At 40.2% G+C, this 144179-nt stretch overlaps 2 long non-coding RNA genes across 2 annotated transcripts; both read left to right on the top strand.

Annotated features, from left to right (window-relative positions):
* Positions 1-40452: 40452 nt before the first annotated feature.
* Positions 40453-92825, top strand: LOC121362093. Its single transcript, XR_005956442.1, has 5 exons — positions 40453-40565; positions 40780-41285; positions 75946-76088; positions 91262-91439; positions 92766-92825. It is a non-coding gene; the product is annotated as an uncharacterized LOC121362093 (long non-coding RNA).
* A 172-nt stretch (positions 92826-92997) lies between these two features.
* LOC121362092 lies at positions 92998-143972 on the top strand. The gene is made up of 7 exons (XR_005956441.1): positions 92998-93016; positions 93309-93497; positions 113444-113553; positions 115205-115316; positions 121731-121845; positions 123331-123466; positions 143878-143972. It is a non-coding gene; the product is annotated as an uncharacterized LOC121362092 (long non-coding RNA).
* The last annotated feature ends 207 nt before the right edge of the window (positions 143973-144179 follow it).

Genomic DNA, 144179 nt, shown 5'->3' with positions numbered 1-144179 from the left:
TCCATGAATCTGTTTGCTCATGTAGTATGGCATGAGTGGGCCTGGCTCCTCTGTGCAGGAGAACTGATAAGATAATTTTGGGGAGATCTAATTATTCCTTGGACTAAAAACTTTCTTCTGCTGCACAGCTGAGGGAAGCTTGCACACATCTTATGTACCATTACAACTGGTTTATTAAATTAGAGATCTGTGTGACTTGAAGATCAAGTACTGTATTGTATGTACTTAGTAACCATAAGGGTTATTTGGCCTTCATTATTTACTTGCTAGACTTGATAATTTTAAGAGCTATTGGGTAATTCCTGTTCTTTTTCCTTAATTCTTTCCTTTTATTATTTTTTTTTCTCCCTGATTTTGTGAGGTGATCCAATCAGAAAGTGGATTTGGGTAGTGATAGTAAGGGGATGATGTGGTGTGGCTCTCTCCTGTGTTTGTTTTGCTGTGTCCCTGAGTTTGGAGGCAGACAAAAGCACCAATATCAGTGACTGAAGTTTATTCAGTTCATTGCTTCTGGTCCACAGACCATGCCAAGGTTGGTTGTCATCTTGTGCTCCAGATTGTAAAGCTACTGATAGGATAATTGTGGCTAAAGCTACTTGGAGGTGTTTGTAAGACAAACTTAAATGTCAAGATATTTGTGTGGAGACATGTTTGGTAAACGGTGTATCTGTTACTTCATCTGTGGTAACTTAGTGATTCATCATGTGCCTTTTTCTCACCTCTGACTTTGTGCCATGTCACCCTCTCAAGCTGTTGGTTCCTTCATGTGCAGGATGGGGCTGGAGGTTGAATTTTGATGTTAAACATTACATTTTTATGAACACTGTTATAATCTTTAATCACTTTTAGTTACCTGATTCTTCAATTTCACATTTTATTCCTGGTTTTTAATGTTAATGCCATTTACTTGGCAGAGACAGGAAGAAGGTGGCTGTTTCATCTAATTTAGAACTTGGAAACTCATCTTGAGAAATAAAAAAACATATGCAGCTGATTTCTGGAGTTAACTTACGACCCTGACAACTATCTGTCTCTTTCAGGAAATGCTTAATAGGCTTAAAGTCATGTGGTCTAGACTTTTAGGATTTTTATTTTTCTTTTTAATTCTGTCTGTCTTTGGGAATATATAAGGGAAAGTTAGGACTATAGATTAATTTGGCTGCCTCTTTTTTAGTGCATTTGAGAAGTACTTGACAAAGCTTTCTCCTGTATCTATTTAGAGAGATTGGGTTATTTGGGGTAGAGGCTCTGACAAGTGATGACTTGTGTTGGATATGTGCTCCTGTGAATTGGGTATGTTATGCCATCCCTGCTAGAATTGAATTTCCTGGTATTTTCCCACCATCAATTTCCTTGTACTTGTCCATCTGGTATAAAAATCTCGCCCATCCCCTGTCAAGAGACCAAAGCAGAGTAATTGAAACCCCAGCTCTGCTCTGCTGTGACCACAGGGAGGCAGCTGTTGAGCTAAGTCAGAGGGTGCTCATGTTCTCCCTGCCAGGAGACGCAAGAAACAGTGACATCCACTCAGTAATTTCTGGTATTTCTCCTTCCTAAATGCAAGGCTGCCTGCCACCATCTCTTCCTTTTGAACTATGATGCTTTGCCCTTGTGGTTGTGAATAGTGCCTGGCTCCTGCTCAGTCTTTGTAAAGAGCTGCTTTAAAAACAATGCCTTGTTTGTTGCATTCATCTTTGACTACAGCAGTGACCTGGCTTATACCCACATCTTGTTATAGTTTATTTTCAAAAATCTTTGATCTTCTTTGGTACATCTGTTGGAGGAGCACTAGTCTGCAACCTCATGTGTAGGATATATCAGTTGGCAGCTGAAGATACAGAGCAAGACTGTGCTAGCTTGTTCTTGTAATTCAGAGTTAGTTATTACCCTGAAGATTTTATAGTCTGGAAAGGCTTAATTGAGTGGCAGTAACCATAGCCAATGTTTTTCCTTATGCCTTGTGCCCCTGCTCCCTACCCCAAAATGTGCTTGATACTGACTTCTCTTGTCTAGTCTGCTGGTGTGGAGGCAGGCTTGGTTGGATTTATTCTTCTGTGATGAGATTAAAAATAATACCAAGTTTTTTTGACCTTAGGTGGAGATGGCAGAGTTGGGGACATGGGCTGTGCCTCTCTGTCCCTTCATATAAACCAACAGGGGGTTTCCTCTTTTCCTAGGAATGAACAGTCAAAACTTTAAACCTTGGAAGCAACATACAGAAAAATTGTTTACATGCTGGCTGTTAGGAAAATAAATAGAAAGGGAGAAAAGTTAGGAGTAAACATCTGTGTACTTCTTTTGCTCAGTCTTAATTTGGCAATGAGCTAAGCAGGTAAGAGTTCATTTTGCTGTAGCTGGCGAAAGTTGGTGTACCATATACAGAGTGTATACACAGAAAATGAAATGATACCATGCCTCTCTATTAAGGAGTACCATTTTTGGTATGAGAAGCTGTGGCTATACATTTTATGGTAATGAGATGATTAAAATCTGTGTTAAAGTTGTATTCTGAAATTCACTTCCAAAGTACTTGTGTAATTAACATAGGAAAAAGTAAAAATTCACTTCTGGAAAGATAATGAGATACTTTGCATTAAAATATACATTGATCATGGTCAACATTGTGTGATTTAAGAAGTTAAGAAATTAGAATGCTAAGATTTGCACAAACTTGCTCTTGTTACACAAGATTAAATTTTATTAGGGAGTGGAAGGGTTTGTACTACTTTGGTTATTATTGAAGTTTTTTTCCCAAGCATTTTCAGTATACACCATGCTCATTTCTACGAGCACAGCTTCCCATGTTCACTAAGAACCAAACACAATTTATTTAAACATTCCTAAACATTTTTTAAGAGTCATCCAAGTTTAATGAGAAGGTACAGGACTGTTGTCTCTAAGAAATGATAATTGTCTTCAGTGGAATGAAATGGGTGTTAAGAAGTCATATAAAGATGAAATAACAGGAAGAATCTTGCCAATTAGAATAGGTGAAGTTTATCAATATCAATTTATTTAGTGGAGTTAAGCAGTCTTTTCTTCTCTTTAGGTTAGTTAATAGTCCCATGTGTATGATACTCCAAACCTTTTTCATTGTGGTTTATTTAATTTCTTCTATTAACCTTCTGAACTTTGCTGTACAGGTAAAGGGTATGGAGCTGTAATGTCTGCTGTTTATGCTGTGTTAAGCAGTGGCACTGTATTTAGATGATATGCTCTTTTTTCTTCTCAGTGCTACAGGAAAATACTTTGATCTTCCAGGAATTGTTTTCTGTCAGTAGTTAAGTGCGTTTTGTGTCTGGGTATTCACTTTTATTTGGGTACATTTAGTCAGAAATAAAACTGTGAACAAATTACTGGAATTTAATCTTTGCAGATGTGGTTTCTTTTTCAGTCCTTTGAATATTGTTCTAAAACCATCTGGTACGCTTAAATTCACATTTATGTGGTTGCTTAGAATGAGTATTTTCTGTTAAGGCTATCTCTGAAGCAGACGGTCTTCTTGAAGATGATCTTGCATTGCACCATTGACTATTTGGAGTGTAGACCCTAAGGCACACACTGATGATTTTAACTCCTATTACACTATTGATTCCAGAAATCCAATGAAACTGCACAATACAGTTTTTTTCTAACTGTTTCCATCTATTATAATATCCATATTTGTAAACAAACCTTCATGATGGAGCAGATTTTTTTCCTAAGAGTCTCTCCTGTTCAGAAGTCTGAATCAAAACCAGCTTGTCATATTGACTAAGAGATAAATTTGATGTTGCTTGGTCCATCTCCCTATACAGACACATTTTGACACAGTGTATTTGAGTGCTAATAATGACATTAGAAGATGTTGGAAAGAGATCTAATTTGGCATGCAGGAGTGACTTTGCTGTCATCTCCTATTTTCTGCACAATTGACAGCAGATACTTGGGGCTGAATTTTTCTTTCAGGTCAGATTTCCAAGGCATGAGGCTGTCTGTTAGAAATAGATAAGACCAAAACCAATACAGAAGTACTTGTTGGAAGTGTCAGCAGTGCTGAGGATTTAAAAAGGGTGCTTCAGTTTTCTGTTTAGTACATGACACAACAACATATATTTCACTAGCAATAAAATCCAACCAACCATGCCAGTTTTTAAAATTTCTTGCTGAGAAAATTTTGTATTAGTAGTCTTATCTGGGAAGAATAATTTTTTTTCTACTAATATATCTATTTTGACACACTCTCTACTGTTAATTTATTTTTCAAGAAATAATAATTCAGTTATTCAGTATAACCCCAAAGCCTCTATACTGGTTGGTGACAATCAGCCTGGACCACACACACACACATATATATATATATGGAAAATTCTTTCACTCTTCCTATATCTCCTGTTCCATGTGTATCACTTCATTAAAAAAAAACAAACTGCTTTTGTATCTAGCACCCAGTTACTTAATTTGTAAATTTCTGTTGCAGTGTTCCCTTGTTTCTAAATTTTTGGGGGTTGTAAGGAAAGGAATATTTCCAGTAAGCACATTCACATCTCTACTCATTCTATTTCTAAACTGTTTAGGAAATTTTTGTTTCACAAGCTTGAGGACAAGTCCCTGAAGAAGCCCATGTGAAAGCAACCTGTAAGTTGTGCTTCATCCTTGAGACCAAAGTAGCAGTTCCTGTTTGTTCACCTCTGTCTTGTACCTCCTGAAAAGGTGATTTATAAATCAGATTGGCAGCATTAGCAGAATTTGGATGAGGCATGTGTTTAAATGTGTGAGGCATGTGTGTTGCCCTGGGATGCCAGGTGTATACTGTGTCCTGAAGTATGAGGACACAGCCCTGCAGGAAGACACTTGGAGAGCGAGTTTCCACACTGGAAGATGCTGTAGGCACAGGGTTCATGCTCTGGCAATATGACAAGAAGTCTCTCAGCTGAAGTACATTGTTTGATTTGGTGTGAAGGATTAATGTCACAACTTGGTCTCATGACTGCAATCTGAAAAGTGACCAGATGTGCAGTAGACCAGGTGCTGTGAATGTTAGTTCAGCCTCTTAGTTGGGGAATTCCTTGTGTGAAAGTGGATCTTTGTTCCCTGGAAAAATACGCTCATTTGAATTCCCCTGTCCTGACTAATTGCTCTAATTAATTTTAATAGTTTATTATCAATCTCAATTCTTCATTAAAATTGGTAATGGAAATACTCAAAAGGAATTCTGAAAGATTTGGAGTGAAATATTGTTTTCACCACATATTTGCCAGTGTGTTCCCAAAAATCCAAGAGAATACATATATATATATATATATATATATATATATTTAGTCAGCCTGGGGAAGGAGTGGGAATGTATGAGAACTGTAGTTTAATCTAGTGAACAGTTTTGCTTCTTAGTTCTTTGCCTGCCAGATCAGGCTTTGAAAAATAGCGAAACTATTTTGAGATTTTAATAAACAATCCAGGAAATTGGAAGTTTTCATTTTGACAGTTTCAAGATGAAGTGTTTTAACTTTAATATCAAAAATAATTTTTCATCTTTAAGCATCTTTTTAAAAGAGGCAGAAAGCAATTTCATGTGGAGATGACTGATCTTGATCATGGGTGATGTCATGTCCCGTTGGATTAACAGTGCAGGAGAAGTAGCTTGGCTGCCACTGAAGATACATTTGCTCTGTAAAAAGTAGAAATTTTCTGGTTTGGGGTTGTAATGAAATGTGTTTCATAATTTTCTAAGAGTAGTAAGGAAATAAAAGGAAAAAAATTATATGGAGTTAACTGGATTCTCTGTTCTGCAAGCTGCTGATCATATAAGGAGTGGAGCAACTTCCCCAGAAGGAAGGAGAATACTTGCCCCTCTGAGCTGGTCAGTAGACCTCAGCCCCAGACTGGAGTAAATCTGACTGATTATGGTTTTTAAATATGAGACCTGAAGCTGAATTATGCATAATATGCCTATTAATTTTTATCCATCTCTAGGTAACAGTGTTCTGAGTTTTCTTTCCAAAAAGGGCATTTTTGTAATGAATTGTGAACAAGTGACACAGTGGGTAATGGAGGATGTAGAACCAGCTACAAGAGCAATTCCCTATATGAATATCTAGTGAAATAGAAAATAGACAGGAAATATGTGTTTACCCTTTAGTGGTAAAATGCATTATGGGAACACTGAAGTGTGTTTTTTGCTAAGCCAGTATTTTGAACTGGTAAGTGATCATCTTCTACTAAAATGGCACCAATAGAAGAGAGATCAAAAAGCTAATGCCACACTGAGATATCATCTTACAACCCTATACATTTCAAATATATTATTAGGGCAGAAAGCATGAGCATGTTGAATATTTTTTCACTTCATGAAAAGGAATAAAAATAGTTTAGAAATAATTTTCTCATAAACATGGAGTATGTGATCAGCTTACTCCAGGAATAGTTAAAATGAAGTGCATGGGATATGGCAAAGATGAGATAATAAATTGCGTGAATTGTTCTTTTAGTTTATAATAAAACTTAATTTCTTTTGCAAGCATATATTTACAGGCTTTTTTGCTACTGTTACCTTGCTTGTAATAATTTTTACACCATGCTGTATAAGGCAAGTAGCACCATAGCCAGTGATGAGGCTTGCAGTAAAAATAAAATAGTGTACCTATTCACAGGACTGGGTGAGCTGAAGCTACTCCTGTGTGTATTCAGCTGGCCTCAGTCAAACTTCCAGAGTCTCCAGGAAGAACAACCAGCTCCAAATTCTCATTATTCAACATGCTGAGCAATATCCTCTGAGTTGCCCAGGTTGGTTGAAAGAGGTTTGTGCTGTGGCTGGGACCTGCCTTGTCTTTGCCTGAGCATCCCACCTTGCCCCTGAATTGGCATCACTCTTCCAGTGCTGCTGCTCAGGAAAAGACCTGCCCTCTCTGCTCCTTCCTGGGTTGCTTCTTACCGCTAAAGAGCTGAGCTTAACAGCAGGGGATGGAGCCAGTGCTCCACAGCAAAGTTTTGTCTGCCATGGGACTTGGTCAAGGTCAGTCTTCTGCCTGTCACTGGAGCAGCTGCCTTGTTAAGTGGAGGGAATGCATTTTTACAGTTCTTTGCTTTTAGCTATGGTTCCCTTTCCCACTATTTCCTCTTTTCTTTTGTTTCCCCTTTCCCTCCATTTCTGTGAGCATTCAAAACCAATTTCCTATCCTATGTTTAACTAGCTGTGTGGAAATGTATTTTACAGTTCAGTATATCTGTTTGAAAACATCTCTCCTGCTTTCTCTGCAGTTAAAGTAGAGAAGTTTCTTAATGTATGTGAAGTGTGAGTCCAGATGAGTTAGACAGATTTTATTTTTGATTCTAATCACTCAATAGAATGATCAATCCCGTGTTTAAGGTGCTTGTGCAGTATCCTAGTTTTCCTCAAGGAATATGTAACTCTTCCCAAGCAGTGTTGGAGGACATGCTTTTTCTAATAAAATGTCTTTGCTTTAATCCCAGAGTCCTTAAAGCCCTTTAGGTGGCTGCTAAGTAGCAGCACCCAGGGAAGAGAAGGCTGCAAGAAGAAAAAGATGAGCCAAAGTATTTTTGTAGGATAGTTATCCTCAAACTGAGGGATATGTCAGCTCCCTGACAAGTTCTGGGATATATGTGTTTCAGCATCAAGCAAGCTGGGCAAACTGGTTCATGCATGGCCCCCCTGACTGCCTTGCCCCTGCACTGCTGTGGCATGGGACCTGCCTGCGTGCCGCCCACCCTGTGTGCCTGCAGCGCCTGGCACAGGCGGGAGCCAGGGGGATCAGCGCTGCCCCACCCACCCCCGGGAACTGAAATCACTGCCCGTGTTCTGCAAGAGTGGAGGGCCCTGGATGCTTCCCCTCTTCTTCCTCTTCCCTCTCTTTCCTTTCCGCACATTACATGCTCCCATGTGGGGAATGCTGGGGAGGTTTTAAGGGTCTAGGTGCTGCTTTTGTGGAGATACGTTAAAAAGTTGTGACAAACCTGTATTGCTTGGGTATTCCATGGTAACCTTTGAAAGTTTGATGGGAACTTACTGCTGGCCTTTGTATTTTGATGCCTAGATACTAGTTACGTGGGTGTCCTAAACTTTCTGTCTATAATAAGACAATTAATTCTTTTGATATTTTGCTTTTTACAAGACTATTATGACTTGAACTGCTTTTCTCATGACTCATGAGAATGGCAATTGGTAACCCACTAATATTTCTGCCCACAAGGGTTTGTAATTTCAGAAGTAATCACTTCGTGGCTGATGTAAATTTTGTAATGAGAAATACTAGATTTATGACTGCAGGATTTCTCACAGACTGTTTTATTGCTTAGAGGAATTGCTTTCTCTGTTGGGAAAATCCATCATTAGATGTCTGCCTCAAATGTTTTGTGGGCGGTTTATGCTTCTAGAATGCTAATGCAATCATTGAAACAATAATGATGATTTGAGATAGTATAATTGTTCTCCTTCCTTCACTCCAGACACAGAATGAGCTGCAAGTGAAGCTAGGTGGGGGATTGTAAGGGGACTTTTCAGCCAGGAGGTGACTAATTGCACTATCTGGTCACTGGGTTCCTACCCCACCTTTTATGTTCAATGCACTTTCCTGGAATAGGTAACTATTTCTGTATGTACTAGCTGAGATGGGTTGTTTGGAAGAGTGCAGGATTAGTCACAGTGATGATGACAATTGATTTTGAGGAAGGTCTTTGCTGGTGCGTTTCTGTGTGGAAGCTCTCTAGATAAAAGTACTGCCTGACTGTGGGACTGATATTCTCGGGCAGAATGTTGGGGGAGTAACTCTTTGCAGCTCCTAATGAAGTTTGGGCCTTAAAGATGTGAATTTCCCAACCTGCTGGAATTGAGATGTTTCTGGGCATGCCTGCTGGATGAGGAAATTTTGGGACCTCCTGAGCTTTTGTGATAAAAACCTTAGCATTCCCAAGGTTAGTTGATGTAGGTTGTGAGGATTAAAGTTCTGTTTTGGAATACAAAGTATGGGTACCTAGAGTGAAATCTGTGGTGGATCTGTGGCCAGGGTTTGCTGTAGGCACGTGCTCTCCAGGGGTGTGTTGGAGTGGCTCTGGACAGTGTGGCTGTGCTGTGTGGAGCCAGGCAGCAGGCACTGCCTGGTGCTCTGCAGCTCCTCAGGCTCTTCTGAGCACTGCTGGGGGAGCCTGGCACAAGGGTGCTTGGCTTGCCAGCTCTTTCTGTTCCTCCTGTGCACTGATGAGCTAGTCTGGCCTGGGAGCACTAGGCAATAACTGCGTGAATGTGACTCCTATTGCAGCTAAGGAAGGAGTTGCTGTTACAAACGCTTTTTTTTCCTGGTTGTTTGCTCTTCCACTCTGAGTGGAGTATGTGTATGATTTCGTGTTTAAGTGAAGGTAACTTCTAAGCTTTCTATTCAAATTTAGTATTGTTTTGCCAGCTTTATGCCAATAGCACATCTCAGCAGAGAAATTGCTTCAGTCAGCAAGGTCTTTCCTTCATGGGTCTGTGTCTATAAAAAAGAAACAGAAAAGAGAGTGAGAAAATGATCTTAGAAATATCATGCTTTGAAGCACCACCATGTAACCTCTAGTGCCTTAGTTTCTCAAATATATTTTCCTGCATATACTCTAGCAATGCTAAAGGCATCTATTTCCTGGAGTGTGGGCAGCAGGGTAGAGAAGAAGGTGGGAACCTATCTTTGAGTCACTTGCCTATTCCCTCTGCACCTGCTGTATCTCATTTTTCCCCAGTGCCTGCTTTTAAGGACCCGACTGAAGCCCTTCACTGCTTCTGTGAAGCTGCGTTGTTGCATGGATTAGCATTTCTTTTCATTTTCTGCTTTCTGTGTGCAATAGGTGTATTCTGGGTGGAAACATGTGCTACTGGAGAATCACCTGTGATGTATTGGTGTTTCAATTCTTTGTCTGATTTAGCATATTTTTGCTTTTTAATGTAATTCATTTCTGCACTGCTGATCTTATTCTGTATTGAAACAGCACATTTGTGCATGATTCAAGTTCGTTTCTGGAAACCAGTTTCAATAACTTTCATTTATTTAAACTATTGAAATAGTTTAAAGTACAGAGAAAAGTACCACTCACTTTCTATTTAAATTGCAGCTCTAACTGTTGAAATAGCCTTGAAATAAAGTATCTTGGGTTCTGCTTGACCTGATTCAATAAAACACTTAAAAAGTAGAATTACTGAAAAGATAGTCAGATGCATTCCCTATTTGGCTCAGGCTATTGAAATGGGAAGGGTATGAGTTTGCCACAGCTATTAATATGATATTAATCCAGGGTATATTATATATTGCTTTAAAGTCTTATCGGGAGGACTGGATATCCTTTTGTAATGTGTTCTTTTGCTTTTTCTATACAGTGATATTTTGTAGATGAGCCATTGCTCAATATGTGAAGTCTAAATGGCTCTTCTTATATGATCAAGTATGATGTTACTGAATGCCTTACAAAGAGGCTGTATCCTCTGCACATTAAGATTGAGTCTGGTGCTTATTACAAAATCCAGACTTTTCAGATGCTAAATACATGCTCTATCTTACAAGCTAAAAATGGTAGACTCCTGACAGTTTTAGGCTGTTAAGGCTAAATGACTCTTATGTCCATCTTTCTCTCTTTTGTCCTTCTGGTTTCAGTTTAGGCCCTAGTTCTTAGCAGTATTAAATATCTCTGTGGATCCAGATGGCTAGAAAGTAGCAATGCCATTACAGTCTCTAATTTTCTGAATCAGGGCATTTGTTATTTTGACTTTTCCTATAGAATATCACTGTAAAAATATTAGTTTTTGACATGGTGGTAGCTTATTTTATTTGATTTGCTGCAGAAGCTTTCACTGGTTATGTTTAGGCTTTTAAGATGTGTACTATAGCTTCACACTGCTTAAGTTCACTTCTACTTTTGTTATTTGTAGGTGGGTTTTCAGATGCACCAAGGAAAGTTTTAAAATCATCTATATTTACAATTGTTTGTGTGCTATCTCCTTCATTCCATGTAAGTAAATAGTTCAAGAATTTCTTGGTTAATTTCTTGTCTTCTGATGGGAATCTCATAAGAAAATTGCATGACAACCAAAAAAAAAAAACAAACAAAAACTCTCTTGTGTGCTTTTATGAATAGTCTGTCTCTTTCTCTCCTCTAATTTTTTTATTAATTTATTTTTAAAAGAAGTTATTCTGCACCTGGTTTATCCATTTGTTGGCAGTGTGTTGATAAGAACTTTATTTTCATGGCTTAGTCTCTCTGAGATAATTAAAATTTAAAGGTTCTACTCCTGTTTTCCTGCACTCACTTCATTCAGTTCAGCACATTGGCTGCAGAGGCACAGTCTAGTCCTTTACCCTGTCCAGTGTTCAGCTTCCCATGTATCAAGATTAATAATAATAATAATCAGAGAGCTCACACATAGAGGGAGGGAGGTATTGATTGTCATTAAAATGTTGGATTCTGTCTCAAGGAGTCTAGTTTTGCTCCTTACTCTCACAGCACCTAATTGAATTTGGATGGATAAAATTATTTCTAGGCTACATCTGGTGCATGATGCGCCAGAGCCCTTACTTATTTAAATATATAAGCCCTTTGAAATAGGGAATGCTAAAAAATAAGTGGGGTGACAAGAAAAATGATCTTATTTTGGAAGGAATGCAGATACCCTTTAAAAAAAAAAAGAAATAAAAAAGAGAAGGAAAAAGCTAATAAACGTGGATAGTGGAATTGTTCATAAAGGATTCATAAAAGAGGTCATGAAAAGCAAACCTGCTTTGAGTTAAAAAAAATAAATTCAAAGTATGGAAAGTGAGATGTATGCAGATCATATTGTTCCTGAAAGAGGTTATTAAATACAAGTGTCACTTGGTTTTATTTGATTAGGTTATTCACAAAATTGGCTGCATAGCTATCTATGTGAACTTGCTGAAAAAGCATGAGAACTCCTTAAACCTTACCCTGGGCTGCTCCTTTTCCACAAATTTTGTGATTCCTGCACATGTGGGGAAAAATATTCTTTTGATCTACATCTTAATTCACGCACCAATTCCAGAATGAAGATGAAAAACTTACTTGAATCTGAATAGGAAAAAACCAATTCTGTTGTAGTGCAATGAAAACTTGGTGGAACTACCACTAAGAGGAGCATAAACGATGTAGTAGATTTTGTTGACTACAAAAATAAATAAATGAAAATGATATTATGTGCCTTTCACGTTTGGGTTGTAGCCTTTTCTGGGAATTGCTAATTATGTTTCAGTGATTGTTAATAATACAAGTTTCTTATTGGTACATTAGTACATATTTAATTGCATCTGTACAAGTAGGAAATGGGTACAGAGTTGTCAGAACTGACAAACACAGAATTGAAGTTGTGTTGTGAAACGAAGTAAGGCTTGAATTCAGCCTACAAGTTAAATTGTTTTTGAAAAAGTAGTCAGCAAAAACATGGACTTATTTCATGGAAGAACTGGACCTTATGTTGACAGAGTCCTTTTTCAGAATTATTTTAAGAACACTGCAAAACCTTCTCCTTTGTGCAAAAGGTGTGAATAAATATGCACCCAACAGTCAACCAAATTTAAGATATGTTAGGAAAAAAAAAAAGCAGTCAGATTTTTAATGACCCCTGACACAGTTATTTGAAGACCCTTCTCCCATCTATGGTCATTGTATCCCTTGTTAGAACATGCAGATTCCAGGTCTTCCTTGTACAGACAGCAGCTAGGGCTGCTCCATTGCACTTACCACATTTCATTTTTTAAAGATTAGCATGTAAAAGGTGAGTAGAAACACATCACAACACTACATCTGCATGTGTTGTCTTATTTTGAAACTGGTGGAAGATTAAAAAAAAGACCCCAAACGAACACAAACCCAAGAAAACAAAACAACCCACTAGCAAATAAATGTTGGATGACTCCTTTGCTCTCTGTCTCCAAAGAGGGGACTTCAGTCATGTGCCAGTGGTTGTGTGAGCATTTCAGAGCAGACTTGGGGAATGAAAATCAGATCTCTTTGTCTAAGCCAGGTTGTCCTTTCTTTCTTTGAAATGGACCTGCACATACCAAGTAGTTAGGCTACTTCCAGTAATTGTTACAGGTAAAATGCTTATTAATTTTCCTATCAACCTCCTATCTTTGCTAGTACTCACTTGGACAAGGTGGATTGTCTTTTCTTCATTAGTTACCTAGGTGGTCAGTGAGAAGCAGGGTCATGTGGAGGTGGAGAGAAGAAGGGGAAAGTTGTGGAACATGAATTTACAAGTTTGGCATGAAGCAGATGTGTGTCTTGATACACAGCTGACAATGTTTCTTGTCCCTTTTCCAGTTTGGACAAATTTGTCTCCTTTACCACACTCTCTACAGTCTTAAGGAGGAGGCTGGACAGCAGAGCTCTTTAACATCACAGGCATATTTCTCAAAGGCAGCAGTTGAAATGATCTGACACTGAATATGTTTAAGGCTAAATTGTGCATATTTATCCTTAGTTGAAAAGGATCATTAGATTATGCCTATGCTCGTATGAAATCGATAGTAACATGTGCAATGAGCCTCTCCTCTTTTTTATGGCATTATAGACTCGAGTATTCTACACATAAATAGGGCAAGATATGAAACAGAGTGCACACTACTTTGGGCTGGGAGACATGGACCATAAATCAGGATATGTGTGCATAATTACAAGGTATCAGAATAAGTCCCGAGGGTACTTTTAGCACTGTAAAATGTTGGATAGACCTGCTTTCCTACAGAACATTATCCTTCTCATTTCTTCACTCCTAGGTACCAGACAGTTTTGTTGGTCAGGTTGCTTGAAATGGTAGCAGTGTGATAAATGGCAGCTGCAAGAGTATATCGTGTTTAATTGCACAATCAGAGTTTAAAACTTCTTCTGATTAAATTGTGCAAAGGCTCTGAACTAATTTTCTGAAAATGTCTCCAGGGTTAAACACTTTCTTAGCTAAGATTTGGATGTGAAAATCAGAGGCTTGATTTTTTTCTGCTGAAATGCAATGTTTTGGGAGATAGAATCACAGAACCATTAGGATGGAGAAGTCCTCTAAGGTCTGACCGTTAACCCAACACTGCCAAGGCCACCACTAAACCATGTCCCTGAGTGCTATATCTACACACCTTTTAAATCCCTTTAAATGGGATGGTGACACAACCACTTCCTTGAGCAGACTATTCCAGTGCTTGGTAACCCTTTCAGTGAAGAATTTTTTTCCTAATATTCAGTCTAAACTTCACCTGGTGCAAGTTGAGTCACTACCTCTCATGCTATTGCTTCTTTTCCAGGACTGGCCCCTACCTTGCTGCAGCCTCTTTTCAGGCAGTTTTAGGGAGTGATAAGGTCTCCCTCAGCCTCCTTTTCTCCAGACTGAACAGCCTCAGCTCCCTCAGCTGTAAATTCTTGGCTCCCACTTCAGGATCTACTTGAAAGCCATCGGTGAATACGTGGTGCTCAGAAACTCTGAATGACGTGGAGTTTTTCATGCAGGCAGTGTCTTGTGCAAAATTCTCATTTTGATGCATGTAAAACTACAGCAACAAAAAAAATGAGGGAGGTGTGAGATTAATAAAAATGTCGCTCTGCTTGTAGTGTCCACTTGAGCTGCCGTTGTCTGAGATGACTGGAGGGAGGAGAGTGGAAAACAAGCCACCACTAAAATGAAAAAGTGTGAGAAGCATCCCAGTGGTAAGAAAAGCTGTGCTTTTTTTCTTTTTCACGTAATGGAAGCTTCTGTGCAGCCTGAGAGTGTATATTCCCCATTGCTGCAGAGTTCAAGCTGAGGAGTTTAGTTAGAGCTTTCATGTGATATTTTTCCTAAGAGCCGATTTTAACCCTGCAGTTTAGTTAGCATTATGCTTAGATCCAAACAGAAGGGGGGGGGGGGGGGGGTGTTTATGTTTTTTTCTGCATTACCTGCACTAAATCTCTAACTCTGCTCCCAGTGTAATGAATCCAGATTCAGTTCTCCCTAGTTGTTCAGCTGTGTTTTTTAAGTCCTGTGCCATCCCCTGTTTTACCCTACATTTGCACAAAGCCAAAGCAGGATTCTTATAAGGCCTTAGAAAGCAGTGATCCCGTGTGATTTCATAAGAGACTAACAAGATTGGTTGAGCTGTCCCTAGTGTCATTCCTGTCTTGGTGTAAAAAGAAGCACCTTGAATGGCAGGATGTTTTCAAATGGGTGCAGCAGGTTCAGTAAGAGGGGATGGAAGAACAGAGCTACCAAGCTGTCTTCTTTTTCCTTGAGGAAGATAGGAGAGAGACATCTGATATAATAGATATGAGAGATCTTATCCATTTCATGGAAGAGGATCTGGATGAAAAGATTCTGTCATGCTTTTGCCATGAAACTCTCCACTGCTATTGTAACACCTGTAATCTTCTCAGTGAGTTTCTGAATGTGAATTACTTGTCATCCCTTTCTTAAATTCTTATTTTTGTGAAAGTGAAGATAGAAATGTCTTTTAATGTGTTTCTAAGATTCAAAAGGAAAGACCTCTGCACTGATCTAATTTTCTGAAAGCCCCTTATTGTGATATACTACTAGCTTTTTGGAGCAACTAGCTGTCATTTAGCTTGATTCAGCTAATTTACTCATATCAATTAATTGGATAATGAGCTACAGGCAGGCTTTCAGTATGTGAAAACTACTGTCTTCCTTTTGCCATTCACTGCAGGAGAAAATAGAATATAAAATTTCTCCAAATATTCTAAAAATATATGTATATTTTAACGAAATTGAATTGTCACAATTTTATTAGTCTTTACTGTTCAATATTATCTTCAAATCAATTTTTACATTCTTCTTCACTTATTTGTACTGCAGAAGGATGTTCTCATGTCCTAAAATGGCTGGATCACTCATGATGCCTGAGCATTTGCACCTATTGCTTAAATTTGTGTAGCTTGTACTAGTAGTTCTGTGGGTGATATGTGGTAGATAATTTCAAACTAGATTGATAATCATAAAGTTAGTGTGCTGTCATTTCATTCCTTGAGCTAATAGATAAAAGAAATCAAACCAATAATATTCTAGTTACTGCTAAGGATGGCTGGGTGACTTTTTTTTTTTTTTTTTTGTAGCTTGTTAAGGTATTTGTACCATGGCTTAAAATATTTTGAGATTAAAGGTGCTACACCAGCTAAAGGGTACATTAAGCAATACATGTTCTAAAAGCAGACCTTATCCAGCACTTAAAAATAAATGCAAAGAAAATACTTGGCAAAGGTATTAAACATTTAACAGCCTTAAAAATATTTTTTAATAACCTTACAAAATGGACTTTTAGATTAACTTCTATGCTGTGGTAATGTTTTTCAGATTTTCACCTATACTGATAATAATATCAAAACACCTTTAAAGTTCACCTTATGAAGCATTTTGGGAACTTTTTTATTACATCTGGTACTTGTAGTTTTATTATTGGTTAGAATTATTACTATTTGACTAGCACCTGCCTTTTCTTTATGCTCCCACCTAGGTAAATCAGTCTGTTTAGTCATACCAAACTCTACTGAATTTTGATAAGACAGAGCTTTCAGCAGCAGTCCAGGATCTCTGGATTTTTCATACTGTGGGTGGACTTCCAGGGTGACTGGAGTTCAAGTCCCTTGCATCTTAGAGATGCCTCCTCTGTGAGCAGGTGATGTCAAAATGTGTGAGTTATTTTATATGCTGTCATTAATTTCTATGAGTTGGAAATATCACACTTCCTATGCAGAAGTGCTGGATCTGTAACTTTTTGTGTTTGTCCTCATGACAGGTCTGTTTTTAATGTATAGTTCAAATGTATGCCCAGAGCAAATAAACACACATCCAAAGAAGGTGAGATTTTTTTCCATATTTGTATTATTCTTATTTCAAACCGTGTAAATCGTACGTGTTCCTGTCGGGGAAAGTGTAGTGGTGAGAAATTTTACATTGGCCCTAAGCTAGACTTTGAATATTAAGGGTGACTCTTTTAAGGTTTTAATAAGCATTAATATGTGTTTTCCAACAATTAGTAGAAACTCTAATGGTGCTTTTAGTGGTGGCCTGGAGCATGTTCCTGAGGGCTCATTATCCTGTCAAAGCCTGTAAGATACAGACCCTGCAGGAGTGATGTTGTTACTCAGTGAGTTAATATAGAGTTAGATTTTTTTTTGCCTGGTCATAGGTGGGAAAGGCTACTGTAGATACAGATGGAGATGAAAATGCAAGACCTTGGTTCTAAATTTATTTTGGGAAAATTGGATTTGTTGCTCTTCAGCTTTCCTTCTGAAAACTCTTGTGGCTTTGTCAGCTGAAGTGTTTATTGACTGAGAAGTGCTTGCATTTTAGTGGTGGATATAGTGATCCTGGTAAACACTTTGGGGCTTTCGTGATGCAATATGCTGTGTAAGTGTTTGTCTTGTTTTATGATGGAGTGGGCAGAAGCTTATTTAAATAAAAAGTAGAATAAAACCCACACAGTTTCAGCAGCCATTAGTTTCATTAAAGCTAGTACAAAGACAAGAGTTAAATGATTTGTGGATATATACAAATGTCTTAAAGTATAAAAGCAACACAGAATCCAATGCCATTATTGCTGGGAGAAGTGCCAGCATTCTCATTATTTTTAATGACTTCCAAACTGGGCTCTTAGTGACTGATGAGGTAAGCAATTTCAGATGGGAAATGTGATATACTCAGTACTGGAACGTGCTGAATGCCCTCAGTTGTTAGGGGCCATGGCTGTGCTGAGGATACTGTAAGAAGCAGCAGACAAATTGTAGGTTGAAGGTTACCTCTTTAGAAAGAGGAAATTTTTTCTGGGTTGCTGAATGAAGTAGAACAATCTAGATGATAAAAATTGTATGTAATGACACTGCTCATGAAAAAATATTCATCACTGTTTTCTTTGGTATATACCTTTCCTCAATCTTTGAATTCATCCCAATATTAAAAAAAAAAAAAAAAAGCACCAAACAGTTACTGAAGGTTTTGTTTCTGTTTATTGAAAAAGATAAGCATCTTATAAGATATGGAGGTTGTTAATAATGAAGTAAGTGACTACTGTGAGAGGCACTTAGCTCAGAAACAGGTGGCCTGCAGTTCCCATGTGCCCCATGTCCCCCTTCTGCACTGCTGGATGCGCTGGAGAGCTGTGCCCCTCAGAAATCCCACAGCACTCTTCTTGTCTCCTGGTAGGGAGACAGTGCTTTGGTGTCTCCTCCTGTGTAGGAGGGAGTTTGCAGAAGGAGCTTCTCCAAGAGGGAAGGATCCCAGTTGGAAATGCCCCTGACTGCCCATGGGGCTGTCTGGGCATTAAGCAAGACGAGTGAGTCAGGAGTACTGAACAGTAAATCAGGGACACCACAAATCCTGGAAGTGTTTTAATGATAAAAAAGGGACTTCTGCAGAACCTGGGCTCTTTCACTCTGGCACATATTTTCCATATGTAGAACAGGAGGCTTGTCCACATCTGCTCCAGGCAGAGAGCCCTAGTCACCTGCTGGCAAGCCTGGGGACAAGGCATCCCTTGCCATCCCTTCTGGTTAGGTGTACCTGCAGAGAAATGCATCCTATTGTGCCAAATATGTTAAAAATTAAAGTATTTTCAGTTTTTAAAAGTTGTCTATAGGGACTTCAGGCAATGAAAAAATACTGCTTGGTCCAGGGCAGGGAAGCTGCACAGTGCCACTCATGTGATGATGAAATGTCTGCCTTGGAAGTTAAAATTACTGTGAAGATGACCCAGCAATAGTACACAAACCCAGAAATCTGGCAAGTTTGAAGCAAATGCAAAGCAGTGTTTTTTTCTGTTTTTCTCCTTTTTTTTTTTTAAATTCTGTTTTTAAATGATGGAGCTTGTTGCACTGTGATACTGTGAAAGCTAAAAATATACCTAGTTTGCATAGATACTAGATAATTGCATAGAATATTGGTCAACTGATAGCTATTAAAAAAAAGCTGATAGGCAGCTCCTATCTTAGGAAACCCATAAATCACTAGTTGCTCAAATTTCAGGAAATAAATCAGAGGAAAGCTCGTGCTCTGTCACTCCATTAGTGATCACCACAGAAATGAGGCACAGCGGTGACCTCACCATGGAGCCAGTGCTGCATGCCCACTCCCATGTCCAAAGGTGATTTGCAGGGTCAAATGTAGATGTGAGAAGTTATTATTGTCTCATTTATATTTCAGCTGGGAGCCTTGCAGTCGTAATCCAAGCTCTTTGTGCCCTGGTGGTCCTGCCTTTTTTCAGGCACCCCAAATGTGGTCCTAGGCCAGAGAATTGAAGAGCATCTCCCAGGAGTCGAAGCAGGCTCTGCAGCTGAGCCACTGCACGTGGAGATGTGGCCAGTGGAAATTCAGGTGAGCACTCTACTGTATAAATTGTCACTGCCCTCGAGTGTAAGTTACTCTACACACACAGTAATGTGTATAATTAAAATGCTCCCTTGAAGTAAATAATTAAATGAGGATTACAGTTACGAGCCACGAAGTGACACAGGTGACAGGCTTACTTTAAGTAGGACAATTAAACTGTAAATTAAAATTAAACCTCTCCATGTAAGTAGAATACTGTGTTAGGTAATTATCTAAGAGTAATAAGTTAGGTGTGTATGCTGTATCAATAAATCCTAGAGATCGTTAGAAAACAGATTTTCTACTCTTGTTTTTTTTTCTATCTGTTTTTTTTTTTTAATCCTAATTTAAATGCGAAATAAAAGCCCATTTTCAATGCTTTTTGGCAAAATGGAAAATTTTACTGGAGAAGTTTGGTTGAAGGTTGAAGTAGCATTTTTCCTTAACAAAAGCCTGGGGTGTTTTTTGGTGTGTGGTGGTGTGTTTTTTTTTTTTTTTTGTTTTTTTTAACATAGTGCAGATATTGAGTCCTTTAGGAGTGCTTGCTGGAAAGGTGCTTCAACACCTGAGCAGAGCACAGCTAGAAAGAGAATGTATCATCAATGTTAGAAAGCTACAGCTCCTCACTTACGGGCTGGGCAATAATTAGTTCTTGTTATTAGTACCTTGGTGTAAGCTCATAGATTATTTACTACTAAATTACTGAATTCACTATATTTCGCATTTTTAAAAAAGTTCTTGTGCCAGGTAAAAGACAAGTTTTATTTTATTCTGCTTTAAAAGAACTAATTTATTCTCCAGGTACAAAGTGATCTAGATCTTGACAGTGCCTAAATCATGGAGTTATGAGCTGTACAAAATGTTCTCTAGATAGTACAAACATGTTTTTGCTTTTTTTTTTTTTCTTTTTTAAGCAGATTGGTGGTGTAGAAAACACTAGTAGTAAACAAAATTTTGGGGAGAAAAAACCCCTGGTGTCCTAGTCCAAATTCAAAAAACCTTTAATGAAAAAAGTCCTGATTTTTGGGAAAAAGAAAATATTTATTTTCCAAGAAAACAGTGTTTGAAAAACACTGTAAATGAAAAAAAAAAAAAAAAAAAAAAAAAAAAAAAAAAAAATTAAATAAAAATAATGAATTGAATTAAGTATAAATTAGCTTTAGGCAAAGTAGATTTTTAAAAATCAATTTCCAGAGTTCGGGAGGCAGTCTTAGAAGCTTTGAGCACTTCTAGTACTAACTTCAGTGCTCCTTTTGGAGTTACAGGTATTTTTGGCTTTGTCCAAGGGAGTAAGGCAGCACACTGCAGGGTGCAGCTGGGGCACTCCGGTCTCTTAATGGCAGGATTCACAAATCCTTGCCTGTTCTGTTTGTTCCTCCATACAGAATTAGTCTGACTTTGCTCACGGGGTTATTTTGTGAGTCAGATTGTGCTGAGGTGCTGGCAGGTCACCCTGCTCCTGCCAGGGCTCCTGGGGAGGGAGGGAGGGGGGCTCTGCTGGGCTTTGCTGCCAGCTCTGCTGCTGTTACTGATCACAACTGCACCACAGTTATGTTATCTCGTGCTGAGATGGTTTGTTATGATATGCTACACTTGCGCAGAGTGGGATTTTTATTAGAAGTTTTGTTAAAGTAAATAATCAGAAATTCTTATTTAAAAATCCAAATTAGACTCTGAATAGAGTATTTCTGTATCCTTTGTTAATCTGACAGTTTAAGCTTTGCCAACCTGCTGAAGCAGAGCATCAACATGCCTCAAAATATTTCAATACTTTTTTTTTTTACTAAGTCATTTTATGCTGTAGTTTTAAAACTCTGCTTCTGATGTTATGTTTTAACCACTTTATTGAGAGAAACAAGAAACTAATTTTGACATCTTTGTTACTCTCAATTCAGAAAGGAACAGTTCATTCTTCAATGTACGATCTTAAAGCTGGAACAATTTAAATCACTTTTTAGATATTGTACTTTGTTTAGTAAAATATTTAGTACCATTATGATAGTGTAAACCATTAGACTGCAATTACACTAACACAGCACAGAGCCAATAGTTCTGTTGGAACACAACAGTGATGCATGATTGCCCCATTAGGATCGGAAGTCTTGGAGAACTACTAATATTATTTAAAAAAATGAGTCATGGTTACAGTCTTGATTTTGTTAGATTGTAATAAAAATATCTGATTTATGCATCTAGCTACTACTGTGTCAACCTCTTAAGGGAGTATTAAAAAAACCTGCAAGAGCTAGTAAGGATTCTTTGGATTATGATTATGAAGTTTCCTGCCTTATTGCAGCTGGAAATCCAGAACCTCATCTGTATTTCCTTAAAAGTGTTATTCAGGCAGGTTGCACTGCAGCATCTTTCCAGGACTTAAATGAGACTGTTTTTACAGATATTTATGAGAGCAGTGTTTTAAAGAACTTTAATTCATGTTATGGTCTAAATATTCTTTTTCAAAAATGCCCAAATGTATAGCCAATGTATTTACATAATTTCAAAGACAATTATAGATGAAATCTAGGAAGAAGAATTTTCTTTTTGCTACCTTGCTTACCTTTGAAAACATCTAATAAGAGAGTTTATAGACACAACCAGGTTTTCTCAGCAACAGGAGAATAAGAAGCATTTTGAAAATAAAAAGGAGATAGTAAGATTTTTCAAAATGAGATCAGGCATTGAAGAGCTGCATTAACACTGGTAGTAACATCTAACTAATAAAACTGATTTCATTTGAAATTGCTGGCATTCCTTTACATTTGGGCATGTGGATGTCAGTAGCATATCTGAGACTGCAAAAAGACTGAGCTAGTCATCACTGAGAGAACTGTTGGGTCTTTCACATTCAAAAGTAGTTCAAGTCAGTGTAAATAAACTTTAGTCTTAGGCTGAATAAATATTGTTTAACTTACTTTCTCTGAAATATGTGTAAAACATAGAATATGTGAACTGTTGCATCTGGAGTGAAACCTGTGCTTAAGTTTATGAGAATTATGGCTTTGATTAATAGTGAGTAGGAATTTAAAAATGTGTGAGCATAATTTTAAACACTCTATTAGTGAGAAAGGGGGTGCATTTTAATAGGGAATTAACAAATATGACTCAAGGACATAAGACATTGCTTTAAAAAAACTATACCATTTAAATAAGGCAGTTGAAAATAACACATTTTAATGTCTTGAAGGTTGTACGTTCTTTGAATTTTGTCCATTAGCTTGACAGAAATATGTAAGAAGTTAATTTGTATGAGCTGTGGTACAGGAGTGACCTGGACCCCGTTAAGGGTACTTTGGAACGAAGTGATCTCTGAAATAATGCAGAAACGTGCACGAACCTCTAACATTCCAGGGTCATGTCACAGTCCCTGGGTTTGGACCAGCAGCTGGACACATCCACCAAACTCCTGTGGGCTTGGGACTGTGCTGACTGCCATAGAAGACAGTCCTATGGCTAATAATCTGCTCCAGTAACACCAGTTCCTCAACAGCTGCCAGGAAAAGAAAAGTAATTTGAAATTGGGCTGTACTAAAGGAAACTGTTTCAAAAAGCTGCAAGTCTCTCTTCCTCACCAAATTCTCTTTAAAGAATCCCAGGCAGAATACCTCAGCATGCACAACATAGACTTGTGATCTTTTCTGTGTATTTTAAAGGCAAGATCTTCCCTCTCATTTAGGATGCTTTCTAACAAGATCTACCTGCCACTGTGCAATTGTCTCTCATCTAGATAATGTGGGATAACTGCTAAAATGAAGCAACAAAAGTGCTGTATCAAGTACTTTGTTGTGTATTAGCGAAAGTGTATGCAAAAGAGTCCTGTATAGCCGTTTAGGGCAAATCTGGTTCCTTCCCTGTACTCTGTAAAAGCAGTGACAGCTTTAAGTGGAGCTTGGAGTGAATCTGTACATTGGCAAATGACTTCAGCTGTCTGTGCCTCGGCTATGATAGCATCCTCTGGCTGTTGTTCACAGTGGCTGCTTCTTGTTTTCTAATCTCTTCCCACGTTTTATTGTTTAAAATGAACTCTGGCTTTGAGTTCTGTAGCTTGATTTTATTGTTGTTTGTTTTGTGGCACTATTGCAAAGAGTTCTTTGCCTTATTTTCTAAAGGAATGAGGCAAATATGGTGTCTCCAGGGCACTCAGTAACTGTTGAGTTCTGTTGCTGAATTGCAGCCACATTTTGATGGCATCAGACATGGGATCCTTCCCAGAATGTGCACCACATATATATCCACCTGTGTCCCTGGGTTACCCCCATGTGCCATGCTGATGTCTTGTACTGGCAGAGCTAATCTTAGCACTCTCTTTCTTGATTACATTTTAATGTAGTTACTTAGGATTTTTAAGTTCTCTTTGTTTTTTCTCAAATATTAGCTGTCAGAAGCACACATAGGTCTCATGAAACAGGTGCAGTTTTTGAACTGATTGAATGAAGAAGGGAGAGACATTTGGTAGATATTAATTGGAAGGTACTCTGAGTTGGGAGAGCAGACAAAATGGAAAAACTGATGAATTTGAAAGTGCCCAGCAAATGGGGATTTTGGGGGCCTTTTTTTGTTGTTTGTTTGTTAGGTGATGTAAATAGTTGATTCTGTGGAGCCCGTCATAAGGCTGTGCCCTCTGACTCATGAATGGATGGGAGCATTTGTTAACTGATTGTGTGGCACCTCTCAGTCATTATCTTTTTCATCCGTGTTCTGGTTGTGGGTTCCTTCTGTCTTCTGTTAATTTCAAAGAATAAAAATGATAACACAGGAAATAAACATGGAGATGTTTTTTGTCCAAGCAACATAGGTTGCACAAAGCTTACCTTGAAGCATTGAACATGGAAGTGAATACAGGAGTCCAAGCCCATTTTAAATGCTATCTTGGTTTTATGGCAACTGTATTACAGTTTCCCAATCTATGGACCTGCCTTACAGGAAATATTTGTAGATAAAACTTCATGGATGGTGATAAAGTAAGGAAAATGTTTCTTTATTCTATCATGATGCTGAAATCTAAAAAAAACATTATTACCTACATGAAAAAACAGGAAAAAATTGTATTTATACTAGCTGGTACATTTTTGCACATTATTTAGTGCATTTTTTGTTTATTACTGACTGCAAGGGGAACTTTGACATTGGAAAGAAGAATTCATTGTGTTCAGATAGCAAGAAGACTATGGATTGCATCAGCCTCTTTCCTCCTTGTGACTCTTCTTCGTTTGTGAACTAAATCCTCTGGTATTTGTGTGCTCAGGTTTTACGTGGAACACTTCAACACAATGTACCTGCTTGGGGGAGTGGGAGGAATGGCACACTTTTAACAAGTGTCCTTGAGGCAGAGAACAGCAGCAAGGCACATTGCCATGCATCATCCTTTATTTATGCATATGGAGTGCAAGGTAACCCACACTGGGGTCTGCTGTGGGAGAAGGCACAGCGGTGTCACAGAGCTCTGAAAGTTCAATAATAGCAGTGAAGGACGTGCAGCTTCTCTGTATCTGCTCTGCATAATGGCAGTTCTGGTTTGTACAGTGCTTGGACGCTTGGTTGTCCTGGGATTTAGTGAAGGACATGCAAAACCAGTGCATTTGCTGTGCATGCTTCATGCTGATAGTCTTGAAATGGAGCAAGTCAGAGAGAAATGTAGCTTTTGGGATCATTAAAAATCCATTTTCATTAAAAGCCATGTATTGCAGCGACATATTTATACATTCATCCCCTGTCTGCCTATATCTTACAGATAGAGTGAAAAAAGAGGCTTTTCATAACAATTTTAAAGCCTAAATGAAAGCAAAGCATTCTATTTCCCTTGAATTACTTACATGCTGCACTTGTTTGGCTTTTTTTCACGCTGTGTTGAATGGCAACTACTCTGCATTCTTTCTTTACCTCCAGTTCTTTTTGTTTCATCTATCTATCTATCATTTGTTTTTATCTATGTCTTCCACCTATCTATTTCCTCTTTGTGCTTAGAGTTGGTTGCAAATTATATTTGAGATGCAGGGAGCTTACAATCTGACTGTCTTGATATTATTTTATGAAACCATGACTACCGTAAAAATTGGCTTTACCGCCTGTTTTGTGTTATTGATTCAAACCCATTTCAGAATTAACTTGTTTGGAATGATCTGGCAATGTTGTGTGCCCTAGGTTCTCTCAGGAAAAATTCATCTCTCATAACTAAATGCAATAAAATGTTCAAATATATCTAAACACAGTTATATTTTGAATTTAGATGAAAACCTTATGGAGTCAATCAAATATACAAGGCATGTGCAAGTTTTAGTTCTAGACTTACAAGTACTGTATTGCAGAAAAAAAGTATTTGGAGACCAGCTTTTTCCTAGAGAGCTGTCCCTTATGTAGGCTTTATGAAATTCCTAATCGCATCATTCATGTTTCTGTGCTGAATTGGTTGGACATAATTTTGACATTTTGACTGTAGGACTGTATCTCAAATTTGAGATTATTGCCTAAATTCTTTTAGGGATTTGATGTTTCAGATCTTAGTTTTACATTTGTCCTCACGGTTAGGTAGGAATATTTGTGTGCTGATAGTCACTGGGAAGTGATCTCCAAAAATAAATCTTCCCTAATTAATGGCCTGACTGGTCAAGTATGAACTTTCTCTTACAAATGGAGAAAATTAGATGCTGGTACAAACAGGAAAATTTGGAAGGTGAATTTATTGCAGTGTTAAAATATCCAGGTGTTAGAAATTGTTCAGTGACATCAGATATTGACAGTCCTGACTGTCTTTAACTGACTCATAAAACCAGTTTAAAAAATAAAAAGCTCATCTTCAGTCAGAGTTTTTTTCCAGGTACACAAAAATGGGAACTAAACTTCTAATGACCTAATAATTTTAGCTTTTCTGTTTCATTGCCATTAAGACTGCCTGGGTAGGAACTGCATCTCCTGAGTTGCAGGTTTCAGGTTTGCTGCTGTCGCTGGCTGCTGACAGAAGCCCAAGAGCTACTGGCAGCTGTGCAGCCCTGCCCAACCCCCTGCCCAAGGTGTCCCTGAATACACTGTGCTCTGGGAGCAGATTGGCTTTCTTTTGGCTGGTGGAAGAAAGCTGTATGCCAGCTGCCCTTTGAAATGTTTTGGTAGCCCTGAAACTGGAATACAAATTCTTCGTTTGATTTCCTTTATAGTTTTTTTTTTTTTTCCCCTGACTGGTGGTATCTTAGTTTTTTACTTACCATCTTCGTGTCTTTCAGAGTACCAAGCCTTTTTTGAGTGTGTATTTTAAATGTGTGGAGAGGAAAAAGCTACCCAGGTGAGTAAACAACAGATGCAAGTCAATCCTGAGAGGAGTGCAGTATGGATAAAGAACTATTATAATTCCTCCCACATTTGTGTTTCCATCTACTTATGAGATATATACGTGTGCCTTGTTAGCAATGATGTTATAATGCAAAAGCTAAAGTTTTCATATCAGAGGAAACATATATTGTTAAATGAGCTGAGAACATTCTCCCAAGGGTTAGCATTTCTCTTGTATGTGTGAAATCCTACTGAAACAAATGGCCCTATTATTTTAATTGGATCTTTTGGTATTAGAGCATTTTTCTTCGTACTGTAGTAAAGAACCTTGTTTTTCTTTTTTTCCTGAAAATGGGAAATGAACAAACGCAGTCGATGGATTTAAACATTTATGACTTCAGCAGTAGATTATATCAATATAAATAGGTGCAGATACACATATATGAATTAAATTCATATTTTATTATGCATTCCTCCATTCTCTCTGAAAATCTAGAAACAGGGTTTGCGCTTCTAAAATAAGTACGATTAAAATTTTGCCTTGTCCTTTTGATACCTTGTTTGCAATGCTAATAATGACAGGGGCACTTAAAAAATCCAAACCAACCAAAAATAATAAGAAAAAGTTACCATTTTAAAGCAAAACACAGTAAAAAAATTTTGAAAAGGGATTGTATCTGTTTAATAAATTACTGCTTGGAATCTGACACCCCTTAGGGTCGTGAATAGATTTACTTCTTGAGCTGCTCTGTGCCTAATTTGCTTCTGTGAGTAAGTGATTATGCAATGCAATAGGTTAAACTTCTATAGACCACTCTAATTTGTTTTGCAGAACAACAGAGAAGGAAGGGAGGAACTCTGTTTATCATGTTGTGATCGAAAGCACAATACAGTAGAAATTTTCTGTGAAGATAGGCTTGAAAACTAATTTGCTGTATGTTTGTTTCCTCTCTTTTCTGCAGCTGTTCAATTACAAACTTACTGCTGGTCAGAGAACCAAATATCTATTCTCTAGGGTAGCTATGTTGTACTCCTATGTTTGAAGATTTGGTTTCTGTTATAATCAGACTGAAATATTGATTTTTTTTTTTAAAAAGGAATTCTCCCATGCCTCCATCTGAATACTGTTGAACATGCTTATGTGTATATGCACTGTATTTAATATATCCATAATATAAATCTGAAAACAAAATTAATTGCACGTATGGAGGTAAAAAAATAATCATACAGAAAAGATCAAGGAACAATTTGTTAATAGCAAAACAAAAAAGTTGTAGGGTTAGTATTAATTAAATTTTCTTGTTTGCTTTTTACAAGTCTATGCATATGTCCTTTAGAAGGACAAATAAACTTTGAGGAGAAAAACACTTGTAGACTGACTAGTAACCAAAAGGCGGGTGAACTTGCCTTCTAGAAGTCGCCAAATATTGCTGTAGAGCCTTTCAGTGAGGGGGAATCGTGTGGGGCTGTGCGTGGGACGAGGCTGCTCAGCTCGGTGCTGCATTGCTCAGCTGCAGCGTGGGATGCCTTGGGCAGGACCAGCCTCTCCTGTGCTCAGCTCACAGAGCAGGGCTGGCTTCAGCTGGTGTCGCACGTGTACCTAGAGATCGACTGGTCATCTGCGTGTTACTGCAGAGGGGAAACTACAGCTGCAGTGCCAGGCGTGGAGTTGTCTCATTTTGGTGCTTCTACTGCAGTGGAAATGATGGAGTTTGTTTTCAACCCTTCACACATCTGCTGTTTTGAGCAAATTAATGAGATAACTTGCTACTTACAAAGTAGGTCAGAGCTGCTCGAGCGTAAATTGCAGTGGCTTTTTGGGAGTTAGTGGTGCTTTCCCCGGCCTCCTCCCTGGCAGGCAGTGGCAGGCTGCTGTTGGGTGCTGTTGTCCCGGCTGGAGCCGGGCGCTGCGGGGCACCGGGCACACAGCACCTGAGCCTCTGCACAGCCCTCGGAGCCAAGGGCGGCTTGCAGCTGTTTCCATGGCAACACACGTGGTAGAAAATAAATATTTGCTCCACTTTCACAGTCGTCGTTAGGCTAAGAATTAATTGATGGTAATGTTTTTTTCCCTCGTGCTTGAGAGCATTTTAGAAATAACCTAGTAGAGTTTATGGGACCAAACAGCATCCGAGGCCATTGCAGCTGGCTGTGCCCTGCCATGGATTTGTGCTGGGAGCTGGAGCTGATTAAACCTCTCTGGTTATGGTTAAAAGGCAGGTCAGATCCTGTTGTGCTCTGGAGAGCAGCTGCGTGGATGGGTCTGAGAGCAGTGAGCAGTATGGCTGGTGGGGAGGGCAGGGCAGGAAGGGGCTGTGCGATGGACACAGCTTCAGGTGGTCCTTTGCTGACATCCTCTGCCCAGCATCCCTGTCTCTAGGTATCCTCCAAACTCTTACTGCCATCCCAGTGACCCATGTCAGTCCTTAGAAGTTAAACCCCAAGTATGGGAAATACATTGTGGTCATCCTGTAACTGTGAATACAGTACTCTTGGCTATATGTGTGCTATTTTTGGCTATTATGAAATAGATAATAAATGGATAGTTGTGTAAAATATAATTATTTCTTAATAGGACCTGCTCATTTCAGTGTTTAAGGCTATAAATTCTGACTTTTAAAAAATCAGTTACTTCAAAAATTTTTTGAGTTCAACCAGTGGTACAAACATTTGAAATTATAAATATTTTTGGGATGTTTTTATTTGGTTTTTGTAATAGAGGAAAGTTTACTTGTAGGAGGAAATTTTTAGCTCCTTGCTACTGGTTTTCTTTTTGAGGTATAAGCTGGTGTGAATAAAGACTTGAAGAAGGCAGGCCAGAAGTTCTGCCATGGCAGCATTAGCAACTGTGGGAACTGCTGTCATGCAGCATATTATTAGCTCAGCTGTATCTTCTTGTCTTGATCTATTCTGTTAGCAGGACACACTGGTTTTGCCCAAAGCCCAAAATGTGGTTTTCTTCTGCTCTGTTTGGATTGTGTTGTGCTGTGCCTACCAGTATGACATCAGTGTGCCATAAACACCATGACTAGCAGCTGTCATTTGTCATGATAAGTGAAACTGATGTTTGTCACCAATGTAAACCATGGACCAAACACCATTTCCAGCACAGGAGGTTTTGACAGAGCAGTTATTATTGCACCCCAACCAAAGCAGGGATTCTTGAAGTGTTTGAATCCTTGTTTAACCATGGTGCATTTTCAGCACTATGAAAATCTCGTCTGTTAATTCAGAGTGACGCAATACAAGAGCAGCTCTAGAACAAAACTTCAAGCCTAGGGGACCAGGAATAGTTGAATTGACTCTTGCTGCTGAATGGGCAGTGGTATTTTGCCTATAGTTCAAGGGAAGGAAAATGGGGAGAAAGAATTAGTGACAGTAGGAAATTAAGCTCATTTTAAAGAACTTGGGCTTTACACTCCATGTCTGTTTACATTGAAAAGGTGATTTATGTAAAGATCATAGTAAAATGTTGCTTTCTCCCATCCTCCTCCCTTTTTTATTTTATTTTTTTTTTAAATAACTGGGAAGCACATTTAATGCTGAGGAGTAACTGAGGAGTTCTTACTGCAGGACTTTTCATGGAAACACTGTAGATCTTGTAAAAGACAGGACTTTGGCAGGAGGAGAATAGCTCTCTGTCTTTAGTAATCCCACTGTTCATACTGTGCAAACACTTTCTGAAGATGGTCTGAGGTATTCTTGTAATTTGATGTACACAATGAACTGAATGAACACCTACCAGCTGAAGAAGGTAAATGAAAAGGGCACAGATCTGTTTGATAATTATTAATTTGCTTAATGTCACTGTTCTATTTTCAAATTTGTTCATGAAGAAATTTTAGATTACATTGGTACTGCTGCAAGGAGTTGGTTTAGAGAAGTATTTGAATTGATGAACTGCCTAACCTTTTGCTCTTGTTTTTGCATATCATAAGTTCTATATAGGCTGAGCTGTAACTAACTTAACAACTGTGCGGGATCTGGGAGGCATTTTTGGATAAGGTTTGAGCAGGCCTGAAGGACGCTGTACAATTGGACTGATAGATCAATATGTTGGTATAATGTAGCGAGATGACACAGTGTTAATCTTGATAGAACCCAGACATGGCTTTTTTAGCACCTAATGGCTCTATCAGCTGAACAAAGGAGGTTTTTATTTAATAATTAGTGTGCTGTTTGTATTGTTAGTCTAATCACTAGGGGAAAACAATGCCATATACCTAAGCTAGTAGTCATTGTTGCGTATTGACTTCAATATTGATGTAGTTGGAGGCTGGAGGGTTTTGTGGCCTTTTTTAATATTTGTGTTTAAATTTGACAAATTGTGAAGAAAGGAATGGTTGTATCTCTTCAAGATTTATGAGCATGAAGCATGAAGTCAAACACAAGTATCAATAAAGAGTGATGACTGCCAGATGGGCAACAGAATAGTGATAGGAGCTGAAGGGCTGTACAATTTACTTTGCAAAATGAAGTGGACATAAGGGGAGTAATGAATTCTTGTGATAAAGTGTTTGACTTTTGAGACCACATTTGAAATCTGTCCTGCAAATATGCTCCTTCCAAAAAGTCTTTGAAAAATGACTAATGTTATATTCCAAAACCAGTTACAGAAATGACACTCTTCATTCTTTACATGTATCTGTGCTGGATTTTTTTTATATACGGTGACCTACAGAAGCAAATTTTGGAGACTAAAGGGCACTTTGTTATTGTCTTAGAAGGGAGCAGGATGGATTTCTGAGCACAGCATATCAACTAAGCTGTGCTGGTTGTGCTTCTTGATAAACTGCTGAGGAAAAGTGGGACCTCTGCTCTTCCAGGTCTTCTCTGTACCCAGGGCTGACCCAGCAGGAACTTTCAATATTCATGGGTGCAAAAAATTCTGCAAATTATAATGTGCAGCTGAGAGGGCTGTGAGCCTTGAATGAGGCAGCTCTGCAGCAGAGAATCCAGCTTTTTCAGGAATCCTCCCTGCTCCACCTGGGATGCCATGGTCTGTCAAAGCATAACAGCAGTGCAGGAGAGGTGGATTCACTTTTCTGTGGCAATAGATAAATAGTGTCCTTAGTTGCTTTTTTTTTTTTCTTAGTAGGGCTATATGTTTAAGCTGTGTAGCCCATTTGTTTTCCCTTACTGTACACACTGGAAAATTAATAGAGAGTAAAGTGGCGGCTCCCAAAGAAAGATTAGAAGAAACAAAGGAAATCCTTAAAAGCAAACCATTATTGATAATGGTATTTGAAATATGCATTAGATTCACTTGTTTAGAAGTGTGTAAAGCAGACGTGAGTTTTGTGACTTCTTTTGGAACTACACTTTCTTTTGGTTTATTTTCCTTTTACCGTACAAAATAATAGGTACCTGCTTTCAAATCGGAGCCTCTAAACAGTGGTAGATCAGAGGTGTCCAAGTTTACTCCAGAACATAGAATTTCTGTTCACTTTTGCTGATTCAAATTTCTGAATGCAGGATTCTCAGTCTTCTACTTTAAATTTCCACTTAAAATCAAGCCCTCTGTGAAATAATCTCTTTATGCCCAGCATTTGTGTATAGAAGCATATCCTAACCTATCACAGATGTGGTTACAACAATAATTTCAGTTTAATGAGCTAGAGATTCCCCCCAAAGCAGAAGGGTACTATCATCAGGTTTTTAGTTTATGATATGCATAAGACTTGTTTTTAACTTGAAAGTGCCTACTTACAGAAATCCTGTATCTTATTCAGCAGTGATTTTGTTCCATTGTGCAGTGTCATTTTCCTCTTCATTCTTTTTAACCCTTTCCCCCCTCTTCTTTCTTTTCTTTGTTCTACATCCTTTTTATATTTTGTACAGATTTCCCTCCCCTCTGACATTTTTATCATTTTGAGGCATAAAATAGGGCCTCTCTTCTCTGGCAGCTGTGACCCCATCCCCTGCTGCACCAAATTGACACTTCTGCAAGCAGCAGCTCTGCTCAGTCACTCGAAGGCTGCTGCTTTCACAAGTGTTGATTTAGTGCAGCAGGGGATAATGTGCCAGCTGTAAAACTCAGACAATAATAGTAATAATGCTTGTGAAAAGTCTTATAATAAGAGGGAAAAATAAAAGGGTGAAGGGAGAAAAGGTAGGAAGGGTCCAGATGGAGTGAGGAAGGGGAGCAGTGATTCCTGTGGGGTGGTGGGGTACTCGGCTACCCAAGGAGCACTGGGATAGGTAGGAGAGTGGACCATGAGCTAATTCTCCTCCTCCCCACTCTCTCTCCTTACAAGAAGCACCTGTGACTGGCAGTGAAGATGTTTTGTGTTTCTCTCAAACTGGGGAGTTATTTTGGGATGAAGCCCTAGTGGACGTGGGTGAAGGACTTAAAGTATGACTGAGAGAGTGAGGAACACCTGTGCTCTAGAATCACTTAATATTTGCAAATGCAACTTTCTGTATGAAAAGATATTTGATATTTTTATTCTTAAGGTGTATATTGCATGTCCATGGATATAGAGAATGGATGTTTTTTGTATATACAAATAGTGTGTTATTATTTAAAGCGCATAAATGGATAGTTGCTTCTAAGTCAGCCCTGATTTACCCTCAGTAATGCTGCTAAGGAAATAGTTCACAACTGCTTTGTATGTGCGTGTTTAATAAGTCGTTGGCAAGACAAAGTTGAAAAAATTATTGTAGGTTGTATTTACTGACCACTTTTTCTTTGTTTTTATTCTCAGCCACTAACTCAGCAATTCATTATTTCCATGACTCTGTAACTATTTGTCAGTGATCTTGGAGCAGTGAATGAAACACAGTGTGTGCTAAATAGTGATATTGGTAATGATATGGCAATGTATGATAAGACAGAACAGTTACAGATGGACAGGTCAGTGGAGACTTGAAAGGTGTTATTATACATGTCTACCAAATAGTGCTGTTTGCTTAAATCTGCTTACTCATAGCATTTCACAGGTCTGTGTAGAGAGTATGAAATTTTTCAAAGACTCTTGGGAAACCTGTTTCTTTTAAGGTAATTTCAGACATGGGTTTGTGTTTCTTTAAATTAATGGGAAATAAGGACATGCTTAAAACTAAGCATGTATTTGAAAGCTGGTGGATTCATATTATATTTGTCAGGCCTTGGGTAAAACTTCCATTGTCTGAAAAGCATCTCCTTTTTAGTATTTAGAGAGATGCTTTATAATAGGCTTGCACAGTTTGTAATCTTGTTGTTCATCATATTAATTGAAGAAGCTCCTTTCTGATAACCTTTGGCTGTTCAAGATATGTTCCTAAAGGATCAAAACCTGAAGAAACTTAGAAAAGACATAATAGATCATCCTGCCTTTTTCTACTAGTGTAGAATTATTTCATTGAGAACATTGTTTTAGTGTTATGTCAACTTTAGTTTTTAAAATCCCACATGAAAGCTTCCATATCTCTCCTTGGGAGACTGTTTCACAGGCTGATACATCTCACTGTGAGGAAGACTATCCTGATACTCTGTTGAGCTTAAGCTTTTTCTTTCCATTATTTCTAGTTATGTCCTTTTTCCTTGAGGGCTTTTGCACACATAAAATATTTATAGATTTTTTTTCCCCCCGTAAGAAATTTTCTTCAATTTATCCATATCTTTTTTTGGTTTTGAAAAAATCCACCTAAGACCTTCTAGGCTGAGAACTACATTTACCTTCAAATCATCTGACAACAGTCAGATGCTCACTGCAGCATTTACTTCATGTTCTCTTTCTCAGGGTCCAAAGAACACAGAAGGTTCCAGCTATGAGAAATCTGATAAGCAGCCTATTTTCATCAGTGATTTAAGTCCCTTTCCTTTCTTTCTAATTCTCAATGCACAGCTCTTCTGGCAGTTGTGAGTGAGGATCCCCAGCTGCTACTTGGTTCTGAATTTCTCACCTCTTGCTGCTCTGCTTTGCAGAAAACCTGCATACTGCTTAGTCTTTGTACTTCTGCAGCTTGCACAAAATTCACTTCATTCTTGTTAGGTGCAACTGGTCAGGTCAGAACTCAGAATACCTCCCAGGAAGCAGAAGGCAAGAGAAAGGAGGGTGATGCTCTCCTTAAGTTCGAGGTCTGATTTGGAAGTCCTGGGTTGAATTTTAGCTCCTTATTCAGGAGAAATTGAAATATTTTCATGCAGGGAAATGCAGAGAGCTGTAATAAGTTTTCAGGGGGCTTACTAGTGTGGGCCAGTCCAGTGTTTGCATAGTTCAGTGTGGCAGGAAGGGATCCAGCCTGTGCCAGCTCAGAGCACAGGCAAGCCAATGCATTTGTGAACTGAGAGACAGGCTCTGCTTCTCTGCACATCCTCCTCCTCTGCAAGGAAGTAGTTGCAGTCTCCTGCTGCATGCTGGTACTGTACAGACCAAAAACTGCAGCAGCTGGAAAAATTAGCTTTTTTTAAAATGCAATTTGTTTTTGGTTATTATTAGTTATGAGTGTTCTGGCTTGCAGGAAGGGGGAAGAAATTGAAATGGCTTACACAACTTTTGGCTGTCATTTCTAGCTTGTTTTCTAAGGAATGGTGTTTGTCTGTCAAAGTGCTCTTAATTACTTTTGAACACAAGGAATGTTTACACAGCTGAGTTCATTGGTGGCAGAGATCCCATCCCACAGTGGCCTTGTGTGGTGGCTTTGAAATCAACAGGGAGACTTTTGGGTGTCCTGGCTGACAAGCATGGTGTGCACCTCAGGGCATCATGACTGGGTAGCGCTGGAGCAGCCCAGGAAGGTTTTGAGGAGACAGTGTGAGGAAGGAGGGCATGGATGGGGAGTTTGATCACTTAGGAGTGAGTCACAAGGGAGAAAGTATTGGTTTTCTGCTCAGAGTACTTGAGCTTTTCCTGAGGAGTTTTCAAGCTGTTAGAGACTCAGTGCTTGTCTAATTGTTCTCCCAGAATCAATAGTTAAACTTGCATTGATTTCTGCTGACTTCACATGCTTAGGATTCCAGCTGTACTGTGGAACTTGAGATCTTGGTGTTTCACAGAGGCTTACCTGCCACAGCTGTCTAACGCTTCCTGAAATATTGAGGACAGCTTCTCTGAAAAGTGTGCAGGCTGGAAACACCACTCCAGGTGCCCTTGTAGCCTTAGTAGGTGCTACTACCTGCCAGGCTGCTGTTTGTCCATCCATTTTACAGAGAAAGCCCGTGCCTGGTGGGCTCATTTCCACATATTCCCAGGTCTGCATCTCAGAATGGACACGTGCTGCTATCCTCCTCATTCTGACTATTCCAAGGCATTCTTACTGGATATTTTAGCTGAGTTTTGACTAAGATTATTTTGCAAAGAGAATATTCTATTTTATTCTTTTTTATGTGTCTGATGTCTAGGTGCTGCTATGTATATTTTCTTCTTGCAGTATTTTCTAAATTCACATCTTCTTCAGCTCTTGACAACAAGATCTACTGCCTAACACGTTAGTGCCTTTATTTCTATATATAATTGCAAAGAGATTACTTTGAAATGTATTTCTGAAACGGGTATAAAGAACAACGTTTACTAGTAAGTTTCCCGTAACTTCTTTTCATTGAGAAAAGGCGCAAAAAAGAGTAATGATATTGCACTTCTGCTGACTACTCTGCTTGACTGATTCACAGGGTATTTGCTCTTAACATGTTGTAGGAGTTAAAAAAAACATGTCAAACTTTTTTTGGCACCCAGCTCCAGTAGCTCCTGTTAGAAGAAACATATGGCCTCACACTAACAGTGTTAAAGCACTGCTGAAGTATTGCATGCACGACATTGACAAATTTCCTCTAGGCTTTTTGTTTTCTGTGCTATTAAGCATTCAAAGTCCACTATTTCATTACCACTGATGATACAGAGAGCCTTATTGACATTCTATCCATCTGTTCATAACATGCATTATTAAATGTGAAGCAACTAGTAGGTAAGAGTGCACTTGCCAGCTGTACAATGAATTCTCAGTAGTTTGGTGCCCTCTATAAATTTTCTAGTATTCTGCCAGTTTCTCAACATAATTTGCAATGGGGATATTTTTTTTTTTAATGTTTCACACTGTACAGAGAAAAGTTGCTTCAAAAGAATTCTTTATTTTGTTATCCCTAATGTAAAATCTTCAGATACAGTTTCAAAAAACCCAAGAGTCTTTTAATATACAAAGACTGTTGCTAATATCAGATCTCACTAACCATGGTTTCTGTGTTTTTCTTTTTTTGTTTTTTTTTCCCTAGGAGCAAATCTGCTGCATTACCTATGAACAGGACAATGGGGCCCCAATGAGTCACCCTATTCATGTATTTTTGGAACCCAGAGGAATTGGTTTGACTATTTACAGATTATAACAGTTGGTAGTTGAATGTTTTATTTTCATTCCCAGTTGGTACAATATGTTCACAGCTGATGCTAATGGCTTGCCCATTTGATATCACATATGGTCCACTATTTGGGTCTCCTAAAGCTTTCTTTTGTGGTCAAGCTGCTTTCAAACTTGTGTATGTTTAGGTTTGTTCTGTCTGCTGGAAAGGTGAATATGAATCTCTGAAACTGGGCATCTTTTTAGTAACTCTGCAGTTCTGTTGATAAAGATTCAAAGGATTTGAGACTAAATGTCCCATAAAGAATATTTTTATTTAAAATTGAATAAAAACAAATGTCTTTCAACACCATGTGAGATTCTGAAACAAATATCCTTTCCTCTTTCTTTGTCTTTGAAGCTGTGATTGAGTTACCCTCCAGTGTATGGACACCACTGAGCGTCATCAGGCTGCTTTACTGGGTGTTCAGTTGTATTGGAAACCAATTTATACATAATTTGTATTGCTTAAATTGTCATTTCTATTTTTCGTTGAATATTACTGTTATGATAGTGTTTTATGAAAAGATCTAAGGAAGCAAATTAATTTTTCCTTTGGTTTCTAGAATAAGAGCATAGCAAAACTGAACTAAAAGAATATGAGTACAGAAATTAAAATTACAAGCCAGTCCGAAGTTGTTCTCCTATGATACAAAGTGTTTATACTGACTCTGAAACACAACTGATAAAGCCACAATCTCATAAAAAGATTATTTCCAAAACTATTGCATTACCCTCTGAGAGCTAAAATTCTCATTTATTTGTAGGAGTAGATCATAATAGCTCTTATTCCCTGAGAAGTGGGCATTGTGTGATAATTAAGAAGGGTAGTACATTAATTGTCCTTCACTTCACCTCTAGATGTTTAACTCCTTATCTAGTCAACCAGCAAACAATAATGCTCACTTATTTGTGCCTTACAGTTCAAATAATTTTTTTAACTACATAATTTATTTGAAATGAAGCAGAATGAGCATCTTCATGTGAAAGGGGCATTGAACTGATGTTAGGTTACCATTACTTAATACCATTAGGGGGTAGGATGTGGGTTTTATGGTTGTATTTTTCAGCCATGCAACTTTAGCTGAGTAAGAGCAATGTGGTTTTGCATGCAGGAATATTTCTTGAACTAATGGGACAGATGTAGCAGTTTTTGACATGGCTTCTGCTTTCTGCTGGCCTCTCTCTCACTGATGCCTGTTAGGGGAGAGCAGCTACATGTGTGTTGCAAGTGTCACCTGTGCCTGGGACATCTGGCTCCTGGTGCTGGATTAAATCAGGCATCTGGTGGTAGGACAGAGGCTCTGGCTTGTTCAGTTTTGAGGGAAATAGTGCATGTTGCTGGTTTAGAGTCAGCCCCTGGAAGGAGATTGAAATGGAACTGAAGTAGGAGGCTCTTTCAAGTTAATAAAGTCAATATTCAACCTGGAAAACTAGGGAAAGAAAAACCCAACTATACCCAATGTTTTTGCAAACAAAACTAATAGATGAGAAGTAAAATTCTGCCCTCTACTATAAGCAGTGTCGGGGACATAGAAAATGACAGAAAACTTTAGCATGCTAAGAAATTCACTTGAAATGTCTTTTAAAAAAGGACTAAGGGAATCAAATGATTAATGAATGACTTCAGGAATGGACTCGGTGCCTGATGATGTGGTAAAAAATATTTCTTAGACAGGACTTGGTCAAAATTTGGTAAAATTTTGGGTGCTCTGACTGTACCCAAGAGAGTTAAAGAAGTTAGTGATGTTGCCACTCCCAATTTATTAGACAGAAATGGAAGATTATGCAAGAAGAATTTGGATTTATTGGATAGAAATTAAATTCTATTCAGGAAAGAATGTATTTCTCATAAGTAGCAGAACTAAGTGTTAGGAACTAGAAATAATACTGTTGAAAAATTATTTTTGGGATTTTACAAATAAATCACAAGCCCACAAGACACCAGGAGCAGTAACTTGTTTGGCTGTGGGTATCTGTCAGAACAAAAGTGTAAAAATGCAAAAGTGGTCATAACTTGGTTATCCTGTGACATGGGATATCATACAGCATATTCCCAGGAGTCCATACCCATCAGATTTGGGGTGGCTAAGCCTGCCCTGAGCACACTGTGCTAGCCTGGGCATGGTGCTGCAGCTGTGTCAGCAGCACTGGTACACAGCTGACTACAGCAGAGACAGCCCTACTGCTCATCGTGGAGGTGATGTGCCTTGTGCCCTCTCTAACACCGTGCCACCATCTCCAGAGGCAGTCACAGCGTGTCCCTGTGTGTTGGACATCGTGTCCTTCCCTCTGCTGTGTTGACTCTGGCCTCACTGTGGCCTCAGGGCATCTACTGCAGGACGCTCATGTAAAGGTGGGTTTTGCAGTGTATTGTCCATGCCAAGGGGATTCTGTTGGAAAGAAGTGTTACACTGATTCTAATTTCTGACTAAAAAGATAATTTCTGATTGGTACATGGAGAATTATGTACTTCCTGGGGGATTTAAAAAAATTTTTTATGATTTATTATTACTATTATAATTGTTATTGTTATTATATCATCCAAAACGTGTGAGTACTCTGGCAGGAGCATCTTTGTGTGGTGCCTCCATTCTCTCCGGTGCAGCTAGGGTGAGTGGCAGTGTTGGGCACTGCCCTGCCCTCGGGGGCTCCTGCTGAGCACACACCGGCAGCCTGTGCTCCTGTGCCTCCTCAGCTGGAGGCTGGTACCCACCCCAGGCCAGTGGTGAAGCTGTAGGTCAGACCCTTCAAAGAGTCACCAAAATACAGACCTCACTCTCTGCCCAACAACATATTTTCTTCCCAAAGCAATCAGATCTTTGTTGCTCTCCACTAAATATACTTTCTTTGTTGTGACGGAGAAAGAGCCTGAGGCTGGAGCTTGCCGAGAACACCATGTGGAAGTGGTTTGCTCAGCTGCCATTGCTCAGCAGGGAAAGTGAGGGGTGGGATGGACTTGATGAAGGCAGCTTCATCTTGAAAAACAGTTGATTAGAAAAATACCATCAAATTGTAATTTATCAGCTCTAGATATGTTCTAGGGAATCCTCTCTCATGAATGGGATTAAATTACATATAGTGTTAACCCAGAGTCTTCTGCAACAATGTAAATGAGTTGTTAACATGGTACTTCATTGCAATAATAATTCAAAGCTACTAGCAGGCTTGATGGGTCTGCAATAAATGTTTTATTATTTAGGAAAAATATACTCTACAAGTTGCAATGTGCCATGCTCATTCATGCTGTAAATCAACAAAGATCAGCAGACTGAATAGGGAAAATGAAAAGCTTATTTAGGAACTGACACAAGCTTTCAGATGAGCAGGAATGGCTGAAGTTAACTGCATTCATTTTTCTTTACTTGTCACAGTTGCCACTTGAATTTCACTGCTAAAGATTGTGGGTAGTTTTGCTTTATGAAATTATATCTATGAAAACAGTATTTGCATTTATATAGGCTTAGTTATAATAAAGTTAAACCTAGCACACCCCCTTGCCTCCACAAACAAACAAATCAACCAGCCAACCAAAAACCTCTATGTTAAAATAATATTTATCTGTCAGTTTTCCTAGATCTGAACAGGATTCAGCTAAATGGTTCCCACTGGCTGCTTTAAAGACCTAAAGCCTGTGACCATGTGAAATGCCGGAATGCATAGCTTTCGCCATCCCTTCAACTTCAGCTCTCCTGTAAGGCTGCCTCTCTCCTCACCAGGGTAAACCAAGGGGTTTTTGTAAAAATGATCTTTATGTGGAATGAGGTAAGCCACAGAGTGGGTGACAGGAGTGAGATACTAGGAATTAATATGGTCCTCATGGTATGGTTACAAAGTGCCTGCGATTGGCTCCATTACCATCCTTTCATGTTCCCTTGCACCTGAAGACCCTTTCTTGAATTTTGCAGAAAATGCAGATCCTGAATGCTGAACACTGGCTTGTCCTGGAAACAGAACATGTTTGAACATGGAGTACAACCCCTTGCAAACTCTCTACGTTGATGTCCTTAGAGAGATGTGACTTCTTTGGCTGATCCAGGGGAAGGAGAAATGAGGATAAGAAGACAAGTGAGTTAAGATAACTCATCCCGTGCCTCTCTGTAGGCTTGAAAAAGACAAGGTTTTTTAAGCCAGCTTCAGAAATTATTCTCCTGCCCTGACTTATGCCCCAGGAAGAATGAAGAGAACATGAAAATACTTTTTAAAGGATTTGCCTGATGATGCCACACCCCTAGTCATAGGTCTCCAAAGGGAAGAGCTGCTTTTTATAGGGCAAATAAGCTGGACCTGCCCAATGAGGATGGCAGCAGGAACTGACCATATGAGAATGCTTCAGGATCAGACTGGTATGATTATGCACGAAGTTCTGGCTGCAACACTATCCTGAGAAAGCAGCTCGTGGATGGAGAGAACAGTAAGCAAAAAGCCAGCATGCAGGGCTCTGTTTAGCTTTGTGCCTGCTGGGGTGTGTGTACTTGAATGTGCATTTATATGAACATGAACGTTTATGTGTGTGTGTCTATATACAAGTGATGCAATTTTTGTTTCTCTGTAGTCATCTGCATATTTGTTCTGGTTTGTCAGGTGCTTGTGTCTGCCACTGAATGGATGCTTTCCTTGGTTGTGAAGTTACTTATTCAGCTACAGGATTCACTGTCTATCTCAAGTGTCTATTCTCAGTAGGTCAGTTTGCATGACTTAAACATACCATGATTTTGTTATAATGCCCAGTGTGCCTTCAGGAGAGGAGTCTAATCTTGTAGCCAGCAAAACTGGCTCTGTGCTGAGAAGGCTTCTGAGTCTAGACCTTGGAAATGATGAAAATACAACAGTTTTGCTGCAGGGGTTGTTCCACTGACTTGGTCCTGAGCCTGTTGGGTTGAACAGATGGCATCTCTGGTGTCAGCATCCCATGGCTAGAAGCAGCCTCCTTGGGGCAGATGCTCTGCACTGCAGTGAGCAGTGGTGGGTTGGGTGTGTTCCTCCAGCCCCTGGGACTGCTGGCAAGGCCCTGCTGCTGGGTGCTGCTGCCTCCTGTGGATGGACAATGCTGAGGCCTGGCCATCACATCTTCCTGAGGAGGCTTCAGGACTCTTATCCTGAATTTTTCACTTTGAGTTTTAAGCATATATATGATGTGAAAGAAACCTTTAGAAAAGGGTGTGTTACCCTCCCCTATTTATTTTGTCAACCATGAAATTGAAATTACTTTACTCCTTTGGAAATTATGACTGGTTTGTTTGTGAGAATAGTGTATGCAAAAAAAATTAATTTGGAGATGTGTCTTAGACTTATTTCAGATAGTTATCTGAAGCTTTTGTTATCATAATCACTTTAAAAAAGGCAAACATAAGCCAAAGACTCCAAAGAAGTCGCTGAGATAATGCACTGTGAAAAGATTTCAGTTTGCTTCACTGAGAAAAGTTTTGCTTCTTGAGCCAGCCATTTATATGCTTAGGAAAAGTCCAATTAAGATGACTGAATTGTAAGTGTCATAAAGTAGAGAAGGCAGGGGACATTTAATTATAGCTGTGCTGCCAGGCACCAATAGAACAAAGGAAAAAATGTTCACCTAAAGCACAAAGTACTGCCTATTACATTTGCTGTAAAAAAGAGACAATATATGGTCTAAACACACTTTTCTAAATAGTTCAAAAAGCTGCACCTTCTGATTTCCATGAAGCTGTTTTTCCGATTATCAACATAGTTTAAGAAAAAGAAATACCGTTTTAATATTGAGACCTTCAACTTTGGTCACAGGTTGAAAAGGAAGCATCATGCATTAAGGCAAAAATGTTGCCTGAGAAAATGGATTTGTGACCCAGAAGAATGTATAATTGATGTGTGTGCTTGTCTGAACGGTAGAATAACAATAGTAACCATTAGAGATGAGAGCTGGAACTAGTCAGGCAGTGAGGCAGGATGTATTTTATAGGTCATCTGGGCTCCATTCAGATCTACAGGTTGCTGTTCCTTCTCCATACTTGAAAGCATTTAATAGATTATTACAAAAGGAAAAGGATGGTATGCAGTAATGGTTTAAATTGAAGCTCTGTATATATATCACCACTGTGTGACTTCTAAATGAATGCTTCATTTTTAAAATTCTCCCATGACATACTTGAAAGTTTGCCAGAGCATCAACGAATTAAAACAATGAATTGACCAGCAGCAAAAGACCCTGAATAGTACAGTAGAAACAGTTGTTCTCTTCTGTGGCATAGACAATAACAAATAAGAAGTCCCCAAGAAAATTTATTCCAAAGTTGTCTGTTTTCTTCAAGGCAGATGAACTGATTTTCTTCTCTTTTGTTTCATCATGTTAAAATAAGAAAAAAGACAGAATTTTGGAAAGAGGTTTAACTGTCAAACAATCAAAGCCAAAAGCACGTAATAGTGAAGTCAAATTCAGATTCCCTTCTTGCCTGGAAAATGCTTCTTTCATATCAAAATTGATACAAGTTAAAGGGTGGAGAATCTTTTGTGCTTTGTTTCACATGAACATAAAAGTTTTATTCCTGCTTTTAATGGGTAGTATTTTACAAATGTAATGGAACATAATTTTACCAGGTTTCCCTAAGGGAAAGTCAGGGCATGATTACATAGGCAGTCCCATCTCATTTAGTATAATGCTTACAATATAGATGCAAATATACTTATGTAACTCAAGTTAGAGGTAGATTGAATAGCATTCAGATAATCATAGAGCAGTGCAGATGCTGAAGAAAATTTTGCAGGAGAAATATGCATTGAATGACTGCTCCCTTGCAGCCACATGTGCCCCCAGATAGTGTTTCTCTGCGAGGCTGAAGATTCAAGCTGTGCCAGACAGAAGTACCTGGCATGTGTACAGTTTGCTACCTGAGGATGAACATTTTAGCTTGTCCCTGTTGATAGCATATCCCAGTGAGCAGTGACAGTGGTAGATCAAGGGGATGGAGACCCTTGTGGCTTGCAGTGTTCCCAGCAGCAGGGACAGCCTGGCAAGTGAGCCATCCTCTTCTGGCACAGCTCTTGCACTGTCCCTCAGGGCTGCAGGGTGGGACACAGAGGGGCTGCATGGGCAGGGAAGGAGGTTTAAGTCACCTCAGGTAGAAGCGCAGAGTGACAGAGCTGGGAGTGTAAGGATGACAGTGTGCTCTCCAAGCTCCTTTCACAAAGAGTTTTTCAGCTAGAGATTAAATCTTTCCATTGTGAATAATAATGATGCAATGTAGTGCATGCTGTAATTCTCACACTTTTGGTATAAAAAGCAATTAAAAATCTGTGTTATAAGCTAATATCAAGGGTCTCCTATTTATAGGAGTTGTAGGGGTCCTCTTTCTGGGGTGGCTTGTGCATTGTTGAAACAGTGATCTGTAAGAAAAGTGATCTCCTTCTTACAGGGGATGATTGAACAAATGTAAAACATTATATTAGCACATGTGAGATGGAAATTGTCTATTTCATGAAAAATTGGTAGTCTGTCACTTTTTTTTTTAATTGCCAGACTGTCTTCTCAGATCTCTTTTTGAATTTGATGTAGATCACCACAGAGAAACTATTCCAAATTTTCATCTAAGTGGTATAACAGCTTAGTGTACATAAACCTAGTCTTGATGCTGGTTATTTGGAGATGCACATTTTTCTCTAAATGTAACCTGCTTGGAGTCAAAGCAAAAGCAGTTTCTAGAGCTCTTCTGCAGGACCACTGGCAGCAGAGCTGCTGCTTCTGCACCAGGTGTGCAGAGGTGTTGCTGTAGCTGGCATGTAGATTGCAGGTGTGAGACCAGCAGTGCCTCTGGCAGCTACTGCCTCTTTGGGTCGGCAGATTCCTTCTCATTCTTTCTGGGGAAGGTCAAGAATTAACAGAGACATTAAAAAAAATGAAGCTCAACATCTCTCTGTGTTAGATTTCATTTAAACTTTCCCTCTGTCATTGTAGAAAATAGCAATAGATAGGTTAGCACAAAATCTATGTTGCAGGTATATGCCTGTATGTGCTGTGGAGAAAACTGAATAGACAGTATTTGGAGAATTAGTTGCCTTTTTCTCTGTGTTTTAGTTAGAGCTCTCTGTTTGCTGGTACATTTAGAACCAAACTGTCTTTTAGCATTAAACAAAGAGGAATCTTTGTTTAATGTACTTTTGCTTTATTTTCTTTGGATTTTTATTTGCCACATCTCAATTACCTGTCAATACTCAGAAATGTGAATTGCATCAATTTAATTTTTGTCAAGTGTAAAATTTATCATTCAGATAAACTAACATCAGAGTCAGTATCAGATTGAGGAAGTGTTTGCTCTTCCTTGCTCATTAGTTAACATTTCATCTGTGAGTGTGCGATGGATAAATTTCAGTGTGCATCTGATTTAACCTCTAAAAATGTATCTTGTCATGATTTAACTGCAGGCAGCAGGTAAGTACCACGTAGTACCTAGTGGGAAGGGGAGGAGAATCAGGAAAGAGGTAAACCTCATGGGTTGAGATAAGAAGAGGTTAATAATTGAAGTAAAGTAAAAAAAAAAAAATAGTAACAACAGAAAAAGAGAGGGGTTTGAAGAAACAGGAGATGCACAACAGAACTGTTCAGTTCACCAGTGTGTGACCGATGCCCAGCCCATCCCCAAGCAGTGATCAGCAGCTCTTGGCCAACTCCCCCCAGTTCATTTACTGAGCATGACATTCCGTGGTGTGAATGTCCCTCTGGCCAGCTGGGGTCAGCTGTACCAGCTGTGCTCCCTCCCAGCCTCTTGTGCACCTGTTTGCTGGCAGAGCATGGAAACTGAAAAAGTCTTCATTTACAGTAAGCGCTACATAGCAACAGCTAAAACATCAGTGTGTCACCAGCAGTATTCTCATACTAAATCCAAAACACTGCACTTTACGTGCTTGGAAGAAAATTAACTCTCTCCCAGCTGAAATCTGGGCACCTCAGGTGAGGGAGGTGGGCACTCCAGTGCTGTGCCAGCCCAGCTCAGGAGGACAAAAATGCCTTCCATCCCAAATTTGTCCCGTGAGAATGCCTTGTTTGACTGTCTTTTCATGCTTAATAAGACATTTCCAGATGGACTGTAATACTGAAATCAAGTTTTGCTTCTTTGTTTACTTTTCAAGATTAGCAACAGCTTAGACTGAGCACTTCAGTCGGTGATCCTGTCAGGTGTCCCAGGTTCCACACCTGCTGCTGGTATTTTCCTCTGCACTATAAAACGGTGCTTCTGGTTTTGCTGTTTGTAAAACAACTTTAACTGTTTTATATAGGAAATTTGTAAACCAAGTAAACTGGTATTGTGGTTTAATGCCAGCAGAAATTCAGTAAAGGAGCCTTTTGGTTAACGAAGGCTTGTTCCATTTGTAGGAAAATTCAGATAAATTAAGGATATATGTGAAGCAAGTGCACCAAGCCTACAGTGCTTTAAGCTCCTCTGTGGATGATCTAATTCAAAAGGAAAATGGCTGTAGTTCATGGTAGCTTAATCCTCTTTACAGTAAAGTCAGACTACTTTACCTCTCAGTGAGAATATCCACAGAGGGATTTAATGCATTTTGACTTACATGCATTATCATCATGGGTTTAGTTGGTTTATCTTAACTTCCCTGGATGCTCCTTTGTAGAAAAACTACAGACATAGATATCTAGTGCTAGCTTACTTAAAGCATAGTCATGTTGTCATGTCCTTAATCTGATATGGGTTTTAGTGTAACCGTGTTAAGTGATAAGTGAGAACTGCTTTGGTAAGGGGTTCATATACATTCTCATCCCAAAGGATAGCAAAGGTAGTTCTTTATTTGTGACTGTTCTACCCAGAAATAATTGAAAAGCCTCAGTGTAAGTGGTTGCCATCTGTTTGCATGCTGGGCACTGCAATGCTGGTGACTCCTCAGACACAATTACAAATTCTGGAATTTGAAGCTGAGGCTCAACAAAATAATTCAGGTGATTATTCTTATCTCAGTCTGTCCTCTGTGCTGGTTTGCAGGCCAAAGATAAAAGGATACAGCACTTTGGAGGAACTTTGCCTCACATGATTGTAAAATCAGCAGAGTGCTGGAGACTCCTCTCATCTTGTGTGGAGAGATTCAGTCCTATACCTGATGGGAAGGAGAAGAGAGGAGAAAACATTGACTGGACATTTTTCCAGTCCTTGAAGCAGTTTTCTTTGAGAGAACGACATTTTTCTTGCCAGACAGTTGGCATCAGCTGTCAAGTTGGGTCATCAAGTTGGGTGAACTGGACAGGGCAGAGGTGGAGACATGCAGTGCTGTATGGTGTCATCAGGGCTAAAGATTATGAAAGTCTTCTGCATAGATTTCACCTCAGAAGTGAACAGAGCACACCAGGGATATCCCATGGCAATGAGAGCCCTTGTTCCAGCTCAACTGATTCAACTGGCTACGTTGCCTTTTCTCCAAGTTCCTGTTGTCATCACATGACAGGAGATGCAGGAAGCACTAGGAACACCACACCACAAGATGAGTAAGGAATTCTTCGCAGATTTTTAAGCCCCTTTTTCTTCTGCAGCCTTGTTTGAATAGTTTACATTTTAGTGGCTTTGGCTTGAAGCTGAGGGCACTAACAAAGTTGTTATATAAAAGCATTATTGGTATTTGAGGAATTAAGCCTATGTTTCAGGAGTTCAAGTTTGCTGTCTTGTGTTATTTTTTATTTTAGCAGTGTTTGTGTACCATGCTTTTGTGAGTTAATGCATAACAACTCAAGTCAGTTAAAAGTCTATGGCATTAGTGAAACTGTGAACCACATAAAAGACTAAATTGCTTTTTCTCTTTCTGTAATTGCCACTACAATAAAAGCTGCCTTTACTGCAAAGTTTTTCAGAGTTAACCCCTGCAGAGCTCCCAGGCTGATGAGGGAGAAGTGTGATTAGGGGTGTGTAGAAGGGGGAGAACAGCTGACTAACAGTAATTAGGGGTGCTCGAGTGCTGTAGGCAGCAGAGGGCAAAACTTGGAACCACACACCCCAGGTCCCAAATGAATTGCAGTGTAATGAGAAAGGGTCAGCTGGGGTCCCTCAGCACAGCAGCTTTGGCAACCCTGCCCTGCTTGCATCCTTTCCAATAGCCCTGCTGAACATACCAGGGAAGGATGGGAAGGGCACGGAGTTATGACTGCAAGCAAAGAGGAAAAAGGGAATAAATTTTTTTGTATATGCTTTATTGGCCATAGTTTTGAGCAATATTATACATATTGGGGAATGGGAGGGCGGGTGGGTCCACTTACACGTATGTGACTGTGGGCAGAAGTTTCAGCCGGCAGAATAGTGGAAAGATTTGGTGGATGTGCAGTATTTCCTGTGGGATAGAAATGCCTCCATCCTGGTAATTGTGCCATCCTTATATCAATCCTAAATATAAACAAATCTCCTTCTACAGAAACACCAGCAATGTGTGCTTAAGTATAATAATAAATAAATTAGTACAAAGATTCACTGTGTACCAAATGTGGGTAACATAATACATTGCAAAAGTTAAAAGAGCACCCACCAGAAGTATACAGACATTGAATTAGTTTTACAAATCTAGTTTTGTTTTTAGAATGTAAAAAAAATGCCATATCATTATCATCTGAGGGCCTGTCTTCGCTAGGGACATACTAGGAACATACTTCTTTGTGATATTCACTTTGTCAAACAATCCAAATACTACCACTGATGAATGCTTACCCTGCTTTTGGGTTCCTGTATGATTTGTGCTGTTTATTGTTTATTTTTTTCCTTCCTATTAGAACAGAATAATAATTTTGAAAGCATGGAAAATAGAAGATTTTTTAAATGTCTTAAATATCATTTTGTCTGGGTAAAGGTTTGAAATGAGTAACGTGCTGTTTTTGAAAAGGTTGCTAATTATCTGAATTTCACTGTGGTTTAATTAGCAGCATCCACAGTAGAACGTGGGAGGTGGTGCTTATCACCTGCCAGGAAAATGTTGTCTTCTGAGGAGGGTAAGTTGTGTTAGCCAAAATACAGCCTGATTTTAGCTCTCCAATACCATTCCCTTTCAAGTCTTGGTGAGTAAGGGTGATTGAGCCTTAAGTGATTAAGAGAGTGGAGAACAGAGGTATCAGTGCCAAAACTGTCTCTGGGCAGGTCTGAGAGCCACCAGTATCCTGGGTGCTTGCTGTGGAAGGAGATGGCTCTCACTGAGCATTGCAGCCAGCAGCTCCTCATAGTCTGAGCAGAAATTAAACCACGTGGCAGTGTCAGTATTTCTGGTAAATTGTACTCTGTCTCCATGTTATGCCTTCTTTGTTGTCCTTGTTAGCTGTTATAATAAATGCAGCCTGTAATTCTCTTTGAATGTATCTGATAGGTAAAGGAGCTGGTACAGAGAGAGTCATTTGTTATGGACAGCTCTGCCCAGAGCAGCTGCATGCATGGAAATGCTGGAATCGCCTTAATGAGGTGGCAGTTCTGAGCTGGAAGTCACTAAGGTCAGCAGAAAGGTGGCATTTAATGTCCACTGGATCAAACAAAACAAGGTTGAATCCTTACCTTAGGTTAGACTTGGTAAAGTTTCTGTAATCCAATATAATAATTTTATTGCCTGCTCTGTGAGTTTCCGATCATTTTTGTTCTTCCTCCAGAGAACATTATTGTGATATTATTGTGGCACCCATAATAATTTTAAATGTATTAGGTAAAGGAGAAGAGCTAATCTGCAGGTCATAGGTAAATTACTTTTAATTGAGTCAATCCATGAAAGCTAAGTTAAGAAGAAGACAAAAAAAGGCTTTCTATTATTTTGATATTATTGTGATAAACACACAATTCCAATCTGTGTAGTGGTACTGTTTAGTCTTTCTGTAGTCCAGTTTATTTTTCCATGGCATGGGCACACTCACATAGGTACCAGTACTGCGAAGGCTTTATTCAGTGCACCAGGTGCATCCATGGAAATAGTGTGAGTGAGATTCAATGAGCCCCATACACCAAAATTAATTCCTTCAGGCATTCAAGAAGGTATAGAAACATCATTATCACAGTCTGAACATTGTTTTTCAGAAAAACCATCTTTTATGGCATTCTGATTTTCAAAACATATTTACAAAACAAACTGAAGAGAAGACCTGCATACAAAAAGTCCTCATTCTAGGAAATACTAAAAAGCAGGGACCACGTAATTTTGTTATTTTCATTCTCTTCCTGTTAGCTTTTCACTCGTGTCCAACTATCTCTCTTTCTCTCATTGCTGTCCCATGGGAGTGAGTGACTCTGGCGTGGCTCCCTGTGCTGTGGCCATTTGCTGCTCCAGAGGTGCTAATTGTCCTTTCCTCTCATAATGTCTAATTGATCATATAATAACTTCAACCCAGACCACAGGTTTAAACATGCTTTTGCTGCAGATTGAAACCTCTGTTTCAGACCTAAAGAATGGCTGCTTTGCTTGTGTATTTTCCCCCCAACTCTAATAGTTGGTCTCATAAAAGATATTACTTCTCTCCATAAACCTTGACTGTCTAGCCTGCATTTGTGTTCCTTGGGGGCAGCAAGCAGGAAAACAACCTCTTCAAGCCTGGAGTTTCCTTATAGCAAAAAAATTGTAGCTATTGAATTATAGTTTTAAACATTAAACTACTTCCTTGACCCCATTCCACTGAATTTGAACATGCATTGGTCTTAAGAATGGAACAGAAGGATTCCCAATATTTTCCAGCCCGATGCTTGTCTGAGTGACCCAGAAGATCAGAAGTCCAATCAGGGAAGTGCTTGAACACTTTGGCCATATTTTTAGTGGGCTGTGAGGGACATAAAGTCCTGTTCAGATATGGGGATCATAACTCCAGCTGGTGCAGGAGTCCCATTGTGGCAATGTCAGCAGTGTCCCAGAGAGACCGGAAGGCATACAGGGTGGATGGGGACAATCTGTGCAGTGCTGGTGCCCAGCCCTTACACTGATGTGTCACCTGCAGGGGGATGGGAGCAGAGAGGAGTAGAGCAGGGCCATGTCCATGGCTGTCCCCAAGATCGCCAGTTGTGAGAATTGTGGCTTTGCCTTTAGAGACATGTTTTTGAACTTGGCTGTAATGTGGGGCACAGACCACCTGCTGCATTTCTGTTCATGGGCATGATTTGCTCTTGGGAAGTTGACTGTGGTATCCTTTGCACAGCTCTAAGCCTTTGGGTGGAAATACCTGGAGGAGTGGGTTTCCCCTTACTATTTTCTACGCTATTCTAGCTAGTCAGCCTTCCCAGGTGAAAAATCCCTAAGCTATTTCTTAAACCAGACAATAAAATATGATGCAGCAAGTCTGAGCCCATGCTAGGGCAACCTTCTGGGTCATTCAAAGCAGTCAGACTTTATCATACTGAAACTGGTAGTTTGGAATTGCTCAATCCATCCATATTTTTTTGAAAGTGACTTTATCAATTGGTTGCCTTTTACTTCTGACAAGAGACATTGATGTAAGAGATTGGTAAAGTTTATGACTCATGAAGGTATTTGCTTCACTTATTTGTAATTTCTAGTGCAAATGTGTAGTTTGCCTGTACTCAACTGAGAAAGAAATGGCAGTGTACAAAGTAAGTAGAGCAGATTAATTAAATTGGCTGTTCTTGTTAACTCTTTCTGCTGCAATAAAAGCTAGCAACATTACTTAAGGTGACAAGATAACAAAACATGATTTCTCATTGCTGTAATATGTTATGGGATAGTCTAGATTAATACTTAATTCAAAATGTAATTAAACATTTATATAAATACATGTTCATTATGCTAAGAAGCATTAAAACATGGTTATAAACACTCTTTAAGTAACTGGCCAGCCACACAACATTGTTTTGACTGTTACTCTTCATTAGACACTTTTCTTTGTGGGTTTTCTAGCAGTATGGTTGGGGTGTGTAGTGGTGTCTGATATGAGGTGGTGAGCAGAGAGCCCCAAGCCATGCAGCACAGTCCCACGTGCCTGTCAACGGGCAATCCTGACACCTAGCTCTGCTCATGCTGCTTTACATCTCCCCATATTTGTGGCTGTTGTGTAAAATTACCAAGTATCTTCCTAATTCCCCAAATTTGCTGATTCTCACTTTTCACAGAAATGCTTCTTGTCATTAAAAGCTGATGAGGAAAGATGATTTAAGGCACTAAGTCCTTACTCCTAGCTGCACTGCGAATGCTGGGCTTTCAGCTCGTGCTGGTCCCAGTGAACAGCAGGGTGAAACACAGGTATGGAGGAGCTGAACTTCACACCTATTGATACTGTGGAAATAGACAAAAATGTAAAATAAATGTCATTGGTACAAGATGACTTCCTTGCTTCGAGCTGGGATGTTTGGCTATCTCAGCCGGTCACTATGGTGCCCTGAGCTGTTTGGTGTTTGAGGGCTTCCTCTGGGCTACCAGTCATCTGTGGGTCAGTGCTAAAAGTTGGCATTTTCTGGACTTTTTTCTCCTTCCAGGCTCTGCACAGCAGATCCCTGCCCCAGTTCCTGCACTGCTGGGGCCATGGGGTTGAGCAGTGCTGGGTGTGGGTGCAGCTGGCAGGGAGGCACAGCCAGGCCCCTGCCCCAGCCTGGCAGGGCTGGGATGCAGAGCCTTGCATCAGGTGTGCTCTGGGCTGCTGCACTTTCCATTTCTGCTCTGAGCCAGCTTGCTCTCTTGACTGAGCCCTGCCACCCTGCCTGCCCAGGGGCTGTCACGAGGTCCTGGTTCCCTCATTGCTTTGTTGATGGCTTTGCCTCCTTGCACAATACGTTAGGAAGTAGCGTAGGATGTGTCCAACAGCTCAGAAATTAGGGTTTTTTAAAACACAACTGTTCTGCCATTTCCCAGGTAGAGGCCAATGTAGTGCAGAAGCACAGGCGTGTTCTTCTGAGGCATAAAGACTTTTTTTTGTCTGCTTGGGGTCTGGCCTGGCAATGTGAAATACAGGAAGGCTCTTCAATGAGTAAAAACCTCATCATGACAGAGGCCCTGGGAGGGAAGCCTTGCTGTGGGGTCAGAGTGGTGTAAAAGCTGGTGGCTGGCAGATGGCGGTCACTGGTGGGGACAGCCACAGAGCCGGGAGGACCATCAGGTATGGAGCTGGAATGGCAACTGCAATCAATACATCACAGCACCGGCCAAAGAAAGTCAGTGTTTGAGTGGCGATGGGCAAACAGCAGGGCCTGAGACAAAGGGAGGAGCGAGAGGCGCTGAGTGGGAGGCAGCAGCAGAGAGCAGCATGGAGCCGCGCTGGCGCGGCCCTGGGCCTGACGCAGGGCCAGGCCTGCTGTGGCAAAGCAATTCCAGCGTGGCTTGTCTGTGTGGGGCGCTCCGCTGAGCGTGCGGGCACGTTTTGTCCCTTGGCAGTGTTAGTGGGGACCCTCGGCTGGCTTGGCGCGTGCAAGGTGGCGTTTCGGCCCTGTGACAAAGGCCGCGCGCTCGCCGTGCCAGCGAGGGCAGCGCGTGGCTGCGGGGCAGCTGCCTCACCCCTCTGAGGCCTGCCTGCTTTTAGATGGTCGCACTGCTGATCTGCTTTGTTGGGTTTTAACCTAACAGAAGGAAAGCCTTCAAGTGCTGCTAAAAGGAATAAAATTATAGTTGTACTTTAGGGAGCAAAAATGATCTCTTTTGGCATTGTGCTGTTATTGCAAATTGTGTGTGTGTGATTTATCCTAATTAAAAAAAATATGACAGACATAAGCCACAGAAATGTCTGTAAATGACACAATCTGGTCCTGTCTTTGTTTATCACTATCATAATGCGTTGCTGGCCTCCTAAAATTATTAGCCTTTGTGACTTGCTAATAGCCACGGACTCTTTCTTGTGAAATGGAATGGTGTGCAATAGCAAAGCAGAATGTGAGCATTTCAGTGTGGGAGCAACATTTCACTTGGTTATGCTAGATCCTTCTTTTATTACTTTAAAAAAATTATTTATTTTTTTGTCTGTTTGTTTAGTGGGCAAAATTTTTCAACCTTGTAGTTTAAATACAGACATGGAGGAGGGTTCAGAATTTTTCCTTTATTGGAGCAAATTAAACGGTTCTCCATTACATAAGACTGCTCTATCAAATTAATACCAGTCATTTCCCCGTGTGTTTTGAGTGAGTTTTCAGATCAAACCGGACCTCTGAAGGCACATACACTGCTGCATTAAAAAAGATGCTGCGATATTCTGTATCAAAAAGGTTAAACTCATCGGATTCTATGTAAACACTCATTTTACCCCAGCTAACCTGTAAAGATTTCATTTTCCTTCATTTATCTTCTTCCTTACCCTATGCTAAACCATTCCCAGCTTCGAGGAAAGAATCATGTCTCCATTCATTTCCTATCTTGCTGAATTGCCTTCGCATTTCCTATCATCTGCACATAATCCTATTCTCTCCATTATTGTCTTAATACCAAGTACAGCACAAGATAATGGATAGGCACTGTAATAACAGTGTGGCCTGTAGGAGCCCCTCGAGGGAAATATCTTTGACGCTGGTAGAATATTAATGCATCCCAGGTCCCTGATCTTCCTCTTTCACTTCATCTCCTGTTTTCTAAACTACATAATGACTTTCATATACATGACAAAAGCATTAGAACAGAAAAAGACTCATTGATGAGCAGCAGGGCTGTGTGATATTAAGAAGCACTATTCTCAGTTCTTTGTACAGTTTTTGACCACCATCAGAGACAGTGTATGCAGGTAATTTCTGATTTGAATAGATACAGGCATAAAGAAGCATTATTGTACTCTGTTAATCCAAATGCCCATCACAGGCACTGCGTGAAAATAAATTAAAATGTAATTCTTCAATAATGCATCTGTCTACAGGATGATTTTCAGCAGATTAAAAACAAACAACTTGATATCACTTAGAAAGGCTAGTGGATTGTTTTTGAGAAGCTTAATCATCAGCAGATTATGAATGGAACAGTAAATCAAAGCAGGGTATGTTAAACAATGTAGATTGTGTTGTAGTGGCAATTTACTGTACATAATTTTTTAATAAAAGGGAAAAATTGATTTTTGTGAGCGTAAACATTGAATCCTATGAGAATTTAGCTGCTGTTATTGGAAAGGGGAATGTAAAAAATGCTATTCTTGTCATGTAGGAGCAATAACCTTTCATTCCTCCTACAAAAAACAGAAGTTTGCTCCCTTTAGGGTTGCCTTTAAGCATAACTCCTTTTCTTATTTTTCTTTCATTTTGTGACATGCTCTGTATTTTGCTATAATATTTTGCAAATATTTTTATTTTATTTTATTTTGCACACTTCACCCCACCCAAGGGTGTGCACCCTGGTGAAGGGGGGGGAACATCCAAACTTTCTTTATGTCCAGGAGGAGCTCTCCAATTCCACACTGTGAATTTGCTTTTAAATGGAGATCTGCCAGCAGACATCCCTTGCTGCTTGTTGTCAAGGTCTGGCTTTTACTGCTCCTGGTGTTGGGTTTCGGGTGAAACCTCTGGCTGGGGGCTCTGCAGCAGCCCTGTCTCCCCCTGCCTGCTGCCAGTTGCTGTAGGAGCAGAGCAGCTACTGACCATCAATCATTGCAGATAATATCTGAGGAGAAAGGGAGAAATTACTTCAATTCAAGAGAACTGAGTTAGAAGCAGGAGCCAAGCAGCAGTCTGGTACTGGCAGCATGCTGGAGAGGAGAAACACTGAAGTCTGGAAGAATCAAAGATGAGAGCTAGTCCTGATGGAATGAGGTCTTGAGATTAAAAGAAATTGCACAAGTACTTGAAAATTAGTTACATATTAGATGAAAGATTAAGAAGATTTGCACAAAATGCGGATACCCTGTGCTTTAAGAAGGTGGTTGTTTTCCCTTGTTAACTGCTAAGTAAATGCTAAGAAGCATCTTCTGACTTCAGTGCTCAATCCTGACCCAGCCTTGCAAGGGGCTCTGGGGAGTCCAAGGAAATGTCAGGGTGAGTGGCTGAAGCCATACTAAAAGAAATCTCTCCCAAGAGTAAAAGAGGAGACAGCCTGTCTGTTCCTGGGCCTACTGTTGTTTTATGCTCTAATTTTATTTTCAGCTAATTCATTTGATTGATTTCACTGCTTTTAATGGTATTTCTTCTGTTTTGAACTCATGTGCACTGTGAACTAGTCTAATATTGAAATATGCTGCTTCTGCATTTTAAACTGTCCTCAGCAGGGTGGAAAAATACACATGGATCTTAAAGACATTGTACTGTACATCAGAAACCTGAAGCTGTCCTTTTGGAACCTGGTAAAAACTACATTATCGAGCTCTGTTACTATCATTAAAAATGCAATGCCTTTTCTTTCACATGTGTTTACTTGCCAAGAGAAAAAATGACATCCTGTGTGACACTGGTAGTGTGGTATCCCAGTTTAGAAGACTGTAAACAAGAGGAGGTGAGAGAGAACTCAGTTTCTGTTAGTATTCACTTAAAAATTGCTACAGTCTAAATTTTAAGTCCAAAATCAAAACATTAGGTTGTTTCATTTTGTCTTCAAAATGAGTCTGGTGAATGGCTTTTGTTACTCTTCTATAGTTGTCCTAAAATGAGGAAAGTACTTAAGATAATACTGTAAAACAATACCTCTCAAAAGTCTTTTGCAGCCTTGTTGTCAACATTTGGGGGACCAGAATTTGGGGCACCCTTGTACAACCACTCTCTGGAGGCTCTGGGAAGGTCCTTGTTAGCCTGATAAACCGAAGTCTCTTTTATGTGCAGAGACCCTTTCCTTGTATTTATTGTAGCTTTCCTTGTATTTATAGACTTCACTGTGTCTGTCACACTTTTGTGGTGTTTGGTGTAATATAGTAAAGTAGGAATTATTACTTACATCATGAATACAGGCAAGTCAGTGACCCCTAGCAAAGGCTGGAGACCTGGTGGTTTTGGTTTTGCATAGACTTAGATCAGGAGACAAGCAGGTTTTCATCTTCAGGGACAAAAAAACCCCAAAAACCAACAAACCTGAGAAAAAATAATGGCTTGTTGGTTTTGATTTTGGTTTGGCTTCTTTTATCCCCTCAGTCTTGGAAACCCAAGGACATCATGGTCTCAGGCTGTAAGAGCTGTAGAGCTGGATCTTGTACCTTGGATTGACTTGGTAAGTGAAGGAAGACTTTGATGGTTCTGATTATTCTGTATGAAAGATAAAAACTGATGTATTTGTTTTCAGCCTTAGTTGTAGGTGAAACCAGGACAGGCAGGACAGGAGTCTGCAGCATCCAAGAATTTGTCTGGGTCATGAGAGCTGTTTCAGAGTGAGAGAATGGGTCTTCCCTGGGACTTTGAGTTGTGTCGTTGTGACTCCAGAGATGGTTGATACTGTTTAAAGAATTTCTTTGGCTCCTGTTTGTTGGTTCTGACTTAGTAAATGCTGCTAATTATTGCAGGGGTTTTTTTTCTGACTTACAATCACCTTCAGATTTTTGACCATGAAAAGTGCTATCCTGTGTAGGGCAGAAGTACAACTTTGATGTCTTTCATATACTAGCTGCATCTCATGACCTCTGGCATGTGGCAAAATTATCTTCTAAATTGACTTCTAACAATTAGATGTAATTTTATAATTGAGAAACAGTTTTATTAAATAAGAGAAACTGTGTTTATGACCTGTTTTGACTTCTTTTTTAAAAAATATTCAGAATTATAAAGTTGAAATTTGCAGTTTAATTTAACTATTATACCTTGGTTTACAGCTTGTTATGCCTCTTCTTTTAAAATGTATATTATTAGCAAGACATCTAAATAAATTATCATAAACCTTTTTCTCGATTCTCTCTCTCTATATATCTCTGCTCTTAGAGAAAAAGATTCTCTCCATTAGAATGTCTTTGATAGCATCATTTTTCATATCTTAAGAGGTACTGCATGTGCTCTGTATAAGATATGCTTGAAAGGAACTTTTTTTGACTGATAGTAGTTTATGTTGTTTCTAATCTTAATCCAGGCATCACTAATTTTGTGTTTGCAAGTAAACACGATAATGAATGAGAATCCTCCTAGCATTGTAATTGATGTTGCTCTTTTGTATCCTGGGTTTCAAATCTGTGTGCAATTGTCAGTGCCCTATAGAAATGTTAATTATCTTGAATAATCCTGTTTGCCTTCATCAGGCTGGAGCAGTCCTAAGCAGTAAGAAGGTAGTGTCCAAGATACTTAGAAAGAAATACAGCATTAAAATGCTGCAAAATACCAGACTGGTACAGTTGTAGCCAGGAGAAGGAATGATACAGGACTGGGCAAAGGCATAGGCTATAAAAATGGCATGGGATGTGTTTGGTAGAAATGAAGGCGATTACCTAAAAACCAGTAATTTGAAGCCAGCTATAAAATGGAGAGCTGAGGCCATGGAATAACATCTTCTCCCCATCCAGGATCTTGAAGGGGTAATTTTCTGTTCCTCCCCACATGCACAGGCACTTTGTGGTGGTGTGGAAAGGAAGGAGCATGACGGACAGTGCTTTGGGGACGATGGTGCTTGCAGCGCTGCGCGTGCTGCTGGGGACTGAGCTGGTGGCAGTGCGCTGCGGGCGGAAGGGTGCAGCTGCTGCACTGCGGGGCTCAGGAGCTGCACAGGCTCTGTGGTGCTCTTCAGAGAAATGCATTTGCTGCCAGCTGCATTTCTCTTTGACTAGGCACCTTCCTTGGGCTTTTGAAGTAGAGGGAGAAGGTGCTGCAGTATCTCCCATGGCATTTGTTCATAGCAATCAGACTTCTTTTAGAGATGGTGATTGCTACTAAGGGTAAGGTGGCTGCAGTGCAGCTGAGTCAGTATATTCAGACACTTAATCTGGAATGTTTTGATGCACCAGGCTCTGCTACCTGTAGGACAGGTGAACATGGGTTGGTGAGGGGGGTGTGCAGTTAAGTCCTTATCAAAATGTCAGTTCACAGTCAAATTGCAAGTTTAGCAGTCAGTGTGAAAAAATGAACCTTGTCATAGCAGTTAAAATCATGCTCATATATTTGCAGAGGGGTAGGGCTACTAGAAAGCCTGTTATCTCAGTTATGGAGTCCTCTGAGGTTCCTTGATGTGGAAGGGGCACTCAGTGAATTCCGAGAAAAATAAACTCTGGATGTTGTAATCGTCTGAATTCATACAGAACAGGATGTGCTTACTTGAACTTTGAATCAACATTTGTGAAACTTTGAACCAGTGTGTTCATGATAACATGGACAGCAGACTGCATGTTGTGCTGAGAAAAGACAAGTTACTGCTATAGAGCACAAAAATGGCTCTGGTTTGCAATTACTTTTTAATGTAATTTTTTTGGCTAGTTGATACATTGTTGGAATGCTTTGCTCACATCATATTCAAATTTGGACTACAAAGGCATGGATTTTTGTAGGAAGACCTTATGTAATTAAACTTAGAAAACTGCTGAATAGTTTGTGGTACTTAATGATTACTTTGTGGATTATGAGGCATGCTTAACAGCTACTGTTTTCCCTCTTTGTTATTTGTTGAACCTAGGTTGCACAGTTTTGTTTCTTTAGTTTGCAGCCACTTAGCTGTGGTGTCTTCTGTAATCATCCATTTTTCTTTCTGGAGACAGTGTCTTGGATAGCAAAGTGGAGGCAGAGCCATTTTTTGGTGAATTCAAGCAGAGTGGAACTTGGCAGTGTACCAGTGCTGGACACATTTTAGAACTTCAGCAGGTACCTGCCATTTTCAGGGGCTCTGCCTCAGTGCACTCATTTCTGGTGTTGCTCTCTCAGCATAGTTCCCTCTGAAATGTGGGACTACTGTAAGTTGCCTCTCAGGCACTGACAAAGGAACATTATTTACTGTGGTGCCTTCTAATTTCAAAACTGAGATACTGTAATTTTTTCTGTAATGGACTTCCATGCTCTACTATGTGGAGATTAAAGGGAATTTTAAAAATTGACCAAGAAATCTTTCATGGGCACCAAATTTTGCACTCACATTAAACCAACTCGCCATACTCCCTCCTGATATAGTTCAATTTTTTTTTTTTTTTTGGAACATGATTGATCTCATTAAATGGCATTAACGTGTTTTTAATCTCATAATCAAATCAATCCTGTTGATATTGTTAGTATCTTTGTGATGCAATACAGAAAAACCCTCCTATAATTTGGCCTTTTCAGGTTTTCAGTGCAGCTAAACTGACATGCTGAATTGTACCAACCCTCAGGCTGTCAAGAGATGCCCTGAAAAAGCTCTTAGCCCTGATTATCCATTGGAACAATGGTTATGTCTCTAATTTTAGACAGCTGCAAGCGGGGTTACTCTGTGAAGAAGCAGGACGTTTTGTGCTGCATTCCCTTCTCAGGAACATGAACTCTTCTCTGCTTGCTTAAAGCCCTGCTATTTACAAGCCCGAGATCTTCTTGTAAACATGTGCTTCTGCAGCGTGAAGGCTTCAGCCTGTAGCACTGTCCTGTTCACAGACAGCAGCCCCAAATCCCTGCCTCTCTCAGCGCACAGTGCCCTGCTGTTCACACCTCTGAAATTCTTTTATGTGAAAGCTGCGTGTCTGACTGAAGTCGTGTTCTGCTGCCCTCTTGCAGAGAATGCTTCATGCGAGCATATACGTTTTTCCTGGGTAACATTTTCTTTTCTCAGAAATTCAGAATATAAATATTCACTTAGACCACGCTTCCTAAATCAATGACGTCTTGTCGATGGGAGTTAAGTTTTCATAAAAATACCAGTCAGGCAAGATTTTGTACAGCAGCTACTAACTAGATGGGGGAAATTGAAACTGTGAATAATTTTTTATCTGCATATCCCTGATGACTGATTGCACACCTGTAACTGAGGACACTTGTAGCACTGCTTTTAAGTGTGAAAGTTACTGAATATAGCAAAAAAAGAAAAAAAATTCCAAACCCTATAATCCTATAATGATAAAAGAAACTGAGTATAGATTTGGAAAAGGGGATATGTAAAATGCCTAGTTAAAAAAAAAAACAAACCCTGTGTAGAAGTTTCAAATCTCAGATGAGCATTATATGTGGAGATAAATCATTCCCAGAGGCAAATGCTGCAAGAAAATTATTCTTGTCATTTTCTATTCACTTCTACTACTTTGATTTTAAAATCAACTCTTCTAAAATGTATACATTTCAAGCTGTATCTGCAGTGTGCTGCTATGTTGCATCACACTAGAGCAGGCTGTGCTCCACTCTCTTCTAGGTGGAAGATGAGCCATTCCTGGCACTGTTTTAGATTGCTCTGTCCACCTAATGGAAGTGATGACTGAGAGTAGATGTTGTTCGTGTCTCTTAGCGACCCACTCATTGTCTTCTGTTGTGATTCTTTAATTTCTAGAGTGTATTTTGGGCATTTCTGTTACACAGCCATCTGGTAGCTCTTGAATTTATGGAATCTGCCAGGGGGACATGTGCTGACATTCAAAAAGAGAGTAAAAGACTGTTAACCAAAATATTCTCCCCTTTGTTTAATAGTTAATAGTTGGCTTGTACTTGTCACACCAGAAAATTCTTCTTTAGAAATAAAAAATCAAATTAAAAAGATGTCAGAAAACCCTCTGTAATTCATCAAGCTGTGCTCCAACTGCTGGTTGTCCTGCTTTCATATGGATATTCTTACCATTAAACACAAAGTAGTCTTTGTGTATAGTAAAACCTCTGTGCAATTGGTGGTGCAAACCCTTGAAATGTGCTCAAGCATAACTACATGTATTACCTACTTGCCTTGCTGTGTGAAGGTTTTAAATCTCGTTAGGGTTTCCATCAGATGGAGCTCTGCAGTTGGTGCTTCCAGCCCCTGCCAGGATGCAGCATCTCCCCACACACAGCTGCCACGGCAGGTCTGTTCTCCTCCCCTGTTGACAGTAGCCCTGAGTCCACCACAAATCTACTTTTAGTATTTGATTAGCAAACAATGAGTTTTGTTGTACCATGCAGAAGGCACTAAAAGAAACTGTTTTGCCTAATTGCACCTATGCGTTATTTAATTTCCTACTTCTTGTTAGTGGTGTAGTGAGCAAAACCTGCATTTCCATATAGAAAGCCTCTAAAGCCAAACCCTTTGCACTGACACCAAAATTAATTTGTCTGAGTTCTCTGGAACTCAGAGCTGGAACATTAGTTCTCTGGAACTAATGGAAGCATGAGGAGAGCCTGCCCCCAGGCAATCTTTTCTTTTGCTATCTCTTATGGATACTAGAAACAGTTATGAAATCTTTCCATGCTAGATTATTTTCCAGATGAAAGTTTGTTACTTGTGTTTTCATATAGTTCCTAGAACAAAAGTTCTGAACTTTTACAGGTTAAATTACCATAATACGGCTAACTACAATGTTATCAAACTTTTGTTAGATAGAGGTACTATTCAGAAATGTTTTGTGATAACCTGCATGTATATGTATACTGCAGAAGCTACAGTGACAACTACAGTGATTCTAATGCTACTGGGGTATTTAATATCAACTCTAAATCATTGGGCATAATCATATGATTTTATTTTTAATTCTTTCCTTCTTTCCTGGTTCTTGCCAGCAGAAAGACACTTGGCTAAAATGAACTGTAGTCTAAAGGGTACTTGGGAGGTAGCAGGACAATAGCATATGTGAAGCCATTTCCCTTTCAGAAAGGATGTAAAACCTGTGGGTAAGCAAGAGTTGGCCTATGATGTGACCATGCTAATTTGTGGTTGATTGCTGAAGCAAATCACAGCTTTCTGCTGCAAATAGCAATCAACAAATCCCTGCTGGGCACATGGTTGAGGTGCATTTTCCCACCCCGTGCTTGCAGCAGAGTGCAGTGCGCTGAAGCTGCACTTACAGCATCAGTGATGGGAATGCAGCGATTTGAATGATCTGGAGCAAGAGACTCTTCCTGCTGCGTGTGTGGCAGAGTGCCCAATGGCTGAAATGCTGCACCCTTGAGCTGCTGCACTCACTGACTGTAGGGAAACCAGGGGTTGTTCCCAAAGGAATTACCCTTCTCCAGATTTCGTGCAATACAGTGAGGCTCAGTGCAGCACATCCAGGTTGGGACAGGCTGTACAACACAGGACATCACTGATACAGAGCTGTGCAGAGAGTGTGCAAACCATTGGCTGCTGAGATAATCTGTCTGCTGAAGATGTTGCTGTCATTTCAGGATGTTGTTGAGGGCATAGAAAATAATACTTAAGAAGTGCTTAAAGTAGACAGCATGCAAGTGAATTGTAATGCATTGAGGAGAAAATGTGATAAACTACTCAGCCCTTGACAGTACTCTGTGACACCTCAATTTTTTGAGAAAATTATAAGCGTCTGATAAAATAATGAGAAAAAAAGAAAACAGAAGTACATCTTTCATCTGCTTCCATCTCTCCAGTTCACAGGAGTGAATACTGGTACAGGAGCAAGAAGCAGAGGGTAAAGGGGGATTGAGATGGGAAGGATTGTGATTATACCAAGAAAAGGGGATATAATCAAGTAACACAATCAAGATTAAAGAAGAAAACTTTATATATGCTGCAAGACAAGAGAAGAATAAAAAAATTGGTGGCCTATAGTATACCTCCTCGAAATACATAAAGACAGTATATATAAAAAAAATTATATGTTTTTATATATATATATGTATATACACACTAATATATATATTAGTCTTTCCAGTGGGGCTACAGCAAAACTTTTGCTAAGGGATGAGCTGACAGAATAATAATGAAGGCACTAAAACAAAGGCAGAATTTCCCTAACATGACATTATAAGGAAATTTACAGTAGAATTCATTTTAGAAGCATCTTTGCAGGGTAACATGAGGATGTTGAAGGCAAAATAGGCCGTGAAATGGTGTAGTGGTTAGATGTGAACTACCACCAATATTGAAGTTAAAAGCTAGCAGAAGTACTAGGGTAAGTAGAGGACCATTAACTTTCATCTCACTCATTTCCAGTCTTTGAAAGGAAGTTGAAAAGGCAGGAGGAGAAAGGAGTACAACAGAAAACAGCAGAAAAAATAACTTGATGAAAATTATATGAGATCTGTAGAACTGAAAAGACTGAAAGGACCTATTCCTAATCAACAGCATCTCTGAGATAAAACAAGGGAAAAGACAGAGAAATTATTCATCTGAGATGGAGACAAGAGTGAGAGAAAATACAGAAAATTATTAGGATAAATATTAAGCCAAGTTCTCAGTGGTATGGTTTGTCCATGAAATTGTGTCTGTGCTCATGTTTCAGTAGAATGCAAAATTCACTCTTGAATGCATTTTGAAAAAGAATTGTGTCATAGCAATACACTGGGGTTCTCCATCATCCTGTGCTCAAACCCTGCTCGAAGCCAGAATATGCAGGATAATGTTTCTCCTTACAGGGTAGGGCCAAAAGTTTTCCAGCAGAGAGTAGGATAATTTTTGGGAGATGCAGTTGAATATGCCATAATAAATTCAGCTGTAGTTTGACGCAAAGTTTGGGAGCACTCCTCCAGCTCTCATAAGCTTTGTGAAAAGTGGGATGTACCTGGTGGAAGCTGTGAGATTCCTGCTGAAATACATTGAAAAGCCACAGTGCTGTGTTAGACAAAAAGGTTTAGGTGTAACCTAGAATTTTCAGGCTTAAAAAATAGACAAAATGAAAAAAAAAAATCAGTGTCTTCAATGAAAACCTTTCCTGTGCTCAGACCATCCAATCTGTTTCATCCATATAATGAATTAATGCACATGGTATACAGAGTGGAAGAGTATCAAAATAATTTTTTTAGCTAATATCAGCAGATGTTAACCTGGATCACAGGACTTTCTGTGGCCTGATGTAATGCTGTGTGTTTAGGGTCAAGGAACAATGACCTGTCCTGGAGGAATTGCTCCTTTTTCCACAATGATGACAGTGAAGAAGTAGGGAAAATACTGGGGACTGTTAGTAGGGTTATTTTGTGTTACTCTCTTATATATTGCCTATTGGAAATTCCCATGCCGCATTTTAGTGGTGTTTCTGTGGAAGAAAGCAGGTAGGTGTGAGGGGGGTGGCTGCTGTGCAGGAGGCTTTAGCTCCACAGTGTCAGCCTGTCAGTGCCTTTGTAGGAGCTCTGCTTTATGTTGCAGTGTAGACAGTTGCCAGGAGAGGGGGGAAAATGGAGAAAAAGGAAGTTTGGTTAATAAAACAGGTTTGTCCCTTGAGTGAGAAACTTGGGTGATGTATCAGTGCCTGTACCAGGCTGTAGAGCTGTACATCCTCAATTGCATATTAAAGATTAAGAAAAGACCTGCGAGCCTGGGTTTGTGCCATGGGTTCAGGTTATGCTCTTTCTTGTTTACACAACCACAGACTTCTTGGAGCATCTGCCTTTTCCTCACACCATGATTAAATTGTACAGGGGGAACATGTGTTTCTCAAATCTCCCTGCAGCTCTTTGGATATGACTGTGTTAAGTTTGACAAGAGGAGGCAAGGGTGCACATGAAAGTGTGCCGTTCTGAGTTTGTTCTTTTTGGTGCTTTCATATTGCAAAGATCAATAATTTACCTCCTGTCAGGTGAAACCAGGAGATTAGTTGCATTAATTTTTGAATGCTTTCTTAGTGTGTGTAAATTGATCTTACCTTGCTGAAGTCATGTTTGCAGCCTTACTGTACTGTGTGGCAGGGGAGCTACGCTGAGCTGTACTGGCTGAATGTACAGCTTAAAAAGCACAATATGTGAATAAACATAGCTGTTGTAACAGGAGGCAGGGAATCGTCAACAAACTTGTGGTTTGATGGGGCTGGGCACTGTTTTGGTTTAGGCTGCTTATCAGATTTTTCCTCCAAGGTAATGTTTCGTTGTTGTTTGTTGTTTTTTTCTCAAGTACGTCCTCTGCTCTTGGTTTAGCTCATCATCTATACATATGGCACAGAGCTTTAGGCTGATTTCCAGTGCTCTCAGATGGCCAGTCAGCTCTTACCCAGCCTTTTGTTATTGCCAGTGTTTTGTGTGTATGACAGGAGTGCAGAAATTCTGTGCTAATGTTCTTGGTGGGAGTGGTGATGGTGGTATATTTTCAGCTGAACTCAAAGCAAGTGGTGCTGCTCGTCCTGAGCACCTTGGTGCAATGGCACCCTTGTGCTGATGTGCTGTGTGTCTCTGACTCTGTAGGCGCTCTGTGGGTCTCACCCTCCTGCTCCTGCCCTGCCCAACAGGAACATGGCCTCAAGTGCCTGTGACTCCTCCCAGCTGGCCTTATGGTTCTCTGCATGTAGGTTTGGGCTCATCCAGGGGCTTCTGGTGATGAGGAGCACTTGCTGTCAGAGGGGAGTGATGCTTGCCCAGCAGTGTCTGTGGGTGGAGCAGAGGTTCCTCACACAGGCATTTTTGCTCCATTATCCCTCTGCAAATACTATACTTGGTAGATACTATAGTACCACGTAAAACATTGCTTACTTTCATTATTCTGAGAAATTGCTGGTGGTAATCACCCACCAGCAGGAAGCAGTTCCATGTGTGTTGAGAGGCATCAGATGCCTGATGCAGCGCTGCTCCCCTCAACAACTCAGGAACTGCACTTGGCCCATGGCACTGCTCTCTGTGCTACCATGAACAGATGTCATTCTCTGATCCCATCTCTCATTTGTGCATTGATTTTGAACTAATGATGTGTTTCTGCTTGCATACCTAGGGGAAAGAAAAAAAAAGTAATACTAGAATTCCTCCTTCGTTTTGGACTTCATAGCTCAGACCTTCTGTGGAGGTACCGCACGCAGCACTGCTGCTGTGCCTGGATTTTTATGAAGTCCTTGGAAAGATGTAATTAAAACTGTTTTCTAGATTTCATCTCCTGCAGAAATGGTTTGTTTTTTTTTTAAAGATTCTACCCATGGGTATTGTTTATCCATTTTAAGGTATTGAAATGCAGAATATTATTCTGGTGTATTTATTCTGTGGAAATCTAGACTTAATTTTTTTCCTAAACAGTTTGTTATTATGTGGAGGAGACACAGTCCACGTTCTGCAACTGCTTTGAGAGGTGAGATTGAAATGAGTTTGATTCTCTGCTGCATTTTATCTAAAGCCTGCAGGTTACTTGGCCTCATTGTGTCTGAACACCATAAGTATTTATTTTTTTCTATTAAAACATTTCCATAGATATCACTGTCAATTATGTTGTTCTGTATTTAACTAAAAATATGTTTTCCCCTTGAGATTTTTCTCTAGTTCTGGTCACAGTACTTCTGCTCCATTTGTCCACACAAGCTATTCACTCAATCACTGATGCTTGCTGGCAGGGTTTGTTTAGGAATTGAATATTGTGATATATTCACAATATATCACAATATTCACTTGGGTGTTCCCACAAGTGCACCATGAGGGCATAGCTCTTGCACTTCCATTGCACCAGCACTCAGATTCCCCACGTTTCTCAGTGTGCAGATGACAGCTGACAATCCAGTGTGAAGTCAGCTGTGCTGGTGCAGTAATGAAAACACCCACTACTCTCCTATGTGGGAAATCCCATTTTCAGACTCAGTTGTCCACAGCTCTTTTCCCCACATGTTATCCTGGTTTTGCAGTGTCCTCTGCTTCAGGGAATTTCTCACCACACAGTCAATTGATGTTTCTTACTGAAAATTGAGTCACAGTAAATATCTGACATGATCAATTGTGTTCACCCACAAAATGACTGGCCCTTTTCCTTAGATCCCAATCAATGCTTTCTCCTTTTAATTTGCTTTACTTTCTACCTTACACTTATTATTTCTGCAGCCATATTCCTAGGTCATTCCATAGCTCTATTCAAAGGAGTTTGTGCCTCTCCTGTGCAGAGTGCCTCCAAAGTCAGAAGCTCTTTCTTTAAGTTATAAGCAGTCCTTATGTCTTTGAAGACCTTCTCCCACACCAGCAGCTCTCCTCCCTCTCAGACGCTTGTCCTGGTCTAGCCTGCTCCCTATCTGTGACTCTTCCTGTCTTCCTGTTCTTGCCTAGCCCCTGCTCTTGCTGGGGTCTGTCAGCCCTGAATCTTTCACCCTTCTAGGCAGATGGACAGGTCCCAGGGGATGCAGCTGCAGGGCCATGACCAGCTCTGCTCACCCTGTGGGGGAGTGATCAGAGAAACTCCCGGTATGTATCTGATTTTAAACTTGTATGCTTTTGTTTTACATGCACAAAACCATACCAGCTCCTACCCTTATGGTATAATTTCCCCCGTTAGTTTTCTTTTTCCTGTATGGTGCCAGTTCTGTATTGTTACTCATTTTATGTATCCTGTATCATATTTGTCAGTAAGTCTCCAGCAGACACAAAGCAGCAGGCTCTGTTTGCAGTAGTACAGCTACCAGAGCTTGGCAAAATAGCAGTGCAAAATCATTTGCATTAGAGCTAATAAAGACAGCTGGAATGGGCCCCAAAATATGTTCAATAAACCAATAAGAGTGACTGCTGTTTATACTCCTACTTTAGCAAAACTAACTGGTTTTCATTCAATGTTTATAGTACTGTAATTGTGTAGTGTAGTATTTTCCTGCAATTTAAAACTAATATAATGGTCAATGCCTGTCTTTAAATGCCGACAGTTTGCTAACAATTTCCGGTCTCATGCCTTGTGCATTTTATTTCCTCCATATGAGGGGAGGTGAATGTCTCACCATGTACTTTGCTGTAACTCCTGGTAAATGCTGTTTCTTTTATAGTGGCCATTATAGCTATCACTTTGGGGAATAAAAGCACGTTGTGGATTTTTTAACCCCAATTCCTGTATTCAAAATTATCCAGAAATCTTCTGGAGGAGTAGAGAGATCATAATTTAGGAAAAGAAGTATGTGAATTGACCAGTTATAGAATTCTTTGAAATTCTAGATGCTAAGGTACTGCTGTAACTTCCTTCTGCACTCCCCCTAGCAAGTTTAGCTTATCTATCCCCTGGAAATGATTTATTTAAAATAGAAGTGTCAGACCTTGAGACAATATTATCCTACCAAATCTAAATGTCTTGGAAATACGTGCTTATTCTGAAACATGCACATATTGGCTTCCATAAAAAACATGCCTATTTTTTAGCTTGCTTGATGCATGCCAGCAGTTTATTATAAAGAGGATAACTGATAGACAATCTTAATAACAATGGCAAACAAATAACATCCCTTTCTCACAGTGCTTGACAATGCAAGGATACGGTACAGGATTATATGGGCAAAAGTAACATGCAGAATTTTGCTTTACCCTCTGCTGTACATGGAACAATAAATCAGTCCATACTAAGTTCATTTAGCCATATTTTACATCTTCTAGAACTGGAATTGTGTAGCCTACAAAACAATTTATATTTTATCTGTACCATCTAATTAATTAAATGGCCCCAGAGTACCAGACTCACAAATCTCGTTAATGGCTGAATACAGAAATAAAGACTGTTCAACCCTACTAGAATAATATTTGCATATCTCCACCTGCGATGGGTAATAAGTACCTGCCACAAATCAGAATTATGAATTTTGCACGCCTAACAAAACCGCAGGGGAAATTATACCTCAGACATTCCATAATAATTGCAGCTAAGCTGTTTAGTGCCATCCACTTATTCTGCCTGAAATGTTTAAAGCAGCAACAGTTGTAAATGAATTCAGGCACACATTCAAGAGAAAATGTTTTAAAAAGTTTTTCTGTCTTGCCATATGTAATTATCTTTATAGAAATGTTCATCTACAAGTTATAACATGCTCACATTTAAAATTGCAAATTAAAAAGTAAGCTCCTCCAATTAAAGTACATTTTATAAGAGCATCCTTGTAAGTTTACGATGATTATACAGGAAACAGTTTGGGCCATGTTTATCCCATTGATCTCCCAGAATTGGTGATCTGTTCCATAAACAACTGCAGCGAGGGGTTTGATTTTTCAGTGCTTCTTTCCCCAATTACAAGTGATTCCTGGGGGACAGTTAACTGTTAAGGCTTGGACAGAAACATACTGCAATGTAGATAGTCTTTCATAGGCTGGGGAATTGGGACATTAAAGTAGGCAGCATGAGTTTCCTCTGGTTTGTTTATTTTCGTGACAGAAGTGGAAACTTCATATGTGGTATAGCTGGAGGAACAGTGGGATGCTGGTGGTCTCATCTTTTGGTTGGGAGGGTAAAGGAATGATAATGCCTGAGTTTACACTTTATATAATGGTAGGACTTAGAGAGAGCCCAGGAGCTCTTTATAAGCACAGGTCCTGCTCAGTCAGGGTTAGGACAACTCTGGGAACTGGATCATGAACTGCTTGCTTCAGGAACACAGGTTGCTCTGTGTTCACCTGCATACCACAGGTGAACGTGGTATGGACCCAGCCACTGTGTGTCTGTCTGCTGCTTGGGCACTGTGGGACAGTTCCCACTTTATCAACAGAAGCTAAGAGCAGTGTGTTGAAGGCAGAGCAGCACACAGTGCGTGTTCCACCTCTGTCTCTGGGTGAAAGCATGGAGACATGGGACAGCACCTGTCCCTGTGGGATTCCTGGTCCCAGCCTGCCACTCTGCAGGAGCTGGCAGGGGACACAGCTGTGCTACTACAAGCATGAGGCGTTAGGCAGCAAACTGGTGGTGACAGCCCTGCTGCCTCTTGTGATATGTATGCATGAATTGTTATATTATAGACTTTAGAGAAGGCAACAGACCAACAAAAATAACTCCTCCTTTGCTCTGGGTCTCACTGAACACTTGGTGTTTTATGAAGAGCTAGACTTCCCCTTTCTGCAGCAGAGGTGAACAGAGCCAAAACTGCAATGTGAACTGTATTTGTGATCACTGAAATCAATTTATAATTTTAAAGCTTGTCTTCTGATTTTGGAGTATTTTCTCTTAGTAATGCACAGCACAGGTGAGCCTGCATACGTACATTTAGGCTGCAGGTGATAGTGCGCTAGAGGGAAGTGAGACACAGAGGAGCCCCATTTCCACCAGATGAGAAGGGCAGAGACAGCTCAGAAGAAAGCATTTGGAAGGTGCAGATGAAGGTGTCCATGAGGAAACCATATCCTGGAAGGGGGCTGGCAGTTTGGGTAAGCATTCAGGTGCATACCTTTGTGGACAAGCAAATTCACCTCAGGGTTAGGTTTGTTATTTTAGCACCAGTCACTGTGGCCTTACAACATGCAAATATAACCTCACTGTAATGCTTGCTGTCATTCTAGAAGAGGAGCAGGAGAAGCCAGGAGAGGACTGCTCCTGGGGAGGCAGTGGTGCCCTCTGCCAAGCCCTGACAGTGACACGCAGCCCCAGGGGACCAGGCCCTGGAGTACTGCAGCCCCTGTGCCTGTAAACTTCCACATCTGTATGCTGGAAGGGGAGCACTCATTTTGCCAGTGTTTTAGTAAAGGATTAAAAAATAATTAGAATTTATGTATTTTCAAAAGGAAGGGGCACAGAGGAGCAAGTCACAAGAAGATGATTAAGTCAGGTTGATTGGCTCTGCCTAGAATGACAGCAGTGAGTATGAAGGTTTAGGAAAATAGCTGATAGCCTATTACCATGATTAAATGCAGCGTAACACTTCTTTTTGTATTTTAGAGGACCAACAGATGAGGTCCCTATGGATTTTTTTTCCCCTATTACATGAAATGGCTATAGAAACTGAACTATAATCCCTCACTAACTTACACATTAGCCCAGGGCAATAAAGATGTTTTTATTGGAGGCAGATTTCATGAAAAGTTGTTCAGTTTTATCTCTAAGTACTGTACTGTGCTGAAGGCATTTAAGTGCCCTGTTGGGACAATCTGTCCTGGAAAGCAGTTACTCTCAAAAGGACAGCAAGGTCATTGGAAAAGCTATATTTTCTGCCAGAGGATCCTGCCCTTTCCCCTCAGTTCATCTGCCACTTTTTTGTCTTGGTTGTGAACAGAAGCCAAGCCACACTGTCAGACTGCAGTCCCTGCTTGTGCTCTGATGGATGCAGATCCAGCATCAGACAAACATGGTCGAAAGGCAGGCCCTGGTCCTCTGGCCTGCTTCCTCCAGCTTTGCCAATTCCTCCTTCCTCTCCTTCTGCCAGCAGTAAAGGCTCCTGTGTCTCTGCAGCAAGGTTTCACATTTTCAGTTCACACCTGTCACCTGGGCTGTTCCCCAAACCAGCAGGCTGGTTCCCTGCCATAAGCTGCTACTTTTCCTGATTTTTCTAGAAGCAGTTAAATTCTGTAACCCAACTCCCATCATCTTAACTTGATTTTTCACAGAACCCTTTCCTCTAAGCTTGGCAAAGCAGCAGTAGTTGAACCATCCCTTCCCCAACAGCTCTTGCTGTCCAGGCTGCCTCCCTCTGCCCGTCCCTCCTGGCTAATTCACTTGATTTCACAGAAAATATAACCCACTTGTCATCTTTCATCCATCATTTGGTATCAGACTGCAACTGTCTCTTGGCTCTCACTGTCATTAAAGGATGGTTACATTTTTATCAAGACCTTCATGCCTTTTCCCTTATTCCTGCACTTTCTCTCCCTTCAGCTGGCAGTGGCACTTCATAATTACCCATAAACCTGGCTTCTAGCTGGGATTCAGTGTTGCGTGTTTGTTTCTGTGGTGGTTTCTCTGTTTGGAGGACTGTTGGCAGTTCAGGGATCCTCTCTGCCTCTTGGGTGTTCTCTGCTCCCCCACAGAGACTCCATTTTTATTTTGGATTTAGTTGTCCAGTTCCATTCTTATAGGAGCTCAAACACATGTAAAAGGTGTGAGGGTATCCCCTCTCTAGAGCCAAAGATTTTATAATCTTTGCTAGTAGCTAATAGCATCAGGAAGTGCTAATGTACTGCTACATCCATGCGGCAGTGTATGGTCTTGGCAGCAGTGCTGCTTGGGCTGGGTCCCCTTCCAGTGGTATTCATGTCAGCTGGCCTCTGTCTGGAAGGCAGATGAGGAGCTGGCATTAGTGGTTTCTTTCCATGAACTATTATGCAGAGAATAATCTCTGATTGATGAGGTCATGCCCCAGTACCTTACAAAGAAACACGTGTCTTTCCTAGGTTTAAACATAAGGCCATACTTGGCAATCAGTCAGCAGTTTCTCATTGATTATGACTGGCAGGGATTTTTATTATGCTTATTTTTGGTTTTGTTTCCTTCATTTATCTAAATCTAGGAACTATTTATATTTAATCTTTCAATCTATAAAAAGTACAGATTTCATCTTATAAGATGCTTTAAGTATGTATAATAAAAGGATGGTTTTCCCTTTACCTTGCACATTCCATTCATATTGTAATTTTTTGTTCGCGCTTAAGCAGTCCATCTTTCATTAAAAAACCCCACACTATTCATATTTCTTTCATCCCTTATAAGATGTTAAAAGCAATGTTGCTTTGATGAAATTTGGCAGGTAAGAGGATCTAGTTGAATCATCTCAAACCCCTGGAGTTTTGGGCCTCCAGCTATTATAGTAGAGCAGCTATGAGTATTCAGAAATTGGTCCTTTGTTTGCACTGCATTTCCAAGCCATCTGTAGCACACAAAAGCCACAGCTCTCTTTATAGTTCAGAATGAATATTTAAAAGTTCAGTTTTAGATTTTATTTGTAGTACTTCACATCTTCCTATCCCATCTGTCTTGTGTCTCAGAACAGTTACATTCAACTGTACTAGGCAATGGCAGTACTTGGTCTTAGAACCACAGGTAAATGGTCTCAGAGGTGACCTTATCACTCTCTTCAACTTCCTGAAGGGTGGCTGTGGTGAGCTGGGGGTCGGTCTCTTTTTCCGGGCAACAACAAGAGAACAGAGTCTCAAGCTGCGCCAAGGGAGATACAGGCTAGACTTAAGGAGGAAGTTTTTCACAGAAAGAGTGGTCAAATACTGGAATCATCTGCCCAGGGAGGTGGTGGAGTCACCATCCCTAAATGTGTTTAAAAAAAGACTGGATGTGGCACTTGGTGCCATGACCTAGCTGAGGTGTTAGAACATGGGTTGGACTCGATCTTAAAGGTCCTTTCCAACCTAGAGATTCTGTGATTCTGTGGTTCCTTTCCATTTGGTATCAGAGTGTGTAGTGTGTGATCAGGATCTGCACTGAGCACATATGTGTTTATTTAGTCCCATACACTAAATTTTTATTTGATTATTAACAAGAAGCTACAAGTATCAGGTCACCCAGTCTGAAACTTTGCTGCATGTGCCTGTAGAGTGGCAGAAAAACCAAGCAAGTGCATGAGTGCTGCTGGCCCCGGATGGTGCAGCCTGGCACCATGGCGTGGCCAGCAGCACCCACCCCAAACTGGGGGAAGCTGTCCTTGGACCTGTGTGCTGAGCCTCCACTTCCACAGTGAGGCTGGGAAGTGACGCGTGCCCTGGGGAAAAGCGAAGGCACAAGGACACGTCACAGGGAGAAGGAACTCATGTCATCTGGTGTGGAGGAGGCTGTAGGGAAAGGGGTTGGAACTGCTCACTTCAGATGGTGTCAACATATGCATTTGTATATATTCATATATATGTTCCATGGAAAATTTAGTAAGAAGCAACAGAGCTTCTCTAAATTGCAGGAAAATTCCTCATTGTAGTAATTTACCCTATTAGGGTATTATCATCTAGTTGTATCAGGTTCGGTATTTTGTATCTAAACCATAGCTACCTCTGACAACAATGTGACATTTTTTTCTCTTCTATGTTTAACTAGATAACTGAAGTCATCTCTTTTGAATCAGAGGTATGAAAAGAGAAGCAACGTATCTTTCAGCAAAAAAAAAGAGAATCATCTGTCTTCTGTTAAGTCATTCTTCAGTGTTGTTAAATTGATCATCCCTTGTTTTTATTTTGTGCCCTGTTCTCAGCATGGATGGGACACCCTGGTAGAATGTTTGTTAGACTCTTGAGGTGTAAATGAATCATTGCCCTTAATGGAGTTCTTACTTTAATATTTTTTTTTATATAGAAGTATATAAATTTATAGATGTGTATATATGTTTGTCTGTGTATATATGTGTATATGTTTATATGTATCACCATCCCTTTCTAGAAAAATGAGTGAATTTTGTATGTTAACACATATCACTGTGAAAATCTTTTCTAGCTCGATAAGACCTTAAATATATCAATCACGTTGCAATTCACCATGAAAACTCACCTAAGAGTTATGTTGTCTTCATATGGCATAGAATTAAAGTGAGTGAATGAAGACTATGGTATCCTGAACTGAGGTCCTGGGATTAACTAAAGAACAAGAGCTTATAAAGCCAATAGTTGAGGTCCTTCAGTGTGTATTATATATTGCCATCTCATCAGATAAACTTAAAAGGGTAAGAATTATTCAGGTTATTGTACTGTCATTATTTAATAAAATTAAAAATAATTGCTTTTGAACAAGCAATTCTGAAATATTTCATAGTAATTGAAAGTAGATTCTTATTTAGATAGATCTTTAAAGGAAGCTGTGTGCAAGTCTGGCAGGCTTGTGTTTTCATTGTTTTTCACTCAGTTCTTCCATGAGGCCAGACAGTGGCTTCCTCAAAGACTGATGCCTTAAGTTTTAGCTTTCATATTTTTCAGATTCTATACTGCCTTAATGTGTAACTCTGAACTTCATATGAAGTGTCAGCAAGTTCTCTTCACAGTTTAGTCAGACAAAACAATCCTTTTCCAGCCTGACATCTAAGGACAGTGTTGGAGCTTCAGGCCCAAAAAGTGCAAACCATGGTGAATTGAGGAGAGCCATCTGGGGGGATGGGACTGCAAAACCTGGAGCTGTAATTGGACAATTAACCCCAGTATGTAAATGGACCAAAACTCATAAAGGTGCAAAAACTTGTGGTCCATGTTGGGTCCATCTTCTGTAGAGCCACGGCCAGGCTCTTTTACTGCCCAAGGTGTATCCTTTGAAGGCCTTTTAATAAACACCTACTTTATTCCTTTAGCTCTGTCTAGCTTCTGTTCCAGGTGGCCTCTCTAGGCATCAAGATGAATGCCTTATATAATATTTTAACTAAATTTCTCACTGATCTGTGAAGGTTTATATCACTTTAAAGAAAAAATGGAGCAATGAAGAAAGTAGTCATTTTTCCTGAATTGAGTAAATCATAGGGAATAAACTGTTGTTGTTTCATAGGGAAATACACTGGTAGCAGTGCCTCCAACACGGAAGTCACCGGAGTGCTTTGTGGCTGCATTCCCATGAAGATAAGGGATGTTTTTGCAGTGATGGGCCTTTTCCTAATGAAAGGCAGCCTTACCTTCTGGCTTTGTATTTTGTTACATGCTTCTAATTATTTTTGCTTAGGCTTTAAAATAATGAACTTCTCTTTTCCATAGATCTCTGTCATCTCTTGCTAGTGTTCCCTGGAGAATAGATGGTCAAAAAGTGAACTCTTTTTCTGGTTGCATATCACATCCAATTCTTGAGTCTGTGCATTGCCCACACAACCATTGCTGTTGCTTCAAGCAAGCAGTCCTAAGTAAGTATGAGAATTTCACTTCAAATGTTGTTTTGGTTATTTATTATTTGGGGAACTTTTGTCTGTTATCACTTTATGAGAGACTGAAAAACATAGACAAGTAAAATTGTATAATGTTCCCAAAGCACTTCTTACTGTGAGCAGCTCAGCTGCCTTGGCTGCAGGAGTGTCATGGGGATGAGCAGGTGATGCCTGCTTAGAACTTCTTGTGGCTGGGAAAGAACTGTGCTGGAGGTAAAGAAGGCACAAAAAAGGCATTTATTGTACATTGTCTATTGTGTCTATCTATTGCATAAGAGCTCTGCCTTACTCGACTTTTGTATGGAAATGGGAAATAAGCTTTAATCTTCAGATTGCAAAAGCTAAACTATGAAAAATCTAGAGGAATGGTGAAAAAAAAGAATAATTTAGCTGTTAGTTTAATTTACTTTGGGAAATGAGTGGGGCAAAAGAAAGAATTTATGGGGTATGGGAATGAAAGCTCTTCTGGCTGGATAGCCTGAATTAGTTTGTTGAAGACAGAACTTGCAGAGTGTTGTTTGTTAACATGAACTGGCCACTCTTATCTAGACATCAGGTTTTAGTAAAACTCTTCAAACAAGGGAAGTAGTCAAAAGAAAGAAAAAGCGTCACTATTTTCCTCATAATAAAATCTCAAAGTAGAAAACATAATGGAGCCTCAGACCATGTCTTGTGAAGGAAACACACTTAAACCCAAACATAACAAAAAAGTCTTTCTCTGGGGAGCTGTGTACCCTTAGTCTCCAGCTGACCTACCTCGCCCCATTGGAAAGGCCTGAGCTCCCCAGTGAGCAGTCAGGACTCTGGAAGCATCTGGCAGCCTTTGGTCTGACTAATACTTAAAAGTCTCTAGGGCTGCCTATAGTCTCAGGAAGTGGTTTATTTTCATTCATTCTTTTATGAAACCTTTGTTCTTCTACAGAGTTGTGTGGCTGATCTATTGTGAATCTTTGTTCTGTATGGTATTTTTAATCCTTTTGCTTAGTGTGTGTAAAAAGCTGCAAATTTTCTGTGCCTTGCCTGTCTTTATCCTCAGCAGTGAGGTTCCTTCCACAGCAGTAAGCGGGGTGGAATGACTGCTCTGCCTGGCTGCTGCCTGCCCATCTGTGCAGGTTGTCCAGACCTGTTCAGCTTTTTCTGTTCTGTAGTGCTTTTAAATATCAAGGTGGGACAGGTTCTAGTCCAGGATTTCTTAAAATGGGAACGTGGACTTAGGTACCAAAGTGGATTCAGAAATACTGAAGCTTTGACTGGTCTCAAAAGAGCTTCTTCATAGTTTAAATTTCACAAAAGATTGTTTTTTAGGCATCTCAAGCATTAATTTTAGGAACCTAGCTCTAGACACCCAGATTTTTGGATCTGGCCCTGATGTTGTGTAGGTCCATGGTGTAGTCTGTCTAAGCAGAAAGGTGTTGGAATTGTTTTTCTCTCCTCCAAGCATACACATGCTCCCCTCTCCAGCCCCGCACACCAGGAGTATGCAGACAATAGCAGTGTTTCTCACCGAGTTCATGCTGTCTGATGGCACAATCCAGCTGCTTCAGGGTAAATCAAAAAGATTTTAAAAATGTGCAGGTGTCACGTGCTGGCAGAGCAAGCAATTAGAAATACAGGAGCTGAAAGATCCTAAGAGAACGTCTAACCTGCATTTTTCAATTAATTTCAGCTGATTTTTCCTCCTCTTCATAAAGCAGGACCTGTGGCTGCTGTGTGCCTGGCCTGAGAAAGCAAGCACATGTCTCCAAGGGCTTTCTGAAATGTCGTAGTATAATTTTTCTTTTAACATAAGCTAGGGTAGCCTATTTCTTTTCTGAAATATTCAGCAAAGTTTCTTTAGGATAGCTAATCCTGAAATATTCAGCAAAGTTTTTCATTGTCAAATACATTGCCTTCAATGTCATTCAATATCATGCAGTATGACCAGTTGGGGTGAGAGGAGAAAGACAGTTGTCTTTAAATTCTGAACCCTAAGAGGCAGCTGCTTTTCCTGGCCAGTTATCAGCACCATGGTGCTTTGAGGATGAGGAGGGCTGTGGAGAATGAGGCAGAATATATTTTTGATGTTCCAGCAGCCTGGGCTTTCTCCCAGAGAGGAGGGGTTGTCCCTACTCCCTCAGCTTGAGGAATCTGCTCTGGTGGAAGAGGATGGGCAGGAATGTGGGTCCAGCTGGGCCACAGCTACAGAATAAGGTTGAGCTTAAATGCTGTGTTGTCAGCACTTTGTCAGGCTGGGACATGATGACTCTGAGTGTGCAGTCGCACTTCCGCACTTGGTGTGGTCTGGAGGAGGAAAAGCTGAAATAGAGAGGCCAAGGGCAAGGATGAAAGTCCTCACTCTAGAATATTTGTGTATTTGTTTTATTATCCACTGTAATTTGTGAATGGCCAGGTCAGGTTAGAAATGCCTTTCTGTGCAGCATGGCTGGAGCAACAGCCTGAGTCCTACTCTAGTGCTGCCAGCCTACCTCTTATCCTTGTCCTCCATCAGGAAGTTGTGTGTGTCATCTCAAAATCAAGAGGACAAAAAGGTACATTTGAAGTCACACCATTAAGGTTCAAAATATCCAGAGGATACTTTAAAATTGTTGGGTTTGATTCAGTTTTTCCTTTCATAGCGTGATCAACATTCGGTGCCCTGTAGATGACATGTAAATGAATTTTCATGTAAATTTTGTAAAAGAATAAATGGTAGACAGTAAGAGATTCATTGGTAGTGATTATGGTTAATGCTGAAAAGAAGAATATGCACCTCAAACCACATGTGTGATTTTTATAGAGCAGTTTATGAAGTTGCAGAGAAGGAGGATATTCAAATATTTACTTGTTTTTGTAAACCCAAAGAGATTTTTAAACCACATGTTCACTGTACTTCCAGAACTCCATCAGGCTGCATGTATTCACTTCTTAGTCCTTAAAACTAGTAAGATGTCATTAAAACATTCATTGACACAGCCACTGTCTACGTTAGCTAGACCTTCAACATTATTAATTCAGCTCTTCCTGCATTTGCATGCAGCACCTCAACTACAAGGCTTTAATGCTGTTCTCTGTTTTGTTCTGCTGTCAGGTATTCAGCTCTGGTGTCTTCTTCACTGAAGAATTTCTATATTACAGCTCTGAATACAATCTGTTTTGTATGCTCATGAACTAGCTCTAGGACTCAACCCCCCCTGTATTTTATATTCTGCACTGGTTAATTTTTCATTTCTCTGGCACCTTGGTGAAAAGTAGTCAACACAGTTAACAATATACATTGTGCAACAATAAATATTTTATTGGCTATATAATCTGCACAATTCACAAGTTTGATTTTTTGCTGGGAATTTGAATAAATCTATAATTTTGAATATTTGGTGAAAACTCATTTTTATAGTATATTAAACTATAATCACTGTAAAATGTATGATCTGGTTTTTAATGGGAGCTGTAGACATTACCTTTACTTTTTTCCTTAACATTGCTAAACTCTAATAAAGCTATTTTATAGGCAGAGTAGTTTGGAGCAAGAAATACAGAGGTTTCACCCTGGGAACAGTATATAATTCATATACTAGTAAATTACAGTGTATTCCTTACACAAGATAGCAGTAAGGAGTATCTTTTTTCAATTGTGTCTAAATACTTATATATCTACTTAATATATGAATTTGTTGTACAGTTTTTTATTTTTGTTGTGTTTCTTGTTTGTGCTGTTGGAACAAACAGATTTCTTTGTGTCTAGCTTGTGGTTCCTGTCCTTGTCTTAAGCCCATTATAATTAAAGAAAAAAATCTGTTCTTTCCTACCCCAGCATTTCCCCTCCATACATAGAAGTTTGTGTTCCTGTTCATGGTTGCATATGCAGGAATGCAGGGATGAAGATTGCCTGGTTTCCTTATATATTAATAGATTAGGTTTGTATTGTTGCACACACCTAGAAACTGTACTTGATCCAGGAGACAAAAAGATAAATTACTCTGTATGCAGGGTATTGAACTCCTATCACTATATTGTGATATATTAATTCTTTTTTTAATGCATTCATCCTCACTGTGTGCCTGTGAGATAGGGAGTCTAAGTCATAGTTATCTCAAAGATGGGGGATTAAGCCACAAAAAACCCCTAAGCAACTTGACTAAGGCTGCACAGTGTGTTTGTAGCAAAACAGAGTGTGATCACAGCTCTGAGTGGTGATGTTAAGTATGGGATCACTCCCCCTCTGTTCCAAGGCTGCAGCTCTTGCCTCAGAAGCTATGCTTTCATTCTGTTTGAATAAAATTCCATTTGAAATAAACCAGTATTTCAAAATGAAAGTATCGTAGTCTGCAAGCCAACCAAGGGATTTTAAATACCATTTTACTGGGAATGTAATTCTCCATCATTTTCCCTTGTGACTTTTGTGTTTTTGGAACTATTGACCAAGTCTCTTGATGGGGCATAGCAACACTGGTGCCTATTTGAATATAAACAAGATTATGACAAGAAGATGTAGCAGCTGATTTTTGTGGAAGGATTTTAAGCACACAGGGAGAAAAATATGTTCATATCCTCCAAAGGATGAGTGGAAAAAAGGAGAAAATGAACAATGCCTATCAGAGCAAAGTTACTCAGCATAGCTGACTGCATTTAGGATAGTGAATACTTTCCAGAGAAGAGTAATGAAAGCTCAGGTGCTCAAACAGTTTGAAATGAGACTGGCAAATGTGTTCAGAAAGCAATCTGTGATTAAAGAGTGTCTGTTCTGATTATAATGTTTGCTACTGTGAAAGAAACTCATATTTGGTAATGTGTTTGCTCCAAAACCAGTAACCTAAGTGTTGATGAATGTTTGCGAAATTCTGTAGTAGGTGCATGGATTAGCTCCAGGTTTAGAATTCCCTCAGGTAAGAGGAACTATCAGTTGTTTCTCCCAGATCAAGATAAATGTGTTTGCTGCTGACAAAATAGTTATCTTTATTCTTGTAATGGAGGACTTTAATACTGCATCTTTTAAATGTCATCTACCTTCCCAATATCTTTCTTTTCCACCTTATCTGCTCTGAAAAACTTAGGATGAGACTTACTGAACATAAGCAGTTGTTGAAGTTCCATAAACGTCATCTTGCCTCTTTGTGTGCACGTAGTGACTGGAAGGTGTTTACAAGCACTTTGAGAGTGGTTGTTGTTCTGACAGTACCCTCCATGAGGCTGGCTGTCTTGCCACTGAACTCAATGGGCTGTGCACAGGACACTATCTTGTGTTAGCTGGGAACTGTAACCCACAGATGGAAGAGTTCAGTCATCTTCCTACACTAAGTAGTGCAATTTATTTGCTTTTAGACCTATGGATCTTTGTGTAAAACTCCTTCTGCATTTTCTTCTTCCTTTACTAACCGACTTTTCCAGCCCTAATCATCCTTTCCCAGCTCTTCCTATTCCTTGTTAAAGATATGGCTGTCACTGAGCTCTCCCTTGCTTATCATCAGCAAACCCACCTTTCAGAAAGACATACCTTTTTGGCATGTCTGAAGTCAGTAAGATTTAGCCTTGTCATCCTTTATGAGAGTCCCATCATTGACTATAACCCCATGGTTGACTGCTGTGTTATGCAGAACTAGGCAGGCTGCAAGGATGTCAGATGTGGTATTGAGTCTGTGCTTTGACAATTGGAAAAGACACCGAGAATGAGATTTCACAATCCCAGAAGACCTTTGAGTGATCAATGAATTCTGAGTAAGTGAACTTCTGCTGGTATAAGGGCAAAATCAAATTAGATCCATCAGCTGTTTCTGTCCTGGATAGCCACTGTCACCTAGAAATTATACAATAAAAAGGTAACTAAATATGATGTATGAGACAGGGAACCAATGATGTGTTAGAATAAATGCAATGTAGCAGTAAATCAAGCACCTAAAATACAAACTATAATCTAAAAATGTTGCCAAGGAGAAGACATGTTCTACTTTCAAAAGTCATGAAAATTAGTACTGAACAGACTGGGGAATAAATCCTGTTCAAAGTTCACTTAGAAAACTAGTCATGTTATGAGACTGAGCTTTGATACACTCATGCAGTACAGGCTCATCACATTACAAGTTGGCATTCTGATGTGCAAACGCTTGTCTCATTATGAATAATTGACAGAGCACATGATGTTATTCACTACAGGAGCCTATTAACTGAGCATTGGCAGCAGGATATAGTTGCAGGGAATAGCCTTAAATGTAAGATAAATCCTTGTAGTTTCCATTCAGCTCTAAGGACAGTGGTGACCTGCCATGATGGGAGTGGATTGCTGTGGTCAGTCCGGAGAACGCCTTCTCAAAAGCTGTACCATACCCTGAGACTTCTCAAGTGTCCAACATTCTGCATTTAAGGAGGGAAATGGTATTGAAGTGGGGCCACTGACTACAACTAGTGTTTATTTAATTTCTGTGAAGTGTTGCAGAGAACAACATCCCCTAAAGAGCAAAAGTGTTTGTGCTTGGCCATATGCCTTGTGTTCTGTGGTGTTCAGTGCTTTCTTCCCTCTCTGCCTGACATGTCAGTGAATGTTGGTCATTGAAAGAGGCAGCTGAGTAGGATCTGGTGACAACCCTGGCTTGAGAAAGTTGACGTCATAATTCAACACTTAGATCTGAATTAACAGCTTCACACCATAAGTTATTACACAGAGAGGTAGAAACTAGAAAATTATTCTTTTGTTTGTTTGTTTTCTTCCCCTAGGAGAAAGAAATTATATTCACAACTTATAGCTCTAAGGTCCTTAATTGGTTTACAATCAATCTGCAATTGTCCTTTGTTCTTCAGGGACAAGAAAGCCTAAAATATCCTGTTTTATCATTAAAATAATCAGATTTATAGAACCTGTATTTTGTAATCAGTATAGTCTGTTCTCCCAAGTGGCAGGCAGTATTGATGACATGTCTGCAAAAGGTGAGTTAGACAGACCAAACTGCTGAACAGTAGCAAGGGTACTGATACTGGTGAAACAGAGTATTCTGTGCTGGAAGGGAGCTTGGAAAGGGGTGTATCTTTTCACCTGGGGAGAGGGAGGGGAATGTTATTTTTCTCATTCATGTTAATCTTATTTATAAGCTGCTAACTTTGTGTCAGTTAAGTTACAAGATGAAATGTTTTCCTAATAATAAAGCAGTAAGAAACTTATACTGAGTGATGCAATATCTCTTGCATCTCATTATGATGTAGTAAATGGTCCCTAGGTATTGTAGTATATTCAGACCAAACCTATTCTTCACTTCTGTTCTTAATTAGCCGCAAAAAGATAAATAATTTTGCTGTCATTGCAGCACAATAACAACCAAGGCAAGGCAATGACCAACGAGCCTTGCCCTAAATCCTGTAGCAATAAATGTTCAAACAAAAAAATCCCACTCCCCAACTTTGATTAATTAACTAGAGATGAATGATTTGGCTGTCAAAGTCTGTCAGTGCCGTGCAATGAAAATAAAATCAGTGGCAGTGCCCCGTGTGTGAAGCCACTCATAGTATCTAACCTTAAACATTAGCACTGAAGCTCCAACTCCAGCCTGCTCCCCACCCCCATTCATTAGCTTTCTAAATCCTCCTGTCTTTGTGGAATCACTGCAGCAAGTTGAAAATGATATATGTAATGAAAACCCTGTCTTGCCTAGTGCAGAGAGGTGGAGAAAAAGACTTTGCTGAGCAGCCGCCGCTGTGCTGATTCCAGCAACGATTAGCGCAGACTTTGTTAGAGAAGCTCACCAAGAGCAGAATATTAAGGCACGAAAGGGAAACTCATTGTTTCTAAAGGTTTGTGTCTGCCTGGCTGGTTTTGTTTCCTTTCTGAGTGCTATGACCAAATGAATGTAGAGACTTCAGTGGGAAAGAAATACAGATGCCTTTGAGGCTTTGTTGTAGTTTGGGGCTATTTTCAATACTGTGTTATAAAAACGACATTATCTTTTCGGTACAGGTACCTGATGAGCAAGAAACCATTCAGTTTCTGCTTCAAGCGCAGGCAGAGGGAATGGCACTGCATCATAGTGCAGTCCAGTTCAACCCAGTAAATGATTGGTATGGGGAAAATACCAAAAGATAAATATTTCTGAGTTTTTCATGAACTATGTACACATACCATATGTTTGTTATTTTAAAAAAATATTTCATATTCTTCTGCAAAAGATTTGATTTTTTAGAAGCACTGGATTTCACAGTGCTGATCTAAGTCAATGACAGTGTGGGTGTTCAGTATCTCTGATGCCAAGCTATAATTGTACCTGATAAGTCAGGGTAAGAAACCTGGATGTTTAATTATCTGATGCATAACAGGGGGCTCAAGCACATTCTGCCATAATGTGAAGCAATATCTGTCTCATAACTACACAACAGTGGCTATTTTCTTGGTGGGAATGTAAATTTACTGTAGTCCAGATGTAGCATAGCCTAACAGGCCAGCAATGCAGCTTTAGGGCTTCCAGTTCTATGGCCATCCGTTTGGTTTCAATGAATCTACATGCAAGCTGTTGTGGTTTGGGCACAGAAGGTTTTGAGATATTTGCATTCACACATACACAACCACATTTTTCCTTCAGGTGTCTGGACAAAATTTCATCTGTTTCTGAAGCTCTTTGGTGTCATGGACTGTAGAATACATCTTGGAGCCAGATGCTGTTCTTCACTGCTAGACTTTATAGTCAGATTGTGTTGTTAAAGATGCTTTTTAATTGACTTGGTATTTATCCCACACACAGCATATAATCCAACTGTTGTTTGTATCCTGGTATACCTTCAGGTGCCCACAGAGATAAAACCTTGTTTAATACCCAACATGCTGGAAACTTGTATTATGAAAAAGTCCTTCTTGCCCTGAAGAGTTTTATAATTTTCAACTAATGTGATGTGAAAAACAGGAGGAAGGAAAATGGATAGCACGGAGATGTGAAATGAGTTGCCCAAGTTCTGTCAGCTGGTTTCCAGCTTGTAATCCAGTCCCTGAGCAATGAATCACACTGCTTACCAAAGGCCAATTTGTGAAGGAATGAGCTCCTACTGGGAAGCAACAGGCTAGTACATGCCTGTTGACTTCCCTGCCAGATCCTCCGTGTCTTGGCTCAGTGCTGTGCTTTACTGCTCAGCACATTGTCCAGAAACGTTCACAGCATTGCTGAGAGGTAGCATCAGACTTGGAAAAAGCCACAGATGACCCTTTTCTCTGTGTGTGTATTCTGGATGCATGCATAAAACTCCTCAGGATGGCAGAATATTATTACAAACAGTTACAACTACATTTGATTAATGTCTTGTCTCAAAATCCACTTTGAAAAAAAGCCTCAGGTATTAAAATGATAGACATGTAGTGCTAATCAAAATGATGCATATTTTTAGGATACAAGAACTCTGGGCTAACAGTGCTCAGCCTAGAAGTGCTTGCTTTTTCTTGCAATCAAAGAGACACATTTACTTCTGCAATCTTAGCATCCACCTTCCTGAATGCATTGGGCTTCCTTTGGGATAGCTCAGACATAGTCAGGTATTACTGAAGATCAGGTGGCTTCTTGTTTTGAATTGAGAAAATATGGAGTTATTCTGACTTCCAAGTTCCAAGTCTTTTGAGCTATTGTGATGCTTAATAGAGATTCCTTTGAAAAGATTCATTCTTGTTATGTTTGCTCTCTTTTCCATTATAATTCCTTCATTGCATATACTACTGATTTTTTTTTTTTTTTTAGTGAAAACATCAAAAATCTGTTCATGCCAAATTCTCTCAAGTTAGGAGTCCTGTGTTCTGTGGACTGTAGGATGTGCTGCTCTGTTGTTTTTTATCTTTGTCCCCTGAAAATTTTATTTAAAAATAGCCAGAGAGAAACAAATGACAGCCTAACAAAAGGTCCAGACTGTACTGTACTGTGTCCCCTCCTCCCTCCCTGAGCCCCTTGTTCTAGCAAAACTCCTTTGCTTTCTCCTTTGATTTGCATCAATCTACCTTCAGAATTTTTCAAACATTGCAGTGCATTAAACACTACAGCAGATGGTGCTTTTTGACGATGCCTTTCTACATGAAGCAACATTTTGTAGTGTATGCTGCATTATCAAAAAATCAAACATGTAATTATGCAAATATGTATGCCTTTATAATAATCAAGTTTTATTGTAAATGGTTGATGCACATCAATTTGATCCTGTAGTGCTGCTTTAAGTGCAGTTTAAGTGGCTTTTCAGTGTACCCAGAGGCAACACAAATGCATCTCTGGAATATTAATAAAATTCTGAATCTTTGAGACACCAACTGGTACAGCATTGCTTATACTGATTGAAACTAAATGCTAATCCTTTCCTTTATTTGAAAAAAAGTCCCCTTTGTTATTTAAAACACTGATATTAGTGTGATATAAAGGGCCATTTTATTTTAAATTGTATTGTAATGTAGTTGTTAAAATAATGTCTAATCATACTATATTCAGATTCTACAATGTAAATTTGATGAGACAAGAATCCAGTCATTTTACAGCCGTGAAAACAGAGACGTATGTTAATATGTCCAGTTGTTCTAATTCTGTAAATTTATTAAGGAAATATCTGGTTTTAGATTTTAATCCTGGAGGCTTCCAAGTAACTGATTCCTGAATGCTCACTCGGAGATGGTTTTGCTTGTGAAATTTAATAAGCTAGATTCTTGCGGGGAAAAAAATCAGCGAGGATTTTGACATCCATAATGAAGTGTAAACTTTATTACTGATCTGGTTCTGCCTTTTATACATTGGTTAACTTGGTTGGTCTAATGACAGCCATCTCTCTGAATACACATACACATTCTGCTGTGTTTGAATCAGCAGACGGGCTGTGGATATAGATAAACCAAGACTGTAAATTATGTTTTGCCTGTTTATTCCTGCTGTTCTGAAAGCAGGGCATGAAAGGAGCAGATTGCATTGTTCACAGGGAGAAGGCAGTAGCTATACCATGTCCCCCTTACCAGTTCTAATAGGTTGGATGTTTATTTTTTGGGTTTGCTTTGTTAACCTGAAGGCAGATTGAGAAGGCAAAGAAATGAATATGCTTCCATCCTTGTGCTGCCTGGACTTTGCTCAAAACTAATCTCCTGTAAACTTAATGAAGCTTTATAGGTTGAGTTTTCACTCTGTAAAATTTTTTGATCTGTTTCCAAATTCACCTTCCTCACCATCTCTCTTTCCTGATGTTTTTGTTTCATGCTGTTGGTTATTGTCTCTCTGCTCTTTGTCCTTCCTCTGCCTCTTTCAATGGTATTTTTTGGTTCCTTTCTGTGCTTGTTTGTTACTCCTCTTCCCTTTCCCCCCTCACAGATTTTTCCTCCTCTGTCAGCCTTCTGCTCCTCAGGTTTTTTTCCAAATGTTTCTCTCAGTTCCTCCATTTGGTTCCCTAGTCCTTCCACGAATGTGTATTTCCTAGCTCCCATTCTGCTTTCCACATTCCCCTTCCAGGTTTTACTGTCTGATTTCTGTGTTTATCTTTTTTTATTTTGTCCCTGCTTTTCTCAATTCAGATTGGTTTAAAATACTGTAGGAAAAGCTGCTCTTGAGAAATTTTATCCAGATTGCTCAAAGAGCAGCTGCTGTTCTGGCACTTCAATACTGAATCAAACCTGAGCCCAGGGGATAGGAGGTCCTTAAAGGATCAAAGTGCAGCTTCAGAATCCTACCCAAAATATTTGCAAGCAGAACATGAATGTAAACCCACAACTGAGAGTAGCTGAAACCTCTTCCCACAGTTTTGACGTGATCTGGTATTTTAAGGGTGGTGTTTAGTTTTGGTTTGTTTTTTTTTTTCTTCTTCTGAAATAAGGATTTTTTTCTCTCCTTATTTAGCATTCTTGAAACTCCAAGCAGGGAAGAGATATCATGCATCTTGAGAAGGCCCTAGGGCCCCTAAAATTTTCAGTACATTTTTGCTGCTTTGCTTAATATATAAACTCATTTAAATACTAAGTTTTGAAAAGCTATCACGAGAAAATTCTGAGTCAGTAAAGTTTCTGCTCTTACTGAGGCTGCAGGTTATGTGAAGTGATCAGAGATGCTGAAAAACATCTGAAAGATTTTTCTGAACTGAAAAAAGCTCTTCAGGAACTTCAAATTAATAGAAACATTTTCATAAAATCGTGAAATAGAAATATATAAAGAAAAAAATTGTTAAAGTAAATGGCTCCTGCCTTGAGGATTTGTTAATAAATTCTTATGAATACAAACGTGAAAGTAAAGTTTATTAGCAACAAAATGAAAATTGCTACTTCCCATTTTTTTCAACTGTGAGCACTGAACTTAGTTTCTTTTTAATACTATATTTTGTCTCATTATCTTAAATTACATTCATGGTAAAGTTACTTGCTTTTTAAAAAGTACCACTTTCAATATAAATTGTGTGTGTCTGTAGCACTGAAACAGAGAAGCTGCCTGAGTTAACTTATTTGATTATTCACAGAAGAAGCCACCCAGATTCCTGAAGTTCAGTGAGCAAATGGTTTTTATCAGTTTCATAAATCTGTTTGTATGTGCAAAATCTATAAATACTGTTACCTTTTGATTGCATTTGGTATTCAGAAACCAAATGATACCCTGTTCTGCTTCTGATTTTTATTTCAGTTGCATGGCATTTCAAGCTTAATTTAAACACAATAATAACAAAGTCTATGTCTAATGCATTGATTTCATTTGTAAAGCCACCTAGACAGACACACATGTCAATAGGTTTTTTTCTTACTAGTTATATATCAGGAATGCTTTAGACATGCTTTACCTGCATTTTATGTGGGGCAAAGCATTGATTAAAAGATGATAGTATTTGAATGTGGTTTTGCACAAAAAAGTGCAGGAAATCTAAAAAAAAATAAAAAATTCTTAATAGGGTAAGGCTTGATATACAGACTTTAAAAGTATGAAATGATAGGCAATGTTCTGTCTTCAAAGAAAACATTGAAACTTACGGTCAATTAATACAGTATTTCATAAGATGTTTGTCTTTCCAGGCTGCATCAGTCACATAACAGTGAATAAACCGTGAATAAAACACAGCTCAGTAATTGCCTGGTGTTTTGTTCTGTATATGCAAACATCTGATTACTGGTGTGGTTGTAGCAATCTGGTAGAAATCCCCATGCAAGCACAGAAGCTTGGTCCAGGCACAAGGGATTTCACTTCTGGCTTATATGCAATGCTGTATAGGCTGTTCATATTTCTTCATTTACTTTATCCTCTATTCTGACTACTCTGGTGGTCTGTATTAGACTGCAATTAAATCTTACTTACAGATCTTGAAAAGAGTGTGAACAAAGCTTTAATGTGGTTTGGCAGAGCCAAACCCCTTAAAAGGCTTCAGCTGCTCAGCAGCCACCTCTCCGTGCTTTGCTCAGTGGAAAGGCAGCTCCTCACTTTGCAGTGAGGGTATCTGGTACCCCCCAGAAAATACTCCTCAGTGCCTCAGTGGCTGAATTCCTCACATGACCTTCAAATGAACACCCATTCTCATCATAATTTCTTCTGGTTGGTTGAAGTGCTTTGACTCTGACCATTTATGATTCTGTTTACTCTTTGGAGGATAACTTATCTGAATTCAAACCCTGAGATGCGTCAGTGCAGGTGTTTTTAAGAGAAGGTGGCTGCCTTAATGACTGCATTGAAAATAAATATATTATTATAATACTCTTTAGAGGAGGAAAGGTAAAGAGTGACACTGGTTATGTTTTATTTTTTAATGATCCTACTAAATCTCATTCTTTGCCATTCCACTCTTCTTTTAAATTTCTACACCGAGCAATTTAAGAGTTAAATTTAACAGAGATTAAAATCAAGAAAAATATTTTTTTTGTGGAGAAACTGAAGTCCAGGAATATATTATTTTGTACTGATTAATTTTATTCTAATTTTTTATATATTGCTTACAGGTGCAGTGAAAAAGTATTTTTGTCAGTAAAATGCTCTTTATGAATCATGGATAGAATCACATTTTCCTCAACCAGCCTCTTCTGGGGGAAGCCCAGGTGCCCTCCTTGCAGCACAGTGTAAAGGTTTGGAGCCTTGGTGTCAGCCCAGATGTGAAAGCTGTCCCTGCAAGGCAGACACAGGCTGAGCACATGTCTCTTCTCAATCACAGAGGCTCCAGCTTGGCTCACCACCCGCAGCCTGGGCAGGATTTCTCCTTCTCCTAGGCTTCAGAAAAGAGTCGGCGACCATCAGGTGGTGCAACAAAGGTGGTGGCACTCTTTTGATTGGAAAAAGGCACAAAAAAAACCTTTTGTGGACATTTACACTATGTTGTTGGGCTTTTCCCTCTTTTCCACGTGAGGAGGTAATAGAGGACTGTGTCTTCTTTGGGGTTTATGGGAGCAGTTGCAGCCACTCCACACACCTCAGTGTATAAAGAAATGAGAAAATAAAAGTTATAGGAATTAGTGAAATAGTCCTGAAATAACATCTGCTCCAGGCTGTGTTCAAGGATAGGTGGGCTTGGTAGGATATTATTTCTGGAATTTCCTTGTAGGAGTAAACTTTTGAGACCTGTGAAGTTCTGCTGAGCGCCCTGGAACTTGCCATGATGTGCTGCCCACATGAAGAAAATTAGCAGCTGTTTTTCTTAAGGTGCGATTAGGAGAATGTTTCTTGAGAATTGTTTAACTAAATAGTATTTCTAAAGAAAATCCTTGAAACCCAACTTTCTCCCAAATGTATCTCAGAAATCCCAGCTGCCTGGTGGCCTGTGCTTGGCTAGTGGTGTAACCCAGGCATGGTCACTCCATTCCCAGATGGATGTCTCTGCAGTGGGGAGCCTGGCTATGAGGGACAGCTCCATCTCACTTTTGGTGGAAAGCGTCAAAAATCTGACTTCTCAATATATCTCTGAAAGTACTGAAATTCCTTGTTATAACAGAATTTATGTTTTCAAACTAATCCTGTGTTTTAAGTCTGTATTTTCTTCTGAACCTAAAATTCAGATGAAATTTCTAAGCTTGTTTGTTGCTATGTTCTTAAAAAAATGTAGGTTGAATTTCAGGGACATTTCCACTGCTACTTTGTTCAAGAAGGATTTATGCCTCTGAGAAGTCATCTTAAACAAATTCTTCGGCAGACTCGCATGTTGAATGGGTTTTAACTTTGAAATTGGAAAGAGAAAGTTTTTTGTCCTGTTTCAAGTGAAATGAGACCTGTGTGTCTGAGCTGCTTTTCTTTGCTCCTCTTTTTCAGTGCTTTCCATCAAATAATTGCTGAGCCAGTTGATCAATTTCAATCAAGTGGGGCAGAAGGAAAGAGCTGTGAGACATGAAGTTTCGGAAGAAAACAGGTTCTTCAGTATGTCCAAGGGTCCTTGAAGAGTGCTTTTACCAGGGAAAGTGATCACAACGCCAGGAGCACCCCAGCAGAGGTTGTTACCTGCCCCAGTGGAGGGGTTCATGAGGGGTCCTTTGGGAACTGGCACCTCTAGGGCATGGGAGGCTCCTCTGCCACCAATGGCACAGTGAGGTCTTTGTCAGGTCTTTGTCAGTGAGATATTGCTCAGAAGCATCTTGTTGTCTTGTGCTTGGGTCTCGGCCATGTAATGTAGTTTACATGAGGCCCAAAGAACACACCTGTCTTGGGGTAGCTAGGTTAGCCAGAACTGACAATTAGATGTTAAATAATTAAATTGTTTTAGCTATTAATTGTAAGTGAATGTTGTTTTTAATTGCACTTTAATAATGCCATGCCCTTTATAACCAAAATTAATGTTTTCTGTCTCTCTGTTTTTGAAGTACATGTCAGTTTAATTAAACTATTAATGGTAGACAGATTTTAAGTACTTTATATTCTTCATTAAATTGTATCTGCTCAACAAGCATAAACAGGAAAATAGACTCAGAAGGAGATTCATGTTCTGCCTGATAAATCATTCATCATCAGATAAGATGATGAGGCATGCTTGTTTTTCTGTAGGCTCACAATGATAAACAAATCCACTTTTGTGTTGTAATATTTATTGAGTTCATAGAAAAATAAACAAGACTGTTCACTTTTAATATCAGCAACAGGCCTGAAAGCTGCTGTTTGCATTTATGACTGGTCAGTCAAGCAATATCTTGATGCTCTGAGGGTCAGTCTTAGTTCATTTTGTCTAGAGTGCTTGTTAGCAGAGCATTTCTCTGGTCTAAGATATAGTTCTTTCAGCGCCATTCAACTGCAGTAACGATGAATATTTCTGCTGTTCCCACTGTGTTGCCCAATTGTGTGTGGAAAGAATTAAAATAGCTTGTGATTTGGCAGAAATGATATATTTATAATGCAAATGTTGAGTAAGTCTGAATCCTTGTAGGACTGCAGGAAGGTTGTTGGAAACAATATTTTGAAGATTGAGAAAGACAAATTATGGCAAGGTCATTTCTTCTCTATTGGTAAAGTCTGCAAATCCTAGTGGGCTGTTAATGGGGTAACAGGCAGAAACTAAGAAACACTGCAGCAACTGCTTGTGATACATTCCTGTGCATATTATACAGGCAGACAAAGATGTAACTGGTTATAATAGAGACAACAAACGTCCTTCTTTTGTGTGGCAGATCAATCAATAGCCAGGCATGTGATCTTGTTCACTATTATGTTAGTAATGAAACCTTCTTGTGATGTGACAACTGTGGAATAACATTTGGTCACAAAGCTGGTGTTAACAAGCACAACTGGCACTCTGGTAATTAGACTGATTCCTGGTCTACTTTCACAGATTGTCGATAAATGCAGTAAACAACAGGCTGCTTTCTCTCAGAAGAAGTTATATGAAGTTGTCATCCATTTGACGGTGTGTACTGTATTCTCCTTCATCTTCTATCAGATCCTGCCAAGGTGGGGATGTGCATGTATTTCGCTATAAAATAATTTTTCACAGTAGAAACTTTGAGTCCATTGTTAAACAATCACCTAATTAATGTCAACCTTTTTTTTCTCTAGGCAAGAAAGCTAATTTCTCAGTTACAGGTAGGCAGTTAGATGGAGATGTTCTTCCTCAAATTTTCAATGTTCTCCCCTGTGATACAGCTGTGTCTGCTGTGGACTGCCATTTATATTGTTTAAGGATAAACCGAAATCTTAAAAACCATAGATTACCCTTGATTTAAAGGCCAAGAATATAGATAATATAAAAGTGTAGTATAATTTTTTACATTAAACAAAATAAGTACATTCAGCCACGGATGTGCTAGCCAGCTTTTCCATCACCAATTTAGGGTTGTTATGTCAAAACTCATTTGCTGTTTTGCTCTTTCCACAGACCTGCAGTAGTGGAAGGGTGAACTGGAGTTTGGTCTTTTCACCCTCATGGCAGAGTAAGAAGGAATGAGAACTCCTTCCCTAGGCCCTGTACCTCCTCCAAGCCCACAGCCTGGCTCTGCACGTAGGAGAATGTGTGAATGCTGTAACTCTCGTCCACTTCCAAAGCAGAAGAATTGAATCAACTGAAGTATGTCTGGGGAGATTTTCAGTTTATTTTGCATTGGCTAAGTGGCAAAGCTTAAGCTGTGGAGGCACTGTAAACCAGCAAGGGTTTCTGTGTTTGCTCTTCTTTCACGAGGTGCACTCAGAAACTGGAAGCAGTGCAGAGTGGATGATGAGTAGTGGCAGTGTCACGGTGTGTCTGGGCACTGGTGCTACATGGCACTTTGCTCAGATCAGTTGAGTCCAGCTCCATCCTGATTTCAAGGGTTCTTACTGGTTTGATTTGACGAGGAAGGGTTTCTTTCTTGTGCTGGGCCATGTTTTGACCACTTGCTGCAACTAAATTCACTCTGAAACTTCAAGAGAATAGTGAGTATCTCTTCATGGCCATTATCAGTTGTTGCCAGATTGTAATTCCCTTTGTAATGGATGAAAAGCAGCGGGAAGGAGTGTTTTACAGTAGGTAGCTAGTTTTATGCAGGTTTAATACTGGAAGATGCCCTATTAGCAGTCAGTAAACATAAAAACTAAATTCACACTCATAAACCAGGGAGATGTTTTGGACACATTCACTGAGCCATAGGTATCAAGAAGTTAGAGGATACAAATAGCAGTGAATGCAGTGTGCTAATCTGAATGGTTGGAAATGAATATCAGAGGTGTTTGTTGCTGCTCCTTGCAGAGCATTCTCTGTTCTGACAAACCACTGAGAAAGACCAGTGAGGCTCTCTAAGGCTTCTAGGTTTGTACCCTACAGACCCCTAGGAAAGAACTGTGGAAAGTAACAAAAGAATGTGGGGGATTTTGTCTGATGGGTAAGAACAGTGTTCAGTGAGGGATTAGCAAGAGGCCTGTGGGTGCACCGAAATGCCGTGTGCTCAGAGAAGGGGCAGAGTGAGGATCTCTTTTGACTTGTGGCTGGCTGTAGATGGTGGTATCATTTTGAGTGAGATCTCATATCACACAGAATCACAGAATGGGTAAGGTTAGAAAGGACTGCAGTGGATTGTCTGGTCCAACCTCCCTGCTCGGACAGAATCATTGTAGAGCACAGTGTGCAGGATTTTGTTCAGATAGTTCTGGAATTTTTCCGGTGGGGGAGACTGGAAGTCAATCTATTCCAGTGCTTGGTCACCCTCACAGCAAAGATGTTCTTCTTTGTATTTAAGTGGAACTTCCTGTACATCGATTTCTGCTCATTGCCTCTTTTCCTGTTGCTCAGCACCCCTGAGCAGAGCCTGGTCCATCCTTTGACACCTCCCTTGAGACACAGAGAGGGATATGATTCCCTCTCAGTTGTCTCTTCTCAGCTGAACAGCCCTAGCTCCCTCAGTCTTTCCTCATGATATGCTCCAGCCCCTCCATCATTGTCAACTTCCACTAGACCTGCTCCAGGAGCTCCATGTCTCTCTTGCTTCGTCCTTCTCTGCAGCTGGAAGGACAGAAATGAACCAGCTTGTGCTCCAGATCCCTTGACCTGTTGACCTAAGGCCCTGAGGTCCCTCTTGATTGTTTGCAGCCTTCTTGTTGGGACCTTGTCAGTGCCTACCTGGAAAACCAGTTCAGGGTAACAATCGATGGGAAGTTTCTGGGTGACGTCTCTTGCGCAGGCTGCAGAGAGGCAGCGTGACTCCCTGTGGCTTGGGTCTGGTTGGTGATTGGGCCCTCCATCCCCCTCAAAAGCAAGTCACCAATGACTACTGCCTTCCTTTTTTTCTTCATGGAGGAGGTTTTGATGCATGTGGTAGGCTGCCCTGCCCTAGGCAACACCTCCATCTTGGAAGAACCTTCATCCATGTACACATTTCCCTGGTCCTCATTTTGCTGATTCTCAGATATTAAGGCCTCATATTATTTTATAAGGGTACCTGGGAAGGCAAGGTAAGTTGGGGGCAATCATCCCCCACCCCAAGCAGAAACCCATTTCCACTCCACATAGTCCTTCCTTGGTTGGGAAGGCTCTACAGGAGAGCTAGGTCTGACCTCCTTCTGAAAGCAGGGTTAGCCATGAGGCCAAACCAAGTCACTCAGAGTTTTGTCTGGTCTGCTGTAGTGAACCTTCAAGAGTGGAGATGATGCAGCCTCCCTGGGATGCTGCTTCACTGCTGTTCTCCTACCCAGAAATCACACTTCCAGTAAAAATGTGTCTTTTCAATTGTTTCTCCGGTTTCAACTTGATTTTGTTTGGACTCAGTGCTTCCCAGAGTACCACATAGATTACTATGGCCAAGCCTCACATCTGTTCATAAAAGACTCAAATCTGCTGCTGATGCAACACTGAGATTGCATTGACCTGTCAGTGGGAGTCCATAAGCAATGAATATTTTTTTGCTGCAGGAAGTCAGAAAATAAAGCCTTAGCTTCTAGAAGAGACTGGGTTCAAGTACCACTACCTGCAGTAGGTAACAAGAACGTTTGTGTCATTTAAAAAAAGAAGCAGTTGCTCAAGAGCATGTTGAAAGCATCACTTGTTTGGAAAAAGAACCTCTGAACTTGGGAGATAACTGAAGAAACAATACAAGTACATGTTTTGTACATTATATTATTCATATAATTTAAGCTCTGCTGTTTTGAGAAGGTTTCACCATGCATATTACTTTGTAAAATGATGACAATGCAGAGTGTTTCCAGCACTTGGCTGGAAAATCTTAGCCATGGCTGCGCTATTCAGACCTTGTTGATGCACTGCTTGTAGAAAAGGTTTTTGTCAGGAAAAAGCGCAGTGTTCTCCCTTCTTAGGAGTATATTTCACATTCTAAAGTGATTTCTTTTGTAACATTGAATAAATTCTAGTTTACTAGATTCGATTTCTAAAGAAATGTAAGGAACAGAGTACAACTAAGTGACAGATAAGATGCCTTGGCATTTTGTGTTTATTTGCCATCAGTTACTTCCATATTAAATTGTTCCATTTACAGGCTAGTATAATTTTTTTCCTAAGCACCTGCTGCTCTGTCTAGTTGTGGAAAATGAAGCTCAGTTGTTTATAACCTGTGCTGTACTTCATCACTAACCTTCACCAAATGTAGGAGTTCTGGAATGAGAATAAAGCTTCACCAGTGGTAGCACAGCATGAGGCAATGTATAATGCATATTACTGTGGTGCACCTGTGCTAGCTTTCCCTTGCTTATTGGGATAAAAAGTGCACTTTATTAGCAGGCAAATAGGTAAAGCTTAAGAGGCCAATCTTCTGTACTTGGCATATAGGGCTCCCATTAACATTAGTGAGTAAAATGGATATATTTTGACGAGAGAGCAAGGACTTAAGAGGACAGAAACAAGATGACACTTTCATAGTCACTTCTCTGACCAAAACTGAATGTTTTGAGTCTCTAAATGTAAAGATTGCATCATGTGTTTTTATTAACTGTCAAAAACCTAGTGAGGAAACCAGGTCTAGTCTCTACCTTTGAGAGAACAAAATGCCAACTTCTCCCCTGCCTGTGCTTAAGCCTGTACTCAGTAAAACACCTTTCTGCCACCTTTCCCACACTGATAACAGTTACCTTCTTGTTTTCATCTTCCCTGTGGAAATTATTAATTAAACATTCTTTAAGAAGAAAGCTTTGTTGCTATCTAGATATTTCAGATTTTTTTTTTGCATCTTTTGAAGGCTGTGGGTGCATGAAAGAAGGTGGTGAGAGAAGGATGAAGATCACAGATATTCCTCTGGTGATGCACAGAGGTTTTGTGGCTCTGTGATCTCCAGCAGCTTTTTGTGGCACAGCCCATGCAGACCAGACATGCTGTTGGGGTGGATGCTCTGTGATGGCTGGAGGGAAGAGACCAGCCTCTCCCTGAAATGACAAAGGTGGTGTTTCCCCAGTGTTTAGTGTAGGCAAAGAATTCTCTGTACATCCTTTTTGACATGTACAATGTACCTGTCTTCCCAATTTCTCACAGAGAGTTAGACTCTGAATTTTTAACTTGCAACTAAGCAAGGCCACTACCTAGAAGAAATGAGAGATCACCTGAGGAGGTTTCTGAACTAGGTTTGCTGGGGAGCCTCAGGCTTATTCTGGCTTTTCAGGATGCAGCAGTAGCCAAGAACATTTATTCCCATTTCCACTTGGCAAAGAGGATTTTTTTTCCTTCTCTTTTCTTTCAGCTATGGGCTTCATTGCAATTACTTTTTTATCTGTCTTTCCAAAATCCAATTACTGAAATGCTACTTTTTAGATGCCCTTAGCCAATACCCTGAGTGTACATTTGAAACAGCTAGACAGATATGATGTATAACAGCTTTTTGGTCGAGTGGCAAAACTGAATCCAACCCAAATGAACCTGAATCAGGAAGTTTAATAAGTCTTTTATGAAGTTAAAAAAAAAGTTATTTATATTCTACATTGAAAGAAAAAAAAGCTTAAATATTTGATGATTTCTTTTCCAGTTTTTTTTTTTTTTAAGTAGGTATTTTTTTTCAATCATAACACATTTTCATTTCTTAGCGGTAAAGCTATTTTTAGGAAAAAACCTCACTTTGGAGTCTCACTTTCAATACAGTAAAAATTGTTCCAACATGTAAAAAAGAAGAAAAAAAAAATCCCTTGTCAGCCGCAGCTGTGTCCTGCACTGAGCACGGTGCCCGGGCTGCTCTCATTGCTGTGTGCCCTGCTGGAGATGGGTGGTGCCCGGCCACAGTGTCCTGCTCTGTCCTGCGGGTCTCGCTGCTGCCTCCACGGACCGGCTCCACTGAGGGCTGATACTCACCAGGCTCACCTCAATGTGCTGCTTTTGTATCTGTGCAGCTCTTGTGGTACAATCTAGGCAGGGCATGATTAAAGAAGATGACCCAACTTTCCTGCTGGCCAGCTAAGTTTCATGAACTTCTTGGGAAATTCAAAGCCTGGTTATTTTTTTAGTGTGTCTGCTGGGGAGATAGCTTCCTGACACATTCGAGATATTTTGTCACTTGGAAACATTGAGCCAATTTAGTTAACGTTTTAATTTTTGTTGGATTTATAATTGCAGTCATGTGTCAAGAGGTAAGTTTAGACAGCTTGGTAAGCTGGAGAAGCTAGCAACAAATTGAATCAAGTGAATATCCTTTCATTTCAATGTCTTTTTCTCTCCTTGTTTCAAGCCCAGAAGGAGGTCTTAAAGTTGATGAGAAGATAAATTCAATTATACTTAAAGCTAACTTTGGCTCTTAGCTCTCATACTACCTTTGCCCATCTTTGCCATCCATCCTATTGCAATCGTTTAGATTTGCCCCAATAGTAGTTTGCCTATTATCTTTGCTAATGAATTTACTACTGCAGAAGACCACTTGCAAGGCTGTCTTAAACATAATGAATGTAATTATTTAGCACAAAACCAGGGCAGCATCTTTTTCTCTCTTGACAAGTATAATTCTTTATTCTCTCATTAGCTATGTGCTTTGGTCTCAGTAAACTAGTTATTGACCTGTTCATTTAAGGAGCTTCAGTCTAAATGCTTCTTCCCTTATTTAACTCAGACAAGTTCCTCTAATTTCCCCTCACCATGCAATGCTAGCCTGTAAAATGTAACCATTGTTCATTTGTTGTGGAGAGAGCTGGAAGACAGGAAGCTATTCTTAGATGGATGCTCAACCTCCTGAGCCCTGCTTGCTTGTCCCTGGTTATAATGGATACAAAACTGTATGGGGCTTAGTAGACATCATGTAAACTCTATAGGAAATCTGAGCCAATGAATCATGGAGACAGACCCCCACTGAGCATTGTGTGTCTGAATAGACTGCAAATAGATAGAAAAGCAGCTTAAGCAAGTGGCTTTCATATGACAAGAATGCATAAATTAGAAATGAATTGGGAGTATCTGTTGTTTTAAGGCAGTTGGATTTTTACTTTCTTTATCATTTTCCTCTTGTAAGAAGCCACTAATTGCTCAGACTACACTGAAGACTGATGCAGAGTCTGTGCATGTGTGTGGGTTTTGTTGCTCTTTAAGCCTTCTCCACTGGATTGTGCTGGCAGTGCCATCCCATGCTGCCTCCCCAACACCTGTACATCTTCCCCATCCCATCTAGCAGTGTCTCTTGGAGCATCCTGGGAGACTCCCGCCTGAAACATGACATAGATCCCTGGGGAAATCAGGAATCCAGTGGTGTCAGGCCTGCAGAGGTGCAGATCCCCATCCCCAGGAGCACAGCATCAGCTGATCCCTTGGCAGAGCTGAGATTTCATCTCACCCTTTCATAACTCAGGGCAGCAGTCAGTTGCTTCCTGTTCTCCTTGGGCCATCAAGTGCTTAGAATTCCCAGCAGGTGGGCCCTGACCCTCAGTGAATGGAAGCACATGGCATTTCCAGGCAGGTTTCTCCTGAAAACAGCTGTTGCCTGACCAATGGGGACATCCCAGGACCACCAAGGTGCAGAGCCTGCTTGGTCTGAATCCCATCTGGCCTAAGTCAGAGGGTGGGCTGTAGGGAGAGAGGCTCAGATCCAAGGGCCATGTAAGCAAGACGAGGATGAGGAGAGTGCAGAAGGGCTGGCAGTACAAGCTCACCTGCCAGCTGGGACAGGGACATGTCACTTGGACATGATGCCATGCGGACTGTGGCTGCTCTCATCCTCCTGCACGTGGTGAGCTGGTCTCACAGACAGGGTTATGGTGCTCTCAGGTCTCAGAGAGCAGGGCCAGGTGTTTGCAGGAGGAGTGCTGCTGCTGGCACCCACCATGGCCTCAGCAGCAGCAGAAGTTCATCCCTCCTCTGAGGCAGCTGATGTGGTGGTCCAGGAGCTGGGGAGGTTCAAGGGCTGGCAAATGTGGCTCTGTGCAGTGGCAGACTGCTGTTTTGTTGCTTGCTTTTTGATTGTTTTCTGGCTTTTTTTTTCTGTGCCTTTTTGTTAACTTTGCTATTTTCTGAAATGAAATATCCTGTCTCTAATTGTTCACAGATTGTGGTAATAGTCTGCAGGCAGATGGCCCATAGTTTGTGGTCCAGCAATCATATGAGAGAGAGACAGCAGCCCTCAGTTGTGTTTATAAATACTGGTGCTGAAGCGTCGCTGTTTCTTGGGGCCCAGTATGGGCTGCCCTGGCTCCTGCTGTGATGATCTGGGTTCCTGGCTGTGTCCCTTGTGCCAGAGGCCCGCATGAGCTCCCTGGCTATCTATAATCTGTGTGGCCTCTGATGGGTCTCCAGATGGGCCCTGGGGGGTAGCACCGCTTTGTCTAGGGAAGCAAAGAGGTCTGTGTCTTTTCAGGTGGGAGGAAGGTGACACCTGAGGGACCTGACGGAAAACAGGGGGGAGGAGACCAGGCAGAGCAGCTTAGAGACCCAGCTTGGGGGGCTGACACCGTGCAGTGAGGGCAGGCTGGAAATGAAGGGGCTGTGAGCAGCCTGTCAGGCTGTGTGTCCCAGGGACACATCTCCTCATCCAGCACCTTCGCTGGCAGTATTCCAAAGGCCAGTGCCAGGAGTGCCTGTCTGAAAGGGGACAGCTCTTTGTCAAGCAGTTGTCCCCAGTGGGCTGGGGAGCAGCTCCAGGGCAGCAGGCAGAGGCATGAACCACCCAGTGGATATATTTGGGGTTGTGGTGTGTCTGTGTTGTAACAACTGCAACAAATCTGTGGAAATGTGGCTCCACAGCATAATGTAAAAACCATCAGGTATTGTATTAGAAGTGAATACAAATTACAGCTTACACACTGCAGAAAGTCAGTGCAAGGTATTTTACAAGGGCATGTAGTGATAGGACGAAGTGTAATTGCTTTAAACTGAAAGAAGATTGGTTTAGATCAGGTATCAGGAGAAAATTCTTTACTGTGAGGCTGGTGGGACACTGGAACTGGTTGCCCAGAGAAGCTGTGGATGCCCCATCCATGGAAGTGTTCAAGGCCAGGTTGAACAGAACTTTGAGCAACCTGGTCTAGTGTAAGGTTCTCTGGCCATGGCAGGAGCATTGGAACTAAATCTCTAAGATCCTTTCACCCCAAGCCAGTCTGCGATTCTATGGTTTATATTTAAGAAGGGAAGATAAGGCACTGTGTTTTAGCTGACTAGCTTTCTCAAAGTTATCCTTAAAATTCTAGTATTTTTAATAACAAAGCTTTTAGCCAAGTATTTTATGTGAGGCAGCTTACTTTCAAGATGTTGTTCCACTTCTCCTAGGTAGATTAAAAAAAAAAAAAAAAGGGCTTTATTTTCAGCCAACATTTGTCTGTATGAATGTAATTGTGCTGCAAAAACTTAGGAATAAACACCTTTACCTTAGGGAAAGGTTAACGGTTTAATTGCATTTTTATGTTTAAATAGTGATGCTTTAATATATCTTCTTCTTGACTGTAATTCCAGTTCTCTTTATAAGAGTAACTTGTCTTGCTAGTGCATGAATTCTCAGATAAAAATTAGACAAATTATGAAGTCTACTGTCAGTGGAGAGCAGGCAGCAGGACAAAGTGGCATGACTAAAAATGTATTGTTCAGAACAGTCTTAAACCTGAGATTTAGAAGGCTTTGTATCCTAATTCTGTTCAAGCCTGTTAAATTAGAGGTGCTGTGGGGCTTATTGGTGTGTGAGATTGCAGGACCAGGTCTCAGTTCCCTAATCATGACGGAGCTGCCCACCTTTGTGTGGCTCTGCAGAAGATGGGTGATGTGCAAGTGTAAAAATGGGGTGTGAGGCACTAACTGATGCCCTACAGTAACTTTTCTTTGGATCTTGTTGGGGACATTGTAGGGAGTTCTCATTTTTTCTTGACTTCCTGCACCCTGAAAGGCAGTATTAGTTTTGAATGGCTGCATTTTTCTATTGGCCCCAAGTGTCACTTGTAATGGCAATAGCTGGCAGGAATATAAAATGTATGGACCACGAACCCTTCTCAGTCCTCAGCAGAGGGAGTAGTCCTGTGGCATCATGTTTTTCCAATAGGTCAGTACATTTCTAGCTCTGTTAGCTGTTCTTTGCAAATGCTCATTGGTTATTTCATGTGAAACATCAGTAAGGAAAAAATCCAGCATCATTGCAGTCACTTAATTCTACAAAGCTCTTTCTGTTTTGTAACAGTAACTGTTTTTTTCTATGAAAAATGGTTTGGTACTGAAATATTAGACTGTAAATTGCAAGAGGAAGATTAATATATCTTCTGTCTTGGCAAGTTTTCCCAGTATATCACTAGCACCGAGACCTAAAGTTTAGCTTGTTTTTCGAGGTTTGATATAACTCACAGAAACTTTGATTTGATGCACACAATCGTAGTGTCTCTCTTCTACTTCTCAACTGGTCTTCAATGCAGGTTTGGTTAGATTTATTTAACTGCATTTTAGCAGAATCAACTGTGTATCAAGTGATTACCTATAATACAGTTACAGCACTTCCACAATTATATAATTGCTAAAATAAGAAGCAGGGCAAAGCATGATAAGCATGTGTTAGGAAACAGTGCTGAGTTATGAGTTCTGCCTGTGAAGACAGCAATGCATAAAGGGATTCCCCAAGATTTATATTTGAAAATGTGAACACAAAAGATGAAGGGTTTAGTATCATTTTTACTTTTAGAGGGAATGTCCTTTTGAGGGTTAAGGTGCAAGCTGTTTCTTCATCTCTAGCAGTGGGCTTTGCCTCCCACCCACTAAGAGAAGAAAGTGCCCTGCGACACTGTGTGGACCTTTGGTGAAGTTAGCTTTTTTAGTTGCTCTTCAGGAAGCCTTTTCTTGTTCCAGCTTGTGAGACTCTCAGGTAGTCTTGTCAGAGCTGTTATTTCCAGCCTCATTGTCCACTTGTGGCATATTACCTGAGCACAGGACCCTTCTGTACAGTGGGGAACAGAGGGACACGTGTCCCCCGTCACAGACACCTTACTGTTCAGCAGAAAGTGGAAAGGGAGACAAAAAAGCCCTGTCATCACAAAGGCTTGTGCTATGTGTGATAACCTTGAAACCATGATTTATTTTTCTTCCCTGAAAATACATATTTGTAGCTAAAACCATCCTTTCAAGCTTCTCTCGTGAGACTGATAATTTCTTGGCATTCCAAGAGAAGGGGGTCACTGGTGTTCAGAGGAGCAGCTGAAGTAGCAGCATTATACAAAGCATAAACACTTTCAGAGTCAGTAAATGAAAGCAATGTACTTTGCTCCAATCCTCATCAAACAGAAAGAAGAATCTGTCTCAGCATGCTGTAGGATGATCATTAATTTTTAATAGTGTTAATGTTTATTAGTGACAGATGATTGACTTTAAGTGCCTTATGAATAATAAATAAATGATGTGGATTTTGGGCATCTGCCTTAGATTTGTATGCAAAGCCAGTGGGACTAACCTTCCCAGTTTGAGAGAAGTGTAGCTTCAATTCCTCAGTGTATGCTGTAACACAGACTGAAAGAGATCTTGGGCTTTAGCTCTGATAAACCTGGAAGGCCTTTCTGTCCCCTTTCTTAGGGCACATTGACTGCTTAGCGGCCTCAGGGTGAGAGGGGAGCTCACTGCAGCTCTTTTGGCTAGGACAGAACTGCTGGAAGGTGCATTATTCACTCTGAGGCTCTGCTGGATTTCATAACACTTAAACACCTGTGTCCATCAAACAGAACGCACAGAATCGCAGCTAGAGCTGCTCTTGACTTTGTAATTTCATTGACTGACAGTTTAATATCTATTTATTTTCACATCTGACTCTGGTATAGACAGGCTGGCATCCTGAATGTCAGGATATTGTGCTGACAACTGTGTTTTTTCATTACTGTAGAAAAAAAAGGGATTCTTCATAAGTAAAGAGGTTCTTTTCAGGCTCAGCAATTGTAATAAAGACCAAATTATACTTCATATAAATTTGGTAGTAACGAGTGATATGTTATGTGTACATATTTATATAGGAACAAGGGCACACAGTTTTCAACTTTCTGGTAATCTGTCTCTTCCATCCTGTGAAATGCCATGTAATCATATTGTTTAAATAGCTGGAACAACTGCCTTTACCACAGGCTCTCATAAGCAGCATGATCTTTGCTTAAATTAGATATTTAAAATTGCTCTCTTATTCTGATCCAATTTTGTTTGCTTTCTAAACAGAAACAAGTGGCTTACCCCATCTAAATTCTACAGTATTTGAAATTATTTAAGAGACTATTTTGAGAAAAGAGAAATATGTGTGTTCGGGTGAGGCTGTGCTGATGTTTAGAGAAAAAAGGGTAAAACTGCTTTCATATTGGGCACTGGCCAAATGGCTGATGACTCCGTAATAATGTTCTCCAGATGTTAGGCAGTTAAACCAGACCAAAATGCTGTTGCTAACTTATTGTTATTCAGCATTTACTATATAAACAGAAAATTTGTATTTAATTCCACTTTAGTTCAATGGATTGTGATTAATATTGTAATTACCCCAATTCAGAGAACTTTTTAGACCAGACACTTGGTTTTCTCAGAGCATAGCACACCATACATCAGCCCTAATTATATGGTGTATCTGACTGGGATCTGCCCTGTAATCACATGCCCTAGTGTTCCCTGAACTACTGGGTGTTGTGTCAGCAAGGAGGAGACACAACTGCACTCTGTAAAACATTTCAAGATGCTGAAATTAAATTGCATCTTATCTGAGAAAAAAAAAAAAAAAAAGAATTGCTCTTGATATTCACAGCCGTTAGCTGGTCATCAGGTGACAGGTTGTCTTCAGGGGTGGAAATCTAGGCTGCTCCTGTTGCTGGAGAGGCATATCAGTGCCCATAGTGGGTTTCTGCATTGCACTTTCAGAAATCACAGCACAGCTTGCACACTCAAAAAGCCTTGGGTGACACAGATCCCTTTAGGAGCCCTCGGGAGGTGACAGCACGCCTCGCTTTTCCCTGCTGTGCACCTGGGACTGGTCCCCTCACTGCTCTTAGGCACTTTAAAATCCTCAAAATCAGTCCTCTGGCACACGTTGGGTGCTTTGCTGTTGCTATGCTGTACAATACAAATGCACAGAGACCCACCTTGGTGGTCAAAGGTAAAGGAACACAGTGTTTGTACCTTCTGGAGTATGTAACCATCAGGGTCAGCTTTTGCATGACAAAAGCAAAACCGATTTCTGTGCAGCCAATCAAAGGGGCAATATTTTAAGCCCTGGTAAGGGCTTTGTGCTCTGCTTCCATTTACAGCAATGTCAAGAGTACAGCAAGGACAAATGGGAATCATGTGTGATCATAATGTTCCTATTTATATACACATAAAACAGAACAAGCTTTTAAAAGCCAATACAATCTTCTATTATAATGATAACCTTAATAACAATATGGTTTCATTGCAAAGATATCAACAAGTATAATAGAAATTGAGATAATGCCATAAAATAGATGCATTATTTTTGGAATTTGAAGGACACCTGCCAGAAAACATTTACCAACTTGTGCAATCCACAGCAAATGAAATAAAAACTTACCTTCTGCTGTTGCCTGGTTATGACGTATTTACTGTGCAGTTTTCTTATCACTGTGGATTTCTAAGATAATTAGTTCTTGTTGTTTAGTGCAAAATACCTGACCTAGAATCTACCAGGACTCACTAAACAAATATTGAAATAAGAAAAGAGATAATACCCTTTTTTAAATTAATTGGAAGATGCAAAACTGATAAATAATGTGTGTTTCCACAGTGGAACCCTACACGAGCTAGATATGCTATGATTATCTCAAGCGTTTTATTGAAGTCTTCTCTTTAGATTTTGCCTGTACTTTTCTGCTAGCTCAATTGAAATGAACTGCAGTATCAAGGTAAAAATTAGGTTTGTCTCCTTTAATTGCTAATGTTAAAAATATTGTGAATGAAGGAAGAGCTCACCAAAACACATCCTATGAACATTGTATCTATGTATCTAGAATGTGTTTTTAGAAAATATTACAGATTTTGTTATGAAATTAGCCTTCTTCCACTTATGACATAATTTGTCCCTCTATCTTTGCTTCTTTTGCTGAAATCACAGAATACTAAAATTCTCATAAGACATTGGTTTTCTTTGTAGCTTCCATTTCGGTTCTTTGCTGATTGTGTATGTGTTCCTTTTAATCATTTAGCAGTCTTTTGTCCCATTAGTGACCAGTCCTTCCTCTTGCATTATGAAATACCATAACCATGAATGCTAAAGTGGATTGCTGGATGGTGTTTACTATCATGTGTTACTTTACCATGTCTTTACTTACCCACATTCTTGGCACATTGGTAATCTGTTGATTTTCCCTCCTCTTGGTGCTGAAGGATGTCTGGGGAAAAAGGACCAATCTCTCACCAGATCCTGAGGTAGCTGAGCTATAACATGTGGTAGCCAGGGGAGGAAGGTCCCTGGAGTGGAAAAGGCAGGGTAAGAAAATCCAGAATTTAAAAAAATCAAGGATGGCTTATGTCTTTATTGTTGCTGGGTGACTCCTGCTTTCTGTCCAGTTTAAGGGTGTTAGAACTTGAACTTTTTCCTCTTATGCATGACAGGAGCAAGAACGAATGAGAAATGTTTGTTTCTTCTTGAGAAATGTTTTCTCAAGCAGGGTTTATGATGCCAAATACATTTGTAGGTGTGCTTGGAGTATGTGGCAGGGGTCAGAGGACCTGGAGGCCAGAACTGTCTCACCACTGTAGGAGAATTGGCTCTGCAAAGAGCTGGAAGGGGAGGAATGCTGAGCTGCTGTGTCTGCTGGGGGTCTGGGGCAGCAGGTGGGGTGTCGGGGCACAAGGCTGCACACACAGCCCCCAGGACAGCAGCCAGGGCTCCAGCTACCCCAAGACACAAGACATGGTGCTGCCCTAAGCAGTGGCCTGCTTCTGCACAGCTGAAGTGGGCCTTGGGAAATGGTTGCAGCATAGGCAGAATCAATACATCTGCCTTTACTCGAGTCTTTCCCCCCCGACAAAGTGTGGGGTTTTTTCTGATGCTCCCAGTTGTCTTGATTTCACAGATTATCAGGGCAACATACCATAGATGCTTTCATTATTACAGAAAAGTTACGTATGTCAAATGTCAGTCTGAATGCTTCCTTTACCTGTGTGATGGAGGTTTAAATCTTGAGCAGGGCATGTGATTTCAGCTTGCCTTAAGCATAATAAGGAAGTAATTACTCAGCTGTTGAGAAAGGTCCTAATATCATTACAGATAGCCTGAATGTCTAGGCAATATCTGCCTATTATTTGAAATGGTTTCAAAATTCTTTGGAGAAAAAAACCCCAAACCCTCACGTTCAAGTCACATGGGGAGAATACGAGTTATCATAAAAAAGTGTTATGAGATAATTCTAAATGTCAGTTTAGCATATTTTAGCCTATTGGATCTTTATACAGAGTTGAGTAACATCTTTCATGAAGTAAATGTCTTTTTGGTAAACTGGAAGGGACAATAATATTTAAAGGTCAGTTAACATGGAGAATTGGTTCTAGTTATTATTATTAAAGACCCAGCTGTATTACCTTTACACAACATTACCCTACAAATCCTTATTAAAACTGCAAAAGCAAACCACATCTTTCCTTTTTTTCCTCCCCGCCCCTCCTTCCTGCCATGATCCTGAGATCCTTGATTCTGCCTTCTCTTTATATGTAACAATTTCTCTAGTGAATAGCACTGGATGATCCTCGCCCTGCTTCTGCCACGCTGCATCTGAAAGAGTCATACATTATAGTTGCTGTCAGTGCTGCCAACCAGAAAAAACCCTCTCATTTCTACATTACATTTCAGCCTCCCACGTATGACATGAGCTACCCTGCAAACAGTTGTTTAATAGTTTTCAGCTGCTTAGGAAATGGTAGTTGATTTCAAAGGGGTTTTTATTCAAGAAGTTGCAGTAGTGTGTTGTGTGACTGCTACTGTGTTTAATTGGAAGCAGGCAGGCTGTCTGCCCATTGCACTGTCCACCCAGCCGTGACCAACTGGTATTAATGGGCTGCACAATGAGATGGTTAATTTGTGCACGAGCACCCCCTCCCCAGAAAACTCTCCTGGGAGGGTTTCTGTCGCAGGGTGAGTGTCTCCCAGGGCTAGGGGCTTGGGGGGCTGTGCTGCAGGCTGGCAGTATGGGGTGGACACAGGGCTCTGTGCCCCTCCATGCCATGAGGTGACTGTCCTGAAGTACGGTTGGGGACTTCCTCCCACAGCTCTGTGCTGCTGCTCAAGCTGTGCTCTGCTTGGGTAGGTCTCCTCTTGTCTCTTAGCCACTACTCACAGTAGTGAGCTGTGAGGTGGGTCTGGTGCATGGGCTGGAAGAGTTTGCTCTGCATTGATATCTGCATCTGGACGCTTCTCTGGGCTGTGCTGCAGCCCTTTGGTTACCAAGATGGCCTCAAACAAAGAGGCAGTTAGCTGGTTTTGCTGAGGATCCCCAAGGGGAAGTTGCTGCCAGGGTTTGGTGCTGCAGAGGAGGGTGTTGGTATGAGTGAGGTAGCTGGCCAGGAAGTGAAACAGAAGTGGAAAAGCAATGACCAAAATAAGGAGGTAGGATCATGTTTTCTTTCTTCACAGTGCTGGGTGTAGAGAAACCCAAGTGATTTGGGGGCCCTTTCCGTCAAGGTGAACACAGAGCAGGGCTGAGGCAGGCTGTTATCCTGCTCCTGGGCATGCAGAGGATGAGCAACAACAGGATGTGCCAGGCCCTGGTCCTGATGGGCAATTCAGATGTAAGCCTCATATTTTAACATACAGAGAAAGTTTAGGTGAAATCCTGTGAACTGTGCTGTGTCTGATGGTGGCAGTGTGTGGGGCAGCCTGGTGGCCCTTTCCAGTAATGGAGATGTATGTGCCCAGAAACAACCAAGGACAATTGTGCAGTGTTCATTTCAGAGTATTTCTCTGTGCTGAACAATTCTACTAAATGCAATATGCAGTTAGTAAAATGGCTTCCATGGAGTGACTGCAAAAGCTGAGTGTCAGATTTTTTATCCTAAGAAATCTCAAAAAAGAAAGTGCCACAGTTTCTGATTTCCCAGAAGCAGAAATGTGATGTTGTACAAACAGAATGGTTTGCTGCAAGCTGTGGCTCTGATGAGACAAACCCATGCCATGTCTAATGTCTTGTTACTGCTCATGTGAACCTGAAGATTTGATGGGTAGTGAACCCCTGACCAGGGACTCCAGGGAGAGCTGTTGGTCAAGGCAGATCACTGTAAAATGTTTGTCCAGAATCAGGACAGGTCCTTGGATACAAGTTAGTTACCGAAATTACCTCATGGTGACAACCAGGAAAATCACCTCTTTGGAAAAGGACCCTGTAGACCTGGTGTGACTGCTTTCATACAGTGTTGTCCAGGAGCTGATAGTGGCTTTGGGAGAGAGAGGAGGACTTGAGAGCTTCCAGGCATCTCCTCTGCTCTATCAGATGCCTTGCTTCCCCAGGAGCTGCCTTCACATCAGAGAGCAGTGTGAAGGATCTCCTGGTCTCCTGGACATACCAGCTTTTGAGTATCAGGTGAGTACAGACAAACTCAGCCACAGACAGGCCACTCTCTGGGCACAGAGGACATTCAGTGCTTGAGTTGCCAATGCCTGTGCTGTGCCATCTCCAGCCAGCTCCGCTCCTCTCAGCACTGCACGGGAGCCAGCTGTAGCCTGAGCACAGGCTGCTGTTAAGGCAGCCAGGTTAGTACAGGCATGTCAGGCAGATAACAGGACAGGCTGGGCAGGGTGGAGGGCAGCTGTGTTGGGAAGTTATTTGCCCTTTGTTACTTTTTACACCCCATTAGACTTGAGGCTGCAGAGATCCAGACCTAGCACTAGTGGGACATTGCAGAAATATCCCCTTTCCATTGCTGTGGGAAGCTCCACAGTGCCCAACTTTGTGATGCTACTCTAGTCAACAGTAAAAACATAGGGAAGCATTCAGTCTTCTGTTTTTCAGTGTACTGGGCTCCTTCATGACTTCTACATCTATGGTTACACCTCTGTAAGAAAATGTGCCTTCCTGTTTGTTTTTTGTTTCTAGAGCATCCTAACTTCCTTTCTTTCCTAGTTTCATTTCTGCATGAAAATCCAAACCCACACAAGCACTTAGTTTTCCCTGCTCCTGGTGTCCTTGGTTCCCTCTAAGTGAAAGGCTTTAAAAGGCTATTTTCCCAGTTTAGTATTCTCTTCCCTCTTGTGCTGGTTCACTGATGACCTCACTGGTCTAAATATAGGCTCACCTCCCCCAGGTGCAGGAGAGCAGGACCACACTGCAGCTGTAGAGGTCATGGAAGTGTTGCTTTTCCTTTTAGCTGCTATGTTGGCTTCCATGGTAGAAGCCTCACCTTCTCCATGCCTGCTGCAGCCTGTGCAGCCATGGTTTGGTGCTGCAGAGCAGCAGTGCTCCTGCCCCACCTTAGTGCTCGCTCGGGGCCTGTGGCAGGCAGAGGTTTGGAGCTGGCCATAAGAGATGGATGGGGTGGGACACATCTTCCTGCTGGGGAGGAAGGCTGGCCACTGCACAGTTCCTACAGGAGGAGGTTTGTGGCGGGGAAGGGGGTGGGGACAGCATCTCTGGGGCCATGGAGGGCTCTTCTTCCTGAGGAAACACAGAAATCTGAAAGATGCTCTACCTGTTCTTTACCCCTCCAGTAAATATTCTGCCCTGTGCCCTCTAGATGTGAGAAAGAAAATGTGATTAAAAAGGTAAAATGCTTTTATTTGTGAAATATTAGCTTTGTGTAATATGTATTCAAAAGCAGATACTCATTTAAAGGTTATATTTAATATAGCTCTGCTCCAGTTTTTCTTTTTTATTATTTTCTTATACATATTTTCACTTTCTAAGGCAATGCTCCAGTGACTACTGCAATATAATAGCTGCTTTCTCTCTCAGTACACAATTTGACAGCATTTATTCTTTCCTTCAGTGAACATAATTACTTCACATATGGAACCTGTGATAGCCTACAGGCATCTGAGAGAAACCAGAATCATACAATCTGTCCCCTTTGTGAGCTTAATTTACATTCACAAGTGTCATTTTAATAGTGCTGGCAACATGTAGGATAAAAATTACAGGTCAGCTGCAGCATGTCACAGGGAACTGTGCTTAAGTCAATAACATGGTATTATTACATTCTGGATAATTTTACAAGGTAGATCTCACAGAAGGAATTTGACCCCTATTTCTTTAGTTTTCTGCCTTTTGATTTCCTTCATGAGGTAATTCACTTAGAAATGGATGTTGCAAAACTGCAAACATGTTGACAAAGAGGTTAGACTGTAGCAGGCATTTCCAAATCTGAAAGCAACACCTTTCCCTTGCTGTAACTTGTAACAGTGCTTAGAATTGCCATGCCCTGGCATATTTAAAAATTTGCACCATTAATTCTTGAAATTTGTTTTCCTGATCCATGTAGTAAAAATACTGAAGGGCATAGCCTTCTGCCTTCTCATTTCATACAGTTGACAGAAGTTTGAGCTTTCTGCAACTGATTATTTTTTAGCCAGCAAAAGCAGTCCCCGGCTAGGCATCTTACAGACATTTTGTACAAGAAAAATAGTGACTGTCACAGAGACCTGCTGCATACAGACCTATGTGTGATTCATGATTTAATGTATATATTTATAAGACCTAAAAATAATAGCTCATTTTTTATATGGGCATCTGTAATATAGATAAAGGTGCAATAAATAATCTAGTAAACATCAGGTGATTTTTTTTTTTAGTGAAAATTTGTTTTGGGGTAGACACTCAATTCAAATATAAAATCAATCTTAGTTACCATTACTGATTATTTTCTGTTTTTACAAACCCCATAATTTACTGCATTTTAAGCTTTCAAAGTTTATTTAGGGCTTGTACACCATGTTTAGGGCTTAGTTTGCCCATAGTACTATGACATTCAAAAAGTCCATGTATACATAAACAAGGCAAATACACCCCCAGGCACCCCCCCTGCACACATACCCGAACACATCCATTACCTGAACCACACAGCCATTTACTGCTCCTGAAATTTGCATCCTTCTCTTGCTGTAAGCCTTTTTAATCATTCGAGAAACACAAGGGGGAAATCATCTTTTATCTAATGATTTGTTTTTTTATCACTGACAGTGTTGGAGTTTGAGTGAGATTTTTAACTAAGCCCACACACCCGCCCCACTCCCCCCCGCCCCCCCAAAATAAAGCATATTTTTCCTGTGAGGAGGCTAGATAGAACATACTTGAATCTACAGTAAAAAATATGATAAACTAACAGCTAGGAACTGGATGCATAAATAACTAGATATAGTGAAGATGCCCACTACCTGAAGATGTGTAACATGGCTGGGGATGAAGCAAAAATGCATATAAGCCCCCAAATAATTGAGTACATCACATGTTTTTGAGAGTGAAGGTAGTTAGGCTCAGAAAAGGATGCCTTTTGAGACTAATGGAATGCCTATCAAAACTTTGTGTTTTTCTAAAGGATGTGTCCCACTCAGCCGGTGGTCTGATGTGGGAAGTCAGTCAGTTTTGTTTCACTGTCCATGTTTAAGTCCACCCTTTAATGCCTGAAATCCCCTAAAACACACAGCCAACCTCTGCAGTCTTATGTCAGCCTTTACTTGGGAAAATACCTGTTTGGGGCACTGGGAAATGTTTTCATGTAAGGAAAATGTCTGTAGGTCATGTTCTTCAGAGTCTGGCATAGGAAAGTGTTTGCATTTCACTCTTTACCCTAGCGGGAGGCTCTGGTTTTGTTTCAAACTCTCAGTTGCTGCAAGGGTGTAGACTGGGAAACAAGAGCCACAAAGGGCAAGCTGGAGGTGTTCATTCCATCTCTGGAGCTCTCCCACACACCCATCTTAACAGAAAAACTTCTGTCACTGGTACACATGACAATATATGTGCAAATATTAATACTCTGTGTGCTGGATGACTTGTTGGTCAAACTCTTTTACCAGTGGAATATTTGAAACATGGTAATTTTTGTTCCTTGTGAGGATCTTGTATGAGCCAAAGTTCAGTTGCAGGAAAGTCTCATTTATTCCACTGGAGATGTGCTGGAGTGTCTTGTATGCCTCTCCTCAGCTTCTGTCTCCTTCCTTGGCTGAAGTTTATTATTTGCTTGATAAGTGGTTGCGATAACTGATTTTTTGATTTTAGATGAGGAAAAATAAAAGAAGAAAAAGAGTGTTTAAGGGGAGACTGCAGCCAGAAGGAAGCTGGGTGCAAGGCCGTGCCTATTAATGGAGATTGCTTCTGCTTCTTAAAAGGTAAGAGACACAATCAAGTTTTGGCCTGACATCCTCTTTTCACCAGTAGAACACAATTGTGCTGATAATGTTCGGTAGAAGAGGCTGAACATGCAGTAGATGAATTCTGTTGTTTGGCCTAGAACTTGAGCCTTTGAGCTCTCTCTTTGTCAGCTTGTGATGCTGGGCTCTAGAAGTCCTTTTTCTGTCACCTCCTGTTGAGCGAATGTTTATTGGTGAGAAAACTTATTTTAAGAGCTGTTAAGGTTTCATCAGCATAGTTTGGGAAAAGCTTTTGTGTTTCATCACCAATGCTTTTGAACAAAAGTGAAGTCTTTGTGGGTTGGTTTCAGGGAAGTTGCCAGGCAACTGTGAGGTTATAGCTTGCAGTCATACCTGGTGGCTTGTGGACATAATCAGTTGGTTTTGCTTTGCAAAGTAAAATAAGAAATAACTATGGTGAGATTGCTCAAAATGGAGTTTTTCCCATATTAGGGAGAGTTCTGTGCTTGGCTGGGATGTGGGATGATGGTGCTTGGTCATGCTTGCCTGGTGGCACCTGGGGCTCCCTCCATGTGCTGCAGGCAGCACAGTGCCCCAGTTCAGCCCCTCTGCCCCAGTGTGCAGCATCAGGACAGATGCAGGAGCCTGGATTAGTGCAGACAGTCTTTCAAATTATATTTTCTGAGTGATGGGTAAAGGAGCAATCTACAGATTGCATGTGTGCTGTTTTAATTTACCACTTAGAGGATGAAGCAGAACAGAGTCTGTGGTTAATACAAATTTTAAAAAGATAATGAGATGTTTTGCCTCCCAAGCTGGCATACAATCTTATTTTCTTTTCTCCTCCTCCTACTACCAAAAAAACCCCCCTACCAAGCTCTTGTATCCGATTTGTTCATAAATACAATATCAAACACCGCCTCTGTGCCTCTGATGTGTGCTTGAAGCCGTGTGCCACGGTGTTGATTCATCTGGAGGATGCCCGGCGTGTGAGTGGTTTGGCACAGTGTGGTACAGGGAGGAATCTGATAGTGAGAAAGGCAGAGGCAATGGCATAATTATGAAGGATTTCTTCCCCTCATACTGCTTCTTGTTATTTATTCTTCTCTCCATGTTTCCCCTGGTTATTTCTCTTCCTGAAATGAAAATAACCTGGCAAGAAAACAATGTTTCCACTCCCATCATTTTTAGGCAAGGAACACCAGGCATGTTTTTTTTTAGTGTTGCTAACTGACGGATGATTATTCACCAATATTTTTTGTTGAAGCAAGCAGGCTTGTTAACTGTAGTGACATTTTTAGTGATGCTATGATATCCCAGTGTCATTGTTGCCTGATTTATCAGTGTCTAAAGGATTATTTTGTTGAAAAACCTACCATGGATCTTGTGTTTAAGGCTGACTTTATATGCGTATGACTACAAGTGTGTGAATTTGTATGAAAATAAGGAACAGAACTGTTAAGATGCTTCTTCTGTTTTGGGCTTTTGGCTCTGTGTCATAAAATACAAACTGGAGCTTGAATTTCCATGCTTTAAAATGGCATGCTTAAACTGAGAAATACTGTAATTGAGATAAGCTCAGCCACAGCCATCCTACAGTTTGCATCTGTTTACTCCCCATCTTCTCCAAATTTCTGACTCACCTTCTCTTATTTCTATACTTCCACAGGACTATTATTTGCAACCTCTGCTGCCTCCAGCTATAGACGAAGGCTATCCTTGACCTCCCCAGCTTGTTCAGCACCAGACACTAACCAGACACACCTGGATCCACTGCTGAGGTTTGGCACATGGCTGCCAGGGGTCTTTGAAGGGTTACAGCCAGCGTGTCTGGAGGAGTGGGATGGCAGTCATGTTGGGGAGTCTGTGGGGTCATCCTCACTAGGAAGGGGTAAGGACAAGTAGGGATCCCATTCCATTGAAGAGAGAACACTTGGTGAGAAATCCCTTGGAGCAAAGCATTGCTGAAGGGTTAGGGATGAGAAGCCCAGGAGCATTTCCCTGCTCCAAGCATTTCTTGCACAGGAATGCAAGGGTGCAAGTCTGTGGGCACAGCTTGGTGCAGCCCTGGCAGCTGGAGTCTGAAGCAGTGGGTAGGATAATGGGAACGTTGGCTATCTGCTTGGAGATGCAGCAATCACAGATGGTTTGAAATAACAAAAATTCAAAATGGAAAAGATGTGACCTTGATGCTTTTTAAACTCAGTGAAAGTGAATGTGCTTAGATTTCCTGGGAAAAAGACGCTATTGGAAATTCTGTGTAAGTGTAAATATATGAGAGCCAAAGGAGGTAAATTTTTTTCCTAATTAGGGTAATTAAAAAGAAAAGCAGTCAGCAAGCTGAATGCCAGACACAGAGCACCACAGCTCCTTTGCTAAAGCAGGAGCAGATTTATTCATAGTGTGATGTTCCTTTTCTCTCTTCTGGCACCCTGGTTGCTCTGCCTGGGCAAAACCTCTGCACTTCAGGCTGTGTAGTCAAGCTTGGGTTGTACAGCATTGGTGGTCAAGATTATGATATTTCTCCTTCTTCCCCCCCACTCTTCCCCCTCCTAATTTTAGAGTGACAAAAACGTGTGGTTCTGTCAGTCTTACTGTGGCTCAGCTCACCCATCATCTCTTGTTCCCCCAAAACTCACTGGGAAATTTAGGTGCTTTCCAGCTCTATGAAGTAGGCCCACAGGGTTTGCAGCATTAAATCTAGATCACAAAGTTAAAGTTACATAGATAGAAGGGACAAATATGCCTATTCTGGATAAGCCTGCAAAATCAGATCAGCTGTCAAAAAATTGTTTTGTCCTAAAGAGACATGGCAGAAAGGAAAGGCAGAGCACATTTTAGGGCCACTTGGGAGTCTTTTATGTGGGTTCTGGCCATTTAGTCTTCAATAAAACATGAATGCTAACCATAGCAACCACATTAGCCCCCTTTGAGAGAGCCACTGCTTGGATAGAGTTGGGGGCTCACTGAAGAAAGCCTAACACATGTAGACCTTTTACAGAGCTGTTCAAGAAAACAATCTCACTTGAAGAAGCAGACATAATTTCCCAGGAACCATGTAAGAGGTAATGCAATAGGCTGCTAGCTTTCCCTGCCTCTGCTACCTGCCTGCTCCTGGGAATTGCTGGTGGTGCAGACGGGTACAGTAATGACAAATGTTATGAGTTAAAAGTTATATATTTTTTTTAAGGTTGAAGAGTTAAAACAAGTTGAACCAGTTGCTGTTAAGTTAGCTTCATGTTGCAGTCACCTACTGTTGAGAGTTCTTCTTCAATTACCTCTTAATGGTTGGTGATCGGCCTGGCTGATTGCCAGGGAGTGACACCAGACCCTGCAGGTAGCAGGGGAAGGGTGTGACATCAGAGCTGGTATGCAGATGAGGTCATCAGAAATGGTGGCATTGAAAAGGAGAAAGATCTCCTGCTCTATTTATTTCAGCAAAGGCGTGGGCCTGCTACCTGCACTGCTGGGAGGGCTCGCTACCCAAAATATTTTGGATGCTTGCTCATTAAAGCTTCTCTCAAAATCCACACGTGCCCATTGAGTCACTGCTTTCCTGAAATCTTATGCCTGGTAGATATTTTCCTGAAGTGTACCCTTTTGCTTTAATCCCTGCTTAATCTTACAGAAAGATGCAAACAATTTTGTAACATCTCTGCCTTGGGAAGTCTCAGAGATATTCAACAAACTCTTCTGTGGCTCTTTATTCATGAGCCCCAAGAGCAGACTGGGGTCCCCTCCCCAGTCTGCAGGTTGGATATAAAATACTACTAGATCAGCCTTCTGGAAAGAGAATGCTTTGATTTGTAAAACTGGAGAGAAAATGCTATCTGGGCAGTATTAGATTAGTCACAGATTAATTACAATTGAAAAGTATTATTCATCTGTAATAAGAGTGAATTCTTCACTCAAGATTCATAGCAAAATAACATTATTTTTCAAATAGAAGTAATTTAAATGGAAGTAAGACCTTCTAATGCCACCATCTGTACAAGTAAATTACTTTCAGAGTAATTAAATATGCATATCTGGGCTGTGTACTGTACTGATGAACCAAGTTTTATGGAAGCAATATGCTTAAAAATCCCTTGGGTATTAAAGATGAAGAACCCATGGCATTTTGCATTCATACAACCATGAATAAGAAAAAATATTTTCTCTGCTGCATAATTTTGGGGAATATATTTTTATTAACTTTTCCAGGTTAATTAATACTTTTGCCAAATAGCAAATACGATCATCATATTTATTAGTCTGACATTTCACAGGGACTTAAAGCTCTATAAGAAGTTTCAGCATTGTGTGTGTCTGAATTTATGATTGTGACACAGTCACTCATCTTCTGCAGATTCCCAGGAAACAGAGCAGTGCAGTGAAACCGAAATCATTATGTTGACTGAATTCATTACTGCCGGACTTGTCCCTCCATGAAATAGCACTGCTCAGCCAATTGGGATTCATGGTCACAACCCTTCATGGGATCATCCGGGTTTATAGTCCATAACAAATACAAATACAGCCAGGAACAATAACAGTCTGATACACCTGATCTATTACCCCACCTTTTGAGACTATTGCGGGTACCAGAGGCAGCCACTGGCCGCTGTTTTCCCTTGTGCAGATGAATGGCACAGTCCTATGGAAGCACAGGCTGTGCCTCAGAACACTGGCAGCATGCTCTTCAGTGACTAAAACCCATCTTTATGCTGGCAACACAATGTTCATGGCTGGGGTGTAGGAGAGCTTTGAACATTTACTGGAAGGATCTGAACACTGCAGAAATTCTTGGTTTAAGAAATACCTGAAGTCAGTTCTGTGGAGCACTTCAGAAGAAGTCTGAAATCCCAGCTCAAACCTTTCAAAGCAGCCAATAGAGCTGTCTACATGCTACCAAAATGCAAGAGCAAATTCAAGCATAAAGACACACAGTTGGCACAATCTCTGTTTGCAAGTCAGCCGCTGCATACTGCATGTGATATGTATTCTATGTCAATGTAATATTGCTTATAAAATGTGCAGAGGTTCCCTGACATCAAGAGATTTACTCTACCTGCAGTACTTTCACAGTTATCTCCTCAGATTAATTGCAAGAGTCTGACAGCAGATGGAGGACAATAGATCAGTTCCTCCTGCGCCCCAAATGTGAAATAAGAAATAGTGACCTGAAACACAGACAAGAAACGATGAAAGCTTCATCTCTGTACTCTCAGCCCTGTGCTAACACATGTGAACTGTTATGTTGTGTCCACCCTTTGGGACCTGCTTATGTGTGTTTTAGATCATGCTTTGGGATAGATGGAGGTGGAGTTTATGTAGCCAAGAGGAGAACCATTAGAAGTGTTCTACTCTGGGAGGTGTTGAAGCTTGGATGACCCAAGTTCTCACCTAGCATAAAGCAGTAGTTTGGTGTCAGGTTCAGCTGCATTCAGTCTAATTGTGCACAAATCTGATGCTGGAGGCAGCCTGCATGTGTTTTCTTAAATTCCCTTTGTGCCTCTTGTCACCTTTGTTTCTTTTCTGTCCGTGAACCTCAGTTCATGCCCAATCTGCAAACCCCAGCATCTGCAACATGCTCTGCTTTCAGCAGTTCATTTTCTGCCCTTACCACTGGAAGACAGCACTTTTTTTAGCAGATTTTCTGTGAGGGTTGAGGTTGAAAGAGAACAAAATCGGGAGTTTAGGTGCGAATGTGCTGAGTGAATCCTTGACAGAGGGGCTTCTGGCTCTGTGGCATGGCTCCTATCAGGGCTGCATACGAAAGACTTCTATAGTACTCCTGAGAAGACCTGATTCTCAGGTCAAGGTCTGACTTATAACGGACAATATTTACATAATGCTTATTGCTTTTGGGCAGCAAATTGCCTTTGGGAATTTAGGAATTATAGCAATAATGCAAAAGAAACTCTACCTAGTCAAAAAGAAACAATTTAAATGTGACTCACAGCTTCTGAATGTAGCCACTTTGCCATGTCTAAGTCCATGTTTATGCTAAAGCATTCTTAGACTAGCATCATTAGCATAATGTAACACATTTCCCAATAATTTGAAAGTGGATCTTCCATGTGTTTGAAAATGAACAAGGTAGGACAAGAACATTAAAATCATCTTTTCTTCCTGTGTAGCAGTGTCTTGTGTTCAGTCTGTCTCCAATTCTCACAGAGGCTGGAGCATTATTTTTCACACCCTTTTCCCCCCATTTAGCTTCTAGTTACTTAGACACAATTGAGAGAACTTTTTTACTTGCCGTGCTTTTAAAGCTTTAAAAGCTTTTGCTGAAAAGGTACCTATTTTCTTATCACTTTTTTTTCCCTTTCTCTAGAAAAGGGCTTAATTTGAAGTTCTTTTTTGGCAGCTGTATTTCATTGTGATGCATTATGTCAGGGCACATCAGTCACATGAAGATTTATGGAAAAAAACATACCCTTTTTAGATGTCCCTCTCTGCAGTCCTCTTCAAAACAGTGTTTTTTCAAGAAACTCAGCAGAAACTATCAACAGTATTATGATTCTTGAAACATTTTGAGTGTAATGGCTTCATCTTACTCAATTATATAAATGTTACTTAAAGAATGAATATAGAATTTAATGTGGTGAACTTAGTAATTAAAAAAAATTGACCATTTTCACCTATTAGTGATGTTTACGTTTTAGTGTTGAGCAAGGTCTTCTCTTCTTTGTAACCAAGATAATCCTATGCTGTTCCTTACTTTACCGTTAAATGAAATACATTCTGAATTCAGATGAAAATGAGGTACCTTGATGAAAGTGGGCTTCAGGTGTCGCACACTGAGCATTGTACGTTTTTCTTTGCTCTGATCCTCCAGCACACATAAGATTTCACCTCTTCACCTTTGAACAAGATTGCACTAACTTTGATCTTTTCAATTTTGTTCAACTCCAGGAAAGGAGCAGCTACTTGAAACATGTTATCATTTAGACTTTCAGAGGTTCTTAAAAAAAAAAAAAAAGGGGAAAAGGAAAAAAAACTTGAAAGCATGAACTAAAAGCTGTAGATTTTTACCTTGAGCATCAGCTTTTGTAGCTAGTGCATAATGGTTTAAATATCAAAAACTGTCTCCACATAATAAAAAACAAAATATAGATTTTTAAATGCACACAGAATTATTAAATACAACTTTCATTTTTTGGTAAGCATTTTTCTGCAGTGGTGATGTGGGTATCCTTTCCCAGGTCTAAGCATAAGCTTTGCATTCTTGCTCCTTCACCTATGGCCTAAACCTATTATTTGAGTCTCTATACTTGTGTGATACTAATTCATGATACTGACAGTTAATCTGTTTTTATAACTGTTATTATCTGAGCAAAATAAGGTTCTTCATTTTCTCTTCAAGTCTGAGAGCATGTAACAGTGGGGAGCAAAGTTAAAAGTGTGATATTTTCAACATCTTACATGGTTTAGCAATATTCTTAAAATGATTATCACCATGTGCCAATATGGTAGTTGTTTTGCTATTCAGTATTATTTGGGTTTCTTTAGGGTTTTTTTTTGCTATTACAAACCAGCTTTTCCACCCAAATACTTAAGAACTTTAAATCACAGAGCACTAGTGTACCAGCCCCCAATGAGGCTCTAAAGTCCTAGGAAGTTTAATCAAAATTCTTAATGATTACTAAAAGTTTACATTTTTTTCCCATTGGCTCCTCTTTATTCTTGCCTAGTTTAGTCAGATGTGCATTATTTCATCCCTGTCTTCTCTGCTGAGACTGCAGTTGTTTAGCAGGCTCATGATAGGTAGCTCTTTGTGTCCATCCTCTTGCTTTATTTTGAGCTTTGCTTTGCACAACAGTACAAATGGGGGCAGTTTCTCCCTTCTTGGTTGCGATGCTTATTGAATTTGTTTCCATTAACAAGCTGTTGGAAGCAACTTAATGCCACATTAATTTACTCTTACGTCTGATTTGTCCTGCCTATTCTAAGGGTTGCTTAGACAACAGATCATCCCCTAAATATCTCATAAAAGGTCTGAATTCCACTCCCTGCAAAAGTAGAATTATGATTAATAATTTATACCACATTAAAACATTAACAACAAAAGAAATAAAAAAGATGTTGGTAGGCAGGTGAAATTATTGGCAGAGCTAATCTCTGAAGAGATCCTTGACGTGGTTACTCAGAGGGACTAAGTAATATATTACTATTCATAGCTGTTTATCCACTTTCTTTTTTCTTCACAGTTTTCTGGGTGTCAGACCATCCTGGAACCAAGAACCTCAAGCATGTTTCATCCTCTGGTTTCCCTGAAACTTTTAGTTACACCTTGAAGTTACTGGAATACATGTTCTGTTCAAGGTATTTGCCTACACACTCCTCTTCAAGAATCTTTGATCTGTTGTGAGCTGAAGGTTCATTGAGTCTTTCGTTTGTTACTTTTCATAACTCTGATTTCTTGAGGTTAATCAGATATCTTATTTTGAGATGTACTTGATTTTCTAGCCTCCTCCTCACATATGCCGTTTGCAGGTGAGCCCCACTTCTAAGCAGCTTCTACAGTAGCTGGTGCCTTATGTCACCTCTTGGCTGCCCCCTACTCAAACATCTCTGTGGGAGGTTTGTGGTAAAGCCATATGGGCTCTTTGGTCATACAGGACATTTGCAGGTGTAGCAGAAAACTTCAGGTTCTCTAGTGACGATGGGGTTAGCACCAGTGTAAAATCAAAGTGGAGATGTCCTAAAGCAGAAGTACTGAAAGAGAGATCACTCACTGCCAGTTCTGGGGAGAAAATATGACACCCTGCGAGAGCTCATCCTTTTAGTGTTGCCCAGGTACCCAGCACTGCAGAGTGTGGTGAGAAATTACCTGTGAGTGAGACACAGGCTATTGCTTACAGCCTTCAGGGCCAAGAAAATCCGCTCATATCCCAGTGTCTGCTGGCTGTAGTTCCAGGCTCTGTCAGTGTCACAGGAGCAACCTGTGTGTAGTTTCCTTCTCCAGACAGTTTGCTGCTGCAGGAAGCATCCCCGGGAAGCACTGACATTTCCAAAGCACTCAAGCAATAAGCATGGCTAACAAACTCTTATATTTGTGAGGGTTTGAGGTAGATGTCCCCATCCAGGTTTAATGACATCATTGTGCTCCACTTAAATGCTTCAATTTTCCTAATTTTTCCAGGAAAAAGGACAAGCCCAGAATTTCAATCCTCAAGTCAAAGATTTCTCCTTGCAGAACAATATGAAATTTTTTAAGCAATGCATTTTAATTTTAATTTTCTTGATTATATGCAAAGCAATATGATTGTAGTATATAGGACAATACCTATCTTAAAGAAACTATTGTCTAGATAGATTTTCTTTTAGAGTAGTTGGTAGTTGAAAGCTGTCCTTATTGCACCGAGAGAGTAAAATCCACACTTGTTAGGCACTTATTTCATCCTCTTTCCTATGGTCTCACCTTTTTGGCCCTGCTAACTTTCATGTCTGTAATGAACTCCATTTAGCTTCCCTGCAGCAGGACCTTGTCTTTGTTAATCACTGACCCAGCAGCATGAAGCAGCATAGGAGAGCAAGTTTTGGGGTTTTTTTCCGGATTTTTTCTACTTCCTTCAACAGTTGTAACTTCTAAGAAACTGCAGAACAAACAAGTATAAAAGATAAGGAAGATGGCCTGAAAAAATAATGTTTAAAAGATGTTTCATTGTGCTCAGTTCTCCCGTAGCTGCCAGCTACAGACTGATGGCTGAAATCTTAGAAGAAGTTAATGAGATTAGGTCTTTGATTGCTTAATGCTGTCTTCTCATCGACTGGTGTCATGTTTGTGGTTTTTTTTCTTTTTTTCAGTAACCATATATAAACTTTTCATAGAGATCAGCTGAGACCTCATGGCAGAAATCTCATTTGATACAACTGGAAATTACTTCACCTTGGCTCAAACCACAACACAACAGATACCTTCTCCTCCTTCTCCAGCCCTGCTGTGAGTCAAAGGCGTTTTCTGGGCTGCTACTTTCCTATGCTGAATGACCTTGAGCCTCTTCCTGTTGCCCTGTCTTTGCTTGGCTCAGCATGTGCATCCCTTGCTCTTTTAAATATGCCTGCATGCTCACCTTTGCTGTCTTCCTTTTTCTCCACAGCTGAATGTATTGGTCCTTTGTCAGGCTTTGAGACTCACATGTTTTAGTTCATAAATGCTTATAGCAATTCTCCATGCTTTTGACGGTGAGGATTTTTTCACTTTATTAAAAGAATGTTGGTATTGTCAAACCAATATTGCATAGTACTTGAGTACTAGCATGTTTCCTTTCTGCCCATGCTTGCAGAGCGAGGGAAAATTAGGTGGAAAAGTAGAGTAGTAGCATTTTATGCTTGTTTTGCTGGGAAGTAAATTTGCAGATCTGTGAAGCGGGGGAGAATCAGCCCACCGTGACTCACAGCACAAACACAGCACAGTCGGGAGAGCCCAGCTTGGGTTGTGTGTATCCTTACTAACAGCGAAAACTGAAATGCTAATTGACGTTGCAATCTGCTTCAGGTCAGGTAAAGGTCATCAGACCCCTGCAAATGCTTAATCCTTCCCATGGAAGCTTTGTGGGATTCCCAAGGATCCTACAAAAATAACCTTTATGTTTGTTTATGTGGAGAATCCCTGCAGGAAGCAGAGCTGGAGCAGTGGTGGTAGGGAGGTGTGGGGGTGGCAGTGGTGTCAGAGGGATGGTGAGGCTGGGCAGAGCCATCACTCTTTCCTCTTTTTTTCATGTTAAACAACATGTAAATACTCCTGTAAAACAAAGCTGCCACTCTTTGCTACCAATCATCTCTCAGATCTTCAGCCTCCTTGTAAAAGGCTGCATCAGCTTTTCCCAGAGACCGGCACTAGGATAGATTCCAGCACAAGCTGAATGTAACGGGCTGTAAGATGGGGTAGATGCAATACTGAGCACTGTGCAACTTCCAAACGGTGTGGTGAACCCAGTCCATACCTTCAGCAAGGTACTCTAGCACATGCATAACCTAAAAGCGTGTCTTGCTGCAATACAGGGGCTGTGTATACACATACATGTGCCTGCTGAAGTGTTCTGCTGGGTCGAGGCCAGGATGTTCAGCACTGTGCAGGCTTAGCCATTCCAGATGTCTCCAAAGATAAAATGGAAAGAAAGTGACCGTCAGTCCCAATCACATGGAACACAACCCGGCTTTTAAAATACTTTTGATAATTAGGTATTTTGTGTACTGTGGCAAGATGTGAATTACAAAACCCTTAATAATAATGTAGTTCAGTCAGGGTAGCCTTGAAATTAGACCCCTAGCAGAGAGGTTGCACTGTATAATGATAGTACAGTACCATTTGTTTCAACACATTTAGCACTTCAGAATGGGATTTTTTTGTTAAACACCAGATGTTCTAGTGACCTGAGTGCTGACTCTAAGAGAATACACAATAGAATAGTGCGTCAAGGTCAATGGCACAAATTAATGTGTATTATCATGCTGTCATATTACACTGTATGCCCCATATGAGAAAGATCTATGGCTAGCTCCTTTTTTACTTGCAACTGTGTGGGGTGTTGCAGTACACAGATTTTGAGTTTCCCAAGCCCTCAAACCCCCCTGAAAGAAATCTGATTCTTGCTTTGATAGTTTAAATTGTAAATGCGACATTCTTAGAGCAGGTGGGGGCTGTGTGGGTATGTGACTGTAATCTCACGGAACCAGAGAGATGCACAGAAGCACAGTGAGAATTACGTCTGTTAATTGTAAATTCTGCCTTTAAGGACTTCAAAATAATAACCTAGGTAGTAGCTTGGTTGTCTGCATTTTTCCTTTGACTTAAAAATGTGATAAGGCACAAATGAATAATTGTTTACAAAATTTTAAATGATAGTTTATCTGCAGTAGATACTTCTGTCTCCATGAGTCCCCCATATCCCTGCCCTGTGACTTCTAAGCTATTGCTGCAAGATGGCAGGATGTCAATGCCCCCCAAATTGAACCTGTGATTTGTTTTTCTTTGATTTATGGGCTTGTAGTCAATAAACTTTATAAAGGAAAGTATCAGACTGGGCAATCAATCAAAGATAAGCAGATTCTTGTCCTTTAAAAGCATTTCACCCCAGTAAGCAAGGGTCTCATTCATCTTTTTACAACCACTCTTGCAGCTTTCAGCTGAGAAAGGACTTGCTGCTGACTACATTCTCTTCTGCTGAAAACTCCCCTGCTCTGAGCTGAGATTTTTAAAATTCATTGCAGCAGTACATTTCCTTCCCGTGTTATTTGCTATCTCTAAAAGGGCAAATTGTTTGCATGTTGTTGCTAAAGGTAAATCTCCTTGCTGTGTAGAGAAAAAAAGGCTTATGATTTAAAGTGTGAGAGGCACGGACTGTTGTTTTACAGAAACAGTATTCATTTTCTTTGTTATTTCACAAAACAAAACATAAAAATAGGTTCCCATTTGTTTTTTATTAGTATCTGAATTTTGTTTTGAGTAAGGCAAATGTTATCCTGCATGTTTTGCTTCTCTGAAGCACAGATGGTGTGCATATGCAGATTGGTGATTTTTTAATCAAAACAGTGACACTTGGGAATATATGTAAGTATTGTAATAATGCATTAGTCAGGAGTGATGTTGTAACACACTGAGATCATACACATAAATCTAAGACACCATGTCTAGACACCCCAGGGAAGATGGCATGCCATGGGTTAGAGCAAGCATTAAGGAAGTGCAATATTTCAAATATGATGGGAAAATAATGCAATTTGCAGACTTTAATAAAACCATTGGGGAATTAATTTTGCTAAGGATACACTCTCTCCAAAAAACATCTATGTTTCTACATTTGCTTCGTAGATAATCAGAAGGCGAGACGCTGTTCCTGCTATCTCAGGCATAAGCAGAGTACGGTATCTATGAATTGTGCTGGATCTTTAATATGCTGAATATGAAAATAATCCCTTTATAGTGCTTTAATAGTACAAAACTGCATTATGCAAACAATGCACAGACAGCATAAACCTTGGAGATTCAGAATTTGAAGAGCTTTTAAATTAATCTCATAAGTGTTGATTTGGGCATGCTCAGGGAGTGCGCTCAGCTGTAAAACTTGACCGACCTAACCCTCCCAGTTTTAATTATTAGCTTTTTGATTATCAAATATTAAATGAAGAGGTGCAATTTATGACTTTTGCATGTATAATTTTCCTTTCTCTGTAAAGGTTTTCTAAATTTTGTTTAAAGAATCCTTGCTGTCTTTGGCTGATTTTTTGTTATTTGTTGTCTTGTTGTATAGCTCTTGGCATATAATTTTAATCAGCCAACCGCCTTTTAAATTTTTGCCAGCTGATAACTACTCACAAGCAAGTAACTTGCAGTACTATGCCAGGAATGTTGTGATAAAAATGTCAATTTAAACCTGGCCAAGGATGACAGTCATAACTATTTCCAAGTGAGAAACTTGAACAGAATACATAACACAATAGCACTTTTTATTTTCTGCTAGTGTAATACATGCAGGAACTTTAGAGGTTCCCATAATGATAACCCTCTCAGTCAAAACCCCACTTAAAAATTGGCTGCATTGGTAGCTCCATCAACCTCATCATCTCTTGTCATCTGAAAGGCTAATAGTAAAAAATCTTCAATACAACTGAACATTTTCAATTAATATGTCATCAACTCAAATGCTGGCTGTAATCAGTCCTGAAAATTCAGCAGCTATAGAAGTCAGTGAATGAGGGAACTCGAGGTTTTGCTAAGAGTGACCATGGGTTATATCCTGACCAACTGAACTCTGTTTCAGAAAACTAGGTGCACATGTTAGCACAGAGTAAACCCAAGCAATTCAGTATTTGCCTTCCCCTCATCTGTTTTTTGCTCTCTGGGCTATAAATACACTCATCCAGAGTTCTTTATTAGGACAATAATCCAGTGGCAAGATACTTTGAAATCAAAACCTGAAACATGATGGGTTGGGACATAAGTGATACTTTGAAGTAGTCAGGAGATTCTTGGAAAAGATGAGTTCACAGATTTGGGAACAAAATGGCGTGGTTGCAGTGTTGTGAGGCCTCTCTGCACACAGCCCACCCCCTTCTTCAGAAAATTGTAAAACACCCCTTGTATTTTGTTCTTCCCATTTTAAAGCTGGATTTCATCTTCTAGGACGTTCAGGAAATGTGAATGGGCTTCAGGGCTTGTGCAGGGGTAGAAATACGTTTGCAAAATAATAATAATGAGCAGCTTTCATGAATCTCCGTGGAGATTTCTTCCCTTTGAGCATCTTCCAAGGTCTTTGCCACAGTCAGGGCAGAGTATCTCTGGTTTTAGACCAATCTTCCTGTTGCCCTTTGCCTCTTCCCATCTAGCTACTGCTACACAAATATTACTAGTATATATTATATTTGCTATATATTCATTTACACAGTCTTCATTTTGCTTTCTCTTTCCTTCATATTCTCTTACTCTGACACTTGATCTTTGTTGAATTTCTGCTGTTTCCATCAGCACTTGATCTGTGTTAATTTTTGTCACCCTTCATATTACAGTTTTACATCCTTCATTTTTCATATTTCGGTCTACCCACTTTAAACAGTATCACATAAAAATGCACTAGTGTTTTAATTTCAAGATGGTATTGCTAATATCAGTTCTTGTGAATGAAATGTATTACAGTCAGGTTCAGAAAATATAATCCTTACTGTTTGCTAGAACAGAACCCAAGTCCTGGATTTTTCTATTCTGTGGAAGATGCTGCAGTTTACTTTTAGCATTTCCCCCTATTAGATGGATCTTTGCTCTTCTTGTTGGTACATATGAAGAGGTTCCATGCAGCAGCTCTGGGTCAGGTACATTTTTCTTTATAACTCCTGGCTGCATCCCACCGTGGCTGATCTTCAGCAGCGCACTTGCAGTACTCCTCCTCCTCATGGAGATCCACAGCAGAGAGAATGGGGTGGGGAAGGTGGGCTTGCCTTCTTTCCTGGTGCATATCCACGTGTGGTTTGGGTCAGAACATGCTATAGGTCTACTTCTGCAGCTGTGGGGGTGTAAATGATGGCACTGTCATGAGGCTGGGCTCAGCAGAGGGTCAGCCATGGCTGGGGATGGGCTGTGGTGGGCACGGGGGCTCCCGGCATCTCCCTGCTGTGAGTGCGCAGCCTGCGCCGGACAGTGTGAGATGGGCATTGAACCTGGCCGTGGAGAGCAGCCTGTCATCCTGCAGGAATGTCAGATGCTAGACAGACCACTTTAACCTTGCTTAACCTTTCACTGTGCTCCTCAGCTAATGAGATGAATGAGAGTTTTATTGGTGTTTCTTGACCTAGATCTTTTACATGACTGTTCCCTGTATCTGAGCAGCCTAATGCCTTACGTTTTGTAAATCAATACAGCTTTATCTATTTTTTTTAAAGCTAGAAATGTTTATTTTAGGCCTACTATCATATCCTATAAATAATATTGATTTTGTTTAGCCTGAAAAACTATTTAATTTTGAATTGGCTCACCTTGTTAGTCAAATACAGTTCTTGGGTAAGTCCGAGCATGATTCTCATTACTTTTATCCCTATGGTGTTTGCAAACCTGGTGTCAGTAAATGGAGAATGGGATCTCCTGTGCATAAACCACATCTAAGTTTTCAATTTATGGAAGTTTTTCAGACTCTGGGATTTAATGGGCAAACACAAGAAAGCAGTTATAGCAGATTGCACAGCCTCATGTTACCTCAAATAATGCAAATATTATAGGACAGTGATAGGAATATGCAACATTAAGCCAGCCTTTCGTGGTGTTACGTGAATGGCACTGGCTCATCTGACAAGGAAAACTTAAAAATTTATTGAAAATTTATTGAATTTATTTAAATATTTTATATTTACATCTTCAATATACACTTTTCATAGTTATTATTTTACTTCTACCCTTCCATCCTTGCCATCCTTCCATTGATTGAAGTACAAATACTCTCATTGCCATTTGCAATGTACTGAAGTGAAGATTTCAAGACAAAAGAACAAAATAGTGATATTCAGGGTCAGGGTCATTGCTCCATCCGTTGTCTGCTGTGTTTGACACAACCAGTATTGTACTGCATGTGCAGCTAGAAGGGACCAGTACAGTGATGTTTCTTGCAGGTGCTTCAAACACTTCCAAAGGCATTTTTGAACATAACTTCTGACATTCCTTCCCATGTGTTCAAGACTTCTGTACCAGTACTTTCTCAGTTTCTATTCTGAAATAAAATAAATTCCTGTCTGTTTACATGCCTGATGTAAGTAAATGAAATTTTCAAGATGGAGTCAAATGAGACAGTATATTGAAATGCATTTCTCATTGTCCAACTCTGTGATAAGATTCTTATCCAAGCCTTTGGATTGCAGGGTAAATAGATACCCATTTGATCTGTTCACATATAAGACACAAAATCTGATTCAATTATCCTTTCATAGCAAATGTTTGACACTTCAGGTACCAAATAGATGATTCAAAGGTTGACTGTGAAAGTACAGGCTGAATTCATATACAAATGCAGGCATGGTAATGATTTTCAGGATCTTTTTTTATGTTAGCATTACACAGATGCAACCAAGGAAGTGATTAGTACATTTCTCTGTTGAACTTCTGAGACATAAGTTTGTGTATTATTACTTGCAACTAACTTTTCAATTTTACTATTATTTGCCTCTCTGACTTGGTAAGGACAAAATATCAGATTGATGATTTACATTTTATGTGGGAAAAAATAGGAACTGCCAGAAGGTTGGTCTGTGAATTTTTATTGAGACATCAGAAAAGCTAAACACCTCTAGCTCTTTAGTTCCAGAAATTAATGTATAATATAGTTTTCCAAAAACACAGCATTATCCCGTGGCTTTAAAATGACTGTGGGAAAAGCACATAAGTCTATTTTGTATTAAAATGAAGCAGACAGTATTAATTCCTGCTTGCCAAGATGCCCATGTGAATTTGTGATAGGCGTCCAAATGCGGAGGTAAGTAATAAGCAGGTATTGACTTCTATTGAGATCAGAATCGAGATTTGTTGACCCAGAGAGGTTACAATTGACTGAAGAGTGGGGCAGTAAATCTTGTTATTGAACAAAAAGCTAAAGTCAATATATGTATTATTATAAACATTTTTCTTTTGGAAGAGATAATAAGGGTGGAGTGGTTTAAGACTTTAGATTTATATGGCCATGATAGCATACAGTTCTTTTAAGTAGTCAGAGGAGAAAAATGCCTGGAGGGAGGTTGTGGGGGGTTTTTATTGGTGGGTTTTTTGCAGGTTTTGTTTGTTTGTTTGTTTGTTTTGTTGGGGTTTTTTTGTGTGCCTTTTTAAAAAAAAATATTTATTTATTTTTAATAGAGCTTCACCAATCATGCCAAAGCAGTAAAGCCTGCATCAACTTTCACATCATAAACCCTTACTCTCATTGTTTTATAACTCAGCTATAAAGGTTATTTTCAGATTGAAATTTGGCCTGCAAGCTCTTTGGCTAAGAATCATTTTTTCCCCAGAAGGGTGAAAAGAATAAAGATGATCTATTGAACTATTTATTGAATTTTAGAGGAGCACAGAAAATACGTGTTGTGATTTTTATATAATTCAAGATTTAGATCGTATTCTTATTGAATATTATTTTCCACATAAAGCTAGGATTTACTTGATCATAAAGGTGTGGGCTGAAAATGTTCTTTCAGTGCTTTCAAACACTTGCTAATATTAATCCATGCCTTGTACTGTAAACAAGTGTGATTTTTATATTTTAGTCCATTCTATTATGCTCTGTTCAGTATATTATATTTTAGGTTATTGCTTGAAAAAATAAAGAGGAGACAGAGCACAGAAGTAAACAAAAATCCATCCATCTGAAGACATTAAACTTATTAATTAAAATCACATACATCCTATAGTGACTGACTGACTGAAGAAATAGCTGTTGAATTGCAATTTTATAACATTTATATCTGTTAGTATCTTGACTGCCAGTAGAAATAATCCTTCAGTAACTCAAAAATCCTCTAACAAAAATAATTTGTTGCTTTCCATTGCAGAAACTATCTGCCTCCTTCCTTAGTTCACAAGACCCTCTTATGTTTCTGTAGGATTCAGGAACTTGTGCTAATTTAGGAGACTCACTGAATCTCTTTAGCAGCACAGGCTACGATAAATGCATCAAACATGTTCTCTGCTCTTTGCACTGGCTTGCTGTGAATTTAAAAACAAACCCCAGGTTGGCACCCTTGTCTTGGAGCCCTTTGGTGTGCTGGTGTCGGTGCCCCAGTGGAGCCTGGCTGTGTGCCGCGCCCGCTCGGCAGCACCGCGCTCCTTTCCTCGGAGCACCGGGGCAGCTTCCTTCTGCAGGGGCACAGAGGAATAACCACCCCAGCCAGAGCCCGGGTCCCGGCTCTGCTCTGCTGCCTGGTGAGGCTCTCCCTGCTGCTGACACTTGATTCAGTTCCCTCCTGTGCTCCCACCCTGCTGGCATCACTTGCAGTGGCATTCCGAGCTGGGAATTACTGCGCTGTGGCTGATGGCCAGGATCTTTCCCCTCCTTAGAGAAGTTCTCCTGCTGTCTCTGTATAACTTCATGGGAATATCTTTGAAATGATCTGCTCTTCTGTCAGACCTCAGTATGGTGAAAGAGACCTTGAGAAGTGTAGCTCCTACAAGAGCAGTATTTCCAAATGACCTGCAGAAAAAAACAGACTTATTTTGAATTGAATGCTATTTCCTCTCTCTGTTTATGCAATTTCTGTTCTGGAAATGTGTAGGAGGGAAGGGTAATTGTCTCATCCTCAGTTTTGCCCCATTTAAAATATGCATGCAGATAAACTCTGTTTCTCTAACTAAAACTATGTGACCTGAGGCCTTAGCTTTCCACAAGGCTGACCATTGCTTTGGCTCCTTTGACTTTTGTTCTTTAAGTAGCAAAGAATGAAAATACAGAAAAAGCATTTTTTAATCCCTGAATATGTCATAGCTACGTTTTCCTATAATGTGGAGTGACCCTTGTGCTCACAGTGCACCTGCAGTGCGCCTGGCTGGGGATGCTGGTGGTGGCACACAGTGCAGTGGCCTTCCTCCCAGGCATCAGTGAGAAGCTCAGCTTGCACTCTTACCCAATATGGACAAGCAGACTGGGACATTTTTGCTTATTTCATCACAATTAAATAAATTACTCTGAGTTAGCCAGAAAAGGTTGCTATGAAGAGGTTTGGCTTAGAGTACCTTGGGTTCCAGTCACCATCAACCAAATCTGTGGATTTTTATGCTTTTTCTGAGGCTTTTCATTCACTACAAGATAATGTACTTCAACGCTGTCTCTATAGTATATGAAGGAATTTTTTTTCAAAAGCATGCATGTCCCTGGAAGCATGCTTTGAGAAACCACAGCATCTGGCTATACTTTGCCCACCTTATTGCAGTTTCTGTCTGTAGATGCTGATGCATTTAAATTAGTTGCTATTTCCAAGCTATTATAAAGGCCACAGATGAAAATCTTCTGTAGCTACAAAGTGCCTACAGATTTATTCAAACCTACAAAAACTTCATTCATTTCCATTCCCAAGACAGCTTCCAGCCTTCCCCTATGGATATGCATGCTGTTTAATGGCACATGAATTAGCATGTCTGCTTGTTGGCACCAGTGTGGTAATGGTGGCAGTTGCTGATAAAGCTCATTAGATGGAAATAAAGGATCTCAAGTAAGTTAATGGTGAAAAACATCCGAATTTAGTAGGCGTAGAGCTGTGAACATAAAATGAATGTGTAATATATTGAGCTTCAGCATGGTCAGGCTCTGGCTTGTGGCTTCTTCTTGTGGGGAGATATTTTAAATTCAGTTTTTATGTAATTTTATTTTAGAAAATCACCTGCTTTTTGGTGTATGAGCTGTCTAAAACACTTTGCTGGTCTGTATTTAAAATGTGCTTATATCAAATGAATTGAAGCTGGATTTGTGAAGTTGAAGGGAAAATCTACTTATGAAGACATCCTTTTCCTAAAGCTTGTGCTGGCCAACTCTGCTGCTGCTGAATGAGATGCATCTTTTTGAACATATACAATTTAAGCACAGTATTGTCAGATAATACAAAAATACATATTCAACAAATAAGCATTGGGCTGAATGTCCCATCTGAAAATGACAGCTTCTTGTCGAGTTTGAAAACAGTGCTTCTGCACTCATTTTCCCATAAGTACACCCTTGCCTTCTTTGGTCATACTGAAGTATTTTTTGTTTACCATACAAGGCAATATGGTGTCAGAACAGTGCCATGTCTATCTATAATGTGGTTTTTAGAAGAAATACGCTAGGGTGATTTATATGGGGCTTATTAGTGTTCACAAAGACAGCCAGGTCATGGTTGATTCGATCATAATTTGCTCCTTCTGATTTTCACTATTCAGAAATTACTGTGTTTAAGCTAGAGACGTACTGCTCTCACCTCTGTTTGCCAGAGTGGGATTAATAGTAGAATAATGTCAAGCCAGACAAACTTAAGTGGCAAAGTTACTTACTTTTTAAAAAAGAGATGGAATTAGTGGGTTATGTGGGTGAAAGTCTTTCCAGTATCACAAGCCTTGTAAGCCCAAAGAACGTTTTTATTATAGTCAGTGGGGGATGTTCAGACAATGAGATGTTGAAGAGCAAAATGTGATTCTAGCTGATTCTTGATCTTACTGGGGGAGGCTGTGCTTTGATTTCTTTCAGGAAAGCACAGTGCACACCTGTGGTATTATATAAAACATTACATAATTATGAGAATAACACCCTGAATTTTCTCCCTCCAGCTCTGGCCTAGTCCACCTCTAATGAAGCAGCAAGTGTGTGGTGACTTACATTCAGATCTGTCTTTGTGCCTTAGCTTGCAAAGTCTGTGAATTTATACATGTTGCCTTTGGCATTTATTTTCTGGAGTTGCTTTTGCTTATTTCAAGGAGAAAGCCTACCAATGTTCCCTTAAAATAAGTTTACTATTCAGGCCAGATTGTTGCCTTTTCTTTCCTGCCATGCTTGCAGCCTAATTGTATTTAATATCACAGTTCAGGGCTTTCCTCTCTCTGCTCCTTGTCACTCAGAGGTATTTAAAAGAGGATTTAAACCAGCTATTTTTTGTACTTAATCCTTGATCCCTTCTGCCTGCCCCCTGCCCAAGCTTGCTCATTCACTGGAAATAGCAGCCTATGTCCACATTTTACTGCTCTAGTTTATAGTAATTTTGTCTTATGCCTTTGGAGTATAAATGATTGTTCAATTCAGACATTCAAAATGAAAGTGAAGTTGCCAGTGGAAACGGGTGACTCATTATACAATGAGTGAGTACAAATAAAAAGGTGCCTGAGTATAATAATCAGAAGATATTGACTTTTGTTGAGGTCAGGATCACAATTTATTAACCCAAGAGGTAAATATTGACTGAAACTTTGGGCAGCTTTTTTTCCCTCTCTTTTCCTTATAGCCGAGAGAAGACTGCAGAGGATTTACTAAATAACTCCATCTGCCTGCACTGTGAGATGGAGACTTTTGCATTTTGCCTGCAGTTTTATGCTCATCTTTTGTTCTGGCTCTCCCAAGGGCAAAACGATTTATGGCGTATTTTAGAGGAATATTTAAAATCATGCTAATTGCTGTTTCTTCGTCATTAATTCTGCTCTTGACAAGCCAGAATCCTTCTCCTGAAAAAGGTTTTGCTTCTGAGTACTTCTTCAGATGATCCCAGCCCCAGACTGGCTGTCTGCATTTTCTCTTCTGTCCTGGCCATTGCCCTGTCTGATGTGTCGGAGATCTTTTTTTTGTGTGTGTGTGTGTCTAAAAACACCAGGGTACTGAAGCAGCCATCAGACAGATGCCCTTGGGAATGGTGGCTCCTTGTGCTGCTGACATTCTGTTCACTCTCTAGAAGGGGCTGTACAATCAAATTATTTGCCAGAGCAGAAGCAGCTCCCTCATTTGGCTGAAATGAGCACCCTGGAAGCACTATTCCGCTGTCTTGGAAAACCAGGCTTTTCCAGGTTTCCTCCCTCTCTGACTGCTCTGTGCCTTCTAGGGACTACCCAATTTGTGCTGAAGGATATGTTTGGGATTTATGTTTGGTGGTTGAGCCTTTTCTGAGCAGGGCACTTTACTTGCTTTTCATTCAGTCACATTTTTTGTTTGTGCTTTCTTGTTGGGGTTTGGGTTTTTGCTAGTCACATGGCTGGCATTTTGCAGTGGGTCTGGCCTCAGGAGCCACAGGGGTGCAGAGTTCCTGCAGGGCTGGCTGGGGACCAAGGCGGGTTGGCTGCTGGATGCCACCTTGCAGCTGCTGCCACCACACCTGGACAACGTTTGGAGCCCTTGTCCTTGCTGTCTTCCAAGCTAAAAGAGATGGTGTAGAGAGAATTAATGTGACTTTCTACTCTTACAGGCTAATTTCTAGATTTACTTCTTTTCTGTCCGGCCTTTCCTCCCTCTCCTTCTCCTTCTCTAGTCTTTTATTTTGTCAAATAATCTGCCTCTTTTTTTGGTGTTCTCATTGCCCATTGTCTTGTGGTTTTGCTCCTGCATCCTCCTCAGAGTAAGATCTTTTTCTGTTTAGAGTCTGATTTACATTAATAATGCCTCAGGATAATCAGGCAGGACTGAATTTTCGCACAATTTTAAATACTACGAAAGCTCCAGTGAGCTTTTAGCATGAGAGGGCTGCTTAGTGAGCATTGGAAAAGTGTTCTGAACCAGCTGATAAAATTTATCTGTGAAAAAGAGACTGCGAAGTATTAGTATCAAATCATTATATATGGGAGCAAAGTCTTAAATCAACCTTTGTAATCTGTGGATTTTAGTGGAAGTGTGGATATCTGCACTGCAAACATAAGCCTACTGAAAATACCTCACTTCCTCTGCAGAGCCTTCAGACCGGATCCACAGATTCCTCAGCATTCATGGACCCCAGACTGGAAGCCACAGCATAAAATTAGGTTAATGTTCTGGGAGGGTCTTCCCTGCTGAAGCTCAGCTTTGCTGAGCTGAGGAACCTGCCGCAAATGGTGACACAGGCTGATTTAAACAGTGCTTAAATCACTGTGTAGTGTTAGAGACTGCAGTGCTTCTGCTGCACCTTGGAGACTCCAAGTCTGTTCTGCACACTTCTGCGTGTCCCACTTGTGTCTGGTGTAATGCAGCCTCTGTGACCTGATCCACAGACTCCCATTACCTCTACCAGTGAGGCCCATAAAACACTTTTGGGCTCAGACCAAAGTGAAAGGGCCAGAGGAAATGAGTTTAAAAGCCTGAGCACATCTCCCAATGGACATAACAGTCCACATCACAAAATTTATATACATAATTTAAAATAACTGGCAACTTTAGAAAGCAAAGCAAAGAGAAAAATGGAGCTACTTTAGCTGATTATTTATGGTCACCTTTTGTCTCAGATGTTTCTGTAAGGAAAATCTTGCCTGTTTGGTAGTTCAAATCACTAATGCTGAACCTGAACTACTCTGTTCTCTGCTCTGTTCTCTGTTCTCAGCGATGAGAATCGCACATTCGCTGTCTATTTCACAAGTGCATTTGCTGTATTTTTAAATTTAAATTATTTGTCTCCCTTTATTTCCCAGTGCTTAGGTGAAGACTCTGTCCCCAGACTCTGCTACCTCTCTATTGCCCTCCAAGTACTTCATATGAAAGGTCACAGGCTCACAATACTGACTCCTTGCAAAGTTCAACTGGCGCTCTTTTGTAGGCTAAAGCCATTCCCCATCTCTGTAGCAAGGGAGGTCCCCTGGCAGCAAAACAAATGTGGTTAGTTATGTGTGGCATGAACCTCAGCTGCTTTGGGAGCTGAGCTCCGGAAAACATGTAATGGTAATGTATCGAGAATTACAAGCTAACCCATCAGCCTCTCTCAAGAAATTTAACTCTGCAATGTTTTATTTTGCCTAGGGAAAGTCTATTTGGGTCTATCACCTGGTTTCCAGGAAGGTCCAGCACTCCCCCCTCCCCTGCTCCTTAGCAGGACGGATAGCATATAAAGAGGTCAAAGAGACTACCAGTGTCATGCCATAAATCAGTGGTTCAGCTTAGAGGAGAGCCCAAAAGGCTTCTGCTCATCTGGTGTAAACTGACTCATTCTGCTGCAGCCAACAGCTGAACCAGATTTGCAGCAGCAGATTTGCCTCAAGAGCTTCAGAATTCCCACTTTAGGTTTACCCAACTGGTATTTTAGACATTCTTTCTCTGTTGTCAATGGCAGAGATTTTATTAATATCTTAATAAATATATTTCAACCACTGCTTCACAAAATATCCAAACTTCACTCCCTGCCCACAAATAAGATGTTATGTATATGGGATTATAAAAATACCAGTAGCCAATTCAGTTTAATTTAAATTTAGATTTTGCCCTAAACAAATACTGATGTGCCCTGTATATTTTTACTGCCAGATCATGATTTACTAACTCCGTTTTGGGGGTTAAAGAGAGTATGACCTTGCCCCATATTAATATTTAAAGATTGCCGTGCACATGAAATCGGATGCTGACACAAGTCTCAAAGGACTAAGAGGTTTTTAATCTTTTGAAGAAGCAGTGCCACACTGAAATATGTATTACTACATTCAAAACAGAGAATGTAACAAATGTCCCACTAGCAGGCATCAGAGACTGCAAATTTCATTCAGTGTAATATGGTCGGCAAATACCAACTTGTTTCCAGAAGGGAAATTGCAATGCCACTAAGGCTGATGCTTGACACCACAGCAAAGGCCAGCAGCAGCATCTCAGACACTGCAGTAAAAGAGTTTGCCATCCAGTTCTAAATGCAGGAGCCATTTAGTGCCCTTTTCAAGGCAATACATAGATTTTACTCTTTCAAAAAGGTGAAAGTTTATGTACATTTCTTTTCAAATGCAATTTAGAACAGTTTAAGAACCATGCGGTTCTTTGTTTTTACAACAGCACAAGCCCAAATATTAAAACCTCTGGATTTTCTTTTAATGCAGCAAAAAATAAAGCCAGAGCTGTTTTAATAGAAAACAGGAACAGCTGATATTTAAGATAAATGAATAATTTTATGCCTTTTAAGAGCACAGTTAATTTCTTTAAAAGAATTCAAGCTTAGGCTATCAGCATTTTTAACACGCCTTTCCACTACACACAAGCTTCAAACAAAAATATGAGCTAGCAAGCTGTAAAAGAGTCTAATTAGTTTCTCATTGCATTTTGGATTTACTCAGTTTGGATGAAAATGTTATAGGTGAGGTTTCTGATTACAATAGTTCCTGTGTTTTGATAACATCATGCAGGTGTTACAGGACTTGAAAAATCATGACTGAATGGCTCTATCCAGTCTCCTTTTTTGGTGAGTGACAGAGGTGGCAGCCTGCCACTCCTGGTCTCTTGTCATATTTCTGATAGATAATTGCAGACTGGTGCCTCTGGGAGCTTGCTATGGTGCTGCCAGAAAGCACTGGTCTGGTTTGGAGCTAGTTCAACCAAAAGTTAGATAAATGCAGAAGAATTTGGGTACTAGAGGTTTCCAGCCCTGAGGAATTAGGAGCCTGTGAACGTGGGTGTTCATTTCCCAAATCATCAGCTGAGGGTCACCACTATGCTTGCTGATGGGTGATGTCCACACCTCCACCAGTGGCAGTAGTGATTAAAAGGAAAAGGAACCAGCCCTATTGTTTGGAAGTTAGGAGGTAGTGCTGGAAAACTTGGTGCAAGGGGAGCAGCTCTCCTTGCCATGGGGTATTGAAGGCTGACCATCCTCTCCATGTTGGCTGTGCTGTTGATGCAGCATTGCTGTGACCTAACCCTCACCTGGCCATTTCAGAAGCAGGGTACACTTTCTTTGTTCCTTTACAACCATTAAGGCCTGTAACCTTCCTTTTCCCTTAGCATTCCTGTCCCAGACCCATCCTCCTTCCATCTGTGCCCTCCCTCAGCAAGGTTATGAGTCATGGGAGCAGATGCCAGAGAAACGTGCACCTTCTGAATGAGTGAATGTCTAAAAGGAGGCAGGAAAAACTGCGTGGAGACTTCTGCTTTCAGTGCTTCCCAAACATGTGGTCTCACTTCAATACATTTGCCAGTCAGCTAATCTATTTCCCTCTAAATTTGTTTGTCTTGTCAGATTTTGTGGGGGCAGTATTTATTGGAAGTTTTTTGGTCACTGTAAACACAATTTGATCTATTTTATCCAAAATGAGTGTTTTTCTCTGCATGACTTACTTAGAACTTCATACTGCTAAGTCTCAAAAAAAGAATTTCAGTGAGTCACAAGTGCTGCAGGATGGCATGATGTCCTTCACAGAAATAACGACTACAGATGCGTAAAAGAAAATTAGAATTTGAGAATCTGAAGTTCTTTGCAGAATCTGAAACACTTTTATTATCAGCATTGCCAATAGTACAAATGAGGCTGAAGCAACAGATAAGTGTTCTGGTCCAATGAATTCACCTACTGCTTATGATCCTTCCAGTCATATTTTTAACTGTTTTGGCATTCCCCATTAAATCTCCCTAAACAGTCTTCTTGCTGGTTCAGTGCTCTCGACCAGGAAGCTTCTGAGTTTGTGAGGATTTGTACTTGATCATGAATGATTCATGAAACGAGCTTAGAAAACTAAGTTTAACATCTTATTCAATGCTGAGGGAAAAAAAGAGCATCTTCTCCCATACTCGTAACAACTTGGCTAAAAAGGAAGAGTCTCAATGTCTCATTTTAAACACTGAAATTCAGAGCATCTGTTGCCTTTCCAGCTAAACCTCATCTCTACTAAGAAGCAAGAGGAAGCATTTTAATTTACTACTGTAGCTGGTTTTGTTTTTCATTCTGCTCATGCGTTTGACCACATCCCAGCAGCACGCACAGCCGGGCTGTCGGGGCACAGCTGACAGCCGGGAACTGCCCATGCTGGTGGCCATTTCCCACTCCCATTTAACCACGTGTTAGATTTTTCTCTAAAAGCTGTGTCTGAGATCAGTTGATCTTATTTTTATTTTACAGCTGAGTCTGTAAGCTCCTTAGGACAACAGAAAGCTTAAACCCCAGGGTGTTTATATTCTAGTGCCTCTCTCTCCTTCTCCTCTCCCTTGACCTCTGTGTGCGTGGCAGACAGAAGTGCCCCATCTCCAAAGGGTGTGCATGGCACTCATAGCCTGGGAACACACAGCCCCATTTCCCTGCCGTGCCTATTCCACACAGACCATGTTTGAGTCTTGCTTTTCGCACCAGTGAAATGGAGATAATTGTGTTGCTTTGATGTGCTGATAAAAGTGCCTTGTGAGAACTAAATATTTCTTTGTGGAACGTGCCATGGCATGTTTGGAAGCTCTGTATAGCAAAGGGTAGGAAGACAGCAGAGACATGGATCTAATGCAAAAAAATCAGGACAAAACAGAGAAGGAGGTCCATGGTTATTCCCTTGCTGTCCTTTGTCTCCTATTCTAGAACTGCAAGAGGATAAGGATTTTTTTCCTCTTCCTTTGCTGAATGAAAAGACGACAACACAGCGTACATCTAGGAACACCTGCTGCGAGAATAAAACACAATAAACATGAAGCATGCTATGGTGAGAGACATATTTTGCTTGTACAATAGACATTTTGATCCAGAGTTACAGAAAGTTTAAACCCGTAAATTAAAATCAATTCAAATGGTTTTGTTATTCAACCTGGGGTTTTTTTGTTGTGCTTCGCATTTTTTTTAAGCTGGAAAAATTTTGATCTCATGGTTAATAGAATTATGAAAAAGAAGAAAGTACTTCTAAATAAGGTCTTCTAAGGTGTCCCCTGGGACTACGATTTGCAACTGGTCTTGCATTAATTGCAGTTTCTCTGGCTGTTTGTTAGGCCATTGCCATGCTGCGTTAAGGTCTCGATGCTTTTATCTAGCCCTCCCCTATTCCCTGTTTGTTCTTCAGCAGGGATGAGAGGAACCCTTACAGTATGCAAATACATAATGCTTTCTATGCTTCTTTCTTTAGAGACATAAAAGGATTTTTTTAAAAAGGCAAGTTGAATACATGGCAATAAAGACATAAATCTTCAGAAGCAGGCAAGCTACACTCCCTCCGCACTTCACAAATGAAGCATGGTTTTTGCAAAGAAAGAGTTTGTTAGGAGAACCAGAGGAAGCAGGATTTCCATAATGATTTGCAAGAAAGAAGTCTGTAACACATGGCACCGTATTTCCTTCAGAACTGCAATCCCCTTGAGACCAAATTCTTTACTACTTAATCACTGCAGTAATTAGAGATGATGTTGGCAAGTGTTCATTGAACGTTGTGTCATTTTACATCTTAAAACATTTTGGCGTTACTTTCCATTTCCTTTATTTGGTGTGTTCTGGTCCATCCCCTGGATGATTAGACACAGCTGGCCTTTGCTTTGGGACCAGGTCACTTTTGCAATTAAGAGCTGTGTTGGTCTGCACTGATAAAAACAGGGACTAAATAGTTCTATTTATGGTTTATAAATTACTTTTCCACCAAACATTTTTTATAATGACTTGTACACAAGAGACTTGATGTGAAACAAATCTGAGTGAAACAGAGGATTCCAGCCACAAAAAAAATGGCTCTGTCCTACAGATTTCTACATTTCAAATGTGGAAAACTGCAGTAACAAAGCATGAAGATCAGACTGCATGAAGCAGAGCTCTGTAGATGGAGAATAAGGTTGCAGCACCAAACCTGTGCGCAGAACGTGGCTGTGATTATGAGGAGTGCCCTGGGGGGGTGGGCAGCAAGGGGCAGCCATCAGCAGCATCTGCATAATGCTGCTCCTTCTCTCTCTGCTGCTCTGTAAAGGCTGGCCAATGTGATGTCAGATGAGGAGAAAGGGAAAAGTGAAAGGGCTGTTCAACCCCTGAATCTGTCAGCTGCAACTTCTGTTGGTAAGGTTGTGGGGACTGTGCTTGAGGTGTTAATAATACATCTGGAAATAGTGCAGCCTGACTTCTCTGCATTTCAGGTCTGTGCTTGTAGCTGTCACTTCAGAAAAGCAGGAAATGTTCTTCTTACAAGATATCATAATAGCTGAAAACCGCAGGTGTACCTTTCAGTTTTCTAAAATCCAAGTATCATTAACTATGTTGAGTGGCATATCAAGGCAACGGTGCATGGTGGAAGGTCCCTGCACTACTCTTGCAGGCTCAGATTGTCCTTTTACACTCTAGATCTTAATCTTCATTTTTCAGAATGTTCATGTGTCTTGTTACTTTTTTAAAAACAGGCTTTGATGAAGCACTGGAGCCTTCCAAAGGTTAGCCGTGGAGGGTGCAGCAATGGCCTGTCTGTGATGCACACTTCTACCTGGCCCCCTGTGTTTGAGCATCCTTTCAGCTGGGCAGGCATTGCAGTGTCCCTCATAACTGGGCTTGGTCTTGGATAAAGACTGTTTCCACTTTCAGTCTCATTTCTTACAGGCTGAAACAGAAAAGTCATCAGATGTAAAGTTCAGCTTAAATGACAATTTGTGTGACTAATGACCTTCTAAAAGACGAGGTGGTAGATTATAATGTCTTTTGAAATGCTTTCAGAGGAGAAAAACAGTAAAAATTATATGACAAATATAAAAAAGGGAAAGAAAACAAAGTTAGTAACATAAGCAAGTACTAGCAGCCATTATGCTTTTAAATTATCTCTCCACAGCCTACAAATCTTTGCTTTGACTCACGCCTACCATACATCTAGCAAAGGGAGAAATAATATTTTTTATTGCCACTCAATTATAATTGATATACTACTGTATCATTTTAAAATGTGTGAAAGCTGAAAAGTACACACACAAAAATTTAAAATGGCAGGCAAGGAACAGCATATTAAAAGTGATAGAACTTTCTGAACTAGTTTTATATACATCCCTTTCTCCCCTTATATGTATGTTCCAGGCAGACAAAAAGTACTAATAAAAATTGGTAATGCTCAAAACGAATTAAAGAAAATTACCTCTCCTTTTAATTCTCCTTACAAGCATTTTCTGCAATATTGATTATTTTCCAGAGGTAAGTGATAGTATCTATTCTTTGTGCAATTAATCCATATGTTCATTTTGCATGGTGGTTTTAGAAATCCTCTGAGGTCCAGAATTAGGATAATGGTTAACTAGAATAAAGCTAATTCTGTGACAGTTTCTAAGAAAAAATCTGGCCAAAGGCTGATTGTGCTGCTGCTGTGACAAAGACATCTAGCAGTGTATTAGTTGTCTGACATACTAGAGGACAGGTTCTGGAATAATTTGAAATGGGAATTCAGATTGCACCTAGCCAATAACTTCCTTTCTCCAACACTAGCACTGAAAATTCCAGAGCTGTGGCTATATGGCATATGCATGACAAAACCACTGTTTATGATTTTGTTTGCTACTCGTAAATAATTCTGATGTTCCTTTTTTTCTTCCATTTCAGAGTCTGTCGCTTAGAAATATCTTCCAAGAGATGATGCTGGTTTTGTACTGAAAGTTGTATCTTTCAGTCTTTGTTACCTTTATCACAGATGCCAAACTGATACCAAAAGTGAGTATATTTTTAAGCATTTTTATGTAGACAATTCAAGCACTTCTTGCTTTCCTATTTTTCCAGTGCAAATGCTCCTAAATCACCATGAGGCAGGATGTGTTATGGGATGCACCTTAAACAAAGTGCTGAACACAGACTGCGTGGCTGCAAAGCCAGGTGCCTTGGTAGTGCAGATGGGAGTGTGAGAGCAC

This window comes from Pyrgilauda ruficollis, unplaced genomic scaffold, assembly GCF_017590135.1.
Source record: "Pyrgilauda ruficollis isolate IOZ18807 unplaced genomic scaffold, ASM1759013v1 scaffold6, whole genome shotgun sequence".
Taxonomy (NCBI): domain Eukaryota; kingdom Metazoa; phylum Chordata; class Aves; order Passeriformes; family Passeridae; genus Pyrgilauda; species Pyrgilauda ruficollis.
The sequence above is the reverse complement of the archived record's forward strand: the minus strand, read 5'-3'. Positions and strand labels throughout refer to the sequence as shown.